The 141,184-nt window shown below is 40.6% G+C and overlaps 5 protein-coding genes across 10 annotated transcripts in view; 2 read left to right on the top strand and 3 right to left on the bottom strand.

Annotated features, from left to right (window-relative positions):
• The window catches only part of gabbr2 (gamma-aminobutyric acid (GABA) B receptor, 2), a 166,655-nt gene extending 161,074 nt beyond the window's left edge, over positions 1-5,581 (top strand). Inside the window, 1 exon segment of the mRNA XM_079655037.1 lies at positions 2,045-5,581. Within this exon segment, the coding sequence (XP_079511163.1) occupies positions 2,045-2,106 (62 nt within the window). The 3' untranslated portion in view covers positions 2,107-5,581.
• A 13,970-nt stretch (positions 5,582-19,551) lies between these two features.
• Positions 19,552-47,240, bottom strand: elp2 (elongator acetyltransferase complex subunit 2). Its single transcript, XM_079654210.1, has 22 exons — positions 47,081-47,240; positions 46,859-46,937; positions 46,158-46,228; positions 45,939-46,083; positions 43,850-43,927; positions 43,315-43,379; positions 43,128-43,194; positions 40,670-40,816; positions 40,330-40,428; positions 38,999-39,099; positions 31,758-31,889; positions 31,217-31,366; positions 29,023-29,214; positions 28,616-28,685; positions 28,344-28,436; positions 26,330-26,387; positions 25,283-25,355; positions 24,502-24,694; positions 21,550-21,671; positions 21,077-21,219; positions 20,743-20,856; positions 19,552-20,154 (listed from the first exon to the last, which is right to left on the bottom strand). Exons 1-22 carry the CDS (start codon positions 47,210-47,212, stop codon positions 19,959-19,961), a joined length of 2,520 nt encoding a protein of 839 aa, XP_079510336.1. The 5' UTR covers positions 47,213-47,240; the 3' UTR covers positions 19,552-19,958.
• Positions 47,241-53,637: 6,397 nt separating this feature from the next.
• On the top strand, positions 53,638-100,859 carry ctnnal1 (catenin (cadherin-associated protein), alpha-like 1). 5 transcript variants are annotated; one of them, XM_079656424.1, is made up of 20 exons: positions 53,638-53,989; positions 78,990-79,179; positions 83,888-84,075; positions 84,871-84,990; positions 86,357-86,446; positions 86,701-86,871; positions 88,861-89,061; positions 90,030-90,116; positions 90,381-90,539; positions 91,348-91,440; positions 92,723-92,758; positions 92,873-93,014; positions 93,867-93,901; positions 93,991-94,041; positions 94,373-94,527; positions 94,850-94,898; positions 95,441-95,497; positions 96,999-97,118; positions 97,844-97,927; positions 98,614-100,859. In XM_079656424.1, the coding sequence occupies exons 1-20, from the start codon at positions 53,894-53,896 to the stop codon at positions 98,782-98,784; spliced, it is 2,295 nt and encodes a 764-aa protein (XP_079512550.1). In that variant the 5' UTR covers positions 53,638-53,893; the 3' UTR covers positions 98,785-100,859. The 5 variants fall into 5 exon arrangements, with proteins under 5 accessions (XP_079512550.1, XP_079512548.1, XP_079512552.1 ...); XM_079656422.1 differs by having other exon boundaries at positions 92,873-93,023; XM_079656426.1 differs by lacking the exon at positions 92,723-92,758 and having other exon boundaries at positions 92,873-93,023.
• On the bottom strand, positions 100,846-109,895 carry abitram (actin binding transcription modulator). Its single transcript, XM_079656428.1, has 6 exons — positions 109,670-109,895; positions 109,482-109,533; positions 101,929-102,058; positions 101,728-101,804; positions 101,577-101,646; positions 100,846-101,326 (listed from the first exon to the last, which is right to left on the bottom strand). The coding sequence occupies exons 1-6, from the start codon at positions 109,749-109,751 to the stop codon at positions 101,189-101,191; spliced, it is 549 nt and encodes a 182-aa protein (XP_079512554.1). The 5' UTR covers positions 109,752-109,895; the 3' UTR covers positions 100,846-101,188.
• Positions 109,896-117,946: 8,051 nt separating this feature from the next.
• Positions 117,947-122,592, bottom strand: sla1a (Src like adaptor 1a). 2 transcript variants are annotated; one of them, XM_079656122.1, is made up of 8 exons: positions 122,435-122,592; positions 121,895-121,966; positions 121,237-121,336; positions 120,961-121,047; positions 120,547-120,650; positions 119,623-119,754; positions 119,110-119,239; positions 117,947-118,541 (listed from the first exon to the last, which is right to left on the bottom strand). In XM_079656122.1, exons 2-8 carry the CDS (start codon positions 121,956-121,958, stop codon positions 118,343-118,345), a joined length of 816 nt encoding a protein of 271 aa, XP_079512248.1. In that variant the 5' UTR covers positions 121,959-121,966; positions 122,435-122,592; the 3' UTR covers positions 117,947-118,342. The 2 variants fall into 2 exon arrangements, with proteins under 2 accessions (XP_079512248.1, XP_079512249.1); XM_079656123.1 differs by lacking the exon at positions 122,435-122,592 and having other exon boundaries at positions 121,895-122,189.
• Between the last annotated feature and the right edge of the window lie 18,592 nt (positions 122,593-141,184).

The following is a 141,184-nucleotide window of genomic DNA, read 5'->3' as shown; positions in this document are numbered from 1 at the left end:
TGAGAAAAAAGGTATGATGAGAGTAAATGTAGAGGAATAACAAAAGTCAAGCACCAGGTGCACCATGTTCAATGTGTTGTCTGTGCCCTATATGATACATCCATAAATACAAATAAATCCTTTATGAGCAAGGAGAATTGGTTTTCCCTCCCAAATAGGACAGGTCAGAATAAGTGAATAGGCCTGAGGACAATTCATATATATTTATAATTAAGCAATGTTTTCTTGGTCTCTGGAATTAACCCCCCCCTCTCTTAACTTTTTACATAACTGGCATTTGGTTATGTAATTTCCTTGCAAACGGCTGGCAGTGGTGCTAGCTCTGGCGAGGCAGGGTGTGAAGAGTCACAGCAGGCGGATGCATGAAATGTTCTTTTTGTCAGATGATCCCAGAAGCTGAGAGGCACGGTGGATTAAGGGTTTAGTGAAGAGAAGCGAAGAAAGGAATGAGGGCGCTAAAGAACACAGAAAAAAACAATTAGAAGAAATCCTGAGGGTTGGTGTAAACTTCTTCACCTGACTGTTGTGATCCACCTTCATCATGTCAGTGTTTCATCTCTGTAGCTGCATGTTTCTACATTAGTACTCCATTTAAACATGTTGGTAAAAACAGCCAATCATTGTCCATTGAGCCTTTTTCCAGGACTCTGCAATAGTTATAATATACTGTGTAAATATGCAGTACAGTATTGTGCTTAGAATTAATGAGCAGGGGGCGTATTGGCGCTGAGTATACTTTATAGGTAAGGGATGGTATTGGAATTTAAAGTTAATAATATGTTAAATGTAAATCCAACCCTGAATCCCACATCTTTGCAGAGCTTTTATACAAAACATGTTCAATGCCCTTACTGGAACTTTAGTGCCCATTATGTACAGTAAGTGGGGGGGGGAGTAAGGATGTGCTAGTCAGGATGGTTTACACCAGAATTAATGTTGTCAATTATTGGCAAACGGGCTAGTAAATGTATAATCTTCAAAGTCAACGTTGATCAAAACATTTGAAAATATGGATTAAAAGGAAAAAAACACAAAGAAATGTAATAAAAATACACGTGAACTACCGCAAAATTAATTAAAGGACACCTATCATGCTATATTTAAATGATATGTTGTAGGGCCATACCTATATAAGGTATATTTATACGTTTCTGTTTTCAAAATACCAAACAGATCCTGCATTTTAGCCATGCCTCATTTCATCGCTCTATATGCTCTTTCCAGCGCTGTTTTTGCAGAGGGCTGATTCTGTGAGCTGCAGCTGACCACGCCCCCCTGCAGGAGAGGGGAGCGTGCTCTGATCAAGTCAGAAGAGGGGGAGAAAAATAGATCTCCGTGTTTTATTATATTATTATATAGAGTCGTTATTCATTTGTTTTAAAGCTCAATAAATAACAAAGAAAACCTTTGACCGGCACTTTTCTAATTTTGTCCGGAAGATTTAAACTTTAACGGACATCTTGACGGAGAGGTGGGTGTTTGTCATCTGCTGGTGGACTAACCGGAGAGAATTACAGTGCTTGCCTCGACGGGGAGGGATTGCATTGAATTACAGCAGCGGGAGCAAACGCTTGCCTCGGGGAGGGAGCCACAGCGGAGAATAAACAGAAGGGCAACCATGGCAACCATGCGCGGGAAGTCTTCTTCGCTGCTTTTATGGTAGACTACAGCGCCACTTACAGGCCTGGCATATGTACTACAGCTTCTCCAGCGCTTTCGAGCGGCAATGGCCGGCCGTGGCCCAACCTTACATTCCCCTGATAGGTGGAGAGTTGGCCAATAGCCGTAGCGCCACCGTCCTGACGTCAGGACAGTGTTCAAATCTGGATCAGTTTTTATCAGATCTGTTGCAGCCCTTTTTTTAGAGATTTGGGTATGGAGGAAAATAGAGAGGGTTGTGTTTTCTGACACTTGGTGAGATCCCTGGAACACCGGGGACACATATTCATGTATACAAGACGTACAAAAGTGCATGATAGGTCACCTTTAAGTTAATGTACTTTATCACTCTCTATCTCTTACATTGTATCTTCTTTCTTTCCAGCATACAGCGCCGCCTCTCCTTGCAGCTTCCCATCCTGCACCACGCCTACCTGCCCTCCATAGGAGGGGTGGACGCCAGCTGCACCAGCCCCAACGGCAGCCCTGGTTCCAGCCCACGGCACAGACACATGCCCCCCTCTTACCGGGTGATGGTCTCTGGCCTGTGAGCTTCCTTCACCCCCCCACCTGGCTCTTTGCAGAGGAGACATATATGGTTCTTTTTTTCTACAACAAATAGACTGATATCATCAGCGTTCGTGCGTATTTTGTCTCGCAACAAGGAGGACAGGGGGAGAAGAGAGGAAGGTGGGGCCGAGTTTCACTCTTCATACTTCTCTTCACCCCCGCCTCTCTTGAGAACTGGAACCCTCTGTCAGGAAGGGGTGGGAGGAGACAGAGTGGGCACTGGATGACACTAACAAACTCCCATGATTCACAGCAATGTCCCCCTTGTTCATCTGCTCCCCTTGCCCAGGCATATTCACATATGCACAGTCAAACAAACACAAACATATATACATATGCACAAACACACTGACCCCCGATCAGAGCAGCGTGGACTCCCTGACCTGTGTGTAGCCTTATCTGCTTCAGAGGGGACCGACTGTTTCTGCTCCTTATCTGTTGTTCGTATGACTCGTCATGTAACTGGATTATTTCACCGCTTCAGTGACTATATACCGGTGAGAAGACGTGGAATTTACAAAAACCCAACAAAGGAAAATCATCCAATTTACTCCCTGATCCCTTCCCGTTCTTGTGGAGACATGTAAATACTATAATTTCTGACTTTGATGTACTGTAAGCTTTGTATATGCTGTGAATGGACAATTAAAAGGGGTTCTATGTGTAGACGTTGTGAGAGAGGCAGGCAATCATGACAAGGCAACCTACAAAGAAATAGGCTTATGAAAGAGATCTGAATCGGTTTGTGTTACTGTTTATAGATTAGCTTATGGGCAGCAAAGTAAGATACATCTAAGCTTGTGAGTCACTGAACAGGAAGAGGCACCAGAGGCCTGTTGCTCTAACACATGGCTCTTTTTTCCCACTTTGCTAAATTTTCACCACTGGTTCCATCAGAGATTTCACATCAAACTTTGCATAGACCTTGCATATTTTAAAATATGCTTAATATGTCCTCGGAAAGCATGTTATACAGAATATTGATGCTTTGCCTTTTAACAGGTCTCCCAGGCTGCATATGATAGAAAATAGAGCTATGAGGCACCGCAAAAGTGTTCCACAGTTATTATTTATGTGTGTTATATGCCAAGAAATGCACACATTCAGATGAACACTTAAGAGAGCACCTTATTCACTCCGCTGCTTTTCAGACTGGCCTGGTCATACTGACCCCCACAGAGGGGTCTCTACAGACTGTTGGGACGTCCCTCTGATCGGGCCCTCACAGCTAACCAGCACAGACACGGGGGACGGGGCCACGACAAGGAAATACCACTGAAGAAGTGATGCTGGAAAGGATGTAGGTCTACCAGTTCCACAACAAGTTTGGATGAAATGGCTGACCTGAATTTCCACGAGCGGTAGTGAAGACGATGAACGCCCCAAGTCGGTGAAGACACCACTGCTGGTCACAGTGAAAGAGCATAAAGCACAGACACAGGGCTTTCTGTCGTATTGAGTGTCAAGAAAAATCACTTCACACTTAGCAACAGTGAACATACCTCAGTTGCTATGGAGATGTTATTCAGTGCCGTTGAACTGGGCCCAAAAAGGCTGCACTGAGCAAAACAGTCGTCGACACGGTGTCGTCTTTTTTTCTTTTTTGTAAAACTCTCCTCATGCAGGAGAAAAGCAAACAGAGCCTCCGGACAAAAAATAAAAAAGGACTTCCTATAGAGTGTGAGAAGGTGTGTTCTTAGCATATGTTTCACCATTGGTGTCTTGGTTTTTAGTTTTTAAGGCGTTTGTTGAACGCTGTGCCTGTTGTCTTATATTGTAGCCTGCAGGACCCACAGTACATTAACAGGGGGAGACCCAGAGAACTACAACACACATCTGTAAACTGAACAGCGTGTCATAGGTCTATTTAAATTAAATGCCTCAATGCATGGGACAGAGTGGGAGGACTTGGCCAAACTCCACTTCTGCGAGTCGATGTCTGATCAGAAACACTGTCTTCAGCTGTAAGGCCGGATACAGAGTCGGAGTGAAGCTAGCAGACGTCCACCTGCTGTCGGACATATCAGGGTGACTTCCCCTCAGAGCTCCTCCCCTTCCAGCCCCTGCTGAGCACAGGAGCAGGGAAACCCCGAGCACAGACCTCCCAGGAGTCACGGCTTCTCCCGCACCTTTGCCAACAGAGAATCACGAGTCACTTGAGAAGCGAGTGCGAGACATTGTCAGAGGGTTGGATCTTCCTACGGGAGAAGAAAACCCAACTGCACATTTTATATATTACATTATATGTGATTGTGTACAATTTGCTGATACCCCGATGATGGTGTCCATGTATGGAATATTTGGTATTTGGCTTTCTCAAGACGGCATGAAATGAAATGTATAATTCACAGAGGTAACTCTGTTTTTTGAAAACTGTCGTGACAAATCCACTCTGTCGTTTCATCCTCTCACCTACGATTTGGATTTTTAAGTTAACCTGTTGATCAGCTCACACGTGTCAATGCCAAGATTCTCAGTGGACAAACTCGACATCATCATATCGACTATGCTACTGGTTTAGCAGTTATTCACTGAGGGCAATAAAGTGAAAGTAGTAGCAAACGATCAATCCTAATAACCCACTCCTGGCATTTACCAAAATTACAAAATGACGTTTTTTTAGTCCATCTAAAATGCCAAATGCAGATCATCAGGTATTGTTCTGTTTTCTGTTATATGTGCCCTGGTTTTTTTGCTTCTTCTTTTATTAAGATTCATTTCCAACTTTTTTTCAACATTGATGAAAAATCGTTCAAATGCAATCGTGGTAGGTCAAGGGCTCATCATTTCCTGTAATGAATCATGACGATGGTTTGTATTTGCTACAGGTCTTTTTACCTTTTCAGTTTTCAGAACCAAGTGACATATATACGTATTTAATTATATCTTTGTATGTGTCATCATCAGGGTTTCTGGAGAACACGAAACATACATGTCCAAAAATATAACAATATGACGTATATATTTAGTGGAAAAACACACAGGTCCATACTGTTACTGTTTTGTCAGTTTGATATGTGGTATCACATGGAGTTCAGTTCAGATAAAAAGTTTAAAACAGAAAAACAAAAACCTACGTTAAATGCAAGAGGGGCAATAATTGTTTTCTTATTACAGAAAGAATAGAGAACTATATATATGTATATGTGAAAAGATATTTACGTACATTCTCATTTTTACATAGGAAATATTTCACGAATACGCCACAAGGATACTTGGAAGTTGTTTTTTTAATTTACAGTATCTGTAACTATGTTATGTACAGATGAGGTATAGATATGAAAAAGTTGTATAAAATAAGTATCACACTTGGAACACCTGAACATTTTTTTTTTTTGGAGCCATTAGTTGTTGGGGGCGGGAGGGGGGGGGGTTTGAATAACATTCTTCTTTTATTGTCTGAATGTTATGGACAGCCTTTACTTTTCACATCATCGTTAAATAAAGTGAGACTGAAAATAATTGTTGGTGTTTTTAGAATCATTACTGCGCTTCTCCAAAGTATATTTGCATTTATATTGTTGATTTAACGGCTATTAGCAAACTAGTCCACAATCTTTAGGGTTCCTAAAGGTCAAATCTTTCGTTGAAGTTTATCATGTTTTTGCTGACTGCTGAAATACTTTTTTTGTTTTTTACTTTAAGCACATCTTTTAGCTTAAAGGTCACCCTTTAACAGTGGCGGGCCGTGCATTTCACACCTAGGCCTTCAGTGATGTCCTACACAGTCCTACCTGAATTATTCCACCTCTTAATACCATCATTATGACGCCATGGCTCTAGAAACTATACATTTAGACAGAAACGCAGTATAACCGGGCGTTGCATCACCTTAACATAGTCAAGTACAACAGAGTTATATTAATATTTCCGAAGCATTTATAATCAATATATCCGCATTTACAATTAAGAGTGTTAAACTACCAGCTTTAAGATCGCTTGGATACGGTCAAAACTTAAAAATAAAAGGGGCTTTTAAGGCATTAGTCTACAAAGTTTTATTAAGTCCACCAAACCAAGTTTGTTCACTAAACAGCGCATTGTCGCACCCAAAGCAGTTTCATTTAAGAAACGTGACGATAAAGACACAAACTATTCACTGAAAATAAAAGAAAACAAACAAATAATTTGCATTTGTTCATGAGGATATATTTGCGACAGTGGTGAAAGTGTATTCCTAGCACTGAATGTCCACTTTGATAAAGGTTAAACCAAAACAATTCAACAAGTCTCCTTGAGTACTTTTACTGCACAGCTGAGCCAGTGCGCCACACACATCTCTATATCTCTTGCAGAAGCATCAAACATTTATTTTTTATATATTTGTCATTTTAATTACATATATATTAATTCGTTAATATTGATTTAATATTAACGACATAAAATGACAAAAATATATATTAAAATAAAATAAAAAATAAAATGCTTTGTACTCACCAAAACAACTGATTATTTGAATACAAAATCCATCCTCCTTTCTTTCCTCAAGAAGACTTCAATGACTCTGTTGTACAGTTTATCTGTGCGTTTCAGTTCCACCAATAAGTCATTTTCTATAGACATGAAGGCTAATGATGAAAGCCTAGTCTGTCCAGTAGAATTTCTGGCATAAGTTTTAATTCGCTTTAAGGCCGAGAATGACCGCTCGACAGAAGCAGTGGACACAGGGATAGTCACTGCCACACATGCCAATGTGTAAAGCTGCCCCATGCTCTCACTCAGATTTTTCTGCTTAAGGAAATCAAGGAGATCAATGGGACTTTTCCCTTCAAAATCAGTCATGGCATACATTACAGTCAGTTCTGTTTTTAGCCGGGACAGATCGAACAGTGTTCCGTGACTCTGTGTTAATTTGGCTAAGGCTGTATGCGGGAATTTTTTCCGGTAGGTCTGAAAGTGCTGGGGGTCCAGGAGGGAGAGAAACATTAATTTTTCGTGGTCTTGAAACCTACTCCGTATCTGGCAAAGAATGTTGTCCAGAATATTGCTGTGGAGTTGTTGGTAGTATGCGCGAAGGTCTCCTTGTGCTGTACGTGGGCCTCTGCGTGCGCTCGGACCACTTGAGATGCGCGCTGTGTCCTCGTAGATCTGACGAAACTGGCACCTCTCTCGCTCAATTGTGTCACAAAACTCGTTCACCCTTGTCAGACAGAATTGTACATCCAATGTTTGTTTCTGTAGTATTCCAAAGAGCACATCTGAATGCTTAAAAGTCCCATTGAATGTTTCAAGCAAAAAACAAAACTCAAAATCATCCAGACGTGCATTAAATCCATCAGCGCTAAGCATAGTATCCCCATCATACTCCTCATGATGTTCCAGTATGTGGTCAAACACCTCCTTTAGGGAAACTCTCTTCTCAAAGACTGCATTGACCAATCTCGATGTATATTGCCACCGCGTTGGTGCAACATTAGGAAGACGACGCTTGCAAATGTCATCCAGCAGTTGCGTGCGCTTAGGGGATCTGGAGAAAAATGCTGCAAGGCCATTGAGGCTGGCAAAAAAGACCTTGCATTCTTTAAGCTTTGAGGCCCCTTGAGTCAGTACTAAATTTAGTCGATGTGCATAGCAGTGAATGAATAAGGCCATAGGTGCCCTCTCCTTAACTTTAGCCTGCACCCCGTTTAGTCCAGATGCCATGACCGCTGCGCCATCATAACACTGTGCCACAACTTTATCCAGACTACATTCATATTCCTCCATGAAATGGAAAATAAGAGCGGCAATGTCATCAGCTCGCTTGCCGCTTGTAACATCTTCAAATCTGACAAACCGCTCCTTGACACCTGTGTCCGTCACATAACGCAGGACAAGTGCCAGTTGTGCTACATTACCCACGTCTGTCGTTTCGTCCACCATAACAGCGACAAAGGGTGCTTTTTTAATCTCCATTTTGATCTCTTCTCCCATCACTTCAGCAATAGCATAAATCAGGTCGTTTTGTATTTTGCCTGACGTCCCAGTAAACACTTTGTTTGTGGACAGGTGGTAATGCAATCTGTGTTGTTCTCAGCAAGCAAAGAAAGAAGCTCCACGTAGTTTCCTCTGTTTCTGGACTCGGCGCTTTCATCGTGTCCCCTAAATGAAAGTTCCTGTTTACCCAAAAACAGGACACAATCAATCAGTCTTTTCAATATTTCCCTATTTTTGTTCACCCTTTCGTTGTGGAGCTCCGTTTCCCGGCGCACTTGTTCGTTGAGCTGTAGATCCACTCGGGTGTCCCCAAAGGTTTTCAAAAGCACCATTGCTTGTAAGTGCCCAGCCGTGCTTTGGTGTCTCGTTGCTGCCTTGGTTAGACAACTCAAGTTTGCAAATCCAGTGTGGCTCCAAACACCAAATCGATCAGTTGCAAATAGCAGGCATTCCCAGCAGTACAATTTGCAGTGCCTCTCGGAGGCTGGGAGCCAGGGGTACCGCTCGTAGTTAGTGATTTGAAAGTGGCGGACAAACCCTTTCCCCCGCTGTGATAGGCTCGCTAGCGTCGGGGTTGGCCGTTCTCTTCTCACGATGTCTAGCTTTTCTTGAAAAGTTCGTCTTGAAAATGGCGTTGTAATTATATCTGCGACCAAATCGATCTCTTCTCCTCCTTCAGCCATTGTGGGTTGAAAAAAAACAGCTTGTAGAAATCTACACAAATTAGCTCGTTCAAATTCAAGTTCAGTTTGCTAGCTCTACATAGCTCTGCCTCTCAATAGTGCGTATCCAATCAAAAGACGTGCACGTGCTAACGTCATCGTACGCCTGCTAGCTGGCCCGTTGTCGCCAACTCAAAATCTGATTGGTTAACGCCACAGTTTTGTTTCCGTTCACTTTAATCTACAGGCGCCCGCACTGTTGATTCTGAAGGCCTAAGGGCAGATTTCTTGGACCCTGGCAACACATTATGGCTGAAATATGATTGGATAAAAGCTCTAACATAAAGGCCAACCCTCCAAATCTCGTTCTGAGGCTGGAAGCAGCGCAACCAAGAGGAAAGCTATGAAATGAAGAGAATAGACTACAGGGAATAATTTAATACATATTTGTGGAAAAAATATATCAAAATTTAATTTATATTCTGATGATGTTTAGGCCAGCAGAGAAGGCCTTGCTGGCCCTGACGGCCCACCACTGCCCTTTAAACCCTTCCACAACCCTAACCTGGCGCACCGTGCGAACCCAGCCTTAAAGGAACAAAGATCTAACGTTACAAAATGTGCCTCTTCCACTGAGTTCAATGTGTGTCAGGTGAGATGAAACATGTTTTGCCATTAATTAATAAAAGCTCAAATTAAAATGCTACGCTTAGCACTCATCCCATTTCCATATCATCTGAATGTTTTCATTTTAACAGACACATTTCATGCACGACGGTAAAATGTATGAAGTGCGAATGGATATTTGTAAAATGTGTAACAAAGATAATCACTTTTGCTATGACTAATTAGCTGAGCAATAGTTGTTTTACCTGTCCACCAAATATAAAGCCGCCTCTATGTGAATGTTAATGTCTTACAGTTTGAATTTCCCTAGATTGCCTTTAATTTTTTTATTAAATATGAAATCTTGGCCATTTAAACAGTCTTGTACCAGTCGGAAAAGTGTTACAAAATGGATATCAGCCATCATTAATTTGGGGATTTTCCTCTGGAGATGCTTCAAAATGTCTGTTCTGATGAGTACAACCACTGACTGACAGCAAAATAACCAAATGAATTAGAATTTGTGTTCATGTAAATCTCCCTGCTATGTATACAGTGTGGGAAGACACAGCAATAATTACTTTAATGTGTAGTGAGGCTTGCCAGGGACTTGAGGTAAGACCTAACCCTAAAAAGCAAGACAGAGCTTTTTTTAGACATTAGAAATACGCAACCGTCAAGTCAAAAATCTTGTTGATCCCACCCTCTAAAGAAGGAGAACAAAAAATGGAGGCATGGGCACCCTTGCGATTCCCTAGCCAGTCAACATTGAGGATGTTAATTGGCACGCCAACACGAACACAGCAGGCTCACACTGCCCTCACACACTGCAAAGGAAAAATACATTTGCAATGAAAAGCCTTGCAAGTGGAGGTCGATAAATAATTTAAAAGTAAGGAGGAACTCAGTGGCAAACAGGATGGAGGCGGGAGTGTGTGAGAGGGTTACTGAAAGTGTCACTGTGTGTTTGCATCCAGCGTTCGGGTGTCATTCATATCTGGTGTGAGTGTTGTCAGAGCTTTTCTTCATCCTCACTCTCAAATATTTAGCATGTGGATGCTAGACGTGGTTGCAAACCCAGTTCCTCTTGGAGATGCAGAAGAGCAGCTGGCTGACGTATTCCTCCACTGTGAGTAACATACACTGAAATATACTGAGTGTTGTCCCGCAGAAGGGCTTTCTTACAAATCAAATAGCTAAAGTAGTAGTATTGAGATTTTAAGGGGTGTCCATTATCATCTGGCCGGGGACAACAGCTGGAAATGAGCAATGTTGGCTAAAGCTGCCCAATTTACAGTTGATCAGTACTGTCCACGACACTATAAACAAATAAACTAAACTAAAACAGAAGCTGTACACCTGAGGCCTGTACTACGAATCCAGTTCAACATACCCTGGATATGTTTGAGTTACCCGGCTTACCTAATCCAAAACAAACGCACTCTCGCTAAACGGTCCTACGACGCTGGTAATCAACTCGGTAACTCAAGCCTGGTGTGACCTATAGAGTGGTGAAGTCCCTCCCCTTCCGGTGGACCTCCATGGGACTTTATTTCGAAAAAATGATGTATTGAAGTCAATGGACAGAGAAAGATTATCTTTCAATCCCGTTTGAATTGTGCCACAGATTACACATATGATGTTTGTCAATTTAAAAGATAATTTTGCAAGTCAAAAAAAAAATTGGTGAAACGCTCAATGAACTACATCTCTGGTCTCACAGAACAACACACGTCACCAAGATGGCCGTCACTATTATCTTGTCAACAAAACGATTGACTACCCTCACTATCACCACAATGAAACACGTCCAGAAGAATGTCATGAAAAGCTGCCTGCCTGCCTTCCTTTGATTCTCTCTGAACTGCCTGATCTTTTTAATGTTTAATGTCAACCATTTGTGCAGATAGCATGAAGTAGAAAAGATCGGCGATCGCCGATGTTAGCGTTAGCATTTCTCCCCCGGGCTTAAATTGCGTATTATAAAATGATCACACCGGGGACAGTACTCTTCAAAGGGTTCACGAAATATGACTACTACTCTTACTGTCTAACATTTTTGGGTTACTTAATGTTACTTCATATTAAGGCTAATAAAAATGACAAGGCCGTAATGCTAACTAACGTGCTAGCTACTAGCTAGGTAGCTAACTTGATCCAGCCACTCCTGGTCCTTTCATCAGACGGGAAGCGAAAGAACGAGCAAGACCCATTGCTGACGGGGCAGTGATATGATAAACCTGTTAATGTGCGCATTCAAACACTTTTTCTTTTACCAGCTCTATTCACCTTGCAGGTGTAGCTATGTGGCTTTTATCCTGGATAAAGTATTTAAGTCATGGATGTTTAAAGCTTAACTTCATATTTGACTAATACTGCGCTGTCAGTACGCTTCTCCATGTTTGTGATTGGTCGAATGCTCCAGATACCACCCCTTTTATGTGTACGCGCACCTAACTAGATAGGACATGGCTGTCTTGAGCAAACAAGTTGATAGCCAGTGTTGTAGGACAGTTTAGCGAGAGTGGCTTTGTTTTGGATTAAGTCAACCGGATAACTCAAAACATATCCAGGATAGATTGAACTAGATTCGTAGTATACCCCCCTGGTTAGCCGTTCAGCATAAGTTACCATGGAGATCTAGCCCGGTTAGAAGAGAACCAGCGTCGTAGGACCGGAAACCCAGAGTTTTCCCTGAAGTTAGCTCGCTAAGCGAAAATCCGGCTTCGTAGTACAGGCCTCTGGCAGAGGCATTTTTCCCCAATCAGGATCCTGAAACTGTTAAAACATTTCAAGAAAGTCTCCTTTTTTAAATATAAAGCATGAGTAAATGATTCACTGATTATTCATTTTGTTTGAAATATGACTTACCAATGTTTTTTTAGAAGCTAGTCTTTTGGTTTTCCGCCTCCGCCATAACACAATGATGATGAATGGTATTCTGTTAGGGGTGCACACAGCTTCTTCAAAATTCTCATAAAATATTCAGCAGCAACTTGTGTTTCAAGATGTGTGTTTCAACCCAGAGAGCTCCCAATAAACAAATTGAATATGAAATATATTCTACTGATGAGAAAGTCTGTAAGGAATCGTTTGGTTTTGCTGTTCGTTTTTTACAGAAATTACCGATTTTTTTATTAGTGTAGCAGAACTTTGTTTGTCCACAACTTTAAAATGCCAGGTAAAAAAAAATTATATTACAATAAATATATTCGGGAATCTCAAACTAGACACAAAAAGGAATATTATCTGCATGGATAGATACCATTTCATACAACCCATCATTTGGGAAAGATGAGTCTTTAAAGCTATAACATATATACCAATATGGGTACCACTTTTCAATAAGACTACCCTTATAAAGGGTTCATAAAGGGTTTATAATTAGGTTATGAAATAGGTTATAAACACTTTATTAATCATTAAGAACCATTTATAAACCAGTTCTAACATAGTACATACATACATCAACCCAGGCTCACTATTTGGCAAGAGGACTAAGCCTTAGCCTTATATTGGCTACCTAGAAAGAATCAACTCTGTGAACAACAGATACCAAGGATGCTGGCTGATGAAGAATATGAGGTAAGCTATGGTAGCCAATATAAGGCTTAGCAGTACAGCTAAATGTGGGCTCACTATTTGGCAAGCAACCGGTTACAGTTGCCCTGATTATCTCATGTCTTATAATAATAATAATAATAATAATAAATGGAATTTATAAAGCGCCTTTCACAGGACCCAAGGTCGTTGTACATGGTGGACAGACAAAACAAGACAGACAATGAGAATCATTGTGTTCACAACTTAATTAATTAATTAATTACAAACTATTCGTAAACCCTTTATAAGGGTAGTCTTATTGTAAAGTGGTACCCAAATATTTATCTGTAAATTGACAATGGGACGATTTGAAAGGGTTGCTCTGTATGACCTTGCAGGACGACTGATGACCTTGTGATGGCTGTAATGTTGTTCATACGTCTCAGTGGGGAATCAAGTGAACTGAAGCTCCAGTAAATCCAGTATTCCTCTCCTGCTGCCTTCTGATTCAGAGATAGTCACAGATCTTGCCGAGCTTCTTCAGCGGAGAAAAATGTATGTGTGTGTGTGTGTGTGTGTGTGTGTGTGTGTGTGTGTGTGTGTGTGTGTGTGTGTGTGTGTGTGTGTGTGTGTGTGTGTGTGTGTGTGTGTGTGCGTGTGCGTGTGTGTGTGTGCGTGTGCGTGTGCGCGTGTGCGTAAATGCTGCATGACCTTCTCTCGTGTCTCGGCGGGATCATACTGTTCAAATGGAGGCGGGTTGATTAAATTGACCTGAGTGTCGGTGGAAGGGAAGCGTTTCCTCCTTCACATGGAACGGCTCCATTGGAGAAATGAAGGCTCGATCTGAGACATCAACGACAAATACACAAAACAGAGATAATCCAGTTTATCCAACTCGTGCCCACGTGCACATAGCTGGCTGCATTGAGGAGAAAAAAAACACAGGTAATTTCATATGAGTGTCTATGATTGTTTTAGGCCACAGTTACTTTTTTTATGATAGTGTAAGATAACAACAACTATTTAAGGTCTCTGATTCAGCCAAATGTGCACACACAATTGTCCTCTTAAGTAGTATCAACAAAAAATGTCTTGCATTGACATATTTGGTCCTGACTGAGATTTCTCCACAATATAACCTGGTTATGTTTTGGTTAGAAATATGATAGATATTCACTGCAGACTTCTTACTCGGGTTCAGAGGAGAGATATCTCAATTCAAAGCCCTCGCTCTTAACCACAGGGTTTCACTCATGGAAACATTACTACTGTATACCTGTTTGCTTGTCCAGTGTAGTAATACGACACAACATTGATTTGGAATCATTGGGTAACATGACATGATAGTTATTGAAAAGAAATGACACTTTTCATTGCTGAATTTGCACAAGAGGATATATATATAAAATACAAAAATAATCCAATAAAAGAGGTGTGTCCTATTTTCCTGTGGATTTATATTATTTCCTCTCTTGCTTTGGAGTCATTAGGTCATTTGAAGAAGCTATAGCCCGACAATCAACTACAAAGATGTGTATTTATTTTGTCCAGGTTAGGAAAAACATCTGGTACATCCTTTTAATCGATAGAATCAAAGTAAAATAGCCATGCCTTGCTCTCCCAGTGTTGGGATACAATGCTGCATTGATTTGGAATCTTTAAGTCACATGAGGAAAAAGTGTAAGAATATCAGCCATAAATACTTTTGATAATACTCATTTTAAACACAATTCCAGCCTGAAAAGCTAACTGTAAAATAACACAATAAATCCTACCATAGAAACCCTGTGGTAGGAGGGTAGGTGGTACTACACTGCAGAAAGAAGCATCGAGGCAGAAAAATACAAACACCCACTCACACTGACGGATGACTCATTCACAAATTACAGTAAGGCAATCTTTGCATACACACTTTACACACTTCCTAACAGCACAATAACAAAGCCACTGGTGAAAACAGATTTCTGACAATGGTGAAGAATGCTGGAAAAAAGGAGCTGTCAATTTCCATTCAAATCTGTATATTTGCCAAAAGAAACCAAGGAATAATGATATTCTTATCTCTAGTATTCCCTCGTTTAAATCCCTTTTAAAGCGGTTTGAGATACCAGTAACCTTTGTCGGTGTTGTATCACCTGTGCCACTGGTCACCATTTCGCCCATTAATCTGCAGCATTGAGGATTTCCAGACGTGGCGTCTAATCCCTCCTCAGTACCACATTATGGCAATCTAACCTCATCAAAATGAGTGGTCAAGGGCACATTGGAGGGGACATGTGAGATAGCAGCATATGCTTTATGTATTAGTATGCTAGTCAGGGCAAACAGCCGATAGACTCCTCACAAAAACGTGTGGATAAAAATCTCCAGCAAGATGATCATTGATGTTTAAATTGAAACATCGCTGATAATGTTTCAATAATTACATTATGTTATGATGTGGAAAATCCTTTGACATATTGCCGCATTGTCCCAAAACCTAATTTCACCGTTTGAAAAACAGCCGTTTCCTGTTGGAGCGTGCGGCGCAGGTTGACTGATGCCTCCGTACATACCAGGATACTTGATTAGAGGCAGATTTATGGCCAGTAGTAACAATCTCCTGCAGGTACATTTATGGCCGACATAATGACGGCACACTCAGCTGAGCCCACAGTAAATCCAGGACATGGTCTTCCTCTGTCCTTGAGAATTCTGCTCTCTCCAAAAGCAGGTGTACCCTAATATGTTTAAAGTTGCAGTGTTCAATAACTGGGCCTGATGGATCCTTACTGTAATGTTTAAAGTCCTTCCTGTACAGGAGAATACCCTGCTATGGACTTTCAAATGAATGTAGTTTTCGAGAAGACACACGAGGATTACAGGATAAAATTAATCAGTATTTTCTTTTATCATCTTCTCCCCCATATGATTTACTGGATAATTTCCAGCCTGTCCTCCTACAAAAAAGGACCATATAGGCTGATTGTTCATGACCTTATTATGACCCAGAGAAACAAATAGTTTTTTCGGAGTTAAGACACTACAGTTTCCGAAGACACTATACTACCCAGAATCCCCAGTTGTCTTTTGGGACTACAACATCCGCCTCGCTTTACAAACCCCGTTATTAGTCATCTAGCCCTGTGATTGGATGTTGGAGTAGCAGTGCGACAAAGTTAGGCTGAGCGTCACAGCTCTATGAAATGGAATGGAACCACGGCAGACTTTCCAGGGTCAGGTCAAGCAAGTCAAGTCAAGTCATACGAAATTCTGATGAATAAGCCCAGTTTCCGCATTTCCACATCAGTTAAAAAACAGTGGTTATGAAAATGGATTCAACCCACACTATGATCTTCATTACATACACAGTTAATCATTTGAAATCTAATTTAGACCGATGACAATCATATTAGATTAATATTAACCCTAGAACTGCAGACAATATAGCTAGGACTCAATCAAAAAGTCTGTTCAAAAAGGCAGAATTCCAGGTAAGAAAATCATATATGGCATTTGCCATTAAATATTTAATTTACATCTCTGTTAACACTAGAACCACCAACAGCGTCAGCACCTACATAGATATTTTCAAATCATTTAATTTGTTCCTCTTCATAATTTCCTTATAAACTAAGTAGGACGATTTAAAACTCAATTAATTGGGTTCATTTAGAAATTGCTTCAGTTTATCATCATAACAGATCAAAAAGTTCAGATTCATTTTACATTAAATCAAGGAATCATGCACTTCTACAAACAAAAACAACATAATTAAAACATTTAAACAAACTACTAAAAGTAGATGAACTACATTATTCAAAAGTTTAGAGTAACTTCTGATAATAACACAGGGGAAATAAACGAGGCATCTATTTTCCTCTCTGTCTCTCCCTCCCTCTCCTGACAGCCCGTCAGTATCAGGGTACAAATGAATCTCTTGGCGGTTCTAGTGTTAATTTACCGTTTTGTCTTCTCTTTGCAATGCTTAATCGATTTGAAACCAAGTCTAACGTAGCTTAAACTTAACGTTAACTTTCGAGCTAACACAACACATACACGTACCTTTCTTTGTGTGCTTTTTGTAGTGACGAATGAAGTTGGATGTTGTGGTGATCGTGTCACTGATCTTTATGCTGCAGACCCTGCATACCGCTGTTCTCTTCTTATTACCGTCATCGACAAAATAATCCTTGAATCCAAACTTCACTATTTTTGGAGTAAAGCTAGCCGCTCCCATGTTAACTGAGGCCGTTTCTCAATCGCGAGGATGCTTGCTTGGTAGCACATGTTCTTCCGAGTCACTGGGTGTTTCTCAATCACGAGGATGCTGGCTTGGTAGTCGCGTACTTCCAAGTCACTTCCCTCAGAAACGAAGCAAGTATACTTCCAAGCCACGGCTTCGGAAAACGAAGAAGAATGGAACAGGCTAACAAGTGTGCCACTCTCTCTAACGGTTTCAACATAAACTGTACCGAAAATAAATACCTCACGATGTCTATCTAATTATGAACTTGCTTTACTTTCACGGAACACATTTTTGGTGATAACAAACAAATGTAACAAAGTAACATATTTACCAACACATGTTCTACGCCATTACATACTTACATTTAAATATGTGCTGCGTCGGTTCAGCAATTCTCCGCAAGGGTTTTTTAAATTGGTCCTTTCGCAAAGCATTGTGGGGATTTTAATGACGCGAAGTCTACCAATGTGCAGCCTCGAAATTTCCCCCAAACCAAGGACGCGGCCTCGGTGGAATTCCAAGTATGCTGGAGATTGGAACAGTCCTTCGGCGGCACTCGATGACGTAGCATCCTTGAAATATTTGCTTGGAAGCCAGAATCCTCGAGATTGAGAAACGCAAGTTTGCGCGCATGGCACTATAATCACGTTTTTCGAACGGGTTTAAAAACCAGTGGTGTAGTTAAAAAAAAACATAATAATATCAAACATAATATGACTAATAACTTTATTGTGAAATTAAAACAGGACAGTAAAGGAAAATACAGTTTCAGTCTCTCGATTTGAAGCGTATGCATTGTACCATGAACCTGTATCTGTAACAGTCAACTGCATGAGGAGTTGGAAATGTAGTAAATAATATCTTTAAAAACTACAAAAAAATCCCTTTCTATCAGCTGTGCACCGTTATGGTGTAAATATAGCCTATCAAATGGATCAAATATAAAAGTCAGCCGAGTTAGTGTTGATACTGCAAAGAGACGTATTGTGTGAAAAGAAATGGAAGATGTTGTTTAATGGCCAATATATTTATGATCCACGTCACGTATTCAGTTTTGGCGGCATTTCTTACAGTTTGTCAAAAGATCTTCTGATCAGGGCTCTATAAATATATATTTACGGCAGATATGTAATATTTAATGCAGCGAACCGTGTGTTACAATGCCGTTATATGATGACTTCCAAAGAGAAAAGCAAGAACACTCGGAATAAAGTCTTATTTTATTTAAAAAAAATGTTTTTCCGATTTCATATCATATAAACACCATATCCCGAAATGCATTGTGGCTAAAACAATCGATGTTTTAGCCTATAAAAACCTCTGAAAAAAGAAAGGTGTCGCTCAGAATCAAAAGAGGAAAACCTATGGGAAAAACACAAAAGCATTGTGCACAATTTAAACCAATAAATGTAAAGGATAAACTGATGTTTTTTAGTTGATGAGTACTGCAGATATTACTGTTAAATCATTTGATCATTGGTTTTATTATGAAAACGTCGAGACCGGAAATACTGTTTTCAACCCGTAACTTTACATGGAGGCTGCCGCATACCTCAAATCATCTTCGTAATATCTATCAAACTATAGATCCTACATATCGACTGGACGAGGATTCTAAAAGTACAATATACACTTCTCGCTAGAAATCTAATCAAAAAGCGTTTTAATGGCCAAACTATCCTACAATTTAGAATTTTACAGAGAGGGTTATTTGTGAATAAACGACCATCCGTAACGTTTGCATTCAACAGGAGCACTAGAGGGCGAAAACTAAAACGTAATTATAGGACGTATTAAGCACTTGAACAAATGACATATTTGGTCGTAATAAGGGCCTGAACAATTGGCCCATTTGGTCGTATGAGATGGAGGACTTCTTGATAATTTCACCTGGTTGAACTTGTCGAAACCAGACTTATGCAACTGGGAATTATTGTTTCCCTTTTGTTAATGAAAATGACTGATTCTTACTCATTTCCAGGCATTATGGAAGCAATTTCTGTAGATTTTAAGATGAGTAATTCATCACCCCAAGTGTTTTTAGCTTCAATTTGTATAATTGCAAATTGATTTGAGAAGTATGCGCTGCATTATGTCATAACAACTTGCTAGGAAAAAAAAATGTTAAAATTAATGCAGACTTGAAGTTAGCTTTAACACTTATTTCCCCCAAGTCAGCAGAGTGTTTTTCATACAGAAATAAAAGGAGACCCCTGCAGCCAATATCAAAAAATGAAATACAGCTACGTCTATGATGTCCAAATATATTACCTGTAATTACAAGTCTTTAGTACTTGTGCTAAACCATGTAAAAACACAGGTACCATTGCAACCATTGTAGCTTCATTCAGAGACCCAAGACAAATCTTAGAAATAAAAAACATTTAATTAATTTGTCATGAAACCAAATCATAGTACACCTTTGTGATTTGTAACTGAAAAGAGTCCCTGTATAATGTTAGCTTGAATAAATATGTGATCTGGGTGGAGATCCAGCAGCGTGGTCCTCTCTGAATCTGAAAGAGTATGAAGTGAAAGACCACCTGGGGTCATGGTGTTTTTGCCGTCTTGCTTCCACCCATCAGATCTGCTCAGCTGTGTGCAGACAGACTGGTGGGGGGGCGGGGGGGGTTGGTTGGTCCTGCGACTGACCCATGACTTAACTGGCTGTCACAGAGAGTGAGAGGCTTGCCAGCAAGCAGCTGTGGCCTGTGGCCCTCGGTCCAAGTATCTGTCTGCATGTGAGGGACATAATAGTGTCACTGTTGGTGGTGCTAAAGAGCCCGTTTGTTGATGTTGAAGATCTTGACAGAGTGGTCGGCGCTGGCGCTGGCAAGCTGGACCCAGGAGCTCTCCTCCTCCTCTTCTTCCCTCTCTCCCTCACTCGCTCCGTCCTCCTCGTTCTCTCGCCCTGCTTGCCCGGCCCGGGGCCTCCAGCGGAGCCTCTTCACCGTCAGCGCATGGCTTTGTCTGGGAAAGTTTGTGAAATGAAGGAAAAACAGGAAAAGATCCAGACAAATACTACTACTAATACTACCTGCTGTACTTTAGTATAGCACCATTTCCAATGTCTCCGAAACAATTCCAAGATATGTAACACAATGTGAGCAACAAAAATTGGGTATAGAGCAGCCTTCTGATACTTAAAAACAACCAAAATACCTCTTTAATTTGCTTCCTGAGCGGTACAGATGATGACTCACTCTCACATGTTGGACACACAGAAATACACACGACCACCTGTCGATGCCTCACCCCCTAACTGCTGCCCAGCTCAAAGGAACGCAGCCAATTACATTTAGCATCGTGCTGCATTTTTTCTCCATAATACACTCAGCCATCAAACTGAAGCCACAGTTTTGTTACCGACACATTGTCATTTACATCTGCTGCCCATGACCATTGAAGGCCTTTCAAAGTTTCAACTTCAGAGGCAATGTGTGTGTGTGTGTGTGTGTGTGTGTGTGTGTGTGTGTGTGTGTGTGTGTGTGTGTGTGTGTGTGTGTGTGTGTGTGTGTGTGTGTGTGTGTGTGTGTGTGTGTGTGTGTGTGAGGATACGAGATGTCTGTTCCTCCACAGTGTTTCCAGTCGTTTCCTCCAGCAGACCCCAGGTCAGGGCTCCACCTGTACAGCAAGATCCTGCCGCTCTCCAGCCCCACAGCAAGCAGGAAGCTGAGGAAGAAACCAAAACACACAAAGTCAGCTTTATAAATTTAACAAATTATAACAATCACTTCAAAATTGTTGTTATTCCTTTTTTCAGAGGTTCAGCCAAACGTTTTACAAATGTTCTAAGGTGCTATGAAACAGACAACAATACAATTACAAGTTTGCCATATTAAAAAGATAAAGAAATATAATTGTTGTGTGTGTCGTGTATGTGTGTGTGTACCTGTTATCAGAGCAGAGTGTGGGGCAGAAAGCCACAGCAGTAGCAGAATCTCCCACATCCAAGATGGAGGAACAGGGTTTGATCTCAGGAGACAGAGGAGGGTCTCCAGAGTCCTCTGACCCGCACGGCCCCCACACTATCACCTGGACACACACACACACACACACACACACACACACACACACACACACACACACACACACACACACACACACACACACACACACACACACACACACACACACACACACACACACACACACACACACACACACACACACACACACACACACACACACACACACACACACACACACACACACACACACACACACACACACACACACACACACACACACACACACAAATCTTTTATGAGCATTTAAAATGTAATAGTTGCTCTATACAAAAAATGCAATCATTGCATCACCACTTCAATGTGCCGCCATATCATCATAAAAGCAAAGCCTGACCTTCTTGTCCCGACTGGATGTCACAAAGTATTTGCTGTCTGGGCTCCAGTCACATGACCAGATGATGCGGCTGTGTACGGCTGTGTCTTTCTCTGTGTGTGCATGTAGTGAGAACCGGGGCTCTGCATGGAAACAAACACAAACCAGTACAGGGATTAGAGAAAGAAGGAAGTCACAAAAAGCTTGAATCAGCCCCAACACAGCAGAGCTTTAATCACGCTTCTCCGACTCTTCCTCTTGATGACAGATGAGCGGGCAGTAAAAAGGTTGTGTCGTGATCATTGTAGCATGACATCAGCATGTCTGATCCCTACCAACTGTTGTGTAGCAACAAAGGCTCTCCCTGGCGACAAATAAACAACCAAATAAGACAGGGAACCTCGTTGCAGCCCTCCATTTCACTCACTTTTGGTTTACGACCTGCTGCTGTTTATTTCCCCGGCCTAAGTCATTTCAGACCCCAGATTAGTTTTCCCCAGGGAGCTTGTTTGTATGCTGGTGGCAGCCGCCTGTCTGCTTGTCTGCAGCAGTGCTCTCTCTCCACTCGCTCTCATACACACACACACACCGAGCCGCAAAACCACAGGGTCCCCACAAAGTCAGAGTTAACCACCGTGTCGTGTCTCTGTGCTCACAACACTCTCTGCAAAACGCTCCGTTTGTAGGTGTGGTGTTTGGGACACACAGGTGTTACAGCTCCTCTCATTATCACTCTCATCTGAGGACCGGGGGGGGGGGGGGGGGGGGGGGGTTGATGGGCTGTTCAGTGCGCAGAGATGAAGACCAGCGACCGACAAGGTAGGAGTAACAACAATACAAATATATCCCAGAAGATTAGAGAGCAGCACATTAAAAAGGAGACATATTCGATACAATGCGTCACAAAAAAAAAGGAGAGGGAGGAGAGGAAGGTAGCGGGGTCTACATAATTTAGACGTCTGGGTGTGTGACCCCCGAGGAAGAGGAAGGGACGTGGTCAGATGAAAAGAAGAGACACAGAAGAGGTGAGAATGGAGGCAGGCGGTTTGTTTGATCAGCTCTGACTTCATTTAACCTTCCCTGGTCTGGACTGTGAGCCTGTGGGTGACAATCATCTTGAGTGATTCAGCAGCCAACCCGAACAGACGTGCCCCCCCCCCCCCCTCCCTGTCTAACAAACAGCCTCCCTGCCTCTGAGCGGACCCCTGTAGAGGCAGACGGAGTTCAGGGCTGCCTCTCCTCTGCCTGCCTGCCCCCGTTAGGACCCTCCTGCCAAAAGAGCTGTGAGACGGTTAGCAGGGAGGTAATCCTCGGGGCTTAAATGTCCTGTTCTGCTCACCTTGGAAGCAGGATCGGGTTATCTGTCGGAGTCGAGGCGCAGAGATTCTCTCACATAAACAAACTCTCCAGGAACACGCTCTTGTTTACAACACTGGCCCTGCAGGAGGTGAACTGAACGTGGGGACGAACAGATCCCATTCTTTCTTCAGCGACTCAGGACATCAGAAGAACAAATCAGTGTTTGGGAGGTTTTTAACCGTAATCAGAACAGACAAAGAAACCGTGTCTTATTGATCAAACTGGACCTAATTGATCAAATCTCTAAGAATGACATTTAAGTGCTCGAATAAGAGAACTCCTACTTCGAGCAAAGTGTAAGAGTAACATTTAATTGTTGTTTTCAAGTGATCAAATGATTAAAGAAATGCAAGCTGAAAAAAAAGGGTTCTTTCATTTGTGACATTTCTAATAAACATCCAACTATAAAATATCCTAAGAATATTATACCATATTAGAAAATGTCCGAAACTGAAACAAAAAGAGAACCGAACTTTAGCAGATAAAACATTCTCAGGCTGGGAGAGTAGGTAGATCAAAGAAATCTGATTATAAAAGACATTTCATACATCATTTACATTGCGTGAAGTGAGTATGAGGTTGTTGTTGGTTCCAACATACAAAATGAGAAGAAGGTCCTTTTAAAAGTAAGAATCAAATACAAAGGGTAGGCTATAATAAAAGAGGTCTAGCTCCACAGTAGTATTTAAAGATTGGCTCTAGATCTATTTGTCTCTCTCATTGGTTTAATTTAATTGCTCAGTCCATGTGGACACTGACAGCAGTGACCTTCCAGAAACAGATCTGTACCGCTAGCCATTAATGTCACCACAACTGAGTTAAGTCTGAAAAAAGTCAAAGGTCAAGCAAACGGACAAAAAAAGTGACAACCTTTCAAAATGAGGCTACAGAAAACAAGCCACTACACCACCACTGTGATTGTATTTCTTCAAAAATACAGGTTGCTTAGATCTAGAAATGTATTCACAGCATCGACAGTGACTTTCTTCTTCTTGCTCCGACATGATAGGTTTGCAAACACAGATTTGATGAGCTCCTGCAAATGAGCTTTCTGTGGAGCCCTCTAGCAATGATGAGGTCCAAAAAGTTTACAGGAAGGCATCTGTTGTATTCTGTGTAGTTAGCGTCGCACATTACAAATATCTCTGCACATACTATCCAAGTATAACGTGCAATAAAGAGTTTACTGTAAGCGTGTCATGAAGGGAAGTTGCTGATGTTTTGGTTAATTTACATAAATATGAAGAGAAAATGTGTTTTTAATTATTAATCTTCCTTTTTTTGGACCGGTTTCAGTCAGCGCATCACTGGTTTGGCTCTTCTCAGGATTAATTAGGGGAGTCCTTCTAATCAGGCCAGCTTGATGTAGAATTTGGAACAAATCTGCTCAGTGGGTTTACCTTATTTTAATTAATTTGTTTTAGGCGTGCTGGTGTTGTTTGCCATTCAAGCTCCAATATTGTCTCTTTGTTTTGAGATTCACTCAAACACATTTTTAATTAAGCGAAATGTATTGGCCATGCTGAAATGCTACCTCATGCTTAGCTGCACTGCAACATAACAACCCCTCATGATAGATCCTCTTATTGTCCACAACTCCTTCCTGTTTCTCACCTGGACTCTCAGCTGTGGGCGGGTTCTGTCTCCATAAAGACCAGGTGCGATCACGGGAAACAGCCAATAGGAGTTGAGCATCCGGGGAGAAGGCCATCTGGGTGACGGTGAGGGTGTGGCAGGGCAGCGTCTGCAGCTGGCGCCATGTCGCCGTGCTCCACAGCAGAACGCCCGCATGCTCCGCTTTGGACGCCTGGAGAGAGGATTTAGATCATAAAAAACGCATTACTTTTAAAAAGCAGCTTGACTTTTGTTCGTTTTTGACTTTATCCTATCTTCTCTGTCTTTCTTCTTGCTTTTGACTTCCTCCTTTAAACAACTTCTATTTAAAAAAAATGTACAAAATGAGCTTGCATGCCTGTTGGGAAATAAACAAGGTGTAGGAGGTGGGTTGAGGAATGGAGGATTGCCACAGCAAGGAATATAAAGGAAATGTAATTCAGAGGTGGGAAAGGAATAAAGCAAAGAGGTGAAAAGGAAAGCGAGAAGGACAGATGGAAAGAGGAGGAATGCAGGAGGAGAAAGTGGATAACAGAGGAAGAAAGAGAGATATTGAATGCCACAAAAAAACATATCTGTGATGGCTAAATAGCTCTGTGTTTGTCTGCTTCAAGGTCAGGACATGTTGGTACCATCAATACCTGACTGAGAGCGGCCTAACCCCGCTCAGTGGTAGTGTGGATATGAGCATGCAGAGTCAATATGTCATGATGCCCCTCCTCTTTGATCTAAGGCCTGTTACTGAGTACGTGCTCTCTGGCCTCGCCTCGATCACACTGACCTTGCATGCAGATGCCACCAGCGCTCTGCTGCTGTCTGAGGCCAGGCAGAACATCTCAAATCCGTGGCCGTATCTGGAGGACAATCATAGAGACATTAATCACCAACAGGATGCAGGATAACAGCCGTTCTAAATATGTGAAGGACAGATGGGATGTGAAAGACAGGCGAATGAAGGGAGGACGAAAACAACAAAGACAGCGCAGCGAGTGTGACAGCAAATTAAGTTTCCTGTTATTCCAAAGCGTCACCCCGACAAGCGTCTAGGTTTGAGCCATCGCCGCTCGCTGACAGGTAAATAAGCAGACAGAGTGTGAAATTAAAACACTGATCTGCAATGACTGGTCCCTTCCTGCTGACAGAGATGAACAACGATGAAGCTGCGGGTAATCACCGGCAGCATCATTACTTTTAGCTTGCCGACTATCACCTGCTTGTTTCCAAATGTCAACAAAGGGAAATCACAGCCTGGAAGTTCCTCCCCATCTACGGAGCGTTGCAGCAATTTAGCCCCAACGCTGAGTGTATTATTTATGCCACAAAAATAATTCAGCCCCTTACTCATTTGAATGTTTCTATTAGGCACTAAATGATTCAGGGGGCTGAAGCCAAATGGAGGTAAAAGAAAAAGGCACAATGCCCACACCTCGAATAAACCCCCGCGCCATATGTTATGTTTAAAGCGAATTGACAGGGAAATAGATTTAGCCTCGGCCACAAATGGAGGCAATATATTCAGCCTAGAGAAGAGGCTCATGGGATGGCAGGAAGCTGGATTCTGATTGGCTGATACAAGGAAGGAGAGAACCAGGGCTTTGTGAACTCCATCATTTTCAGTGAGAATAAACCCTTTGGGCAAAACTAGATAAACACAATTTCATCTGGAAATTCTGCTTCATTAAGAGTGATATAAAAAACACCATGTTTTCTAGAAAAGGGAAGTATATATAAAGTAAATCTGTAGTCGAGGTTGTTTTACGTCTCAGGATATTGTTTGTTCCAGCAGGTTACCAAGCTGCTGCTAGCAGAGAGACATGTGGATACTCACAGTTTCTGGACCTCAGGCCACAGTGTGTTCTGGAGAAGATGATCCTCGGGTGGGGGCTCTATACACACACACACACACACACACACACACACACACACACACACACACACACACACACACACACACACACACACACACACACACACACACACACACACACACACACACACACACACACACACACACACACACACACACACACACACACACACACACACACACACACACACACACACACACACACACACACACACACACACACACACACACACACACACACTTAACTCAACTCCAAACCCTTACATAACTATCATTTGGCAGGCCCTGAAAACTGTGCCTTTTTAAAATTCAAATACAAGCAGTTTCCAATTTATAAAATGAGGATTACACCAAAGTAGCTATTATAATTTCCCTTTTCTAAATCCCTGTTCTATTAACCAAAAGTGCGACAGATAGGATCCTGAATGTGTGTATGTGACAGGCTTACAAATCAAAGAAGAAGAAAAAAGAGAAGACAAACGAGACAGAGTGAACTAAAGACTATGGAGCACCTAGAACACGATTAATAGCATGAAGACAATGTTCCCTCACATTTATACACAGACTCTTTTAGCGTTTAGCTAGCATGAAATCTTCAGCCCTGCGACGCCTTTTGCCAAAAAAGATTTAGAAACAGCAGCAGCTTTATCGGAGATCTTAACGGCTGTTGGCTTTGAGGTGGACCAAATCTAGCCGGTGCCAATCCTCTCTGCACACGTCTCTGTGCTGCATATAACCGAGAGCTACACTCGTTGTGTTTTTCTTGTTGGTCATCGCCTTCCCAAATTGCCTAATTATTAATCTGTCTCCTTGCCTGCGGAAGCCAATCAAACGAGGGGAAATGCATTGTTAACAACAGCCTCCGCACTTGGTTGCTCCCTTCATAGCCCGGGGTCATCGATACTTAAACTTTGCAATCACATAAGCCTGCTTTCTAATTAGCATTGCAGATTATGAGTGGCTTCAATCATACTGATGACAGCACTTGACACCCTCTAGCCCAGGGGTTTTAAAGCACTACGTTTTCTGTATTTGACAATCCATTTCCCATCTGCTACTTACATCCACTAGTTTATCCATCTTGCATTTGTTTCTTGTACTCTCCTTCCTCCATGTACCTCTGTGTCCTTGATACATATGAATTCAATGTTCTTCCCGTTCAAAATGATCTTATTTTAGGAGAAAATGGAGTTTCAAGCATCAGTTTGCGCGTACAACTTTAAAGCAGATGTGTGTCTCTGAAGTTGGCGTAAAGAAGTGGATACCTTTGCCGAATGATTTAAAGGGCTGTAAGAACATTTTAATGTTTAAGAAAATGTATAAGGAAAGCGTTATTAGACAGTATGAAGGTGACTTTTGATTGTGTTCTGGTTTTATGTTTCAGTATTTGTAAGCAACTGTGACTGAAAAAACATTGCTTTTATTTGACTTTTTTATGGTTCTTTGATTTTTTTTGACATTTTTTTTTAAGAAGGGGCAGTTTAAATAAGAAGTGTACATGTTTTGTTAAGTGTACATGTTCTGTTTTAAAATAACTGCCATGTGTTGAATAAACAAATAAATTACGTTTCATTTTAGGTTTTTTTTATATTCTTTTTTTTACTTCTACTCACGCTTACGGACACCTGCTGTAATACCATCGGCCTCCAGCAGACCTCAGGCATTGTGGGAGTATAGCATGGCGAGAGCCCCAATGACTAACTGTCCGTCTGGCCGCTCATAATTGTCTCTTATAAGAACATCTAGCGACAGGCTGGCTGGAAATCTTGTATTGTGAGCTGATTGAGGCTGCTGAGCGGAGAGCGATGCAGAATATGAATCAGGCTATCGGACTGTGGAGGAGACAGGGATGCATTTCGCCTCGAAAACTATTAATCAAGGATGTTTAAATTAAATGAGGGTTTGCTGCGAAATCTCAGAAATGACCTTGCTATGCTGGAAAAACACTTGTTTGAGAGTGTTGTTTTTGCAGTACCTGTCATGATGAGCGGGTTGAAGTAAGACTCAGACTGGTATTGATCAGATACACTGTTGAACTCCCCTTCGTTGCTTTTGTGGGCAAGGTCACCTGTAGAACAATATGACACATCTGTAAATAAGTTGTAACATTTATATATTACACTACATCATATGAGCTAAAAAAAAATACAAACAACATTTGATTGAAATAAGACCCAGAACTACCGTTTGGAGCTCAGATACAACTTTAGGATACAAAAAAAGGGGCAAAAGTAAGCAAGTTCTTACCCTGAAATACGGCCTTGTTGGACAGACCCAAGGCAGGTGTGCTGGCTCCTTCTGGAAGGTTGGCAGCGTCCTGACAAGATGAATGAACGGACAGAGAGACAAGCACATCAATAACCATGTAGGGGTGGGAGATCCACTCAGCACATTTTACAGTTGTTAATCAAATCAAATCAGGTTTTATTTATAAAGCACATTTTAAAACGATTTTTGGTCGAGACCAAAGTGCTGTACATGCAAATAATAAATAACACATTACTACATTCGCAAAGAACAGAAGACAATAAATAATCAAAGTGAAAAGAGAGAGAACTGATCTTTGGAGAGAGGGCAAACACAGTTCTTGACTATTTCTACGCGAGTGAAGATAACTTGAATATATAATGATGGTAATTTCATTCAACACTCACACTAGATGTCAACAGCTTCTCTTTTGACGTCCCAGAGATGTTAGCAAAGTTTTCCACAAAGTTTCGAGGTGCTTGAAACACTCGCAGGACCTTCTCATCGGCTCCCGACACAAACTGAAACCTTCCCACCATGGCCAGACACTGCATGTCGTATCCATGGATCTGCGGCCGGGAGATTTCATGCCATGTTGCCTGCAGGGTGAATAAGGCATGAGAATATATAGGAAAGTATAACAAATCTGGACACGGGGATCGCAACACGCTGCATGGGGTTGTGCCAGCATTTCATTTTATGCCTGATGTTGTGGAAACAGGATTTCTGGGCCCTAAATCCAGGCGTTTGCAACCAAGTTAAAAATGGAATTGATTATCCAGTAACAGTTCAAATGAAAACAATTATTTTCAGCTTATGTTGCAAACTAAACGCAATAGAGAGGATTTCCTAAACTGGATTCTTCCATAATGTAATAAAGATTGGAAACACCGTCATGTTTCTACATTTCATCTGGATACATTTAAGGGGAATTAAGAAGTGGGCGGATTCTGAGGAACTATTCATGCGATCAATCAATCCCCATGTCTAAAGCCTTGATTCCTTTTTTTTTAAATAAATCACTTCCAAGCTACTCGTATTATTAAGTCATAACCTACCAAAATTCAATCAGGGATAGGAGCCTAAACATATTTTAGCAAACTTCAGCAAGTAGAAAACATATTAGCATTAACATTAACCTTTCTGTTGGTCGCTTGTTAGCAGACCCTTCACACGATGGCAGAGCGAACAGGTACAGGCAGGGGACATGGGTTACTATTTAAAAAAATTGTAAATGTATTTAGGAACCTATCCATGTGATTTTAAGTGGGGGTGGACCTCAAATCCTCTAGGGGGGTCCGGGGGCATGCTCCCCCGTTAAGATTTGTTTTTAAAATTTTGAGAGCATTTTGAGGGGGAAATAAAGAGACTAGATCTATGGGAACACCTATATGAAACAGAACTGTATACATTTCAATAATCATAAAATCATGGCCATAACCAATAACATACCATATCAATATGAAACACTGAAACTTGTTTATTTATTTGTTTTTGGTTCATTTATAGTTGTGAGTGTGTCTGGGCTCCTGAACCAGCCTCTCCTGTCTCTCTCCTCTCCCCCTGCTCCTCTTTGAGGCAGCAGCAAAGACTAGTTTTAGCTCTCAACAAGTTTTAAAAGTGTATCTTACCTTTTTTCACCTAGTTAACTTTTTATTTATTTATGCATATTTTACTAATCACTACCCTCTCAAATGGAAATATGTGTTTACATAAATCAAAGGGCTTTGATTTATGATCTGTATGACAGTGGCCATGTCGGCAGGCCACATCATGTAGACAGCCAGTCACCCTGTGTGAGGCAGGCCACTTAACAGCTCAGGCCATCGGGAAACCCCCCGGTCCTCCCGATGGGCAGTCCGGGACTGGGTACAGGAGGCGTAGAGCGAGGGATCATTGTCCACAAGTTAATCAATCGCAGATGAAAAAAAAAAATTATTAAAAAATATATATATATACCTGGGCGACCGTTAATATACCTGGGCGGCCCGCCCAAGTATAGTCTATGTGTGGGAAACCCTGAGAGCAGCATACTAAGTAACTATTGCTCACAGAAGAGAGGAAAAAATAGAGAGGCCTGAATCCTTAGGTGGACATGTTGAGGCCAGGTGTGTGAAACCTGTCTTTATATCGTCTCATGGTGAATACAGAAATGTGGAATGGCTGTTCGTCAGAACTACAACTTCATTTTATAAAGAGGAAAATCACCAGTAGCAGTGTTTACTCCAATTGTTTTAATGTTTATTTTTTTTTATGAAAATGAACTGTGATGCGTGCGTTAGATTAACAATCCTTATAACCTTATAACACCTTATAAGGTGAAGTATAAAATAGTATTCATCCTGTGAGATTGAGCTGGGCTGTTTATACCAGAGTGAGACTCTCTTTAATATCTTTAGGTGCATTAGGACTGTGGGTAATGTTGCATCACGACACAGGACTGCCTTATGGTCCTTTTAGATGTATTTGCATCAATGTGATAAAATATTAGTACACTTACCATCTGGTTATTTAACTCAAAATCCTAATGTTGCGCTAAAACATTTAAAAATACTGTTTAATTCAGCTCTGTCTCTTTTTTCATTTACAGCATATGTGTACCTGTTTATCATCTTGTTTCCTCCATGGGGTGAAGAGTCTGGTGGTCTGGTCCGAGCCCACGCTGAGGATGAACTCCCCCTCAGGGTCCCAGCTCAGGTCCTGGACCGCATTAAAGTGGCCCGATATCACAACCCCAGGCCTCCATTGTCCCTGTCAGACAGCATTGCATTGGTCAGTTAACACATTCCAAATTATTTCTTTTGTCAATTTCCTTTAACATACGCATCATTTCCATCATTAGAATGACACTACGGGAGAGAGGGTGATAATAATGAATGTGTTTCTGACTGAAAAGACAATCTCTATTTGAAACTTTATTAACACCTTCAGGTATGTGCTGAACTTTAAACTGACATTTTGATCGGGCGTAATTGAAATGCAGTTATCTCTGAACCTTATGTTGTGAATATAAGGTCTCAGTGAAGCAATGCTCTAACAATGAATATTATATCAAACACATTATAATAACAAGGATAGTCTCAAATAACAGAAATACTGGCGTTATACATTTGAAAGGTTAAGAAGAGTAAAAGAGACATACCTCTTGATCTTGGTCTTTGCACCAGAGATGTAGCGCTCCATGAAAAGCATGAGCAGCGATCATGGAGCCATCTGGACTCATCTGGCAGCCGTAGAAACCCAGAGTGTTGCCACCAACCTCCCCAACACGCACCTGGTGTGAAAGAAACACATGGTGTAGGGATGATCATTACAGACCAGAGATTCAACTCGGATGTCTTTTTAGAAACACGTGTATGTGACATCAGGTGGGGGAGAAACATTTGCCTTCTGGTTCGGGTCACTGACTCGCCACAGATAAAGATAAAAGACATTGAGGTGCATGAACTGCCACATACGGAGAAAAAGCTGCGGAAATAATCAGGCTATTTCGGACATTTTTCTCCTTTCATCCTATATGAGATTCAGACACAGTATATAGCGTAGTTGTTCTGTCAAACACCTGGGTTTTGTGTAAATATAAAGGTTTAGATGTATAGAAAATAAGAGGAGTGAGGGGAAAGAGTCTCCCTACAAGACATATGAACTAGCAGCTCCCACAATGGAAGAAGAAGACTGAAATTAAGCTGACAAGTCAAATGACGCATAATGGGACTGATTAGAGCTCAATAAACTGTGTTGCTTTTTCTTAGAAAATACATTAGTCTAATACAGAATGAAAGCAATTTCAGAGCAGCATATCACACTGAACAAATAATGATGAAATATGGCGACGCCTGAAGGATTTACATAAATTGGATTTGGGCGAGAGCTTGTGACCCCTGCGTCACGCTCGTAGGACAGATCACACAGACAGTGAAGGGTCCGCGGACACGGAGCACCCCATGGGCTGAGCTGCCACTGAAAAACAATCCATATTACAAACTCATAATCACTGCCTCCGAAAGATGCTAGACATAATAATCACTTCTAAAGGATTCTGACCGACTGTCTAGACTCAGTTCTGTAATGAATCTTTGTGGATTCAAATCATTAGCTGGGGCATGAAGCGCGTTTTGGTTTAAGTGCAGTTAGCAATTACACTGACAAAAAGAAAAAGCACTTTTTAAAAAACGGTGGAGGTCACTGTAACTCACTTTAAGTTCCTTAAAAGTGTGTTTTTCCAAAACAGGGCGCAAAAAGGAAAAGAACAAAAAGGCATTACACTGAAGAGGCACTTACAACTAGAAATGAAAAACATTGAGCCATAATGCCAAAATAAAAAGCTTCAAATGAGTTCTACAAATAAAAAAAGGTAATTTTATTCTGTATAAACTCAAGCTTTCATTCACATGTATTTCTTTACTGAACAGAAATCACATACTGAAATGAGGAAAGCAATATTAATACCTCATCGCGTTGCTTGCTTAACCCGCACGATTCAATGCAGGATTATGGCACTATACAAAAATAACTTGAAACAATGTGGAAATGAATCCACAGTCATTCTTGTATAGGCAACGGAGAGATGTTCTAACCATTAGCCGTCAATATTTTCAACTGCAAGTGGCTTGTGTGGGACGAAATGAGCTTCATCCCTGAAAGATAAAAGGACACGAGAGGAAGTCTAGACGTGTGCATTGTACGCTGAGACATTTATGTTCACATAACTTTATTCCTGTCTAGTTGCTATCGTGAGTTTATTCTATCACCCTTAACCAGTCGAAGAAAAACGATGTTCCCAAGGACTTTAAGAGAATTCTATTGACCTGGCCAACTTCTCACGGAGGAATTCAAACAATTAAAAGCTTTATCGGGCCCTGAGGCCTTGGAGGTAAACGGGGCCCAGAGGGGAGATCTATCCAAATCGATAGCAGCAGAAACAACCCCAGAGAGCGCTCCACTGCTCCCTCAGCACCACTGGAGTCTGTATCCAGATACGGTTACATTATATCTTCTCCATCTTTAATTAGCTTGTGCCTTAAATGATATGGACATTGGCTGTGAGGACATTTGAGAAGTGCTAAATTCACACTTGAATGATTCAAATCTGTACAGCTTAGCGTGTTATCTTTGCAGCCGTCATCGCAGGAGCAACCCACGAGAACACATGTGCATCAATGACATGTTAAACAAACAGGATGGATGATACACACACAAACATATCTTGGCTATGTCTACTGTATGTGGCAGCAAAGTGGAGTCCTCCATCATCCGGCCTTCTTAGGGAGCTTGCATTGGTCATCAATGACCTTCAAAATAACGCTTGTCTGCAGGCTCAAACACAGCGGAACTAATGGCAGCGATAAAGACACGCCTTCACATTGAATGGCATGATCCTGCAGCCTTTCAGAGAGAGAAGCAGGCAGGTAGAAACATAGACGGTGAGATTGAGAGAGAACGAGATGCAACATTAAGCAGATTGATTTTAAAATTCTGCACACAAGAGTCTGCCGTTAAATCATTCAAAAACTCACAGAGGCAAAAAGCCGTCATCTGTCTTGTTTACGACAGGGGGAACAATATGGATGCACTATGTGTCTTATCGCTGGCCAGCGGAGGTATGGGGGAGGAAAAGAACAAGGACAGACAAAGAAGGCAAGGCGTATATTATATTTGAAGGAGAGAAACAGGGAGATGGCTGCAGAATGAACTTAACTGGGAAAATCCGTACAGACAGGTTTTCAAACTTGACACTGAGAGGTATTCTCCTTCACTTAAATGTCTCCTGATGAGATGTAGAACATAATTAAAGACAGCAAATAAGAATTAAATTAAACTGTTTATATCAGATTATCCTCACATTTGAATGCAGGAAGCATCAAATGTCTTGTGTTTGGCTCGATATACATCTTACTATAGCCTGGTTCCAGACCACTAGAGCAGCCTTTCCCAAACTCAGGGTCGCGACCGGACCCGTTTTGATTGGGTCGCCAGTTAAATGCATTGCTACACACACACAGCGTCAGAGCTGATGGCTGCGTTGCAAATACAATTTTTTTTATAATTTTTGTATTTTATTTTTTATTTTGAAAATGAAATTATGCAATATAGCATTGTATATTGAATGATTTAATTTTCTAAATACAAATAAACTAAAAATAAAAGATTGTATTTGTATCAGCTCTGACGCGTCCCCCGCGAAAGGTTTCGCGCTGTCTGTTTATTGTCTGTTGATTAATCCCGATCGTACATGATGGCAGAAAGACGATACAAAGAGGAGTTTTTAAACGTTGGCTTCACAAAAGCTGTTAGAAATGGAGAGGAAGGGCCTCAGTGTGTTTTATGTGGAGAGGTGCTCAGTAACGAAAGCTTGAAAATGAATAAATTAGACCGGCATCTCCAAACAAAACATCCTCTGCATCGGGACAAATCGAAGGATTTTTTCATCTGCAAAGAGTCTTTCAAGAAGCAGTGTTTTGACGGCGGAAAAGTAAGTCACTCATTTTAATCATTTGTTTTGTGTTTTTGTGAGTTTGTCAGGATCTGTTGTGAAATTGTTTCGTTAATGCAAAGTTGGATGAAATGCAGACTGAGCCCCGGAGCGGACCGCCAGCTGCGCGCTCTCGCGTGTCCTCTACTCGCTCCCGCGAGTCCACTACATTCTGCAGCGGCACAGAGCGGTGTTTCAACTTTTACTAGCCTGAAATGTTTTTAAAACGGCCGGGAGAAAAACAGAGAAACAATAACCACAGGAAGATTAGAGGAAAAGTGACAGGCAGTATGAGAAGGAAAGCGAGAGAAAGTATCAGCCGCATGGACGTGACTGCTGCAGTGTGATGCACATAGGAATACATATGGGGGTTATTCCCTATCTTTATTCAAGAGCGTGGTCTTTAAATTTGAGAACATACTTTATTGATTTCACGTTCAGAATATGTATTTCTTTCCCTCAAACCCTGTCCTCACACTCAAATAGTGCCTGCTTGCGCTTAGATTTGCTCTGCTTCTGCTCAAACTGTAGGCTTGCACTCAGATATATTTCTGCTTACAGGTTTCCTGTGATCCAGCTTAAAACCTTCTCCTTGCACTCAGGCTGTTTCTGTGCGCTCGTGAAATGTCTGCTCTCAGATTTCTTCTGTGCGCGCTTGGATCTTTTGTGCAACAACCCTGTCAAAATCCCTCTGTGGGGATTCCCCACAGTATTGAGTATGTAGTCGCTTTGGATAAAAGCTTCTAACAAGTAACATGTAATGTAATGTGCTATAAATGCGGTTGCCAGGTCCACATTGGGTATATAGCGTACGCCGGCTGGTATTAAAAATCACCCAATAACCCAGCATTGTTAATGATAATATCTTCTCTGTTATTTTCAGGCATTCAAAGGGAACAGAGGGGCACTGAGGGCATCCTATCAAGTCAGCCTCCACAACAACAAAAAAAGTTAATCAGTTGCCGAGTGTTGGAGTTTCTTTGTCTCTCAGAGTGTTTTAAAACAAGTCTGTTCATTTAAAAGTGTTTAAAAAATGTGTGTACATAGTTTTTGATCTAGTGACAAACTTAATGTTGCACTTCTGATAATTTAAATTTGGTTTCACCTGTGATGTACTGTATACACTTGACTGCACTTCAGTTAGTATTTTGTCCCTTTCCGTTTACAACATGTTTGTTCTTTGTTCATTTAAAATAGTTTAAAATGGTGTGTACATAGTTTTTGAGCTAGCGACAAACTTAATATTGCACTTTTGATAATTGTATAATTGAAATTTGATTTATACTGTATATACTTGACTGCACGTCCCATGTTTCGTCTTTCTGCTTTGATCCTTATTTTTTCTGGGCAAGCTCAAAGGGAAGGTTGTTATGGTGAGAAACCTAATTGCTGCGATGCACTTTTATAATTAAGTAAATATTTTAATTTACATTTTAAATTCATGGTGTGTTGCATTCTTTGTTTATAACTGTAGATATTATGGAAAATCATGATATTTTTTGAGCTTGGGTCCCTTAGGACCACAACATTTCTGTTTTGGGTCTCATGCTGAAAAAGTTTGGGAACCCCTGCACGAGAGTGATGTCCACTTCTCTAATTGTTTTCAGCAATTACTGAATGTAACAGTGTCTACAACACTAATGAGAGCCGTCAGAATGAACTAAATCATTACTGGCTGCTAAAGTAAAAACAATGCTCTAAAAGACGGATGTGCAGTCAAGTTATAATTCTCTGTGTTTTTGACTATGTAAGTATTTCATTCATAGTTAAAGTCCATCAATAACAGAAGGTTGGATGGATTTTCTTTCCTCTATTTTAGCGAAACATTAAATCTATCCTATATCTAATTTTCTAAGGGTTACCATCAAAAAGCAACCCTCTTGAAATCTTTGCTGACCTCATGGTGTAGATGCTCTCCTGGAGCAAGTGATTTCCTTGTTGGGTGTGGTTACAGATCCAACAAAGCAAACTTCTGACCACACCAACTTCCCAATGGGTTTTGGTCAGAAGTTTGCTTTATTGAGCGATTAATTGGAACTGTACAACACACACACACACACACACACACACACACACACACACACACACACACACACACACACACACACACACACACACACACACACACACACACACACACACACACACACACACACACACACACACACACACACACACACACACACACACACACACACACACACACACACACACACAACACACACACACACACACACACACACACACACACGTCCCTGCAGGCCCTGTAGCGGCCCGCTGCGGTCAGTCTGAGATGTTAATTACCAGTGTGTCTCGTTAGTGAGATGTGCTTTACGCAGTGGTGGGCCCCGGCCACCCCACTGCTATCCCTGCTCTCCATTAAATCTCACCAATTACTCTAATCAGTGTGAGGAAGTGGGGTACTACTTTGTTTAAAAAAAAACGGCTAATTAGGACACACATGGCCGGTCAGTAGCACTGTGGAATCTGCTATGCCAATAACGTTGACGTCCCGTACAAAAGCCTTTGTGAGGCCTTTTCAAGCTTCAGAGGTCAGGCTTTGCAAGCAGGCAACCTGATTGTTCAAGTAAGAAAAAAAATCAGGTGTGAGGAACAGAAAAAGAGGAGCACTGTCACTTTCAACAAAAAGGTTATTTCAGGTAGGGGTTACTTTATTTTTTCTTGGCTTAAAGAAGAAAGGCCTGAGCAGTGGATGGAGATTGGGCACAGCAGACATGATTTCAAATTCCCACTGCTGGTTTCCATTCCACTGACCACCTTTGTCTAGATATACTAAGAAGAAGACTGAGAGGACTATGAGACACTGGCTTCAGGCTCTAATCATCGTCCCTTTGTTGAGAGGAGAATCAAGACCTTTCTGGTTGCTTTTTTCTTTGGTCTTTGTTATTCGTCACTATGGATGCAAATGATGAGATCAAAGGCACCAAAATGTAACAGATCGAGTGTGGAAAATCACTTTAGAGTGTGATCACACACAAGGTGCCTGCCATAGTGAAGTGAGCCAATTTCAGTGCAATGGGAAGGATGTATGTATTTCATTTGGAGCCTGTGTGCACAATGAGATACATTCTGCATGCGTGAAAATATGTGACAATTTTGCAAGCCGGTTCATGTTTCTGCCTCTCTGACAGGTATGTTCAAAGGTATTCTAGGTAATCCTGACTCACCTGAGAACTTGTCGTAGTCAAAAAAAACAAACCACTGTGGGACAGATGGGAAAAAAGGTTTTTCTTCACCATCCACACTTGTGTTAAATTTAGCCACATTCCGGCACAACAGCAGCTGTGTGCAGCTCAGAGAGACGAGGTGGAGGGGAGCGAGAGGAAGGCAGGAGAGGGAGAGAATGTGAGAGAGGGAGACGAGACAGGAGGAGAGAAGGGAAGGCAAGGGGTGGAAAAAAAAAAAGAAGTGAAATGAGTGACGTTGGAATGGGGAGTCAACGTTAAAAACAGATCATGGGGTGAAAAATAATATGGAAAAAGGGGTTGCACGCAGGGGCTATGGTGTGTCTTCCATTGGACACATGTTGGGGAATGGGCCGTAAAAGAGGGGTCCGTGTGAGTGAGTGATGGAGGGGAAGATGAGGGAGGACAACCTGGGCTTGTCTAAACTCACAGTGGTGCGTCAGGCTCAACGCTTCTTCATCACTGTCTATCACTTCTATTCCTGACACCTCAATGCCAGGGAGAGTGGAGACCGACGCAGGGGCCCTGACAGCAGGAGAGAGATACTGCAGGGGGCTCAAACGCTTGGATCATGTCAAGAGCTGCTGAAAGGAAAACTAGCAGGAAAGGGATTGGTGTGTAGGTCTGTGTGCAAACCATGTGTTCCCTGCAGAGAGTGATTGATAGCATGTATGTGTGTGTGAAGGCGCTCAAGACAACACTCACCTGCTCCACCCAGACTCCAGACCCCTCCTCAGGGGCCCAGATGATCATGGTTTTGTCCATGGAGGCAGAGAGCAGACTGAGAGGCTGTTGCAGCTCTCCACTGCAGGGGAGACAAATAGACACTTATAGGAGCAGCTTGCAGTTAATGATGGTCTCCAGACAACAGTCAATTATTAGGCTAGTGGTGTAGGAGCCAATGAACGCACCTGGTATAAAAGGCAGTAAACAATGTTTGTGGATTGGGATTCAGCCGGAAGGCCAAACAGATTTGAGCACACACCCCTGAGCACACACACACGCTGAGGTAAAGTATGGCTGCCTATTGTGGTGTCAATTTTGTATGGTGATGGACAACACTACGAGAAAAACAATGGACTCTGTGTTGAACTGCAAACTTTGTACCAGACATTTATTGACCTGACAAGTAAAGTGTGTGTCAATTTTGTAAAGAAAGCGGATCTTCAGTGGCTTAAAGCGTCGGCTTAGCCTCTTTGAGTGGCTTTTGATATTCTCTGACATATTTTTAAGGTTGTACAGAAATCCTCATCATGGTTTGTGTCTCTATATGTATAAAGTCGGTAGCATGTTAAGGATGTCTGCCTGCTCTGATGCAACAAATCAAGTGCTTCCTAACAGGTCAAAATGTACCATTCAAAAGCAAAGTTGCTTCTGTTTACTGGTATTCCAAACACATTGGGGGCTGCATGCAAGAGATGAATTTTATGTAGAGATCAATTTGTATAAGGATGCATGGTATCATATTTTAACAATTATAATCTATGCTTAATGATGATAGCATTTTATTTTTTAAGATGGAAAACAAATGTAATGTCAATAATAGGCAAATTATTGCGACTGGATATGCCCTCATAATTAAGTCATTTCCCTTACTTGCGTATCTGGGATGTATACAGAAGCTGTCTGAAGTGATCTTATGTAATAAGCTTTTAAGCAAGCAGAGTTTAAAGAGAATATTTAGCACATCCATTAGGCTTTTCCCTTGAGAGCTAATTAAGCAAACACCTTTTTTGTCTTTTTTTCTTTGAAATTGTCACCGTCTTGTGCTGCTTGTTGTAAACAACAGCAGTGCAGGACAGAGGGAGAGAAACAACATCTCCCCGTGTAGCACGCAAGAAAATCCATTTACTTTCACAGGCTGGTGAAACCAAATAAGTGAGTGAAATGTTTAGAGGTAAGTACCATATGGCCAACTCTGAGACTTTGATTTAATTTGACACAAACACCAAGAGATTTCTGCAGGAACCTACTGCTAATTATCTGAAACTTCGTAAGTATTGACTGATCCCTTCCCTGGTTGTTCATCAAGGTACCTTTGTAGACAGGAGGCTGCCAGTGGACTCCATAGACCCAGTTCTCATGTCCAGCCAGGACTGTCTCAAGAGTCACAGCAAACACCGAGGAAGACACATCTGGAGCGGGAACAGAGGACAGATCATGGTATTGGTTTTAAACAATGAACAGGAGAGAAGCTTTTTTGTGGCCAACTACATAAAACATTCCATGAAATATAAAATAAGTAATTGTTACACACAAACTTGTTATTTATGGAAGTCGGTAACCACCGTGTGCAATTATATCATCAACAAATGAGCCTACTCATTTGGTTAATTAGCTCCATTTTTATAAATCAAGCCTGTGTGGCCCGCTCACCTTTCTCCCTCACTTCAAAAACGTCCTCTTTCATTTTGATGATGGTGTGATCGTCCTCTGTGTGGGCGTCTGTCCCAGACTTGGCACACAGCCTCCACACTCTGATGAGGCAGTCCTGGGAACAGCTGGCTAATAGCAGCTCTCCACCTGAACGAGACAAAGAGAGAACATGAAAACCTTGTTCCACTGAAAGACATTTTCTATCAGCTCTTAAAATACCCTTCCCTATAGCACTGAATGTATCCTGATGCCTTTGAAATACTTAAACCCCTGTGTTTTATCAAGTATTCATCTTTAAAAATGGTTTATATATAGGACAAAATGACAAAGAGTATTAAGTAGGAAGAATATACTACAGGATTAAGAAAATAAATAAAGAGATGTCAAAGAAAAACATTAGTCTTATTTCAATATCACTTTAATTTGTTCCACTTATTTGGTGCTAAAAAACGAAGTGTTTCAAGGGATAATAACTCCTGTGAGTGTGTGTGGTGAGAAAGATTTTTTTTGATTTTTTTTTTATAAAATGATAAATAATGAAGTGATGTTGCAACATTTAGAACTGAGCCTAACTACCAACTTTCCTGACTCTGGCTCCAACTTTAGTTTTACGGTCTGTAGTGAGCATTAAAGCCTGACCTAGCACATCGATAGAGGCTCCTGTTGTCTTCAATTGTTTTTTAGATCTGTTATCGAGGCATTTTAGAAGAACGCTGCTGACAGTGACATGGCCAGCGTGACAGCAGGAGTACCAGACAAATATAAACAGACAGCTGGTAAACAAAGCACAAGCCACTATCTCTGAGTGCTCCCGTCTGTCACATTATGCGCTTCAGGTTTAGTCCAATGGCCACTGGCCCAGTTCTGCCTCCGCCAAGATAAACAGACATATTATAAATTCCTCCGTTGCCACCACCTAATGCCTTCTAAATTTCTAAATGCTGGGAGAGCTAGGAGTAAGGCCATAGTTGTTTGTCGATCACTTAGTAATGATATTGATGATACATTTTGGTACTGGGCTGAAATTCTGCCAAAACAGACTGCATTAGTCATTTTCTCCAGCCTGTCTGAGTAGTTTTTTATACTTTTGACCATATAAAAAGGACCCATTGCCAACAAATCGAGTTGAAACTTTCACTTAAACTTTAGAGTTTTTCTTTTTTCATTCGATTTTCAAAAAAACTTTATCCGCGCCATGATAAAGCTCCCAACTGTAGCCTTTTGAAGAAGCAATGCAACATTTTCACCCCACCCTAAATTACAACAAATAGCCTCAAATGTTGTAAAATTAGATTGAAACCATGTGTAGCCGTATGTGTGTCAGTGTGAGATTAGATGCTTGATTGAGCATCATAATCAAAATTAGTAACACAGTACTGTTGCCAGGCGCGTTGAAGGCGGCAACATGATTAGGGCTGCAACTAACAAATATTTTCATCTTTAATAAACTGTGTAGCAAAAGTAAAACATTACTAAATACAATAAAGCTGCTTTTATACCAGAGCCTATTTTATTCTAGTACTCAGATTGATGGAAAGAGAATTGTGATTTAGAAAGAATGGATAAAGATAGAAACAGAAAAACAAGAAATAGCACCATGCTCTGAATGCCAGTGTTTAACAGCTATGGTAAACTGCACCACTACTGCTGCAATGTGCCATCTGCCAAGCCCTTCAAAAACAGAATGATTTATGTAACTACTATCACAGTGGAGAGCGAGTTTTGTCATTCCTATGGGGATATTTCATATCAACAAACTTCTCTCTGTCTCTTTGCCCGCTCGCAGCTTGGCAGCGTGGAGTGGGTCACAGACTGTGAGTGGGAAGGAGACACTGGTGGAGAGGCCTGGTTAAGGAGATGGAATAGCTTTTACACAGTCAGAACAGAGCCGTAATGAAGAGCCCTTGAAGAGGGTTACAGAATTAGCAGCGCTTGGATTGGATCCATGCATTGCATTGTGCTACCACAATACTGTGAATAGCAAACTAGTTGGTGATGCGGGCCTAAAAAAAAGTTTAAAGGCTGTGTCTAGTTTTTCTAAATGCTCCATTAAGCCAAAGAGGATATATGTGTCTAGTTGTTTTTCTTAAAGAAGGTCGAAATGCACTTGTCTGTCTTTCTCTTGAAATTAGTGGAAGGCTCTTACTGGAAAGCTCCTCCCACCTTTCAGCTTTTAACCAATCATGTGTTATCTCACTCTTCTAAAAGGCCAGTTTTATTCCTTTGCAAGCTTGCTTAAGATAAATCAAATATTATAGAGACCCGTGAGCACAAGCTTTTAAGAAAATGTGATTTGGCTCTAAGAGAATTTAAACAATATGAATATTTTCTGTTCTGAATTTATTTTAAACCAGACTTTCTGGTTAACAGAAAGGTTTTCAAATCACAGACACTTGCCTACAGTACATATTGTATGTTTATCTGACTTTAAATTGAGTCAGAAGTATGTGGCGCTCACCTAGAGATGCCCAGGTCACTCCACGAACCCAGTCTTCGTGTCCTTGCAGAGACATGGATTTCTGGAGCTGTTGTAGGGCAATTCAAAAAGGTCAAATGTTGCTCACATACTCAAGTAATTACAAATAAACATGTCAGGGAAAAAATAAATGCAATGTCGCTTAAACAGAGTATCTGTCTGAGCTCACCTCTCCATTAGACACCACATACAGATCCACCTGGGAGTTATCACCCCCACAGGCCAGTATGGGAACTGTAAAAAAAAAAAAGAAAGGCAGGTTTCACACAGTCAAGTTACACACACACACACACACACACACACACACACACACACACACACACACACACACACACACACACACACACACACACACACACACACACACACACACACACACACACACACACACACACACACACACACACACACACACACACACACACACACACACACACACACACACACACACACACACACACACACAGTAAGAGAAGGGGGAAGCACAACCTCTAACAGATGTAAAACACGTGAAACAGAAAGGCAGAATAATATGAGACACTTCAAACACAGGCAGAATTTAGAAAATGACATTTGGTTACAGGCGCTAAAGCAGTAGTGCAAATTAAGATGGATGGCATGAGAGGAAAAATGTCTGTGTAAGTGTGTGTGTGTGTTTGAAGCAAAACAGAAAGGATGTCTATGCAGGAACAGCTTAGGCTTACCTCTGCTGCCTGGCAACAGTGCCAGAGAGACATCCATCATAAAACTGTTGCCGAACGATAAGGTGTGGAGGCACTCAGCTGAGGAACATACAAGCACATGAATTAAACTTTGTGATGCCCTCCGAGTAAAACTGCTACGCAATTAAGAGAAGGGTTCTTATACATCACGTTCAAGGACTTTCCAGGCCAAATTCCCTCACATTCAAGGACACAAAACAAGTTGATCACTGTTTAAACCCTGATCGTTTTTATAACTACAACAGGCTTTAGAGAAGCTATTAAATTCTACTTCAATTACTCATGCACCTTTTTGTCGCACTTTCTAAAGAAAAAACAGCATAACATAGCCTTTTCACAGAAATTATTTTACAGATATTTATATAAATAAGTCCGGATATATTTTAGAACTATATGGCAATTCTTTGCTATATTGCATGTGGAAATTCTCCTTTCACGGTTTCTGGAATGTTTAAAAGAAGCATGTTTTTCTGCCTATCCTAATCTGTAGAGGCCGAGGGTCTTTCAAGCTGTCACAATCCAACTTAACATGGACCGTCTTTTCCTCTGGGAATACACCCCAAGGTTACGCCTGGTTTGCATAAACACACGCTTAATGTGCATGACTGTCAAGCAGCATCAGTGTTCATCCGCACTGGCGGGGGGGGGACAGAAACTTTTATAAAGAGAAGCTGTAATGGTTGACAGCTTAGAAAAAAGGGAGATATGGAGGACAGCTGGGAATACCACTAATAATTCGTGTGAGAACATATTACAATAATACAATGGTTGGACTCAGTCAACTTACATTTTTACGGAAATAAACAAATTGGAATGAGAGATTTAATATCTGTCCAAAGGCAATTTCTTTCACTGACATTTGTTTCAGCTGTTTTGACCTTATCTATGTGAATGCATGTCAAATATAAACAAAGTGTCATTGATTTGATGCACACTAAACAATTCTGCAGCCCTGCAGAGAAGAGGCCAGCTATCATGTTGTTTGATTAACTTAAATGTATTGGATTTTCCATTCTGTTTGTCAACGGAGGATGTTTGTTTGCTAAAGTCGTTTTGATTTTGTCTTGTGTTTAACTGTTTTTGTTCTGTGTCTTTTAACTGTACTGATCAGGAGTAGCGCTCCTAATTTAATTGTAGTCCTCCCAATGACAATAAATATTCCTATTATTTTACAGTTGACATTGCTTTATATTGAAAAGGGTCACAAAATTATGAAAAGGGTCACAAAATGATGAAAAGGACCCAAATTAAAGTGGACCTATTATCCTATATTGGAAAAATATATTGTAGGGCCATACCTATACAAAACATGTCTGTGAAGTTTTTTGCTTAAAATACCAAACAGTTCACCCATAGTAGCCATGCCTCATACTGCTCAAACCCCTGTTTTGAAGCCCTGTTAGAGAAACGCGGATTTTGGCTTGAAAAAAAAAAAAATAACGAGGAGGCAGAGCTAATGCCTGATCAGAATTCTAAGATAAAGTTAAATTCTGCTGTGATAAAACGCCATCCTGTTCTAAACCACATCAAAGATTATTTCTGAAACAGTATGGAGCTCAAATGCTTTTTCTCTTGCAGGTTTATCACAAGGTGAGTTCTTTTTTTTATTTCCTGCTTTTTAAAAACACATGCGCTTTACAGTACGGGTTAACTCTGAGTGTTAGCGAGGCTTGCTAATGTAAACAAAGACGAGATTACGCCCAAAACACGTCAGGCATTGTTTCTGATAGCAATTTTCTGTGGGTACACTGCCGATTTGACGTCAGATCGGCAGCAAATCTGTATCCGCTCGTTGTACACCCGTTTTTAAAAGATTTGGGAACAGAGGAAAAGAGAGAGGATTTTATTATCTGACGCTGCGTGAGTTCCCCGACGCACCGGGGACACATATTTATATATAAAAGACATCACAAAGTGCATTTTGCATGATAGGTCCCCTTTAAGTATTAATACTACTTTAAAACACTATTCTTCCGAACAATTTCCAACCTTATTATGGTAAGTGTTGTACCACGACATCTCCACAGGCTGAAACCAAAAAGTTGTAGCCAGATTATTTTGTGTTTCTTACCTTCTTTGGCTCCATCACAGAGCCACAGTCTGACAGTGGAGTCGGATGCTGAGGAGGCCACCAGGATCTTTGAATCCTCCAGATAGATGGCGTCCACAGCACACACTGCACCCGTGTGGCCCTTACACTCCACAGACTGGATGAACTGGAGACAACAGAGCACATATTAGAAGATAAAAAAAGAAGGAAAAACAATGTCTGATGAAACAGATGGTTTACCTTCCCATTTTGAACCTCCCAGACAATGAGCCGATTATCTGAGCCTCCAGAGACAAGATGACTCTCTGGAGCTGTCCAAATGATAAAAACACAGCATATTAAAGATACATTATATTTGTAAAAGTGCCTTTTGTGCACCTTCGGACTGGGACAGTTTTTCAATGTTATGTGCTATGCCACTTAGTTACAATTAAGGTAAATCATAAATAATCTTATTTTGACAAAATGTTCCACTATGAAAGATTATGTTTTACATTTAAATAAGAAACAGGGCCGTTTTAAAGTTAATTATATACACTGAGGAGTTCCATCTTTTCATATTCATAAAAAAAACCTTGTATTAAGGTGTACTACGACATGTATTATCTGTAATATCATTAAGTTGATTTGATTAACTATTTGTTAAATACATTATATTTAGAAAATAAATAATGTTCTACCTCTAACATATTCCCATGTTCCTTGTTTTCTGTTCCTGTCCTGTATTAGGTGTATTTTGCAGGGACATTTTTATGAGCTATAACAGGCTGCATTTGTTTCAGAACAAATTGTGGGTATCGACATAATTTAGAACAAAATGTATACTTTAGGGCTCATAAGTGACAGGCCGTCAAATTAGCTTTTTAAAAGAAAAACTGTTATAAAGAGCTAAAGACAAAACCAGATCCTGTCAGGTCCATCAGTGACAGCAGGACACTCACCACAGTCCTCTCTGTGAATCCACTGCACTGTGTTCACTCTCCCTGTGTGTCCATTCAGCACAGCCACCACTCTTCTCTCCTACAGTAACAAAACAAATCGTTTATTTATTAAGGCAACAAAAAACACTTTTATTTACAACAACAGGATGCTCGGTTATCTTTAGCAGTGTCCACTAACATCCACAGCTAACATGACAGAAGAAATTAGACGGATTGTACTACCTGTGGGTCGTAGAGAGCTACCGAGGTACATGTCCCAAAAGCAATAGTCCCTCCACGACCCCAAGAAACAACATTTGGAGTCCTGTTTGCACAACAAGCTATGTGGCATGTTTCAATTACGGGCGCCGCCATCTTGAAAGTGTAGTTGTGGTGTCGCTGAAAATGTTGTTGTAGCTAAACTACACGTGCAAAAAAAAGGTTCCACATCTAAAGAACTTTATTTTGACAGCAATGTTGTATAGGGTTTTAAAGTAGCTTCGACACATACCAAATTGAGGCATTTATTTCATTATTTCTAATACACTATATAAACACGTTTTTACATTCTGTCGATAAACAATCATGATTTTCATGACAGTGTTTTAACATGAGTGCATTGTTGAGGAATGTCCACTAGATGGTGTACGTCAATAATACAATCCAGAGAGGCTTGTGCTAATATATAATATAACTAACCACATATAAACCAAATGGCTGACGACATTTCTTTAAAAAATAAAAATAAAATTCAATTAAAAAAGCCATACTTACATAATTACTCAAGTACGTGCTTTACTATTTTGAGGAACTTGTACTTTACTTCAGTATTTTAATGTTTTGATTCTTGTACTTTTACTGCACGACAATTCAGATGCTTTAATAGTGTACTTTTACTCCACTACATTTATTATATACCTTTAGTTACTTACATTTGGAATAATGATATTAAGTATAAACAACAAATAAAAAAGGGACTGGTAGGCTACTTTTACTTTCACTTAAGTACAAGATCTGAGTACTTCTCCCACTACTGTCTTTTCCCTGTCCCCATACCCAATGCTTAAAAATGTAAGTCAGATAAATCTGAATACATTTTTATCATTATTATTATTATTATTATTATTGAAATTTGGCTTATACATTTACCAAGATTGTGCATTCACATGAGGTACTTAGTTTTTATGATGGACTGAAGCTTTCAACATATTTAGTGAATGGTGATCCAAGGTGGCTGATGACTTTTTAACCTATTTTTTTTTATTTCTCCATCAACAATCAAGGTGCCACACTCCACACACACTGCTGTGTCAGACTGTGTTATCCCCTTGCTAAGTGGTGACTGAGGGTGACTGGTCTCAGCTGAGCTAGCTGCCAGCCATGCTTGTTAAAAACAGCCCTCGGCCTTATGGATTTCAAAGGTTGAGGCGACAGTTCTGTCACAAGGAGTTGCTAGACACCCACTTGATAAGATCAGGGAGAACCGGATGGCATCTGTGAACCCTTGAGAAGATACGATATATGACAATGCAGCACCGAAAACCGGGGAGCCATATATTTTGTAGAAGTGAGAACGTCTGGGTCTTTTTTTGCTTGCCTCTGGCTGTGCTGACTTGTGGTATGTTTGTGACAATGACAAAACAGACGCACTGTCACCAATACTTGGGGAGAAAATAGATTGTGTTCGTCTTGCTATTGTTGTCCCTCCTCACTCAGTCTGAGGGAGACAGGATTTAGACAGACTTGGCAGGGTGAGACGACCTGACTGTGGAGGATACCCGTGCAGGAGTGGCACATAGAGATGTAGCCAAACAGCTGCGTCTCTGAAAAAACATCTCTATTTTCTTTGTACTGCGCATAAATCATCCTCTCGCTGGTGAAATCTGTGTACCTGTTTACACAATGCCGGATTAGTTTGAGCAAATGTAATATGTAGTTTCAGGAGAGAGGAGGTTTATTTCTGAGGGATCCTGTCCTATTTTCCAATCCCATTTTTCCAAAATAGGATAATAAACCTTTATGTGAGATTTTTTTCAACATGTCTTTGCACCAGGTTGCATGTGAACTGTTTCTCTAAGCCAGTAGTGATGGGGTCATCCAGGGAGAGCGCTTTGATTTGGCCCGTGGACACACTCTAAATAGGAGGACAAACATAAACACAACACTATGTCGTGCATAAAAGAGGACCTCTGTCTAATTGCTATACGCATCAAGAATGTAAGAAATCAGTGAATGAATAGTTTACTCTAACGTAAATATGTTATTCATTTCATTGAGCCATATGTTGCCTGAGGAGCTCTGAAGCCGAGAGCTATAAACGAGGGAATAACTATAATGAACATACTTAAGGTGTTGAATGATGTTAGAGAGACCCTCCATTTAATTTAATACTAACATTTTCTTGGGGATTTTAAAGTGTTTTTCTCATTTTAAGCCAATTCTTTCGACATGAAACAAAGGCATGTTAAAACTATAGTTAAGGCTAAACAGTGCATGTAATGACTGTAATTATACTTTTTCTCTTTTCACATCTTAAGTAACAACAACAGTATTTTGCAACTCGTTATACCTTCTCTTTTTATTCTCTTCCTCTTAGCCTTTAGTAAAGGGTGTACAAAAATAGATTTATTTTTTGATGAATGCTTGTTATTGCATGCAAGAATGACGAATAGTAAATAATGTAATGACAAAAAATAAAATAGGACAAAAACATTTTTGGGATTAATTTCCTTGCGCACATTTCATGATTATTTTTTGTTACGTCTGAGCGATTTATACCCTTGATGTTTATTCAAATCATATTTAAATCTACTCTTAAGTAATTGCTTTTTTTTAATAATGATATCTGTAAATAAAACTCCTTGTGGAATTTATCCTCAGATTTAGAAAAGCAAACATCAAATCTCATCCTTGGAAAACAAACATTCTCAGGTTTCTCATTTTCATATTATTCAGTCTGTTTTCTCCAGCATGATGAAAACACACCAGATTTGACTTTATAGATTATATACATGTTGGTAATATCCTGGATTCATTTCTCTTGTGTGCAAGAGCAACAAATACAGCTCATGCATAATGTTTCCATTTATGTATTACATGCCTACCTTACTGTGTGTTTTCACATTTTGTTATTTCAAATTGCAGAGAGCCTCTCTGACAAATGAGGAAAACAAAAAAGTGTTGGATGGAAACTGAATGATAATGACGAGTAAACAACAGTAAAGTAGGCTCAGAAAAAAAGCCAAGATTACTGGGATGGTTGTCTGCTATGGCACTTTGCTGCTGCCTTGTTTGTTTACATGCACTTCAATTAGCCTTGCCCCTGGGGATGCCATTTGGCGGACTGACAGATGCCTTCATCCATATTAACACTGTTGCTTTGGTGATTTTTAAAACATATTAAAACGTCAGATTTGTATTCAGTTTCGAACACTGTGCTGCTTATTATTTGCAGTAGAACACTGTTATTGAATTTCTTCCCGACACTTGTAAGGCAGACAGGATTAAACTCATCTAACATTTATAACACCCAAAGCTTCAACTGTACAACTATTCAGGGTCAGTTAATAAAAATAATGTACGACAAACTCAATATTTAACCAGGGGCATCTCACCTCAGTTTGACCTCCTCTCTCTCACAGGGCCTCACAGGGTCAAAGTATCTTTGTAAGTTGGTGAGTTCAGCAGCGGGTCTCTGAAGCTACTCCAGCCTGAAGCGCAAGTATTCTTAGTGATATTTCTAACGGGCAGGCGCAGGGTTCCCTGAAGGCTTACGCTAATGTGTAAATTGTGGTGTGAAATCTAGACACATAACATGGATTGTTACACTACCAAACACAAAATCTAATGTGTATCCTTATGTGAAGAGGGCCATGATCCAACACTGTAAATATACTGAGATAGACCTTTTTTAAATACAAGGGGAAAATCCTTGAACATTTCACCGCAATCCTCCCTTTGAATCCAACATTTCAATCTACTTATCCAAGAGGGAATATGACTGAATGCACTCATTTTACATCTCGCAGTGTGCAAAATCTCTATCTTGTGTGGCTCAGCAGTGAGGTTGGAGAAGTCAGCACTTCTAAAGCACGAGAGAGGGAGAGAGAGAGACAGTAGCAGCTGTTGGTAACACAGTCAAATTACGCTTAAGCATCTTTTACTTAATGAGTAATACCCTTGGACTGTGCAAAGTATTCACAAAAGGCCCATTTCTGTTTATTTGGGTTTCCAGGCAAATTGACCAAACGCAATGTGCCTAAAAGAGATTAGACACAGAGAAGCAAATTTTGAATATTCCAACACAAATGAGATACTGTTGTGAAAAACAAGCCAGTTTCACATTGAGAGTATGACACTGACAAACTCAGTGAGAATATGCACACTATTGTGTTTGTATGAGCTTGTGGAATGGAAGCATTTGTCTAGGTAACACATTTCCACTTACATAGTAGAGGATAAATCATATTTCTTATCTTTTCTTCCCTCTTGAACAGATCTGCTACGACTAAAATAATTTAAACCAGCAAAAGTTGAAACAGCACAATGCATGAAGCCCAAGGGGAGCTTGTTATCATCGTATCACTTCGAAGAGAGCCTCACAGCAGATTAACAAAAAACATACAGATATGATCTAGTCAGTAGTAGAGCCATTCATCAAAGCAGAATATAGCCCTGTCCGCTCGTAGCAGCCAAACTGCTTGCATGCCTTCATAATGGAGCAATGTGTGTGCGTGTGTCTGTGTATGTGTGTGTGTGGGGAGTGAAACCTATGTAAACAGGGAGGGTTAAACTAAAGCATAGTTCTGGGGTTTTAAATAAATACTGGCTTGGGCTGAGGGTGGCAGACAGTCTTAACACACACACACACACACACACACACACACACACACACACACACACACACACACACACACACACACACACACACACACACACACACACACACACACACACACACACACACACACACACACACACACACTCACACTTACACCCATAGCTATTGTCTCTTCTGCTGACACAGAGTGCGAGCCAGCCACTATAGTTGATGATAAAGCAGACAGCAAAGCCCTCACTAACGGTGCCACAGTGCTATCTGCTCTCTCAGTCATCTGGTGTGTTTGTATTATGAAGTGTTATTCACCACTTGTCATCCAGTGGCTCCACTTGTAAAGTTAGAAATAGCCACTGGAGCCACTTGAGGATACAAAGAATTTGGCAATAGTTTGGTCTCAGATCCAGGCTGCAATAAAGTAGGCCTATTTTGAGTCCTATTATGGATACCATTCACTGCCTCACAAAATAAGAAGAGGAAGGATGTGTTAACCAGGCTCAAAACATTTCTTCTCATTATTGAGAAGTTTTACAGAACTTCTAATGCAGACCATTTACACACATTGGTGATAGTTAACTGGTTTAGCAGTACTTATTAACTTCATATGAGCATGCAACGCTAGATCATCTCATCCCACAAAATGATTCCACCCAAATAACATCCATAGAAGTCATCGTAACCTCCAATCAGTCAGTTTTCAAAATTAAATTTCATCCTGTTTCTTTCTCAGGCTCAAGTATTCTTCAGCTACAATTAACATGTTTGCCTTTACCATGCATCAACAGACTCACAGTTCTTCAGTATTGCTGATGTTTTTGTTTGTGTCCCTTTTGGTACTCTGCTATTTTGAGATCCACATTGTGAAAGTAGTCTGGGGAAATTCTGAGAGATGTGGAGGTGGGGAGGTGTTGACGGTTGGTAATGGGTAAATGAGGAGATAGGGATTTATATCCTTCTGCTGAAATACAATATGAAAAAGTAATGAAATTTGTAACAAAAAATGCACATCTATTTCCATCAATCCACAACTCAGAGTCTCTAATTGAAATGCTGGGTTTTATTGATGGGTTCACTCTAAGCTTCTGTAAACAGATTTTCTGCACTTGTCATTTATTCAAAAATATGTCTGCAGAGGATAAAGCTCTTCAGAGCAGGAAAACATCCAGCCAGATCTGTGTGTTCCAAGTTGTTTAAGATATCAAAACATCAACAACCCTTTTATATTATTGATGTTTGTTTGCGATTTTGCAGAACTGATCCAAAACCAGAACCATATGAAATCCTAAACAAAACTCTTTGGAAGCACTTTACTTATTAAACCTTAAGGGTCCCCTTCTTACGTTTCGACCCTGCTAGTTAGATCATGAGATTGAATGCGCAAATGCGCATAATGAAGTTGGTAACTTTTAAAGATTGGCACTGCATTCCAGTCAGTGCAGTTGTCCCAAGTGGCTCAGTGCAGCCCAAATTTGATTGGCATATCTGGTGTGCATTTGGAGAGGATGATAAGGGATTCTCAGACTCCAGGGGATAATGTGGGATTCTTTGTCTCAGGGATCAAACCAAAGCTGCGCTGCGAGGAAAGTATCACTCATCATCTCTCTCTGGCCCTGCAGCAATTTGCATTACTGATTGATGCATTTTTAAACCAAAAAGTGCAAAATAACAATAATAAAAGAGGTTACAGATTATGTTTACATCAACAGTACTTGTATCAACATAGGTCTGATTTGATGACATTGCTATGCATTACACAACTCATATAGTGAAGAAACAGACATATCAAAATTAAAGCAATCATAACGATTATAATAAGCAAAATGGTAAACTGAACTTTGGGAAGCCTTGAGCTGCACATGAGCCAGCATGAGCACCCGAAAGTCTGTGTGCGTGTGTGTGTGCGCGTGTGTGTGCGCACTGTGGTGTGTGTGCGCGCTGTGGTGTGTGTGCGGTTGCCCACAGTGCTGTGCTGCAGTCCGCTCCCTGCCGGTGTTCAGTTAACTACATGGACATTAGCGGCGCAGCGACACAACCACCGAGCCAGAGTGGATTAAACAGCGTGTGTGCGGAGAGTCACTCGGTAAACGACTGTGTAACCAATTCAGACATCTTGTACTGCCATAGCAAGTCCGTTGCACCGGTTTACATCTGCGAAACAGCCAGGGAAAGGCTCTTGGTAAACTCAGTAGTGCCGTGCATTGTGTGGCAGCTCGGCGGGAATGGCTTCATCTCCGTGCGGCAACACTAACTTTGATTCCGGGCTGGAAATCAAAACTCGCTCGGTGGAGCAGACGCTTATCCCTTTAGTATCGCAGGTGAGTGCCATATTAACCCAAAACAACAAGTTATAATTTTATTTCTGAGTACTTTAAAAACGCTTTCACAACACCAGCCGTCTGCGCACACATGAGGCTAACTTTGACTCTGTGTTTACCTGTTTGTGTTCGCATGTTTACCTCTCGTGATGTGTTCAAAGACTGTCCCATGTGTGGTTTGGTTTACGATTCTTTGTACTACTGTCACTGCTGTTATCAGTAATGGGGATGTATTACAGCTTACTGCTACTGCTAAATCGACTTATTACAAGTCGCACGCTGCAAAGTGCCTATAACTGTAAACTTTTAACATGAAAGACAGCCACTGTGATCAAAGTAGACTAAAGACTGGTTTTGTTGTTTATAGCAGAATCTATAACATTACACTGACACTGTATGGGGAATGGGGAAGTAAAAATGGGAGCAATTAAACCAATGATCAACCATCCAAAAACAAAATTAAACCACTGTGATGTTAATCCCTATTTTGCTAGACTCATAATAAAAAATAATTAAAGGGCATAAAAGTTTCCCAATAAGTTGTGTGCTGCCCTTTGCCAGTCCTGAACTGCTGTCTGACTCCCACTTCTCTAATTAGGCCACTTTGAGGCACGTGTTTTGTTTTTCAATAAACAGAAGCAGAAGAAAGACCCACTTAGCCACTGCACTCTTTCAGGAACTCTTATCCTGCACACTTGAAACAGTCCATAGCTTTAAAGCATAGAGTTTAGGTCAATGAGTTAATTAATCATTTTATTGTTTAGTGCAACAAAGTAGGGGGAGAACTCCTAGGCCTGATTTGTTAATCAGTGATTTAATTTGAGGCTGTTTAATTTCCATTTCGATGTATTTGGCAAAGCCTCTGCTTTTAACATAAACATGGCATGTTGTTTCCTTGGAGGTGGGCTGCATCCCCTTGAATAAGCAGTAACCACCAGTCTTATAAATGCTAATTTCCCCTTGTTTCGAAGAAGGCTAAATAGTGAGAGACCTGTAATTGTACTGGTGTTTCCACGGAGAGACAGTGGAAGAGAGCAGAGCCTCACGGGGGAGTCTGAACAATACGGTGATGGAAGGTCTCTGACACTGTCCCTCCCTCTGTGAACGCTGAAAGCCTGCATCCTCTCTCATGGCACTAAAGGACAAAAGGTCATCCTGTACTGAATGGATATGGGTTAGTTATCAGAACATAAGATAGGAAATGTGCTTCTGTGCAGCATTAAGTACACCGAAAATAACATTTAATTTGCGTATACATTCTGAGAAATCAAGGGTAAATTCACCAATTACTGTAAGAATATTTACAGTAAGCATTCCTGCAATATTGTGCAAAAGCATCCAATAGATCTGCTGCCCTCTGGGTTACTTAAAGATATTTATGCTGCAGTAAACGCATGGTGCACTCCTTCTGATAAGGACTGGCCGAGCTCCACCGTAGTATAGAAGACTTTTCTGAATACTTTAACAGCATTCAGTGTAGTGAGCCTCAAGGACAATCTTTTTCTAACTTCTTTTTTTCTCAATGTGAGGCATGTCCCCATAGCAACAGAGCTCTGCAATGCTGAAAGAAACAACATTTCCAAGGGGCTGTTATCTCCGTAATGTTTCTTTGTTGTGGCTGTGATGTCATCTGGAGGACGGTCACTCAGTCGGAGCTGACCGGTACATTAGTCTCACCTGCTGGGAGTGCTTTTCATGCAGTGTGGTCATTGCACTCAAATCACTCGCACATTTACTGCAAATATGCACAAGGCTGTAAAATCGATTAGAAAAACCATGTGGAAAATATAAATATATGCAGATATTCAAATTGTTTACTAGATATAATTGGTAGTGATCCGTAATAAAAATAAGTGCCTTGTATGATTGTTGGGTTAATGTCCGAAAGTAAGCGTTGTATCCTACTGTTTAATAGGATATAGAAAATGAAGGCATCTTAAGCCAGATCAATCCTTTGCTTTTATGTGCACATCATGTATTTGACAAAATAAATCTGTCTAACTTGTGTTTATTAGAAAGGCTGGCATTGAATTCAGCAGTGTTGTGAGAAAGATAAGTCATTTAAGGAGTTAATGTGACTTGAGTATTGCTTTACACTGGCTATAATTGAATCATTATAGCCAGTGTAAACACACTAAATGTGCAGGCTGTTTTGTTCGGCTTTTACTTTGATGAAGCTCATGTGTGAGTGTGTGTTTTTGTGTGTGTATGCAAGCTTATCTGCTGTAGGGGTCATTAGATAACTACCAAGGAGGAAATGAAAAAGCTATGTCAGTGAGCAAAGCTGGTGTGTGATAAGGTATCATGTACAATATCCTCTTTTTTAATTTCTCTTCTCCTCTCCCTTCTCCTCTCTTCTCTCTTTCTGTCCTCTCCTTCTGTCCTCTCCTTCTGTCCCCTCCTCATGACGTTGGTATCCTCAGGCCTCTGTTATCAGCTTCACTCCCACCAGGGCGTAATTATAGTCCTGGGAGTCCCCCGGCCTTGCACCATATTCAAACACGCTCGCAGACACACAAACATTCTGTCCCGCTCACCTCTTCTCTTGTCATGCTTGTATGTTCACCTATTTACTTCTGGGTGTATGCATTCATCTTTTTGACAGTTGGCCTGAATGTCAAGCACATTTCTTATGTCAAAAGAATTGGCTTGAAAATTTTAAAGCCTCAATTAAAATCAAGCTCCATTAAATGCGTTGCCCCGGGAATTCTTTTCGGAAAAAGTCCAAGTTCAGGCTGTTAGTTAATCAAAGAGACGTCTTCATTTGAAGGGCAAAGCACCTTTGTGGCCGCTTCGGGCACCTATATAGAAGCGGTATGAATAAATGTGTAACGTGTTTGACACACAGATACAAACTACACATCCTTGAACAGGTCATGGCACAGACAGACAGGCATGCTATTTTGTGAAAAACATGCAGACGTCCCGTCGCGGTCGTTTGTGGACATGGGTGCAGTTGGTTTTGCACATTTATTATTACAGAACCACTGATCCAAATAACTTCTTATTTCTTTTAATATCAAACTCATTTTACCATCTACTTCACACTTTTCAAAACAGAAGGGGGTTCTCGTTGATTTGACTGAAATACTCTTCTCAGCTATGAATTCAACAATGCACTTTTTTTGCAACTTTCTCCTACGCCATCTCTATTGACTTGCATCATAAGGGTCATGGTAATTAATTTCTCTTGTGGTGGTTAAAAAATCTAATGTGCATCACGCAGAGAGAAGAGAAACTAAGTGAATATGTCTGCTGTTGTTTATGCATCCTAACCTGTGATGTACTCTGAAGTCAGCTGGAAGGCAATAAGCGAAAATCTGGCTGCCTTTTTAATCAATCAATCAATCAATGTTTATTTATATAGCTTTTCCCTGAGATGTGATTCCTGTTTTGATGTGGTGATTAGTGGAATAACAGTTCTGTTCCTGGGGTTTTATAATTGAGGTTTGTTCCTAGTAAAAACACACCAGCCCTGTCTGCGGGCATGGTGGTCCTCAGGCTGACGAGGTGTAAGGGTGTTGTTTTGAGTTAAAGATGTGTGGGAATGAATAAGGCCTATGTAATATCTGAGACTTTGATCAGGCTGGTGAGCATTAAACACTTGTGACACACTAGCCTTGTGATGCAAAGCTATGCCAGCTCTGTAATGTTTTTGCAGAGCTAAGCCAGGAGTTTCTTAAAAGATTTTCAACTATAATTGGGCCTGGAAAATCCGTTTTCTGTCCAAGATTGTTAGCGTCAACCTTTTGTATAATGCTTGCAGGGGTTCTGTGGTGTTTGAATTGTTGCTGTCTAATGTGTTAAAAGCACGTAGGGTACAAAAAGCTTTGCCATGTTTAATCTGCTCACAAACTGGATTGAAATGGCATATTTATTACCCAAACAAAGCTCAGTGGAAAGTTTGAGGATGTGATTTGCTAAGAGGATTAGCATTTTGCAATATAAATTCTGCATTAAACACAACGCTGGCTGTCAAAAAGCTTTGCATAAACTCACTACACAGAGCTCTGTAAAAATGACCATCAATCAAATGTCCATCCCGTCTTTCTGGTATTATTGGAAATGCAGTTGTATTGAGGCACTAGGCACTATTTCCCTCTTAATGTTCCCGGTCCTGTGGACGGGTGACATGACAAACATCCGTTTCGAAAAGTTGTTTTTTATATCCGGACAGAGAGGCATTACTGTTGCCACAAGCCCTAACAGATCTGCTTCCTCCAGCCGTATGATGATAATGAAGACAAATGGGTCCCTGGCATGAAGGTGAAACCACATGAGACTTACAGTGCGCCAAAAGCATGCATGCGTGTGCATACACATTCACAGACCAACATATTCCAGCCTCATGGGAAGTGTGTGTGTTTGTGTTTGGTAGGGTGGGGGATTCCTGTGTGGTTTGTGTGTCTTTGTATCTGCATACTTTGGTTTGTGTGATTGTTTGCTCATGGACGACAGAAACAAAAATGAATGTGTGGTGCCGGTGTTTGAGGTTTTCATGTGTGAAACCATTGCTTTCTTTGTGTGCTGTGTTTTGCCACCATGACTTGTCACCTTCAACCCTTTGAGGCCTCAACCAAAACAACAATGTGTCCAATGATTACAAATGTTCAACCCAGGTCATGCTGTCACAACGGGGCCACCATTTTTCATGTTTTGCAACTCTCAGTGAAACATTTTAAAGAATGGCAAAAAATATACATTCACAATAACCCATTTGCCTCTGCAGGACTCATCTTTTTTTAGCGTGTTATTATTTGTTTTTCTCCTTGGATTCATCACCAAATACACTTTATAAATCACAGTGAGCCTGACATAATGGATGTCTAAATGAGGATGAGGCAAGTTCTTTCTCTGTGGTACGTAGTATACAAAGGCAGTCAACAACCCCGTGTCATCATCAAGTTGAAATGAGATGTAATTTACTCAACTCTTTCTTTTCTAGTTAAGTGCCTGCATTAGTCAGACAACTTTGTCAGTTTTGAGAATTTAAATTCCTTCTTATGACTAAACTCATTCACCTAACCCTACCACACACACACACACACACACACACACACACACACACACACACACACACACACACACACACACACACACACACACACACACACACACACACACACACACACACACACACACACACACACACACACACACACACACACGTAAGCTGTTTGCACATGACCAGTCTTTCTCCCTTGTCCTCCCCCTTTTGCTCTTCCCACTATCAGGGGAGTCATTACAGATTGCTGTTCTCTTTAAGTGGCGATAAAAGGGTCTGTCTCACTTGTCGATCTGTTGACCTCGCCCTGGCTAATATACTTCCACATGAGATTGTTGTGCGTGTGGGTGCGCACTCTTGTGTGTGTGAGTAATTGTACGTGTGCGCCCGAAACCTCCAAATAACCCAGCCTGAAGGGATCGCTCACCTAGAGAGAACATCAGAGTTAATTTAATGGTGAAAAAAGCTATCTCACCCTCTGCCATTTAAGTTATCTGAAGGCGGTGGCTAATAGCGATACCGCTTTTAATTGTCTCAATGAAAGCTTCTGCCTCGGAACAAGAAGTATTGCTAAAGCTGAGAGGTTGATAAAGTATTGATTAGACATCCTTCCCATTATCAGAGAGCTTAAAAGGGGCACAGTGTGCTCACATAGCTCAAAGTCTTGTGTTTCGTGTCAATTGAAAATGAGAGCAATTTCAGGGACCTGCTCTCTAAAAAAAATAAAAAAGGTCCTCTGGTGGTTATATCCCTCTTTGTGTTTATTGGCAATTAAATAGTCATCTGATAGTAATTGCTTATAATAAAAAAATAAAAAACAGGATAAATCTCTTGGTTTGTAATTCTGTGATAGCTATAGATTGTATTTTATTCGTCTAACTTTTCTGTCTTAAGCTTGTTCAGCCTCTATGTACTCATATCAAGGTTTCTCAAAGGATATTAGAGGCCTTCTAGTCTAGTATGAAGTGGCTGTTTGGCCCATTACCAGCCCGTATTTCCAGTGTCTTATAGTTTATGATGATGAGGTTGTGATGAGACGGCTCATTTTGAAGCGTTAGCAGACAGGAAGGGATCTCTATCAGTGGGAATGTAGTGCCTAATGTAGCATGGTGTTTTTGTGTTGTCCAGCTTTTATCTGGCAGCACCCTGTAGATTGAAACAGATGCATAAACACAAGCCCAGAAACTCAGATCAGGACATAATTATTGACATAAATTACTCTGTTGTTGCACAGAGCCCATCTGTGAACGTCAGGGAAACAGCACAACAGTTTCACTTCCAGTCTGCCTGTAGCAGTACATAGGTAATAACAATCATAAAGTATGTACCTGACACGATAAGAGAGCAAAATACAGTTTGCTCTGAAGTCAATGACTATTATTATTTAAATTGGCTTCTTGCTCACGGAACTAAAAGCAGGTACCTAGATGTAAAGATGGACAGAAATAAAATGTGTTACTGGACAGAGTAGACCGATGAGTGTGAAAGGAAAGCCCTCTTACTGTGATCTTGTTGGCATGTACACTTCCACTTGTCTTGTCATGTTTTGCCAGAGATACCACACAACGTATCTATATTGTCTGCTGCCTGGACAACCACAGGTAAACAGATCAGTATTTGGCAGGCCACTGTTTGTGTTGCATTGCTTTTTTCTTGGCGGTTTCTTGGCTCAGTGGAGAGATAATTCCGGTCTAGAGCACATGACATTGTCTTGATTCATGCTGTGGGGTCTGGGCCTTGCTGGGAGAAGCTCTGCAAATCCCGGAGAAAGCAGGAAACCTTGCCAGTAGTAGGGTTGAACAAAAGATTGATAAAATACTTTACACCTTGTCTTCACTGAAAATAACACACTTCTCTCGTTGCCCGGTTTTTCTACAAGTACTTAACTGTTGACCCCACAAACAAAGACGAATAAACACATATTGATACTGCGACATGACAAAGTTAATCTGAATCTATTTTGTATAACTGGTCTCTGTCTTACTTTGATTTGGGTGATTTAGCTACAACTAGAGCCCTTTTTTGCCTATATTTGGTAACATTTTGAAAATGTGGCACCAACAAAAGTATGAAGAATAAGCTATGAGCTGTCATGTTTGCAAAGTAATCCATGGATGTTTAAACAACTAACCTCTTTTTGTTCTGGAGTGTTTTTTAAAGGATTTATTTAAAGCAGATTATGGACTTTAAATCATGATGAATGTCACAGATAATACAAATCCTCAGAATCACTAAGTCAGGCTAAATCCCAAATATACGGGTATTATGAGTTATGACTCATTGTTGATTGAAATCGGGGCAATTGGACTTCTAGGGTTTGGTATTATTAAGTACCTTGTTTCACTTTCTCCTCCCAATGTTCCCTGTTTGCGCTCCCTGAGGAGAAGTGCCTCACAGAAAACCTCTGCACTATGCAACAGCTTTCAAACTCTTATGTATTTATTTTAAGGTCATCCAAAAGAGAAATCTCTGACAAAGTTCCCAAAGCTCTCGTAGTCATAATGTTTGTTCCTCTCTCCCTCTCAGCATTGCTGACTGTATCACAGAGGGATCCTTCAGTCTGGCTTGTATGTGTTAATTGCTTTATTCTAGCGTCTTTGAACTTCTCCCCTCTCGATAATTAGTTATTATAAGGAGATGAGGTTTGACATGACAGAACAAAGGGAGTGTGAAGGACAAGGAGAACGCAGAATACAAAACGTTTTTTAGAATTCAGATTAGAAAAGTATTTAAAGTTTGCTATGTTACTGCAACCTTATTATTGTTACTACTCTATATTCCGGTCAATGTGAGAATGTATTTTTTGAATACTTCTTTATCACAAATGTATATCAATGTTGTTTGATAATCTGTAGTGTAAACTGCAGAGTAAAACTTTGAGTAGTCATACTGATCACACACGTTTATGATGGGACTCGTGGGTGTTGTGTGAGGAAGTATCAGTATGTAAGATGCTATAGCACCTTGTTGGTATGCCTTTCGCCCTTCCTCTGTGGCTCTGCCCAATTTCCTGATTATGTTTTCTTGTCACACTTTACTCTCTTGCATTCTGTCTTCAGCCTTGTGCTTCGTTTCTCCCCATTTCTCTCTAAGCCCAAATTTTCTCCCGTTTAATCTCAGTCTCTCGAGAGACCACTGTCCCGGTATCACCTCATTAATTATGCAGCCTACGGAAAGTGTGCAAGTCTTACACAGAGCTGAAAAGTTCATCCTCACTGTTTCTCTCAGGATCTCTTACTGATTTTTCTGTGCTGTAAACTGAGTCATAATCCTCAGCACTGCACCTATTCTGAGGAACAGCAGTGAGAACAGCCTGTGACTAGCACAGCTACATTCTGCTGTCCCTTTCTTTGACAGAGAATTCCTGGGAGTGAACAAGCTGATGGTATTCTTATCATCTATTGTCTGACCGACACATATCTTCAGGGGAAATGTTTTTGGAAGCCAATGCAGTGTTGCAAACACAATTGTAAGTCGATATGATCTAAAATGTTATGAAAAGACCAGGAATAGGACAATAACCTTTAATACCCACAAGATTACACAGTGTTGGTAAGCTGTTTCCGAACAAACAGGTTTTGTTCTAAAAGACTTTGCAGGATGTAGCTGGATTAAAGTAGCTAGATTTTCTCAGGACATTTTAAAGTAGTCTATTCAAATGGCAGCTTCAGTTGAGGTATTAACAGACCAGTAACAAGAAAGAACAGACGCAGCTTTGTGACTCCTCTTTAGATTGTCTCATTATGTAAACCAGTACCAAGGTCACTCAAATTGGACCAAAAAAGTATATCCATATCAACAATTTAGCCTTATCTATTTGTCCCAGACTAACTACCATCACTAAAATTGGACACTCAACTTGTCATTGTTTCTGGGTGATTGGACATAGAGGTAGCCCAGAATGTGTGACACACACACACACACACACACATACACACACACACACACACACACACACACACACACACACACACACACACACACACACACACACACACACACACACACACACACACACACACACACACACACACACACACACACACACACACACACACACACACACACACACACAGCTCCAACCCCTATACATAAGTAAAAGTCTCTCACCTTCTATAAATAATGTTCCGGTTGTTCTGGACCTTCAATGTTATTTGAAGGGCCTAACTTTTTTTAGCGTTGGATATATAACAACCTGTGTTTATATCTGAGACTTGATGATTTGGAATTATATAAATAAGTATATCGGGTGCCACTTAATTTCCGTGTTTAGATTAGATCAATGTTTCTGTATGAAAAGGCGACTGGAACTGGTGCAGGTAAATGGTTATTTTAGTTTTAAGTACGGTAGATCTTGAAGTGAAGTTCAAATACTTGTAGACATAGGAGTGTGTCATTAAGTGAAAGCATAATGCCTAAGCCCCCCATGAGTATGTGTGAGAGAGTTGGTGTGTCACAACACAGGCCATTATGCAGTCTCAAGTCAGGGGGGCTGCATTCCTTCACAGGGATCAGATTTCGAGTTCCTACAATGTATAATAGATGCTGTCTGAAACTGTGTCTGTGTTGTTTATAGTAGCATCACATCTAGGGTCAAAGGTCATAGTCTCAAAGTGTGAGAGGATACAGGCTGGTATGCATGAGTTAATGCCTTTCCCCCCCAAGGGCTTGAACTTGGCCTTGCTTCATTCGCTCACCCCTTCCATCAATGAATCATCCTGCTCAGCCATTATCCCTCTGCTGTGAGGGTTTTTGATGTTTGGTTTGACACACCTCATCAATTTATTAATGCAGTCATTCACATTTTAAAGTCCCTCTCTTCTGAGATGTCAAAGCTTCAAGACCACATTATTAGAAATATCTTTTTTTTTATCCTTCTGGATGAGGATCAGTCTCGCTCTGGGGGAAAGTTTGCAGTCGTGTTGACTTTCTTCCACACCTGACATCTTATCTTCCCATCTCCCTCCTTTCATCTGTGAAGAATTTTTGAGAGGCTCAAAAACTGGCGGGGAAAAACATCCTGGAGGTAGGTTGTGAGAATTATTTAAGCGCTTTCATCAGACACTTTTTATTGGATTTGTGGCCCATTTTTCATTGTCACTTTGATTTTTCATTCAAGAAAAACAAACCGTATTATATAAAATTCAAGCCAGTGCCTTTGTGTCGGGTGTATTTGGTCAGTCAGCCACTGCAGTCGTTCTTGTTTTCTAAACTACAGAGCATGCCATCGCTGTGGTAGGCTGTCGCAGACCCTGGTTAAGCCACTTTCACACACCGTTCAGCGCACACTATTATTTGTCCATTACTTGTAATTACCCATCATGATGACTGATGGAATGTTTTCGAGGCTGAGTTGGCAAGCAGTTGGGATTATCCTGTTGAGGACTTTATATAATTACCCAGTCATTAAACACGGCTCAGTGTGAAGACAACCTCGGGGGGGGGGGGGCCCACCACTAGCCAATGGCCACGCTCTTGTGTTCACACCTCCAAGCTAGGGAACCATGCTGTTGTCTTCCATGTTCGACCAAGAAGGCAACACTTGTTGTTTGAGCAATGGCTGCTGCATCGTTTATTTTTTGGAGTGTTCTACTCGATGATGATGATGATGATGATGATGATGATGATGATGATGATGATGATGAGGATGATGAGGATGGTGAGAGTATGCAGCCTCTAATTGTCATGATTGGGATCTTTTAGATTTTAAGTGCTTTCATATCACAATTCAACAGCACACAGAAATCATGTAGGGGGTTAATCAACATTTTGAGTCAGATGGCAAACACAAAGTAGGAACAGTGCTCTAGGCTACTTTTTGGCAGGGTCCAGAGGTTTTCAAAGAAAAATATTGGTTACAGCCTCTTTCCCCCGGTTTCTTTCGTCTCAAGGTGCGTCAAAACACTGAGACTGATCTTAATTCATCAACTTGTAGGATATCTTGCGATCAGGTTTAGCTTTTCATTAATGACCCATTTTGGTTTGTTTATACACAACAACAAGATGCCATTTCTGCAAACGAAACCTCCCCCTGAAGTCTTTTAGTTTGTTTTCTTTGCCTCCTCTCTTCCTGGAGTGTAACAACTTGCCTAATACAATTATATGAATATTCTATTACAGAGCTGCAAGTCTTAATTCCATTAGTGAAACTAAATGTGAATTGATGTCCAGGCAAAGCTTTCTTTATGACTACTTGGATGTTATGAAACTTTTCCCTGAATGTTGCCAGCAGCCAAATGGAGAGATTGAAGACCTCGCATATGGATGTAATATTTGATATCTCTGTGTTTTCCCCTAAATATGATGTTTCCTGGCCAAATTAAACTGCCATGTTCCTGTAAAAAATGTATCCAAAGCAGAATTATGAAGGAGAATGAAATAACCTTGTCATCTATGGAACAAAGGGTCCAGTGTAGCCTGGAGAAAATTGTAATTGCATACGGTGTACATTTCCAAATGGGAGGCATCTCATCGGCATTGCTCCTCTGCCCGAGCCAGAGATGTCTTTGATATTGCGTTCATGATGTTTTGCAAAAACCTGCTTAGATCAAAGATGTCAGTGCCGTCAAGCTCAGTATGATAGATCCACGTAAAAACCGTAAGATCCAAGGGAAAATGAAATGTGTTGTGTTGTCAGAGTCTTGAGTTGTTTCTGTCAGCTTTAGGTTTGTTGCAGCCTGACTTGACTTGTTTCGTCCTATCTTCCTCCCTTTTTTGTTGTTGAGGTATTTTACATCCTTTTGAAATCAAGGAGATGCATGTTTTGATTTTTCACTGCCTTTGAAATATTTGTTACACTCTTAAAGTGAGATGTTGCATTTAGCTGCAGGCAGATGCCTTTGACAAGTAAACCCCCCCCCCCACACACACACACTCTGTTTTGTGCTTTTTGCTCAAAACAAGTGTAGAAAATATCAATTTCAACTCCAAACTCTTAGATTTTATTTTTGGTAGAATGAGAGCTACAATGAGAGAATGACAGAGTATATTATACAACATGAACTAAATCAACAAATGGACCAATCCACGGAGCACCTCACACACCAGGATCCCTTGGCCAACTAACAGGGAGTCCCCATTGACTTGCATAGAGCTCCTGGTAATAGACGAGTTGGGATCGCGGAGAAATGCTCTCCGCAGACCCGTTCTCACAGCGCTATAAACCTTTTTCTTACTCAATATCAAGCCACACTTATTGTTTTTACTTCGGCTGTGAGTGTTTGTGTGTGCTCAGGATGAGTTTCGCTGTGTTTCGCTGTATCGCCGACTCGGAAACCTGTCCGCTCCTCGCAGCAGCGGCAAGCAGCGGCAAGCAGCAGCGAGCCTCGCAACGTCCCGACCAATCAGAGCACAGTGGGCTCACAGGGAGGGGGGGGGGGGGGGGCAGGAGCTCCAATAAGCCGTTTAGGACAGAGAGTGAATACCTGGTGAATACACATACTTTACAGAGATGCTGTATGAGAAACCAATGTGATTTTGGAAAATTGCACAATTTAAATCTATTCTAGTTAGTAGACCTCAACAATGGAAATATGATCAGTAGAAATGGCCATGACATGGGACCTTTAAATATACTTTGTTCCAGAGAATAAAATAAAATGATGGATTATTTTGCTTGTTTAATCCATAAAAACATTTTCAATCACTGCGTCTAGCCAAGAAATGTACATCATAACCCCATGTAAAACCTTATGTATTGAGTCTGGATAAACCAATGAGATTAAATGTGTTAATAAGTGAGATTTAGAACAAGTGCTGGTATGTGAATTAAGTTAGATTAGGACGGAGCCAGGCCAGCTGTTTAGTCCTATTTACAGTCTTTATGTCCACCTGCTGCTGGCTTTATTAATATTTATCGGACGGTGCAATAATAGGAAAATCAATCTCCATTAAAACCAAAGTTCATAAAGTGTATTTCCCCAAATGTATAACAGTAGCTCGTTAATGGTAACAGATGCATTCTTTTATTTTAATAGACAGGTCATTTGACTGGCATTGCTATATGTGCACATCAGTCTGAGGCTTTATAAAATGCAGCTTGTCATCCGTGCTCATGAAAAACCTCTTGGTGCACTGTTTAATTCAATATTGTTATTACATTAGTTGTAATCTGATTTTCTAGTTTACTATTCTCCCACGAGCATCTGTAAAAGGGTTTTTAAAGAGAAACAAGGTCGATGAACCACAACAGTAGTTTGTGTCATGGTTTGGTGCTCTGCAAACAGAGGAGATCGATTCCCTCTGCTCCCCTTTCCTGTCTTAGTTAACCTTGGATCGTGGTTAACAGAGCAAAAATTAATCCGCAGCCATGTTGTGTTTGTCTACCCCCCAGCAAGGATCATGGACTCAGAGGTCACACTGTGTAATCTCGTCTGTCTGAAGTGTCACTCGAATAAAAGAGAGCAATTTCTTTAAAAAGTTTTTGGATACAGTAGAGTGAGTCGGTAAAGACTTATTTTGCTTTGTTTCCACTGTAGCTCCTTCCTTCTGTTTTTCTTCGTCCTAGCTGTCCACCCTCTTCCCTTATTTACTGTCTGCCCTCTGCCATTCTCTATCTATCCCTCCATCACAGCTGTCCATCTGTTTTTCTCCCAGGTTTATCATTCTCTCTTATCAGCTGCTGCTGGTTTCTCCAGACTTCCTGCACCTCATATCAGCCTGACTGATTACACTGTAGCAATGCTCTGCTTTCAAAAGAGATTACGTGTTACTGTCATGGCACAACAAACCAGGTCAGCAGGGTATCATTATACATCTTTTACTTCAATTAGTTATACATCCGCTCAAACATAAAGTATGGCTTTATGCACGTGGGAACCAAGCATTTGAATAAACGTGTATTATGGGAACGACTGTTTTAATAAAGACTGATTTCATTTTGTTTGTCAAAGATTGTCGCACGGTGACAACAACTAGCTCAGGTCAGAGTGACTCTCCGCTCTACACCCTCAGTGGGCCCACTTAAGACTTGATAGATTTCCCATTATTTTTAGACAGCCATGATGGAGTACCAGGTAGCACACACACAGCCTGTTCTGCTTTCCTCTTAGATTTTACTTCCCGAGCGGAAACACTATCCCTCTATGTGCCATCCGCTGCCAAGCCCTGCAGAAGAATACTTCTCTTCATGTGAAACAATCACAAATATGTAGTCTGATGGGCCATGTTTCCATTCCTCTATTTGGAAATCTGTCTCTGAGAGGTTTCAGAGAGGCTAAGAACACTTGAACCGTGACAGAGCACCGAGGATCGATGCCAAGTTGTAATACCAGGCAATAAGTGGGATTATATTTGTCGTTTATTTGACAGAGAATGTTCCCTGGGAAAATATGAGCTTAGTTCATTGCCTTTGTCTGCTGTGTGCCAACCTGACAATCGATGTTGCTTTTGTCTTGGCTTCTTTGCAAACACCTTCACAGACCAAGCAAGTTGACTGTCTGATTGTTGTAATATAGAGGCAACTGCCCCTTCACTTTAACCGTGGTTGCAGAAGTTAAGTAACACAACCAACATTCAACTTTTTCTTACATTTTATGATTTATATTCCCTTCAAAGTAATCTCCCTTTGTCATTGGTTTGAAGGCCGATCCAAAAAAGAGATTTAAAAGCAAGTGTACTTTGTCAGCATTAGACATATCTTTGATTGATATGCTCATTGGGAAATTGGTTTAAGTGATTCATTCAGTAAAAAAAATTCTGCATTTTCATTATATTCCAAGGCCTAATGGTGAGTCAGCTAATCTGACAGGGCTTGAATTCCTTGCATAAAAAAAAAAAAATGATGATGCACACTGCAGCAGCACTTGCTGTTGTGTCGTGGTGCGACAAAAGCTGAGGGGGAAAAAGTATAGTGTTTGACACGTTGCCGCGCTATGAGTCATACGAGGAGCCTGGAGCAAACATTTCAGTTGACTACTCGGGGTTAGATGTCAGCTCAGCTTTAATGGGAAAGTCACGGTCACCTGCAGAGATTTAGCGGAAAAGGAAACAGAGATGACAGTTTAGTTAGCAAATCATGTTATGCCTTTGACCATGAAAATAGAAAAGCAGCTCAAGCCTCAGTTTTTTCTAGAACAGTGAGTAGTAATAATATGAAGAGCTGTGTTCAGTATTTAGTAGAAATGTCCTGCGTTAATATTTTAGCCGTTGAAAACCGCCCAAATATTGAAAGCTGGAATCGAAAGCATTGCTAGATTCTCCATCAATCTTTTTTTATTCATCCTTGAATTTGATATGTTCTTTTTACCACTGCTAATTTTAGACTGATTTTATATTTAACCAAGCTTGAGTTCCCTTGTTGTTGCTTAGGTTACATGAACAGTTCAACATTTTTCCTATTTACTTTCTTGTCAAGAGTTGTTGAATGAGAGGATTGATACTGATATCATGTGTGTTCATGTGTAAATATTAATGTTAACCAAGCATACAGCATGCTTATATTCCCCCTGACTAAGGTACTCTTGTTCGAGTACTGTATTGACACAAGTATTACAAATGTTAGCCAGCTCTAGTCGTGACTGCCAAAAAAAAGAAATAATATTTAACATGCAGCAGTCAGTGAGTTTCCTCAGTAAAGTAAATGGTTGTGGCACAGAGGAGTTACCATATGAACAGCTCGGTGCATGTAGGTCTCAGATCCCAGGTGATCCACCGCCTCGGGCTGCTCTGTATCTGAAGCTGACCCTCACATTATCCCCAGGTACACCGGAGAAGGGCCAGGTGAACATTGAGGCAGCCAGAGGGAGTTTGACCCACGTTGTTTTTCAGGGCACATCTCTCCTCTCCTTGCTTGACCCGTCCCTGACTTTCTCTTTGTCTGGCTCCGACGCTCTCTCCCTCCCTCCCACTTACTATCCTGAGAATTACGTGTGCAAGAAGGAATGAAAAGAGGTATTGTGCTCTGCTGAATGCAAGCTGTGTGTGTGTGTGTGTGTGTGTGTGTGTGTGTGTGTGTGTGTGTGTGTGTGTGTGTGTGTGTGTGTGTGTGTGTGTGTGTGTGTGTGTGTGTGTGTGTGTGTGTGTGTGTGTGTGTGTGTGTGTGTGTGTGTGTGTGTGTGTGTGTGTGTGTGTGTGTGTGTGTGTGTGTGTGTGTGTGTGTGTGTGTGTGTGTGTGTGTGTGTCATTGGCTGTCTCTACTCCAGAGCTATGCTATTAAACTATGCAGGCATCATGAGCCTTGGCATACCTCAGTGGTCAGAGGACCAAGGTACCTGTTTTAGCAAGTGTCACATGTACCATCTTTCCATCTGTGTAACCTCACATGCAACACTCAAATAGCTTGCTTAGTTAAGATCAGTGGTATCACTTTCTGCTAAAAACTTGTTTTCATTATAATATTTCAACACACAACACAACAATTTAATGTATGTTTACACTACTTGCAATGTACAGTCAGGTCTCTTTAGTCAGGTCTCTTTAAATATGAATAACATGCACTAGCAATGTCTGAAATATGCCTGTAATCCAAAAAAACACCTCAAATAAATAAAAGTAAGCAAGCATCAAATGCCCGGACAGATTATTAATCATGTGTCATTTACATATTATTTTATCAGGTAAATTCTGAGAGAATAAAAAGTTCAAATGTGCTATTTTATGTTGATTTTGAATATATCCGTTGTGTTCAGTTCTTGAATAAAAGGCCTCACAAGTGCATCCATAACAGACCCACTATGTGTCATTCAGACTCACTACAGTCATGATACTCTAATGTTGGTCATTCACCCTCTTGAGTAGTCGGTTTACACACAATGGGATACAGCTAGTTGTTATTAATCTGTGATAACCTTTTTGCTGATGTTTGCTGTGGATTCAATCTGCCTGTCCACATATTCAAATGTCAGCTCTGATTGCTGAGCCAAAGTTTGAAGGCCAGTCAGTGCCTGTCTCTCATACAACTCCAATGGGCCACAGTCTGAAAAACAAACAATCGCATTGAACTCGTTTTTGGTCACTGTCCTTCAGACCTTTTTTTCTCTATCTGCTAACCTCAGTACACCCCCACTTCTCTGTGTCTACCTCCATTAGTGTCCGTCTGCTTGTCTGTCTCGTTGGCTGCGTGTCATGCTCGAGTGGGCGGAGGTTCATGTCACATGCTCACCGGCTGATTACTGACCTTTGTCACATGTCCCCCGCTTTCCTCCCCACCATGTTTACCTAGCCAATCCACTTCCTAGACTTTGGTCAAACAAAGTGAAAACTAGCTTAACCCATTCCATGATTACCAGCTGTGAAAAACGTACAACATTAATACATGACAATGAAAATAAAACTTAACCAAAAACTTGTACTGCTCATTAGGACGAGTTCCTAATATTGAAAATGACCCGAGGCATAAAGAAAACAAGTCTTGACTATCGAGCAAAATTCCTCCAATAGCATTTGTAAATGTGAATAATTCATTGCCATGGGCAGAAATGCAATATCATAACCCATTATATCCATATAATTGTACTGTTGAATGTGTTATTAAAGCAGTACTAGTTTTTCAGAAACAAGCTATAAACACAACTGCAACATATTCTCCTTTTTAAATGAATAGATCTTCAACTTGATTATCCGATTTACACGGTGCAACATTTGTCATTTTTCTGTCAGCAAGTAGTGATATACAACTAATGATGTGAGAATTATGGCGAGAAAGAGAAATCTGAAAATGACATATCCGTGTTTCTCATGCAACTGCGATTTAAAAACTCAATAATAACCTAATGAAAGTCTTACAGTGTCGCAAATAAATAAGCACAAAGACATGCTTGTCCTTTGGGGATTTAATACACAGGAATGATAATCTGTTTGTTGGTTATACGACATGGCTGTCAGCTTGCCCCTCTGTTGGCCTCTGCGGTTTTCCCACATCCATCACCCCCCGATGTGCCCCCCCCCCTCTCTCTTTGGCAATCAGCTGGTATTATCCCCGTCATCTTGCTGTTGTATAGGCATGCAGCAATTAGTCTATCTTTTCTTTGAAATGATCTGTCTTGCAAGCTAAACCCATCTGTGTTCAATTATCCTAAACGGCTGCAGCTACTACTGCCAAATCACTGCACTCTCCATAGTTATCTCTATAACTAGTACTTCAGCTAGATGTGTGTTTATGCAGGGTGAAAAGGTAGATGATGAAAGCAGGTTTCACTAATTGGATGCAGCCTCATAATGTCAGGCCACTATCACTGGTTTAGGGAGCCATAAAAGAGGCCCCAATTTAGACTTATCTTTCTTATGTATAGGCAGAAAAGAAATACAGATGCCTGGGGTTCTTTAACCTCTTTTACACCAGAATAATTGAGTTTCTGCTTGTTTCCGTTATTCCTCCCAAGTGCAGACGTGATTTTGGCATGATATCAACGCCTATAGGTTCTTAGAATCTGTACAAAGATTGAACTTCTACTTAAACCAGCCACTTAAACAGACTTATGGTGTGTGTGGTAGTACCCATTGAAAAATAGCCCCTCATATAAAATCATATTCCTAAAATTGCATGACCTGTCAGGACTACATATGGATGAGGTTCAGCTCAGCTTCTAGGCTTGATTCATTTGCTGCTTTCTGGTTTGTAATTTATCAACCTACTCCAAAAAAAGTTGCGTTTTGCTCCCAGTAGCTCTGTAACTCTAACCAGTGTCCGTGGGGAGCTGAAAGCATACAAAAGTGCAGCTTACAATTGCCAGATGAGGGCATGACGCATCGTTGCAGAATATGGGTGTACTTTGGCTAGCCTGGTAAGTTGCACTAATGTTTTTCTTCTGTAATGACCAACTGCTTCCAGAAAACTTGGCATACTAGTTTGGAGCAATTTGTCAAATGATTGTGCATTGTGTGCTTGAAATTAGGACTATAGAAATGTACTTGTTTCATTGGGGGATGAAAGGGCATATGTTTTCTGATTAATCAGATGTTGCAGTGTAAGAATTGGACGGTGCAGCAGCTCTACTATTTCTGCTGTTCTTTGCACATGATTTCACAGTATACCCCAAATGATGCAGCTTAAAAAAAATCAAGAGCTGTTACTGCACCGTATCACACTGCACTCTACTGCAGCGGCCATGCTCTAGAGACAGACTTGACTCCTTTACAGTACTGCGCACAGAAAACTTCTAGAGGAGAGATAAATGTGTTGATAGAAGAAAGGGAATTCAAAAAGATTGAAGAAAAGTGTCGGATATAGTGAGGATGGAAAAAGTCATAATAAAGTGTGATGCCTATGTCCTACTCTTTATTCCCTTGCTCCCTCTCCTTATATATCTATATGCACTCTCCTCCTAGCTCTCTTGTCTCTCCTTTCTTCTCCCTGTATCGCTTCTCCAGTCTGGCTGTGGACCAGCGTTGAACTCCCGTCTGCTCACGCTCACAGCCAATTTGGAAGGAATTTGCTAACCCATTAAAGTGCATGTTCAGTACAACTTTCATCCTTTTTCTCTTATGTTTTTTCATTCTCTTGGCGGCCCCCTTTGAAAACACAGCCACGTCTCCGCTTGCCCAGAAAAAGCCTGGCTTTTTTAAATGCTGATACTGTGAAAGACAAAAAGTTTGGAAACCTCCAGGCGTTATCAACATGGAAAAGACAAAAGCCTGTCCTTGTCCTTTTTAGGTACAGCTCTCCCTGCGACAATGATCCCTTTGTGCTGTAATGTGCTGAAATGAGACCTGGAAGTATTCTTTTTCCTGTTTACTTTAACAAAGTGTTCATATGCCGTAGACTTTGTGTAATTGGACCGAAAATCTGAAGTGTACGGAAATAGAAAGCTTCCAAAGTTAGCACAAATGGAGAAATTAAGTTTCACATAAACAAGGACAAACTCACTTAACTAAAATGTCAGAACGCAAACATGACCGAAACCTCCATCTTTGTTTCCTCCTTGTCTCCTTCTCTTCACACAAGCTACTGTCCAATTACTTCCTGTCTATACACATAACAAGTATGCAGCGCTACTACGGCAGTAAAGTAACTTGTATCCACAGCCCACACCCACACAGCTTCACTAAACAAAATAAAAAATAACTGTGCTGTCACTACGGATGGATAACGTTCCTTCTTTGATCCACACCCCCACATGTGGAAATCCTATTGAGTTGTCCTGCTAATGGCTGAATGTGATGTGAGTTTCTTTGCTAGGATTTGCTTAACTTTTCATTTCATCTTTTTGATCTGGATTCAAATGTAAGTTTGAGTTAGCTACTCTTGTCAACAGGCCAAGTACATTTAGCTTAAAGGAATCAGATATACTATTCAAACGAATAAGCATGCCAATATAACACTTGCCAGGAAAGCAGCTATTGTGATCAATGGCTACAATGAGTGTTCAATAAAACCCTCGTCAGGCCTCCAGCTTGTTCACACTCACTTTTATCTTGCTGCCTTTGTTTGTGAGAGATTTGTTGCTGTTTTTGAATGCCAAAAATGTCGCACATTTGCCTCGGGGAGAGAGGCTTTCAATTTGTCTTTCATAAGCACTGCCATTTATACTATTGCATTATCCAAGAATCACAACGATAAAAAGCCATGCAGGCCGAGTGAAGGAATGACTCGGATAACAGCAAACTTTCTCCCAGCTTGACCATTCAATGGAGCTCATTCAGTCGCCATGGGAGGCAGCCACAAATGTTTCCAGCTTTTGTTACCCTCTGATTTATAGTCGCTCACTGTGGCCTTGAAGTGTCGGTCTAGATTTCCCGCTAACCAAATGTTTAGGCTCTGTTGGTGTATTGTGTTACTCAGAGTAAGCTGTTGATTTTGTTTTTATTGGCCTTGTAATTGTCCTCCTAATTACGGTAACAAAGAGGTGAAAGGTGGACGGTTGGGAATTGACTGAATGTGTACCAGGGGAGAAATAAGGGGTTGGTCAGGATTTGAATTTGCCCACCACATTTATTACTTTAAAAAGTAGAAAATAAAAATGTTTTACACCGGGGACATAACCAGTTATCCCTCTCAATAAACAAACCTGACGGAGGTCTGACTTTGCATCTGAAGCAACAGTTCTGTTTATGTGCCACATATTTCAAATCCTGCAAATCCTCAGTGGAGTTGTGGAGGCTTTGGGCCGGATGCTGCCTGGTTGGTAAAGCTCATTGGCATTCAAACACTGCTGGAGTGCAGCAGAGCACAGCAGCATGGTGCAGTGAGGGTGTGTGTGAAACAGAGAGATGAAGAATGAATGGAGAGGAGAGGTTTTTAATTGATGGGCTGCAGTGAAATATACAGTAAACTTCCAGCATTTGCTTTAATGATTCAACAGGTGTCTATAAGGGGTGAAGCTGTTATCAACCAATGCAAGTCTAGAGTATCAAAATATCAACTAAAGTTGCTGAAAGTTGAAATGTAATGTCTGGCCCTCTGTAGTCTTGGTTACTATGATATCCAACGGTTTCACTTGATACCCAGCAGTAATAACCTGTTTTTTAACTTGAAATGCAATCTTCTTTTTTAGGGTTCTCTAACAAATGTAGAATGAGTGTTCTCTTTTCTCTGTCTGTGGAAAATGACACAAGTTCCTCTGATACACAGTCACACACACACACACACACACACACACACACACACACACACACACGCACACGCACACGCACACGCACACGCACACGCACACGCACACACACACACAATGGCCTCTGCTGCTATGGCACTGTATCAATATTATGTTCTCCCACCCTGCTCTGTTCCTGTTTGCACAGCCCAGAAAAAGTACCCACCTAGTACATGGAGGAAATTCAAAGTGGTCGTTACTCTCCGCTCTCTCTCCCTGCCTATCTTTTTAACTCACTGACTTTTTCTCTCTGTTTGTGTTTTCACAGACACGATGCGTTAAACTTGTATAACTTACTTCACCCCCAGTTCATCTGCTGCCTGTAGAAGAAGCGCAGGAAGATCTGTAATCAGGTTTTCTTTTGATGCCTCCCCTCTGCTCTCTCTCTCTCTCTCTCTCTCTCTGAGCCTCAGGTGCTGCTGTTTGTTTACCTTCACACATGCACAGGCTTAAGTTCCTCCCTCATGCTTTCCCTGTCCTTTAACACTGGTTACTGGATCAGTGCCAGCCTCAGTGTTCATGAGTGTCACCATTTGCTTGTACAAGTCATCTGGGAAAACAACCATGCCCTTCTCTGCATCCAGACACAGAGTCTTCAAGAATAGACAGATCCTTGAACCATTTCTACGTCAAAGAAATGTCTCTTGTATAACATAAATGCCACATGACGTTCTATGACAGTCTGTTTATGACATAGCTCTGAATCATGTGGCACTGGGCCCTTATTTTAGACTGCGTCAATCCAGCCAGTGTCCTGCTCTGTTTGGGGGACTGTGGGCTCACGATGATAAAGTGGAGAGTGACGGGCCAAATGAGCTGCTTTATGATCCTGTTCAGGGTCGGGATCTTTGTTGGATTTTTTAAATTTGGTACAGCAGTTAAAAGTACAAGACATACCTCTGGAAAAAGCAGTTTTACTTTCTCTATCATCTACAGTTTTTCTTCCAACATTTGGTGACAGAGATGGTTCTAAAAAGGGGCAGTTATAGAAGAGAAAGAATAGTGGAAGAACGAGGGAGCATCAGCTTCATTTGGTGTACTCAATTTTCTTTTTAATCACTTTTTCATTGTGTCGTTTTTCATCATTTTTAAATCACAAGTCGATCAAAATAAACACAATTATTGTTCACATCCTTCAAGCCAAAATGAAACGCATTCGAGGGCTAAGATTCTCAAATATAACAAGTCTATGCTTTTGTTGGTCTTCTCTCACTGTTATCTGTTATCGGATGTTTATTGAGCTAACAATCAATCGATTGAAAATAATAATGAAGAAATTGAGAAAATAATTACAAAAAGCCTCTTTTGGTTGTTGCATGTATTGTTGGGCTGACTGTGGTGTGTGTGTGTGTGTGTGTGTGTGTGTGTGTGTGTGTGTGTGTGTGTGTGTGTGTGTGTGTGTGTGTGTGTGTGTGTGTGTGTGTGTGTGTGTGTGTGTGTGTGTGTGTGTGTGTGTGTGTGTGTGTGTATGTGTGTGTGTGTGTGTGTGTGTGTGTGTGTGTGTGTGGGTGGGCTGCACGATATATCGTGTTGTGACGATAATCGCTATATGCGCATGCGCAATACATCACAATCTTCATTTTCTATTTTAGGGCTTGCGATATGAAGTAGGCAAATTAACTCAAACACGTCATGTTACAATTCTTTTGCTGCTTGCTACAAAAGGAAAACTTGCGCGGCTCTCATGTCAGGGGTATTGAGTGAGTAACATGCAGGCTCTGCATGCACAGCAAACCACCAATCACAATCAAATCCCCAAAACAAACGGACCCGGTGATTAAAGGTAAAAACACTGAATGAAGTAGTTTCATGTGTTTCTCCAGGGCAGTTTGGCGCTGCTAACCGAGCTAGCTCAGCTTGTTGCCCTGATAACTTAAGATCCAGACGTCCGTCACTAAAATCCTTCATCCGGTCAAATATAGTAAAAAAAATACCAATTGTATAGCATTATTATAAGTTCAAGAAAGGATGGTTTGCGGGGAAAAAAACGGTCTTTTCTTCAATTCCTGTATGTTTTCATATCGCAATATATATCGCAGGTCGGGGGAGAAATCGCAATTTTCATTTTTTTCCAATATCGTGCAGCCCTAGTGTGTGTGTTACCTGTCACTTGCTGACCCACAAAAAAAACCTTTTCACTTTCCTCTCAGGGATATTGTGTTATACACTGTCAAACATATCTGAACACATTTCAAAGCATTTCATTCACTTCTATGGTCCTGTGTCAAGATGCGGCGTGTTGAAAGAGCCATCTGAGCGTAACAGAACCAGCACGTGTTCAAAGGCTTTTCTGCTAAAGACTCCCCACTTTGACCACCTGCAGCTGTGGACCAATTAAAATCCCAACCCAGCACTCCCTGACCCAAATGGTTTGACACACATACACACACTGACACCCACAATGATAACAGCTGGAGAGAGTGAAAGCAATCAATGAATAATTGATGATAATTGACTGTTTCCATTCATAATTCATACCCTCAATTATCACTAAGAGGCCCCACCTGAGTTTAATGTGTGTGTGTTGTTGTATTCAGTGGTGGACTATCCATTGTATGTCACAGAAGAAGTGCGCGTGTGTCCCATCTGCTGTGTTTGTTGCTTCTCATTTTGGAAATGTTATAAAATGTTGTGTAAGAAGATTTGGAGATAGGATGCGTGTGTTCTGTTGACATGCTTACCCTCAGTGTGCAACATACGGGGGGGTCTGGGGGAGCTCGACCCTCCCTGATTAACACCTGAGCCCCCCTGAAAGCCTCAACAGCAAAATGACAGGGGGGTCTCAAATTATGATATGTATTTGTCATGGTCACTAAAATGTTTTTAAGCTTACTATGTCCAGTATTCATAATTCAAAACATTTATTCACATATCTTCTATTTTGGCTGGCAAAAGCATTTCCTCACATGGAATCGAAAACGGACGGCTCTTTAACGGTCGCGTATTCATTCATTCATATGAACGTCACAATATAGAATTATTTGACGGCACCCCTGAAGACGCCAGGCGGCGCCCCGGTTGAGAAACGCTGCTACAGACTACTGATTGTCTTGGCTTGCATCCATTAAATATTGTATAGGCCTACTGCATATTGAGAAATCTTCGACCGGTATATTGCGCAATAAACGGGAGGTGGGGACCCCCCCCGATTATTGACGGGTATTTCGCACACTGCTTACCCTCCTTCTGACACGCATCGTAGGTTATCCACGTGCCGTTTCCAAAACCTTATCTCTACTTGTAGCGGTGGATGCTGGAAACTCCTCTCTCCTGATAAGCAGATGGTGTGTGATCTCCAGGCTAAACATGTTCTATTATCAAAGATAGTGTTCAGTTTTTATCGCGGCGTCCTTAAGAATGAATGATTCTACAGAGGCATTGTGCAGCCATTCAAATAATGTATTTATTTAACTTCCTCCAGGTTTTGAGGTTTGTGTCAACATTTTTCCTTTTTTCTTTCTCCACATAGATCACAACTCTGATCAACCATAAAGACAAGCCAAATAAGTCTGAGCGCACCCTAGCAGCCATACACAGGGTGGGCCAGGCAGTGAGCTTGGCTGTGGGACGTTTTGTCGCCGTTGGAGAGGCCATCGCCTCAGAGAACCAAGAGCTGAAGGATGAGATGGGGCAAGCCTGCTTCGAGGCTCGCAGGGCAGGTGGGTTTCTTTGGCTGAATCACTTTGTGTGCCTAACATTTGATTGAATCACTGCAACTCAATACATCCTCTAGTGCTCTGGTTCCCAACCTTTTTTCCCAAGAGCCCCCCCAAATGACTCCTGTTGGAAGTCGTAAATAATCTATAAAATGGAGGAGACCGATCTGATCGGAGCAACTGTGACAAATAATCCAACTGAAACCGGCATGGACAATGACTATGTTTTAAAAATGCGCTTATCCAGAAAAGCCCGGTTTGGACACTTTACGGGCAGAAGAAACATTTCTATTAAAGAAAGAATGATACATTACTTTTTATGCCTTTAATAGCCACTAACTTGAATTGTTATTCAAATTAATTAATCAATTATTTTTTATATTTTATTGTAATGTAGAGACAAGGCTTTTAGTGACAATCATTTATTGCTTTATAAAAAATAAAAAAAAAGTCTAAATATGATATTTGGCCTCAAATCATCTGAGGCCTAGCGCCCCCCAGGTTGGGAACCACTGCTCTAGTGTTTCTCTTCAGGGGTAGATAGAAACAGCACTTGTTTTGTGGTCACATCTGTGTTTTTAAACTGAAATTCTAAAGTCTTGTTCATAAACACTGTATCTTTCTGTCTCATACATTGCCATGGCTTGAGGGTGCTCAGAAATGTCCATTAAGGTTGTTCTAGCTGGTCAGCGAATAAGACTTATCGGTGTTTATTTGTTAAGATAAACTGACAGTTTCATAAAGCATCAGGCATCAGCTTGGGGCTTCAAAGTGTTATCAAATTTAAGCAGGTTTCGATTTGTCTGGACAGCGTGGCTGACAGACACTATTAAACCAGAGGACCTCCAGAGTGTTCTAAAGACATTGTTGTTATTAGGTTGGAAGTAAAGCCTGCAAAAAGGGCTTCTTCACCCAAGGGCGATGTGTAGAAAGAGGGAGCAAATGTGTCTGCACTGGCTTGAAAAAGCACTGCATAATAAGTTCTTAAAAAACACTTTTAGAAACGTTATGCGGCAGGCTGTTGGCAAGATTGAAAGTTTTAGTTTTCCCGATGTTCACTGCCTTATAGATTTCTTCAGAGTTACGTAGAGAACATTTCTCCACCTGAGGTCAGACCCCTCATTTATTTCCCAGGGTTTAAATCGGCTGTCTGGGCCTGTCTGTGTGTGGCTTATATTTCTCCCCACATCTAATTTTCCGCAGTTTCCTTCCAATTCTAAAACATGCAGGTTAGGTGATAGACTGCCAAACTATCCAGGGTGAGGTCTGCCTCTCGCCCAATGTGTGCTGTCAGACATGTCATGGATGGATATTTCGAGTGCAAAACAGTAAACAACTGAGAGAGACAAAGAGGTTCAGAGGGTTGTGGGAGGGGTGGAAACAGTGACAACCAGTGTGAAGGAACAAGAATGTGTGGATCGTTCTTGTGGGACTGTCAGCTTTTATTGAACCCGAGACAGAAGAGGTGATGGTTTTGTCAGAAATGTGTTTCTTTCAGTGTTTTTACACTTTCCTACAAGCTTTAGCTATTAACATTTAATCAAAAAAACACCCAAGGCACACGTCAACCCTGTATCTTGGTGTCTTTCTAAGTTTTCTTACACTTTCTAATTTAGATAGTTGGTATCACTTGCTTGTGAAACTTAGTTCTTATCAGGCAAAACAAGGACCTCATTTAGCCTTCTGCAGAGCACAGCGGAAACAAAATCCCACTAAGAATTTAGTCACAACATCGTGATAATAGGTTTATGTTGGGGGAACCAAATGTATAGCAGAGCATTTAATCCTCACACGGCGTTGATTTGTAAAGACGCTTAAACTCTGACAAAGAAGTGCTGGTGGGAGGGGGAGAGAAGACTGATGAGAAAATGTGCGTGTGAATGTGTGTATAGGTGAGGCCTAGTGAGCCTGTGTGTGTGTGTGCATTTGCAATTGTCTGGATTTGTGTACCCGCTGCGACTAATTTATTCTAGTTCTCACTTTCCTCTTAGGAAGGCGTTTTCACAGTTTTGCCTTGCATTCCTTACACAGTTTACTGATTAAGAAGAAAGCCAACACTTGCTGTCTCTCTGACCATTTAATATAATGATAGAGACATTTTCAGAGATTACAAATAAACACTTTTTTGAAGCTGTTAGTATCCAGGAGAGAGAAGGGCTAGTTAGTGATGGATTGACATTCTCTAATACCTAGCCGCAGGGAGAGTTTAATCAGGCAGGCTTCAGTCTTGTGCGCTATAATGAATGAAATAAAGGCAGGCTGAAAGCACTCTTTAATTAGATGCCGCCCGTCATCAGAGCAGTGAACAGATCCAATGAGGCAGGTCAGTGGAGGCAATCTGTGTTGGATCTCTGTCTCTGTCTCTTTCACTCAGTCTCTCAGTGTCATTCTCACATTCACAAACCGCTGTCTCACTTCATCTTTCTCCTCATATCATAAGATTCAACATATGACTGTAGGAAGATTCAAAATAAAACCATAGCTCATACAGTCCATCAGTATTTTTAATACTGGACTACATGTTTAGGCAATCAATTGGTAAAACATGGGAATAAGATTAGCTCTTAACACTTTTCAAACACACAAGTATTTACCTTTTTTCTAGCTTTCACTCATTAATGATGTATAAACTATACAGAAAACATTTGTGCAATACTTTGAGCTAAACTCTTTTGTTTATGTGTAGCAGAGATACTGGGTGTTTCTCAATGTTGACAAAAAGCTGCTCCGGAGCCACTATTTCAAGCATACTACGTCATCGAGTGCCGCCGAAGGACTGTTCCAATGTCCAGCATACTTGGAATTCTACCGAGCTCGGCGTACTTCGTAGCGAGAAATTTCTAAGCTGCACATGTGTAGACTCCACGGTCTTAAAATCCCCACAATGCTTTGCGCACGGACCAATTTCCCCAAATCCGTGGCGGAAAATGTAAGGCGGGGCCTCTCATATGACACTTGCTAGCCTGTTCCACTCTTCGTATTCCAAATGCCAGGAAGGATTCTTGCCTCGCTTCTGAAGCAAGTGACTCGGAAGATATGTGCTACCAAGCAAGCGTACTCGACACTGTTCACCATGTTCACCATCTTAGTTTAGCGTTGTCAGCATGCTAGTGTTGGCTAATTAGCAATAAACCCAGAGTAGGATTAGTTTTGAAAGTATTTCCAAAACCAAAACCCAACCAAACCAAAGTTCAGCTGGTTATAGCTCTAGATTAAAAGTGAATGAATCAACAAAGTAATCCTGTGGGGGCATAAAGATCTTTCTCAAGTTTTAATGCAATCAACTAACATGCGGACAGACATTGCCCTCAATTGAGAAATGCAAGATTTACTGTCTACAAGCGCTGCACCAACACATCCAGGATCAGCCTTTTCAAGTTTTCACTGATGAATAAAATCTATCATTATGTCAAACAGAAAGAAAGAGAATTCATTACACCTGAAGCATGATTTTCAATGTAGGAACAAGATGTTTTTTTACAGGGAACAGATGCTTCTAAAGAGTTACAAAGGTCTCTAGAATAATGAAAACTAAGGTACCAGCTTTCTGTTTTACATATAAGCTCATGCAAATTCATCCCCCAGTCCAAACCATTCATATTCTTGGATTTGAAGGGTAAAGTTGGCTCCATCTTCCCCCGTGCTAGTGTCATGGGGGTTGAGCATCCTTTGCCAGCCAGGCCTAGATGTTTTAACTGGTTAGCGGAACTGGCACCAAAAAAGCAGCCTGTCGGATGCAATCAGTTTGTCAGTGCTGCTTTCTTTAAAAAAACAGCCAAACCGAAAAGACTGCCAAGCTGTATGACCCGATAGAGACCTAGCTATATACCCTTCCCCCTCTTTTCTGAGAGTTTCTCTCCTCCCTCTTACCCTGAACTCTGGACATTTTCTTCTTGTCTGGAAAGTCTGATGCTCAACGTATATTTCCCATTTGCATGTTTTGTCCATGTATAAATTGTGAGGGTCTTAGTTGTGTCATGTCACACAGAAAGCATGCCATTAGTGTTCGGTTAGGCTTGCATAGCTGTCACAACATTGTGCTGAATATAGTACCATTGTGTTTCATCTTGCCTAGGACGATATGTTCTCCCTGAGGTGAAGAGTGGCAGATTGGAAGGACATCACGCTACTGTGTTGTCTGACTGAGGGCCTTTAGGAAATTATCATTTGTCCACCCATCCTTTCGTGTTCTGCCTCTTGTCAGGGTCCAGATCTCAGTGGCAGCAGGCAAAGCAAAGTCGCCTAAAGGTCTTTCTGGCTAGCCGCCACATCCTCCAGCTCCTCAGAGGGAACCTTCGGGCGCTCTCAGGCCAGATGGGAACTGTAAACCCTCCGGCGTGTTCTGAGTCACCCTCCTCAACTGGACTCTTCCTGAATCATCTGACAGACAGAAGCTCTCAGTCCAACCAAAAGTCTCATGAACTGTCAAACTCAATGTAATCAAAACAAGCACAAGCCTAAAAAACATCTTCAATGTATGTCCACTTAGGGTTACAAATATATTCGAGCTGTCATGTTTGAAGTTATGTTTGCTCCTAGTTATTTCAATGCAGAGGGGAAGCCTTATGCAGAAAAAGCGCACTAGTTACAATGCAGATATCCATTGAATCGATTGTTGCATCCCCATACTGAAATACAATATATCAACCCGGCCAGTATATCAGTCTATCTCTGTTGCTGAACCAAACACTTCCCTTCTCTCCTCATTTAGGTGATGCCATAGCCCAGCTGACAGACGCGGGATCGCCCTTGCCATCCCAGTCAGAAGGATGTGGCACAGTGTTCAATGAGAGGACCGGGATGGTGAAGGCTGCACGCTTACTCCTTTCTTCAGTCACTAAAGTCCTGGTCCTGGCTGACCGCATCGTCATCAAACAGATAATCACATCACGCAACAAGGTGAGACATGCAAACTACCCCCTTAAAATGATACAGATAAGCTCTATTGCTTAGTCTCTTGCACACATACACACAAAAAGGTTAGCCATGCCTAAATAAAACACTCAGGCAGTTACGCAAATACCATCCTGGATCCTTTTATTTCCTAATAGATAAGCACTGGCTCTCTTACTCTGGAGGTAATTGGAGGGAACAGCACATTTAGTGATCACATAAAAACGCAGAGCAAGAGACTTTCTCCCTCCATCGTACCTGGCTATGGTCTTATCCAGACAGTGTGATACGGATGTAGCTGTAGACTGAGCCAAGAATGGAAACAGGGGGCCTTATCAGGACTGGTTAGCCTCGTTTGGACAGACAGTCGACAGCCCCCTGTCCTCCATTACCGGCAAACACAATTACATCTCTTCCTCCTCTTTGTCTGGTGGGGATAAAAGATACTGCGTTAGCGCTGCCAGCTAGCCCTCTGCAGCTAAATTAGCATCTACAAAGACTGCTATTAACTCAAATGCAGGTTTGGAACGACTTCATCAGCTGATTTATTTTGGGAGAACACTTAAATAGTCGCACAGGAGTAACCCAAATGCAATGCAAACAAATCTAAAATATTGATATATGACCGTCCAATTACTTTTACTCTTGGTTCTGTTGTGAGGAAAAGCTTCAGGGTTGTTTTTGTCCCTCCTGCTGATATCTTGCAATAACAGAAATAGGTTGTTTCAGTGTGCGAAGACTTCAAGAACACAACCATAAGGGGGCTTTCACCTTACTACTCTGATCTTCCATTCTTCTTAGGTCCTTGTTACCCTCGACCATCTGGAAAGAGTCAGCACCTTCCAGGAATTTGTACAGATTTTCAGCCAGTTTGGCAACGAGATGGTGGAGTTTGCCCACCTCACTGGAGACAGACAGAACGTGAGTAGCAAGTGAAGAAACCAACTCTTGTTGGTTTAAAGTGTCTAAATTGTCAGCACATTATAAAGTTTTATTCAATAAATGAAATGTATTTGTGGTCTTACATATGGATATAGTCTAGTTTATAAACATTGGGTGATGTGACTTTAATTCAATCAATTCCAAGTACATGATGCTCACTCATGTAGATGCACTCTACAGTGGTTTTGACTTGACTGTGAAACCTGCTGCACTTACACCATAAATGAGCAGTCAACTCAATAAATCAATCATTCGGGCATGAAATATTTGCTCTTACCACAAAATAACGAACTCACGAAGCTTCTTCTCAAAACATTTGTTCTTTCTTTGGGTATCTATTGTGTCTCAATTCATAAAAGGGAAATGTGCAGGTCAGTTATGACTCATACTGCTCAAACACTGTTTGCATCATAATTCATTATTGATGTAAACTGACCTATGTTTTCAGAGATGCATTCTGTCTGCAAATATCAGCTTTGGGAATAGCGCATATGCAAAACAAAACTTTTGCTTAAAAATGTGAGGAAAACAGGCCAACTAAGGGTTTTTATCTTTGTTCTGTCAAAGACTGCTAATCCTTCTTTGATGCATACATTGAGCCTCTGCAGCTAAAGCGCTTTGCCTGCAGAAGCTGATGTAAAATGCACCGTCTGCGATATCTAGACAGGGAGAGGATCGACCATCCGCCTTTTTGAATTTGTTCACAGCACGTGTTTTGAAACACACATCATGTCCCTCCCCAACGCAACACAGCTAATGCTCCCTTTACTCATTTGCCACCTGGTTTTCTTTGTCATTTTTTCTCATATTCACTCCCACTCATGCACTTTAATACATGCACAAGCACACAGCCCTTTAGAAAATCCACCATCTTCGTCTATTGAAGCCAGACGAGCACAGAGGCAAAAATAATGACAGATAATCACATCATCTTTGCAATCTATGGCATAGTAATGGGAGAGGAGTTGATTCAGCTGCCTTTTCCAAATCCCCAAATACCTAATTCGAGCTGTCTATTTCTGATTGGGATACATGGAGGGGGGTGCTGCAGGTCACACACACATCTTCTTTCATATTCTGGAAGCGTCTCTTTTTATTAGAAGGTAATTAACTTGGGAAGCTTCATCTGTGTGTAAGGTTGGAGAGGAATATATGTCACATGTGTGTGTCCCTTTATACCAGCATGAAAGAGATGTGTCACATGCTTTGATGCTTCATGTCCATCGGACACCCAGAGAGGTCTTAGAAGTTGCAGCTAAAGGAAAAGCCACCCATTACCATCTGGTGTGTGTGTGTGTGTGTGTGTGTGTGTGTGTGTGTGTGTGTGTGTGTGTTTGTGCTGTAGGACTTAAAGGATGAGAAGAAGAAAGCTCGGATGGCGGCGGCCAGAGCAGTGCTGGAGAAATGCACCATGATGCTCCTCACAGCCTCCAAGGTAAACTCCAACACTGAACCTTTGGGCAAGGGTTATGGATTATGTCCAGTTTAAAAGATGAATGGCCTTCTCAAGTTTATTTCATTTCAATGCTTCTCAAATGCCGCGATCTATGGTAATACTCTAAGTCAAGTAATCATTCAAAATACAACGAGAGTGAATAATGGTGGTTGTAAGGCATGAAAACGGTAGGAGTTCAAAAGAGGAAGAGAGGGACCAAACTTTTGATATTTCACATCGAATTCCTTTCCAAGACTTGCCTGAGGCACCCAGATTGCGAGTCGGCGCGAATCAACAAGGACGCCGTGTTCCAGAGGATGCGCTGTGCCCTGGAGCAAGTCATCGAGATAGTCACAGAGGCTCGGAGCTACGGGGAGAACAAGATCCTCCCTGCCAGTATCTACAACGGCATCAAGGACTTCAAGGTAGGATGAGGAACTGGATTCAGTATTAGGGGTATTTGTGAAGTTCAGAAATGATTCTCTTGTGGCTTAATGCTACTGGAGCGTCCGAGGTGTTAGGGCTTGTGGAGCGTCACAAACACCGTCTCCCATTTATTACTTTCAATTCTCTCTCACAACAACTTCAGAACAGCCTGCGCATGCTCAAACACATGAACTCTCACCCCAATGCTCACACTACGTTCTGTTTAAAAATCAGTATCAAGAACGGCAGAGACCTATTCAATTCATATCAATAATAAGAAATACCATGGTCTTAAAGAAGTATACTATAGTGGCTCTGTGAGAGGGTTGGTGTGTGGTTGCATCATTACCATGCTAGCATCACCGTGTTGCAACAGCTTCAAATGTAACTCAGAGAATCAATATGTAGCACCAGACGTACCTATTTTGTCATTTAGTAATAGGGTTTGTGAATCACCAAAAACCAACATCACTATGACTAATGTTCTCCCTCCCCCCTGTGCAGTGGCAAATGAAAGAAAAACAACAACAAAAAAAACGTTTTGCCAGTGAGATGAAAGTAGAAGAAATTATGTTAATGAAAGGGCGCAGAGATGCATACTGCTTGTAATAAATGGCTTCGTAGCTCTTAATGGCAGAGTTGAACTAAAAGCTTATGTAAACCTGTCTTCTGAGGACATAAGCAGAGACAGATAGCTCTTTAAAAGACACTTCTTTGTTGAAAAGATAAGGATGAAACAGAAAAAAATGCATTAGCTCTCATCTTTGTGTACTTGAGATTCTGCTTGCAGAATTTATTAGGCACTTTTGATGGCCCAAGGTGCCTTTTAGACTCAACACTCATCCCACAATCCTTGTTATTTAATGACAAGGTCAAGTGCAAAACTGGTGATGAGGTAATATATTCGTTTTTTCTCTTGAGGTCATTGTTTAGTAAAACTAACTACATTAATCTTTCAAATAATCCTTAAAATGCTCCATCGAGTCCTCACTAACACTAAGAAAGTGGATCGCATCACTCCAGTTCTGAAGTCTTTACACTGGCTTCCTGTGTGTCAAATAATTTATTTCAAAATACTGCTGCTGGTTTATAAAGCATTGAATGGTCTAGTGCCAAAATACATTTTCTGTTCTCCTGCTAAATTATGAACTGTCAGGTATTCAGGGACTGGTCTACTTTCTGAGTCAGAACTAAAACTGGAGAAGCATCTTTCAGTTATTATGCTCCAAATATCTGGAACAAACTCCCAGAAACCTGCAGGTCTGCTGCAACTCTTAATACTTTTAAATCCAGGCTGAAGACTTTTCTTTTTGCCGCTGATTTTAATTGAACTATTCGGTACCACTTTACAATAAGACTACCCTTATAAAGGGTTTACTAATAGTTTGTAATTCATTTATTAATCAGGTTGTGAACACTTTATAAATCATTAATAAGCTTTTATAAGACATGAGATAAACAGGGTGACTGTGACCGGTTGCTTGCCAAATAGTGAGCCCACATTTATCTGTACTGCTAAGTCTTATATTAGCTACCTAGCTTACTTCGTCTTCTTCATCAGCCAGCATCCTTGGTATCTGTTGTTCACTGAGTTGATTCTCGCTAAGTAGCCAATATAAGGCTTAGTCATCTTGCCAAATAGTGAGCCTTTGTTGATGTATGGAAACTATGTTAGAACTGGTTTATAAATGGTTCTTAATGATTAATAAAGTGTTTACAACCTAATTTATAACCTAATTATTAACCCCTTTATGAATCCTTTATAAGGGTAGTCTTATTGTAAAGTGGTACCAACTATTCATATCTTACGCTGCACTGGAACTTTTATTCATGTCTTTTTTTGTAATGTTTATTTTATTATCTTTGGTTTTTAATGAGTGTTTTTAAATGCCATTTTGAACACTTTGAATTGCCTTGTGTTGAAAGGTACTATGAATAAACGTGCCTTCTTCAACTCACATCCCTAATTCCCATCTCTCCTCCTGCAGTCCAACGTGGAGTGCCTGCGTGAGAACCTGTACACCCTGTCCCCTCAGAGCATGGGCGGCCAGCTGGAGGCGCTGGTGGAGCGAACCGAGGACTTCACTGACTCGGCCTACACCAGCCACGAGCAGCGGCAGGCCATCCTGGGTCTGTGCCAGCTGGCCCGGCAGGACACTCAGCAGCTGGTGCACGCCTGGGTGGAGGCGGTACGTTGGCCCGAGCAGACACGCTGGCAGAGAGACACATACACCTACAGGATTATTCATAAAAACATATGCTACCATATGGAGAAAAATAATAAGTACCTCATCTGTAGGACACTTGTAAAAGAAGTATGATAATAAGATGCAATATAGAGTTATCCAAGCAAAGAAGAAGAGATGTTAAATGGATTATTGTTGTCAACAATTGCTGGCAGGAATGATGGGGAGTTGGTGATAAACTAAAAGGAAATATTTAATCTCTTGTGTGTGTCTTGTAGGCACATGTCAATGTCTGTTTAACACACACAGCATGATACACTGACCCAGACTTCTTCCCCAGCTAACCCAGTTATTCTTTTTGCCTACTCATTCATACATCCCTCGTGGAACAGAGCACATTAACCCAACTGAATAACGTTTTTATGAAGGCTCACTCAGCCGAGGGAGAAACATCACGTAGTGTTTCTATATCTTGCTGCCATTCAGCACAGTCTCCTTGTCCTTGAAGAGCATGAAACACTATGCCGCAGTTTCTCATTGTCAACATTGTTGACTGCTGCCACATAATTGTACAGTTGTGCCTCATCTAGCCTGTGCAATTAAAAGTTACCATCCACTAAATATTTTGAAATTGCACACACATCCGAATGTGTACGGTAAAATGTGTGGCCTAGATGCTTGTGGAAAGTTTAGTAAAATTATAGTTTTTATTCCCATTGGAGCTATGGGTCTAAAATGGTTGTAAATTTTTAATTGATATAGTTACTTGTTTCATTACACAAACCTACATGTTGAAATGTCTGGCTCTCTTTTGCATATTCAGAACAAAATCAATAAATATAAATTCCAAACCACTCTTTTTCTATTCCCACACTCTTCCAGTTAATAATGTAGATGTGTGTGTGGGACTGTAAACCATATTGGGTCTCATGTTTTATTTCCCTCCTCCTCTCCTTGTCTCTCCGGAGCAGCAGTCTGTCCATGCCAAAGAAGCCACAGAGGGCATGGAGGTGGCCATCCTGAAGACATGTCAGAGCCTCAATGACCTCAGACGTGAGGTGAGCTTTCCTCTGTCTCCTGTAGAGTGAGACACAGACATGACATTTTTCTCACTAGAAGTTATGCTCTTCAGCTTCCCTCAAGTCTCTCTATCAACTCGTGTCATTGTGTCACCTTTGCTTCTCTTCTTTTAACTCTGCTTTCTCAAAATCCACTCTAATTTATGTCTCTTACTCAACTTTCTTTCTGCTGGGTTTTTTCCAGCCTCCATTACCCCCCATTGTTTTTATGATTCTTATTCTGATCTCTCATTCCTCCTCCAGCTCCATAAGGTGGCTGTCTGTCGTACCACTGACTTGCTTAAAGTTCACGGGGAACATTTGCCTCTGCGGGCTCTCAAAGCAGCAGGAGCCGAGGGAAACCTGGAGGCAGTGGCCGAGTATTCCCGAACCCTCACCGAGCAGAAGGAGCAGCTGGTGGAGGTACGTAGGCCAGAGGAAAGGAATCAGGGAGGTCGGGAGAAGTTTCACAGTAGGGCTTAGTTGAGGTGTTGAAATTGGAAAAAGAGAAAGAACAGTGAAGTTTATATTTGACTTATTTAATAAGTGTATCTTCGTAGGTATGTCTTTAGAGAAAGCTAGTTCTCCATGAGTTGCAAAGTTGCTACACACACAGTTTGAAATGAATGACATCTTAAACTACACTTCTAATCCTCAACTGAATGAAAGTCAACATGAGGCTTTGTTGTGCAAACACTGAACAGGAAAATACCTTGCAGGCTTTGCCATGTCTTTGTCGGTGGCCCTGACAAACTGAATGCACTGTATAGTTTGAAAAGGGACATTGTGTAATGTGAACATTTGAAATAACATTTCTTTTTAGATTATTTTAGAAGATTAGTTTCCGGAAAAAGGGTTTTTCTTCAGTCTGAAACTTAACAATGCAGACTAAAGATTCACTCACTGTTGTTGCACTGAAAGGAAAGCTAAACCACCATTAAAGTGTGGCTTTCTTTTATGCTTCTTCAAATCATATATATTGAAGGTTTTTTTTGTGTAGATGACTTCAATCCACCTACATTTATGACGATGCAGTGGTTAGGTCACTGTATACAGCTTAATATATATAATTCACCCACTTAGGTGGGATCACCCATGTTTGTGTTTTGCCAGTAAGCATTTAGATTTGTTGCAAGGTAGAATATACAGCAAATTTAAACATTTATAAGTGTCTTCAAACCTCAGAAGCACTTTTGGTCACAAATTGGTCCCTCTGTGTCTCTTACTTCAGACATGTCGGCTGCTGTGCCATGTGTCGGGGACAGAGCCCCTGGAGATCACCTGTATACACGCTGAGGAGACCTTCCATGTCATTGGCCCACAGGTAACATAACCTCTATGGATTTAGTTTTTGTATGTGTGTGAATTTGACCCCAAATATCTGTGTAAAACACCACGCCTTAGTTAGTTTGAAATCGACCCTATTATACAGGTCAACCTTAATTTAACCTAACCCATATCATTCAACACTTTAATTGCATATCAATCAAAACAAACCGGTTACACAGGGGTCTGGGAATAAAATCACACCTGAGCAATATCCTACTTACACATAGGGGAGAGAGAATAGACAAATGATCTCCCGTCTCCTCCACCTGAGAACAAGCTGTCCTCCTCGTCCGCTAAATCCAATTATGTTTGCTCTTGGAAACCATCCCTGCCAGTAATTATCCAGCAATGTAGAATGTTCTCGTCCTGCGGTGCGAATGTCAGGCCCCCTGTGACCCTGCAGCGATGGCTCCACTCCTAAGTTCAAAGGTCAACCAATCAATAACGCTGCAGTGTGAGGCGGCGACGATGATACGTCTCTGCCTGCCCAGAGTAATGGAGGGGTGGCCCAGAGGGTAATTGGCTATTAAATACTACACTGTGTGTGTGTACATGCAAGTGTGCACAGTAGCTGTAGTTTTAAACCAGACTTGTTTGCTGATATAATAGTGTTTCATGTGTTTTTAAATCATGACGCAAGCTGGAGTTCAGAAAAGCATATAATGCGTCATGCAATAAAGATAGCATCTAACTTTTTTAGTGAACATCTGATTGAATTGTGTGTTATAAATCTGTATGATGAGTTACTATGGTTATTTATGTATTTTTAGTCTGGCTTATTTCACTGATATTATTTTTGGCATCAGAGGTTACTCTTTATTATATTGACAGCAATATGTATGAAGTACTAATATTATTGGTATATGTACAGTATTTAAGTTGCTTCTTCTGGGTAAGGTTATTTCCTACCTGCCCATGTTTTGGGGGGGCAGTTTCTAGTATTACAGTATTCAATGTAATGGGTGTAGCAGTAGAACGAAGGCTCTGATGTGAAGCCAGAGAGAGTGAAGATGGTGGTTTAATCTATCATCCATTATTCCGGTCTTAATGAACGAGGATTCGAAGAGAAGTGTAGCCAACTTATAGAGAGAAGTTTGAGAATGCAACCCATCAAGAAAACAAACTGACAAAGCTTTTAAAATTGGTAAAACATTAATATTAGACATATTGATGGCTTGCCTTAGTTGTGGTCTAGTGTTAGTTCCTCAGTAAGTTTGAAAGGGATTGCTTCCAACCTTGTGTTCAACCTCAGAGCAACCCTTTGATTCCCTTTTTAGATAAATCAACGGCTGATTAAGTCGAAAATCACCACAGTGAGTTTCCTTGTTCTAGATTCTCTGTCTCTTACTGTGCCTGCATATTTTACGCTGCCATACAAATCAACTTTTAAAATGTTCTCATGTTTCGTTCTTCCCGCTCCCTCTCAGATCATCTCTGCAGCCCAGACGCTGGCCCTCCACCCGTCCAGTAAGATCGCTAAGGAGAACCTGGAGGTGTTCTGCGAGGCGTGGGAGTCTCAGCTCTGTGACATGGCCCTGCTGCTGAGAGAGATCAACGACGTCTTTGAAGGCAGGCGAGGTGCGCTTTTTATTAATGTGTGCGTTCAGGAGGGTCAGCATATACATAAGACTTAGAGTCTTTCAGGAAGACTGAAAAGGGGAAGGCCAAATGTGCTGTCAATGGCATTTTAGCCTGAAAGAAAGAAAGTCTCAGAGAAAAGCCTGGGTGAATAATTTTGCACACGCAGAATTTGAACATTTAAATAGCGAGTTAAAGCAGCAAGCAGCACATGCGAGCACATATCTTATAAAAATGTACCATCATTGACTGTGTGAATAACTTTGTGAAACGCCATTAAACACCCATGCATTCGTTCTTCTTCTGATCTCCCTCTCTCCATTCAATATGTATAGTCACCCAAAGTGTTCAAATCATGAATGGCCTCTCAGATGTTATCCTCACTGACACCTGTGTGTTTATTTGCATTTGTGTGTTCGTATCAACCTTGATACGAACACACTGTAAGCCTGAGCAATCTCAAAGACAGGGGAAAGATGTTTTTGGCATATTTCCAAGACCTGGCTGCCCTCAAGAATTTGACTTTCACATAAAACGCAGGAAACTTTTGGAAGTGCAGCTCAGCAGGTTGAAAGGATCACGTCCGTCAGACATTTATAGTCCTGTGAAAGTGTTGTATTGACAGTAGAGAGATTGGGTTTTATTGCTCTCTCAAACTTCCCCCTGAACATCCGTTTATCGTCCTTGTAGTAGGTTCAAATGAGCCATGCTGCTCTTTTTTTGTGATGAAAGATAAAGATGTGTCAAGGATGGATAGTGTTAAAAGCAAACAAGTTGCAGTATTACAATTTCAAAGAGAAATAACATGTGATTATTTTTGCTTTATGTTTCTTTTTTTTACAGAAAAAAGATCTTATTTGTCACTTCCCAGAGCCGGGGTGAGTTTCTCACACAGCCATCCTCATGAATATTCCAATCATCCAATGGTTAGTAATCCTCTGATTAATGCCACTCTCTTTTCACACAGAAACACACAGCTAACTTGAAGACTGCCAAGGCTGTCAAGTTGGATGCAGAGGTAGCATACATAATACACTCCTCTGGGTTTCAGGACAATACATCATGACACTTCCTGTTTCCTGTTCTGACAGCAGTATATTCATCTCCAGGAAACGTTGTGTCACTCGCTTGAGAAATTGATGGTGTTCTAATGCTAATAGGCTGCGATTTTGCTGGGTTGGCAGTTTCTCACATGCTGTACCACCCCAGGAAGTGGGATTATGCTGATTATAGAACTTATTATGCTGTTAACAAATGAAAATAACCCTGTTTTACCAAAACAAATGTATGACAAGGACATACATCATATTTCAGACTTTCCTATATTGAATTATTCGGTGTGCTTTCAGGAGCAGAGCAGCATGGCCAAGCTGGGTCTGGAGCTCCGTCTGCTGTCATCAGACGTGGACACGGAGGTGGAGAAGTGGGAGGAGCAGGAGCACGACATCGTCCGACAGAGCCAGAGCTTGGCTAGCATGGCCTACAACATGTACTTGTTCACCAGGTGACACATCAGCTCTACACATCACGCAGACACACACACACGTTCCTATTAAACTGTTACATACATTTCAGAGCTCAATACTGAAAAGCCTCTTAAGCATCCACATGGATCTCTGTAGAGGCTTACTGTTAATAAGAGTCCCAAGCGCTCAGCTATCGATATTTACCAGTCATAGCTAGAGGTGCTGACACAGTTGACGTGACTATGATTCATTCCCAATGGTTGCAATTCGTGATTGCTGTGGATGTATTTTGTCCACATCCATCTCTCTAATGCATTGTTCCTTTCCTCATTTTCTGTGTTTCCCATATTGATTCCTCAGAGGGGAGGGGCTGCTGAAAACAACACTGGATCTTTTTCATCAAGCTGAGGTATGTGCGTGCATATCTCTCCTTCTGTCCACCTTCTGATTTTTTTTTTCTTCCCGTTTTGTCGAAGTTGCAAATGAATGCATCTGTTGTTTTATTAAACAGAAGACATACTGTGGCTGGAAGATCGATAGATTAGTAAATGCCATTATCATTTCATTCCCTTCCCCCTTGTGTCTGATAGGGCATGACTAGTAGGACTTATCGTTATGATGGAAAGAGGGCGCTGTGTGCTCATGATAACAAACGGTGCATGGAGGATAGTATCCATTAAATTAGGATTATTGCCGATAATGTTGAGTATTTGGAGAATCAGGGCCCAAAATGTCAGCAAGATTTATTCCATCTGTGGAAAGCTAAGGAGATAAGAGAGGAAGAGGGGAAAGAGACGGGGTGATAACAACAGCAGGAAAGAGTCATAATATTTACTGTGCTTTTGTTTTGTTTTTCTATCAAGAGCTCCTTTCTGGTGGAATTTAAATTAAATAAAGTTTCACTCTGTGTACGATCTTTTGATTTTTGTGTTTTTCTGATTCCTTTTAAAGGTACTCTCAGAAGAGGGACTCCAGCTGTGCTCATCTTTCCGCACTTTTTCCACTCAGGTATATACACATCAATGCATAAATCTCTCTGTTTCTCTTGAACACACACGCACACACACACACACACACACACACACACACACACACACACACACACACACACACACACACACACACACACACACACACACACACACACACACACACACACACACACACACACACACACACACACACACACACACACACACACACACACACACACACACACACACACACACACACACACAAATTGTTTTTGCAATATAAGCCCTCTACAAAAAATCATTTCAATATGTCCTACTTAAAAGGCGGACAGTTATCTGTTGAGTACAGTTGACTATATTAAACATAATTAAATATATATTTCTGGACACCTTGTGTTCTTGCTTCTCTAATTGAATCTGACAATAGTTTCTTAATAAGAAGCTATAGAAATGGGTTTATAAACAAGTAACAGGAAAAACAACCTTTTGTATAGGGAAAACTGCATCTGTATGCAGTCACACACACACACACACACACACACACACACACACACACACACACACACACACACACACACACACACACACACACACTAGCACCTGGGCCCCCACCCCTTGCTACGCCTCTCACACACATACACACTCCTATCACCAATTCTAGCATGCCACGGTGCCAGGTCCGCCTTATAAATCACACAGCGAGAGCAGGAAATTAAGTGTGTCACACACTTTCACCGTCTCCTTTCCCTCTGAGTCGCGATCAAACAAACAAACGTCGCCTCCATGTCTTCCTTCCTCCTGCCCTCCACCAACTACTTCCCCAGGTCCTCCAAGCTTAATTAAACGCTTCTTATTGACAGCCGTTAACGACTGCCATTTGTCACTGCTGCGTTGGCGGGGTTGTATGTTTGTGCATGTTTGGAGGGGGCGAGGGTGGGGGGGTTTACTGCCACCGCCCAGGACTAATTCATAATGAGGAGGCCCAGCTCTTCAACTTGCCTCACGCTTTCTGATTAATTACATCAAACACACTGGTGCTAATGGAGTCCCTCAGTCTTGCCCTTTTGGTCTCACTTCTTTGGCGCTATGCACTGTTGTAGCACACCTGCGATGCCCTGATTGAAATGATGAGGCTATTTATGCAAATTAGCTCGAGCATTTGTACTTTTGTCAGTCCTGAGTAGTGCTACACTGAATGAAAGAGCTTATGCTTTTAGGTCGCTAGTGGCATGTAAGTGAAGTAGATTGATGGCCCCCGTGACTGAGATCAAGGGATTAACCCAGCTGGATAACAGACTAAAGCAGTAGATCATGACCTGGCTGTTGCTGATGGATTATATCAAGCTACACTAAATTAACATTTATTTCACCCTCCTTTTCTGATGCTTGGTTGAACAACAGCACTGTAAATCCAGTCCAGTAGGTCTATAAATGGCTGCACGTATTAACCCAATGTCCCTGGATAAACCATCATAAACCATCTTTGCTGTCACGAAATAAATCTCTCCCTTTTCCCCGTGTTTGTCCCGTTCCAGCTGGTTGATGAGGAAAAGTCTGTGGTGATGACAGAGATGGAGAAAGTGGTGGCTTTCTGCCAACAGCTGCAGATGGGGGGCAAGACTCCCGTACAGGGCAAGACTGCCACCTTCCAGAAGGTACTCATACTACCTTGTGTGTCTCCATCTTTTTCTTGTTTGTTTCTGTGAAAGCTTTTTTAGAAAAAAAATGAATAAATGGCTTGTTTTGCCTGTGAGTCTGTTTTGTTAAGTAGACATCAAATTAGTTACATCACACAAAGTCCAGAGCAGGCGCTATTTTTTTTACTTAAAAGGATAATTAGCTTAAAAAAGCATCAAAACTAAATCCCCAACAATAGAACGTCATCAATGAAGCACTGAGTGAGCACACAATAGGGCCTGACTAACTGCGTTACTTAATTACTGGTTACGGCTTAATATTTGAGTGATCTGCAAGTAACACCATTATCGAACACAGGGCACTGGATTAATGAGTGTCTGGGAGAAATTAATGAGCATCTTGGGCAGGGATGAGCCGCCTCAGGTCACCTTGTAATAAAGGCGAAGGGCTGAATCAAAAGGATGGGATGAAGAATAGCGTGTCCTCTGCTGATTAATGAGCATCTCTTTGATATGTATTGACTCCCATTTCTCTGTCTCTCCCTCCTGAGGTTCACTTTATCATTTGTCACTAATGAGAGAGCGCTTGTCTGTCTGTCTGTCTGTCTGTCTGAGAGCACTGATCAGAAAAGTAGTCATATGTGTGGTTGATAGGCTGCTGTGTGTACGCTCTTGTGCATTTGTTTTCAATGCATGTCCATTCTAGTTCTTTATATTTTAATATTTTCTTTTTTTGACAATAGGTGGACTCATCCATTCAGGCAACCAGAGGTATCTTGACCGTGGTGCTTTATCTCCTCCCGTTCTGCAACAAGCTCAACAAAAAGGTGATTAAACAGGACTCCGTAACTGAATAACTGGCACTTGGAGTGTTTTGGAAAGTTAGATTAAAAGCTGCTTAATGAGAAAGAAAGAGATTGAAGATATTTATGAAGCCAAAAATATGATTACACTTTTTTGGCCACTTAGGGGCAGAGGAAACAAACTGTGAACATAACATGGACATATAATGAATCATTAGTTGCTTGAACGTTTATAAAAACTGCATTGAGAGCCGTAAACAACCATTTGCTAAGTAAAGAAAAAGTTGAGTAATGTCCTCCTAAAAAGAGATTAAAGTCATACTCCCTCTGTGTTGTAATCCAAGCCTCTCTGTGCTTTGTTTACAAAGCCAGCCTCACATTAGAAGATTGGAGCTTATATCAGACCCCCGGCTCACCCTCAAGATAGCAATGTTAGCTTCGTCTGCAATTTTTTCATTGTTAGCGCTGTGAGTAATGATGGCACCGTTAGCCGCCAGCTCAGCCATCGCCATGTTGAGAGATGTGTGGAGGCAATAAAGATTACCCTTAAGAAGATTTAGTTTAATAGCTCAAAGTGTCTGCTTACATTTTTTGCACTTGTCGAAAAACAGCATAAAATCAGATGATGAAAATATAAGGTTCAAACTTTTAAAAGATTGCAAGTTCCTACGTTTTCTTTAATATTTCCTCTCGATGTTGTCTGTTTGCAGTACAAGTCAGAGAGGAGTAGCCTGGGTTCCCCGCAGGACTGGAGAGAGAGGCAGGATGCATCCACACCTGTCAAAGAGGAGGGGGCTCTCCACATCAAGAACAGCAATGGCTTTGGTGTCAAATGTTTGGAGCAGCACATTGCCGGTTTAAACATCCTGGAGAGCAAATAATCCTTTGTTCACTATCCTCCATTGGAGCAGCACATAGCGAACATCACCTTTCTGGAGAACAGGTGATCCAGAAAATTACTTCACTCCCCTCATCTTCATGCACCCCTAAAGAGTGGGTTAAAGCAGCGTGTGAAGATGGTAGCCTCGGCTTAGGAGCTTGCATTTGCGGTCTGGATGATGAAGTGGAAGGCAGATTCAAGCTCAATGTGCCCAGGGGCTGTTTTAACCAGAAGATCAGTTCCACAAGATGGAGACAATCAGCTATCACTTTTGCAGCGAGCCTCCTTCGAGAGAGAATTCTGACACAACCTGATTTTTGAGTCACTTTTATCACTTCTCTGAACATTGAGGTGATAAACTGATCAAAAATCTGAAAAAGAGCTCCTCTTAATGCTCGGCTCAGCCATACATCTGTCTTCACTATGTGCCTCTGTGTAACAGGCCTATTTGCTTAGTGGTGTACTGTAAACGTGTTGCACATGTTAGCCAAATTGAGGGTAAAAAAACAAAAAAGTGACCAGCTTAAAACCCACCGTGCATGACGCCATCGCCACCAAACCCTTGTGTTTGAGTCTCTTATGGTCTACGTGTTAAAGCTTTTTAATGTTAACACTTGTGTAGTATGAAACAGTGATACATTTTGTCTTTGCACACTGGCATTCTAGTCATCTCACTTGGATTAATGCGTATTTTGAAGTCAACCACACCGTATGATTAAAGGTTTATTTCCATACAGTTTGCCATGGAATGTTAACTAGATCAGTCTTTAATGCCAAATATGAGTGTCCTCATAAAGACGCTGTGACCTACAGCTTACTACTAGTGTGAAATATAAAGCTCTTACACCTCAGTGTTCATCACTGGAGAACTATTTGATTTGGTCCTGGCTTCTCCCAATCAGATGAAGATAAAGTTCATCACTAAGATGGTTTGGGGATGTCAGGATCTTACACACTGTCCTTTTATGAAATCCTATCATTAGTATAGTCAGACATTGTTTTTCTCACTAAAGATTGTTTTTCTCAAATGGAGCCTTTAAGGCCCAATCCCAAACCGCCCCCTACACACTACCCCTCCGTTTGCGTGTTTGCGCGGAGGGTCTGCCATATTAAGTGCTGTTCCAAACCAACGAGTGTGGAGTGGGCTATCAAGCCCTCAAACAGCGAGTCAGCAGCGGTGCTGACTTGAGACCGGTCTCTACCTGACCGGTCTCCACGCTGTGTGTGTCCGTCAGGAAACACGTTGTTAACAAGTAGTTCCAGCAAACATCCACATATAAACTGCGATGTAAAAAATCTCATATGTTTTTAACTTAGGATCATACAGTGTTTAGTCTAGAAAAAGGTAAGTGTGTGCATTGTATTATAAAGTTGTGTATATTTACAGACTGTTGGAAAAACTAAGAAGCTTATAAACATCAGGTTTAAAACTAAAAGAGCTTTACAAAAAAGTAACACAATGAAATTTGTTTGGAGTTTTATTTGAGTTATTAATTTAAAAATGTTGTCAAAGAGATGCTGATTTGAAACCGTTGTTACATACAGTTACGGCATTTCCTGTTTCTGCCGGAGAGAGGGGAGTTTGTCCCAAAGCTTGCTGCTGTATTTATACCCTTAACCCTTAATTGAGGGAACTTCATTCAGCTGCGAGTGTGGCTACAGACGGAGTTCACTCCGTCACGGAGGGGTAGGGTGATTTGGGATTGGGCCGAAGTGTACTTGTTATGAAGACTATCATTGTGAAGCTGCCTGGTTGGCCAATATGTATTAAATGGTAAATGGTATGTATAATATGGTACATGAAGCATAGATATATATGTATATACACAGTATGTATCCTAAGTTAATGACTTTGGTACTAGGTGATGGTATGATAATGACAGAGATGAATAACATACTTAAATACATATTTAGAGATGCTTTGTACGGTGTGAGAGCAGCTAAGGATGCTGGGTATTGTAGTACAGCTACAGATGTGAAGAAATCAGATCTAGTTTTGGACCATCTATTCTTTTGACAATTGAAAGGTTAATAAAAGTGACACATACAAAAATAAACAATATTTTTCTTAAATCACTGCTGTGTTTGTTTAATGACATTCTAGAAAAAATAATTCAACTCAAGTATATATGTTTCTGGTATTATACAAACAGAATTCAAGTACTTTGTCATGCTTTCCTCTTATCTTTTCAAACTTGAAAAAAACAAGTTAAACACAGTGTCTTCTGAAACCTCCTTCTAAAACATAAGAAAACAATAAGAGTAAAGAGGCACAGTGCGAAGCTTGCATTAAATGCAACATTCCTTTTGACCACATGCAAGTCTCTTTCCAGGATTCATCCTCAGTCTTTACCCAACCTGGCAGGACTGACAGAGCGGGTTTAACTTTAATAAGTAGAACTCTGTCATGATGCTTGAGATTCGGGAACAGAACGTTTGGAGACGATGCTCTCGAACTCCTCTCTGCTCAGAAGATTCTCTGTGATGGTCTTGCTCTCGTCAAACTTTGGCAAGATGACAGCGATGTATCCATCAGTGAAGGGCTGTTCACGTTGGACAGACAAAGCATTTATAAACATTTGTTTGATAAGATAAAATGAAACTTCAACGATTGTGGAAGAGGAACTATTATTTTGCAGTCATTAACACTATAGACAGAGAAAACTAAATATTCAAAATGTATTTTTTGACATTGTGTAATTCAAGAAGGCAAATACACAATTAGACTTGATGGTATCCATGGTATCCAGATATGCACATGAGATGATTTTACAGTTACAAATGTATATTTACCTTTTTCAGCAAGAGAGAGGGTGTTTTTAAAATACTCTCATTGACCTCCAGAAGGCGGCCTCGGATGCAGCTAAAAAGATGATTTGTGTGACTTATCATGAAATGCATACAAGCATGTGAAATGTATGCCTAGAAAAACAAACTATCTTACCTGTAGATTGTGTATTCAGTTTCATCTGTGCATGTTATCCTACATAAAGGTGCAAAATCAGTAACGAACTGACCCCCCTATGATGGGGAAAAAAGATTGAGAGGCATTTCAGGCCAAGCTGAATAATGTTGAGGGTAGCTACATAAGTAGAAATAAATGCACGTAAATCCAAATCATCTGTAGCAAGTATTTTGAATTTACCCGCTTGGACTTCCCAGACACTTTATTGTTCAGCCGACTGCAGCCGTCACTGATCTGGTAGTTGATGCTTTTGATTGACCGCCCATCCTGAAGGATTGGGTGAGTCTCGGCTAACGTGATAACACACAGTCTGCAGAGAAGAAACACAAGTTAACAATATTAGTGAATGTAAGTAAGTCATTTTGAATAAGTATGAGTGAATAGAGTTGAAGATAGTGTGGGACAGGATATGGTGTGAGTTTGTTGCAACAACTCATAATAGTGGATGACTAGAACTGTTAAAACCCTTATATCTTTGGAGGACTTCACTATTTGGAAACCTTTAATTTTGTTGATGTTTATTTGGTGTGCCATTAATGCATATTTACAGAAGTTTTTTCTGATGTTGAAGTCCCCCATAAAACAATATTTGACGAAAATCCTCAAATAATTGAATTCTAACACAAAAAGGCTCAAACCACATCGATACAATAAAACATAGTCTCTTCAAAAAATGAACAATGAAGTCGTGTTTTTCCAAGGATTTTAAGTGTATTATTAATACTTGTTTTGCAATTATCTGATTTCACTACACCACCCCATAAAAACACTATTCAATACATTACTTGTTAGACGCTTTTATCCAAAGCGACTTTCAGGAGCAATTTGGGGTGAAGTGTCTTGCCCAGGGACACAACGACATCCTGACACCCATTAGCGTTTCTAATATGCAAAATGCATCTGATTATTTAGTATTTTCGATCTTTCCAATACAGACGAGAGATCTCTCTCCCCCGCCTGCTATCGAGGGGGCGGGGCAGTTTACACACACGCAGCTGCTACATGCAGCAACACACACACGGCAGAGAGAACGCGCTCCAAGGTGAGGTTCAACTTTAGCCGTCTCGATGTGGACAATGCTCGTTGCCAAAAGTGCAATAAAAGTTTAGCATGTAAGGGCGGTAACACGAGCAATTTGTCTAAACATTTAGCAAAAGTGCACCACATTCAGACGGAGGAATGCACCGGGTTCGACTGTCTTTCTAGTAGCTCTGTAGCCCCGTCCACGAGTAGGTTTTCCACCTCAGGTATGTTGTGTATTCTAGCAACAACACACGGAGTTAACTCAATTATACAAACATGGGTTAATGATTAGAGGTAACTGAGTTATTTATTTTGTTAAAGTTTCAGCTATTCTGTTTACAGTTCTGTCATCAGATTATTTAATATGATTTGTTAAAAACATTGTGGTTTCTTTTGATGTGAAATATTATGTATTCAATTAAAAAAAAAAACAGTGTTAGTTTTGTTCACAATTTGTTTAGATAGTTTACCTTCTTTATTCTCTCCAAAAGAACCGATAAAAGACCAGATCGATAAGTGGTATCGATAAAAGTAGTAGTACCATTAAAACTAGGGATGCACCGAATATTCGGCCGCCGAAAATTATCGGCCGAAAATGGTTAAAAAGGCTCTTTAGGCTTTCGGCCGAAAGGGTTTTAGCACCGAAAAAATATCACCGAATGTCAGAGAACAGGGTTACGTTGGTAAGCTAACGTGTTGTTGTGATGACGTAATCAAAACGCAGCGACAAGCACGGCGCGCGACCATGCTCGCGGCTGGCTCACAGCCAACATGTCTGCCGCTTGGAGATATTTAAAAATATCAGAGAAAGAGGCGCGGATTGCGATTTGTAAAACGTGTTCAGCTGACATTTCTCGAGGGGGTGTAACTGCAAAGACTTTCACCACTTCGGGATTACTCCACCACTTGAAATCAAAACACCCAGACAAATATGCGGAGTAAGATCAAATCACAAGCAGTGACAGCGAGAGACTGTTCAGCGCTGCCTCTCATGTGCTTGATGAGAAGAGGAACAGACTTATGGCTGATAAAGCAGAGAAGCTAATGTTCATTAAAAAGAACCTCCCACTTTTCCTTAATAAGTAGACAAGGCTGGCTTATCATAAGCTTATCTAGTTCTACATGTCTACTCTATACCCACTTTCCTGAACAATTTTCATTGTGAGTTATAATTCACCATCTCAGGTTATCATTAGGGGGAAATGACAGCAGCACAGTGTTCAATATATTGTACTTTCGGTATCTAAATGATACAATGTTGTTTACATTGCTCATGAGGACAGACCACCTTATTTGCAGATTCTTGAAATTGTCATTTAATTTGTAATTGATTGTGGATTTTGTATCCAGTTTTCACTTTATGTATCTTTATACAATGTGTACTACTTTGCTTATGAGGACAGACAGCCTTATTTAGATTCTTGAAATTCAATTGTAATTTCATTTGTAAATAGTTACATTCATGTGGATTTATCCATTTTGCACATTTGTATGCATGCACTTATAGGTGCATTTGTTGTTGTGGAAGGCCTGGCTGTCACAGTCTTTACTTACACTATTTTGTTGTAGGCCTACTGGCCTAGATGTTTATGCAGTTTTAAAGCACCTTGGCTTTGTTCTGAATGCACTTTGTTGTAGTTATCCTACAGAGAAAAGAAAATGGACTTGACTTGGAATTAATGTACTGTATGCATTCAAAAGTGCTGAATAAATGTTTTATGGACCCATAATAGTGATTATTATTTAAGTTAAGTTTTGCCATAATCATGTCTTTTTCCATAATCAGGAAGCTGAACAACATTGGTAAAAAATGTATACATTATATATATATATATATATTTCTATTAATCATTTTCGGCCTTTCGGCATTCGGTTTTCGGCCAACTGTTTCCTATTTTCGGTATCGGTTTCGGCCAAGAATTTCCCATTCGGTGCACCCCTAATTAAAACCTTAACGATACCCATCCCTAGTAGCGAGTAAAACTAACACAGAAAAGACCTGTCTATGCTGCCCCAAAACGTCTCGTTGGAGGTTTTTCTTTTCCATTGTTTTCTTCCTGGGTACAGTGACATGCCCATACCCAAATTCCTCACACACACACACTCAATCTTTTCTCAGCTGCAGCTCCGCCAATTTCTCCTCCCTGAGACGGCGGGACGCGGCGAGGCTGTGAGTCGGTGTGTGAGCACACACACACACACAAACTCCCAGCCAGGCTGGAAGTGTGTGTGTGTGTTCAGGCTGGGTCTCGCAGACAGCCACTGGGCTCACAGGGAGGGGGGCAGGAGCTCCAACAAGTCATTTAGGCAGTAGGGCCTGGCTCATTTCGTGGCATCTGCAGGCAGTGGCAAGTACTTCCGGCATCTGCCACAGAGGCCGCTACTCCGTGGTATCTGTGGCAAGTATATGCCACAGATGTGGTATCTGTGGCAAGTATATGCCACAGCCACAACTTGCCGTGGCAAGTAAATGCCACAACCATGCCAGTATATGCCACAACTTATATATGCCACAACTTGCCGTGACAAGTATATGCCACAACTTGCCGTGGCAAGTAAATGCCACAAGTTAAGAGTTAAGAGAAGGTTTACGGTAGCTGCCACCCGCCTTCCGTGGCAAATGCTGATATTTAAACCCGTATTTATCGCGTAAAATGTCGCTGTTTTGACATGACTTTATCGGACTGATCTGTACACAAGACTGATGATCTGTTACTGATGGTCCGATCATATTTTTTTAAAAGATTAAACATATGTTCTATAGGTTTTACTTGGAGAACGTGGTTTGTTAAAATAAATAAACGTGCTATTTTTATGATAATACTCAAGATATATTATTAGTAAGTTGACATAAAGATCTAACATTGTTGACCAGAGGTGGGAAATAGGCTAACTTGTATACTCAAGTACTGTACTTGTGATTTAGAAATAGCCTAGTTGTACTTTAGTTGAGTATGTAAATGGTATGTTACATAGTAGGCTACTTACCCCACTACAACTCAGAGGTAAATTGTGTAATTGTAGCCTACTCCCCTACATTTATTTAATACGCTACCTTTAGTTACTTACTACAGATTCTGATTAATGATGATACATATAATCAAGTCTTAAATCAGACTTTATAGTTATTCCTGGAGTAAATTCACAAGATACCCTACTACAGTATACAAAGTCATTAAAACTAGTTGCACCTTTACCAGCTTTGAGAACACTTTCATGATCAATCATTATAATGAAAACATGTAATATGCACTTTAAGTATATTGTTATGCTAATCATTTTGCGCTTTTACTTGAGTAACATTTTAATGCATGACTTTTACTTGTAACAGAGTATTCCAACATTTAGGTTGGCTACTTCTACTTTTACTTCACACTAGAACCACAAGGGGTCGCTGTATAGCCTACCTAAAACCACCAACGTGTCAAATGAACGAATGCATTGATTTTCAAGGTACAATGTTATTTTATTTATCATACTAGAACACAATGAGTGTTGCCACTACATCGCCGTGGCATGTGCCTTGGCATTTGTGGCATCTCCCACAGAGGCCACTACTCTGTGGCATCTGTGGCAAGTATATGCCACAGCCACAACTTGCCGTGGCAAGTAGGCTATATGCCACAACTTGCCGTGGCAAGTATATGCCACAACTTGCCGTGGCAAGTAAATGCCACAGATGCCACAACTTGCCGTGGCAAGCATATGCCACATCTTGCCGTGGCAAGTATATGCCACAACTTGCCGTGGCAAGTAAATGCCACAGATGCCACAACTTGCCGTGGCAAGCATATGCCACAACTTGCCGTGGCATTTGCGCATGCTGAACGGGAGTTGCCACAAGATGCCAGAGTTAAGAGAAGTTTTACGGTAGCTGCCACTCGCCTTCCGTGGCAAATGCTGATATTTAAACTCGTATTTATCGTGTAAAATGTCGCTGTTTAGGCATGACTTTATCGGACTGATCTGTACACAGGACTGATGTGCGATCTCTATTTTTCAAAAAGATAATAAATTATCATTTATATTCAATTTTACTTGGAATAGCCTACGTGGTTTGCTAAAATAAACAAACGTGCTATATCTATGATAGGATGCTAAACATAGGCCTATATTGTAATAAAAAAAGAAATATTGGCAAGTGAGCGTTGCAACGCAAGCCCTTGGCAATTGTCGCTTCTTGAGGGGAGTTTCCACTGCTTGCTACGATAACCAGGTGTATTGTTACTAGTAAAGACAAATAATTAAAAATAAATATCTGTATTGACACAGCAACGTGTACAATGGTGTTATTAGACTTGGCTACAGACTTAGGGCAGCTGTAACTGATTGCAGTTGCCACTGCTAGTGAGATGCTAAGATTTATATTTTATAAATGAGGCAAAGGACAGTTATATTTGATTGTACACATGTATAAATGTGTTATTTTAAATCCAGGCATATGTACTTAATTTGTATTATTTTCGTTGTTAATAAACAGATTAATGTCATTGTATCTGTTTTGTTGTTTAATATTTTAATTCTGGTTGAACATTTTTATTTAAATGCTTCAGATTATTCTTATTAGATATTGATATCGGTGAATCCAAACAAACCATGTTATTCCGTTAAGACAATCATGACAGTATATTAAAAATCAAGACACAATGCATGCTTTTTTATCCATCCTTTTATTGCGTTTTGAAAGTGGTGAACAATTAACATGAAGAATGTTCTCTTAAGCATGATACTCCAAGCAATCCTCATTTAACCGTATAAAGTTGATTTAATATGTTGAGGAAAGAGGGTTACAATGTAATATAATTACACCCTTGTTAAAACTTTTTGTGTGCATCAGTAAAAAGGTTATATGTCATGCATGCAAATATCAAATCATTGTGTTGCTAATTAACATAAACAGATTTTGATATGATACGTTGTATTTAATTTATTTATCTAAAATGTTAAAATCTTTGCGTTACAGCAAATAATAATAATAAAAAGAAACAGGAAATCATTTACACATTATTAGTAGATATTTATCTACAGAGTATCTAAAGAATAAACAATATAGCCTACTGAATATGTAAGAATACACTAAAATAAACCATCTCACTAAAACCAATAGAAACATATATTTGTCTTTCTTAACCCTTTCATCCATGAATTATGAAAGCCTCACTCAGAAGTGTTTTTATTGCTCTTGGGGCATGAAAAACAAGATTTTAACTTTAGTTTATTTTTATCTATTTTTTTCAAATTTAGAACATTTAAAAATACATTTTAAAAAATAATTTTAAGGATGATGTTTTCCTTATTAATAAGTCACAAATCACAAACTCAGTAAATGAACACTGACATAACAAAAACACAGAAAATGACCACTAGTTGTCATAAAGTAAAACAGTAACAATAGGAAATTACAGTCTTTTCAAGTGAATGTATATATTTATATATAAAACAAACAATAGAAGCACACTTACTGTCAAGTAGCCTATACCAACATTAACATAAGATAATCCTTATGTGTATTATGTATGATGGAAATCCATCAAGGGTGAAAGGTTATATCATGTGCACAGCTATTGCTTATGGCAATGAAAATCGTATTGGTCCCGCCATGCGTTTTAGAAGGGGGATGATTTTAACCGTTTTTATTTCAGGGGGGATGCCATCCCCCCTCAACTCGAGTACCGACTATTATCATAAAAATAGCACGTTTATTTATTTTAACAAACCACGTTCTCCAAGTAAAATCTATAGAACATATGTTTAATCTTTTTGAAAAATATGATCGGACCATCAGTAACAGATCATCAGTCTTGTGTACAGATCAGTCCGATAAAGTCATGCTAAAACAGCGACATTTTACGCGATAAATACGGGTTTAAATATCAGCATTTGCCACGGAAGGCGAGTGGCAGCTACCGTAAACCTTCTCTTAACTCTTAACTTGTGGCATTTACTTGCCACGGCAAGTTGTGGCATATAGCCTACATGCCACGGCAAGTTGTGGCATATAGCCTACATGCCACGGCAAGTTGTGGCATATATAAGTTGTGGCATATACTTGCCACGGCAAGTTGTGGCATGGTTGTGGCATTTACTTGCCACGGCAAGTTGTGGCTGTGGCATATACTTGCCACAGATACCACATCTGTGGCATATACTTGCCACAGATACCACGGAGTAGCGGCCTCTGTGGCAGATGCCGGAAGTACTTGCCACTGCCCGCAGATGCCACGAAATGCGCTTGCTGTCTCTCCATTTAGGACAGAGAGTGAATAGATACACATACTATACAGAGATGCTATATGAGAAACCAATGAGATTTTGGAAAATTGTACAATATAAATCTATTTTAGTAGACCTCAACAATGGAATTATGATCAGTGGAAATGGCCATGACATGGGACCTTTAAGACTGTAAACCCTTTGGTGCACATTTCTGTTTCACACTACCTCTTTTTAAACCTGTACAGCTCTCCACTTTAAATTATATTTCACTTTGCTCAGTGTTTTGCATATTTATGTGTGTGTTAATTATTGACTGTATTTTAACAATGAGCAATAGTTTTTATATTAGTGCTATTTTTGTATCCTTTAAAAATAAAAAGTGTTCTTTTTGTGTTTATGTTTGTACCATTTACACCAAAGCTAATTCCTCGTGTCTTAACATAAAAGGTAATGAAACCAATTATAAGTTAGCCATGATACCCCTGTTACCTTACCTGTTTGAATGCTGTAGGATGCAATGGTCCTCACACGGGTTCCCCTTCATATCTAAATAAAACAACACATTTAACTTGTAAATATTGGTAATATAATCAAAAACATGTTTGCTCTGCCTGAGGTTTGAAGTCCAACTAACGTTAGCTCAGTTAGCCACCGCATGGCTAACTGTAACATTTATATTTACCTGCTCTGTACCAGCGTGTGTAATATCGGTCGATAACTGACGGCGCCGTCGCTTCAGTATCTTTCTGCTCCAAGCAGTCCATCAAAACGATTCACAATACAGGTATTAGTAAGAAAATAATACTTAATTTACATCAATACCTATGCTTCTCAACTACTGTGCTTGACGGACAACTAATTGTGTGACACCAAGTGATCCGTCGCAGAAGAAGTCCGAGGTTTTTCATGCGAAAAGGTTCCGGAGATATTTTTGCTTCTTTGGGAATTTGCAAAGCTAATTTGACACTTTAGAAAACTTCAATTCACAAAGCAAATTTTCATCACAGTATTTCAATCAACTCACTGTTACTTTTGAAAATGGAAGCATGGGGATACTGGTTATGTAAACAATTGAATAATTTCGTTAATCCAAACTGGACCTGAATCTCGATCTACTGTCGTCTTCACATCAGATTTTTGTGTATCTGCCAAAAGACCTGAAAGGTAGGCATGCACTTTTTTTCTAATGTTGATTTTCTTTAAAACTTATAAAAACTTCTGCTTTAATAAACAGTTGTGAAATGTTTTTCTGATTGACATTGTCACTTGAATCAGGTTGGTATAAAGGTGTGTGATTTGTTATTGTTTTTCCCAGTCCTTTACATGACTCTGGAGATTTAACCCATTTATTGTGGATCCCTTGAGTTGTGGTCTTTGGATGAAGTCTCATTTTTCAACATTACACAACATTGTGACCTCAAATTATAACGACCTTAGGGTTGATCTTGCATTATTACGTGTTACATACTGTGTTAAAATCTTGCTTAAACAAATATGTGTTAACAAATTAGAACTAAAGGGGTCAATATGCCCAAAGCATATGTGTTGCACTTTGTTTGGCAGGGTCATACCACCCTGGACATATAATGAAAGCAGTTTTTAACATCGACCACTAGATGTCAGACAACTGCTAGCAACTGCATTCAAATCTACACATTCAAACTCAGAGGACACCAACGTTTATTTAAAAGAAAATCCTCTGCAAGATGCTGGCACATATATGTAAAATAAGTCATTCCTCCAGTTTAAAATATTCATATTTGATTAATATGCATGTTTTAAATGTGTATACCATTTATGCCATCTCACAGTGTCTGTGATCCACTGCAACATTACCATACTCTGATACGTGTCATTTGTTCCCCTCTTGGCTATTATTTCTCACAGGTAGTGCATAGACATTTTAAGTATCTGTATCTGAGTGGTTTGTGTAATGAAGAGGGTCTGAATGGATGCAGGAATGAGGGACTGTTACCCTCCCTGGATTTTTGAAATAGCCCCTCTCTGACCCAGTCCAGACCGATCACATACCAAACATATCTGGCTGCATGCGTACAATGTGGAGGGGACTGGCATTGGCACGAGGATGATTATGTAATGATGACTTCATCTTGGTTAAATAGTTTTAGAGGAGAGCATAGGAGTGAGAGATTCAGCTGATATTTGGGGGCACGATGAGTTTTCCATTCATCTACTCCCCACTACCGAGACTTGGAAAGTTTTTCTGTGAAGACTCATCATAATGAGTTTTTCCATTACTCCTCTCTCTGTGGTAGGTCATGGTCTGCAATTAATTCAAAGATGAAACGCAAAACCATTATGGAAAGAGAGGACATGAAGGGAATGTCTCAGATATCCAATCTTGCTTTAGGCTTTTCCTATACACAAGAACTTTCTTGATATGCAGCTTAATCTGTGACCCTTTTCCAAAGAAAATCCCACTTTAGGTTATACAGTAGTCGCTGCAAGTAGAGCAAGAGGTATGCTGGATACCTAAAGTTAAGATGTCTCTGTAAATATCCTGTCCAATAGATTCTGTTTGGGTTCATGATGCTGTTGTCAATTTGTCATTTTGAAATATGTGAGTGAAGAGTGTCTTGTATGTCCTGGTGAACTCCATGGATCTTGATTTTTGCGAGAGTGTGTGTGCATCTGTGTTTATCACATGTATATGTCAGTTTGTGTACATTCCCAAGCCTTTACTACATATTGTTGAAAAGAAACATTGCTCCGTCTCCCGGTCTTCAGCACTGGACCTCAAGGTTCACTGGCTGGCTGTCAAACAGTCAGCTCGAGTTACTCCAGCTGCACATGCTTCTGTGTGTGTGTGTGTGTTTGTGTGTGTATGTGTGGGTGTGTGTGTGTGTGTGTGTGTGTGTGTGTGTGTGTGTGTGTGTGTGTGTGTGTGTGTGTGTGTGTGTGTGTGTGTGTGTGTGTGTGTGTGTGTGTGTGTGTGTGAGTGAGTGTGCGTGTGTGTGTGTTTGAGTGCGTGCGTGCGTGCGTGTGTGTGTTTGTGTGTGGGTGTTGGATTCACGAGTAACTCCACGTCAGCTACTGCTACAGCGAGCAGACCTTCCTCTCTGGCCTGCTGTTTGTGATAGTACGGCTCCAGCAGTCTCTCTCTGCAATGGAAGTTGTCCAACGTTGTTTCATAGCTGGTCCTCAGTGCCAGGAGAGCCTGATAAGGGAAGAGAAAACAAAGGGGGGTGCCTGCGTGGCTTTTAGAAAACCAGTTGTTTCGCTTCATTAGAACTGTACTCATACAAGGCCAGAAGAGTAAGGATTTCCTGCTTCGTGGCACACAGTTAGCGCTGTTTAACGCCAGAGAGACAAATGAGAGGTTTCTGTATTGTAATGCAGATGGAGAGAATTATTGTGAGGAAGGGGATTTATTTTCCATAAGTGGTTCATGCAGACAAGCTATCAGTAACACTTTCAGCACTTCATCGTTTGTGAGCAGTGTTGCATGAAATCCAGGCTCGCGTTCAGTATCTCTTCTTTTCATAAATGTCTGAAATAATAGAGTTATGTTACATTTAGAAACGCTGCCAGTCTGTTTCCTGGAAAGCAACGAGGCACGCACACCTGCATTTGCCATTCAACAGATTGAGTTATTCGCTGCCGAAAGCACATTTAAGCCCTTTTTTTATTCACTGGTATGTACAGTGGGTTTCAAATGAGGAACTTACATTTCAGAGTAGTGCTTTTTAAAGGGCTGTTAAATGTGTTCCTGTGTCACAGCAACAAATTAAGTAAGAGTGTGGTCAATGCCCTGGTTGACTGAATCACAAGTACAGTCTCACAGTGATCTCTTCCTCTAAAAAGCTTCAATGTGGAATCATAAAGTCTCTACTCTGCTGTCAGCAAATGTACTAACGGGCATCAGCACCAAAACATATCCCTGACCATTGCTCTGAATCTGGTGCTTGGAGATGCTGTTTTTCAAATGTCACGGTATCACTCTGACAAGCTGGTCCCATGTCAAGTTATTATTGGCTTTCTCTGTGGCAATCTGCGGCCAAAGGTGCAATCAATCATGTCAGAGCTTCTCTGTTATTTCTGGCCTCTCTCCAAATGCAGTGAGGCCCCAGAGGCTCTGACAATAGCCCATATGTGTGTTTGTAAGTCAAATTCAGGACTCTTTTAGTTCAAACATATTTTATCACGTTTACATGACACGTTGCAGCTTCCCTACACAGTGGTGACATTATATTGAAAGCAATCCAAATGCATTACAACTGAAAAGATCAGATTGGATGTTCAGCAAGTGATCACAACTTTTAACAACCTTTATGTACACTGGATTTTTGATTACCATGGAACAAGAAGCGTTGTTATTCTTCCTTGAACTTGCTGGTCCGTATTTCTGCTGATAGGTTTGAGTTTATAAAACATTAACTGTATGAATAATTTAAGGAGACAGTAGCTTGCATGAGTGACATATTGACAGAGAGCATGACCAGAGCCGGTAACATAGACATCTGTTTCTGATAAAGGAAATATAGCTATCATGATTTAAATTATGAGTGTCTGTGTGCATACCGTTTGTGTGTGAGAGAAAGGGATAATGTGTCCCTGGCAGCAGAAAAGGACTCTCCTCTTAAATCCAAAATGCTCATGACAAAAACACATGGTGGCAAAACAAGTCCCTGTTGGTTCCTTTTATTTTTATCATTTGAAAGACGCAAGGTTTTTATCTGACACTTACGTCATTCAACATTGACATTAAGACCAGAGGAAGTGGTCTGTACTTGTTTGTTTTAATGCCTGCCGGTCAATTTAGGACACTGTACTGTTATCTCATGTTCCCCCTTTTTTAAATATATAACTTTAATGTCAGTTGAAAAATTAATGTTCCAATAATTGAGAGTCACTAGTCTAGCAGATCTGGTTACATCAATCACATATTAGTTTCTGTCTTCTCTGACTTGTTGCCCATCAATCTTTATTTCCCTCTTTCATGTTCCCTGGCTTCAAGGGGCTTCAGACTTATTCCTGACACTCATTTGTCCACAGCTGTCATCCTGCTTGTCCTCCTCCAGAGATGAATGGGGTTCAACAGGAGCTGAAGGCCATGGAAAGAACATGCACACTGCACAGGTAAGACGCCAAATCCACATGCGCACACGTGGAATAATTTACAGGTATTAAGAGGTTTCAGCCTTGGATTCTTACCACATGCTTTCTCTTTCCAGTAAACATTTAACAAGACTCTTTTATGAGACGCTGAAAAGGATATATGCATTAAGTCACCAAGTGGGCTTATTTAGGTATACCAACCATTTCTAATTAGAAAGCGCCTGCACAGGGCTTGCGGTGATTATTTGTCTGAAGCCACGTGGCAAACATCTTGAAAATCTCCTCATGGAAAGGGAATTTTTCTCCTAGACGAATTCTCCACCTCTTTTGTTTGTTTGAATCGTAGCAGCAGATTGTTTCTTTGATCCAAATATCCACCCTTCAACTTCAACAGTACACGATTAATCATGTCCGACAAATAAAACAGCGGTCACCAGAAACGTTTGCTCATGCAGAAATCACAAAGATATTTGCACAAACATGTAACATGTCAATGAAAGCACACAAAGTACATTGCATACTTGTTTTGTAGCGATTGTCACTATGTTTCCTCTAAAGCCCTTTTATGAGCATGAACACCACCGACTCATTTTGCAGAATCATGTACCAGAAATGGTAAAGGAATGAGAGTAGGGAGATTCCTCGGGTCACATAAGAACACTCCATTCCGCGGCAAATATGTGGACATTTGGGGCTTTTTTTCCTTTGTAGAGTTTGGGTTTTGTTTGTTTTCCTCCAGCTCTCTGGACAGCCTTGGAAATGGTTGTGTGTGTTGGCTGAAGCCCTTGTTTCTTCATTAAAGGAGGTGTTCTCATGGGCTGTAACTGAAGTGAACACTCAGTGTTGACAGTGCTCGGAAGGAGAGGTTATTTCACAACTTTGGTGAAAATTGTCAAACGCCGTCTAGAGTTAATGTTCTGAGGGTAGTTTAACCATCAGTGTGAAACTGTTTTGCACTAGAGGACTGTTTATTTGTTTCTCAGTCAAACTTCGTGTTCATCTCTTTGTCCATTTATGGGCTATAGAGTGAGATAGTTCATGACAAGACTTCAACTTATTTCTATTTCCTGAAGGAAGTGGTCAGATTTTAAATTAGAGTGAAATGTCAAGTTCTCACACCAAATGAACCTTATAGCTCATTTGGTGAGGTTTTCTGACAGGAAACGCTCAAACTAAATATACCATTCCTGAAAATCGAGTTCAAGAGAATAACTAGTGAAAACTAACGTTGATAATAGTCACCCTGAAAACCCTAGAGGATCTTCCCGTACAAAATAAGACTGTTTCATGTGTTGAAAGCAACCGCATGGAGAATGAAAACAGCAGTTTTAATTAACAAGAGGGCCAAGGACAGAATGTGTTTGTGATGGAACAAAGCAAACATTTATCTGGATATTTTGAAGCGTGCATCGAGTGCAGAAGTGATGAAGTCAGAGGTTTGGACAGCTGGGCCTCGGGGTGGAAGGGAGGACGGAGTGAGATTATAAGAGCATAATTAACAGAAAACAGACTCGAGGAAGAGGAATCTCCCTCCATCTCTTAATTTCCTTTACTTATCCCACTCCTTTCTCCTGAGACTAAGAGATGAACAGCCCTCCACTCTCCTTCCTCCTCTTGTTTTTGTTCATGGAAAAAAACCTAAAACTTTATTGTTTGAGTGCTTTCTTTGGTACTTATATCCACTGTAACATCAAACATTGAGAACAAGGGACTCAACGTTGGAATTCCTTTTGTCTCACCATGAAGACCTCTCAGGGTTTTTTCTTCGTAAAACAACATGCGTTCTGTCTGGTTCTGTTAAATTTGAGCTGTAGTTCTTCCGCTCTTCATCCCATCGAGAGCCTTTTTTTCCCCCCCAACATGTAAACCCACAGATATGTGGTGATTGGCGGGGTGACGGAGTATTGTCTTTCTTATCTGCATGGGTATTTACATTAAATGCTCACGTGATTTCAAGGAAGAGTTGTTGTTTTTTGTTGAACGTTCAGGGATGTGAATATGGATGACTAGATCAGTCAAAGGGAGTTTATTTTGAATGTATAAGCAGCCTTTGATGAAAACATTTTTCCCACACGTTTGCCTTCATTCTGATTCAGAAATGAACTCTCAAACTTTGCTTCACCCCAGATCGGTTGCACTTTCTGACTAGAACTGTCAATGAATAGACATTGAACAACAGGAAAATCACCCAGAGCAGTTACAGAGTCCTAGTTACACGTCACCTGGAGGACTGAGTAATGCTGACTGGACAGAAGTCTCTGTATGGTGCAGCAGTAGGCTACCAGATGTGTGTGTGTCTGCATCACTGATTGTTCCACTAAACACACACACACACACACAGACACAGAATCCCAATATGTTACTTGCAGGTATTTTACGAGACCTTAAACCGGGAAACAAGTATTTGATCCTGCTTTTTAACTGAGATGAAAGTGCTCAGCGCGTCTTAACTAGTCACACTCAGTTTACTTTGATTGGCAGAGTTGCCAACTTTCAGGATGTATAAGGAGGATGAGGATATGTCTTAGACAGCATAGGTTTTTTATAAATCTTTGAAATTACACAGCAGCCAAAAACGTTTTAACGGACTAATGTCACACGCTGTTCAAACCAGTTTAAAGCCCTCCATACTGTGTGAATGTATTTGAGTTACTAGATGGTTTGATTTAACAAACGTGTGTGATTAGTGTGGATCCTGACCCCCATGTTGCTTTCTGGACATTTCTTCACTGACTAACCAGATCCGCTCTGCTTCTGCTGACGTTCTCAGACGCATTTATCATTCTCTTCTGACTCAGAGGCACCAGCAAGAAGCAGAGAGCTAAACATAACAACACATGCAAGACCCACAAATCTTTTTTCACATATCTCACAGGTTGCTGTTTTGGGTTAGTGGTTAAAAATGTTCAGGTCAAACTCTTCAAAACATAAGAGGAAGTTGCTAAAGCACGAATACGAAAGGGGGTGAGTGCAGCTTGGTAAAACGTTTTTCTGGCACAAATAAGTCTGTTCAATGTTTGTATTCCTTTATTAAAGATACACTTTTATTTATCATTTAATTAAATAATTAATAGCCTATCATATGTTGACCATGTGCAAATATGGAGACTATCTTACTGTGAAGAAAAGACACAGCTGGACAGAGGAAGTTGAACAAATATGTTGGCAGTCTAGGTAGGGACATTTCAAAAAGCGACTGTCTGAGCTTATTGTTATGTTCATCACTGGATCAAATTTAAATGACTAATGAGTTCCAAATGCATCCCAAGATAATTAGTGACACATGGACAGAATAAAAAAATAGTGACCATCGAATTAGATTCATAGATCTTGCAGCACCACATCCGCCCAAGTACCTGAATCGAATTGAAATGTAATTTATGCAGTAACCTTTACCAATGTGCTTTTGTTTGTTCTTCTTGTGAATCATTTGAGAACCAATCAGGGAAGTTTTATCATTTTCTAAATGGTTATTTCTTCTACTTCCTCCACACAGAATATGTTAGACTTAAGGTTCTATCTTAATCCTTCTACAGTATATTTAGGATGGATCAAATGACTTTGTTTAATGTGAAAGTGTATGCTTGTAGTGACAAACTCAGCAGTTCCCAAGCTTTGATAAACCAATTTAGCGACTAGCTGGTGAGCAGAGTGGAGCATTTAGCAACCAAAGGGCCACAGACCAAAACCGAGATAAAAGGAGAATTAACATCAGACTTATCAAGGGGGACATAAACATAACTCCAAATGATTGTGAATGTTGCTCCATGTCTGCTTGATTAGCAAAAAAGCAACTATTTGCTAGGCCATTTTTAAAATCAACATAATAAGATGAAAATATGTGGTGGCAACAAAAAGAGATATCTATGGGTCCAAAAGATTGCTTTTTAACCATATCACATTTATTAAGAACACTTGGAATAGTTTGAAAGCCACAAATACTCATATACACACACAAATAGGAATAATATAATTCCCAAACAATACCCATAACATTGTTCTTCGCTCTCCTAATGCCGGCTGTTTGTGATCATGACTCGTCCATAATACACAACGCAGTTCAATTGCACCATCGTCCAGTTCAACTCCATAAAGTTCCATCTTATTAGTTGAGTCAAAGTGTAAGCGCTCATGCAATTTGCGTTATTGTTAAAGTACTTCAAGTGCTCACATTAGAAGCTATAGCACACTTCAAGGTTTAGGATGCTGCTGAGAAGGATGCCCTCTACTGCCTTCAACCTGAAGGTATTTCATTCTTTGAACCCCGCTGCTGTCTCTAGAAGTCCTCATAGTCAATGGTTCCGTGGCCGTTCTCAGGGAGAGCATACATGGATTTACTCTTTTTCCTCCTGCTGGCGGCTCTCATCTGTGCAGGGTTTTGATTCCCAGAAAAGGACAGGTAGGCAGCGATGCTGTTCCTGACTCCATAGCTCACCATGTTGTCGCTGCAGCTCTCTGTGCTCACCAGCTGCTTGCTGTAGAGAGGAAATTACAGAAATAATAATGAAAACTAAGAATCTTAATGCTTTTATTTTCTCTTTCAGTGATGTTTATCCACATCTTGATTTCAAGTCATTACTTTATTTGAATCGATCAACCACAGATTTGCTTGAATCTAAATTCAATAACAAGAAGTTGAATAAATAATTTGTCAATTTAAAGACATTTATTTAATTTATTTGAATTGTTTCAGACATTTGTCATGAGAAATGGCTGTAGTTCGAAGATAGTACATTCAATATTTTCAGACAGTGGGTCAGATAAAACAAGCTATTTCATTATTAGCCATTTTGGGACTGATTTTCACAGTTTTCCAACATTTCATTGGTGAAACCATTAATTGGTTATTTGAAAAAGTAATGTGCAGATTATTCAGTCTTACATTTGACCATTGCTATTTAGAAATGCAGTAAAAAACTGTTTTATACTGCATTTACAGTGTCACCTTATAAAAACAGTTATATGGTGACACAAAATAAGCCACCATTGGACAAAGCATCTGCCCGATTAAAGCTGGTAAATATCACCAAGCCTCAGTTGTACCTGTCTATTTTCTTCCAGTCAAAGTTGCGTCTCATCACTACAGGTGGAGCTCCAGGGGCTGCGTCAGGCGGGGGGGTCGTGCTCGACTGACAGGGGGAGGTTAAAGCACAGCAGAGGCCATCTGAAGCGTCTGAAAAGGCATCAATAGGGGAAGTTAAATCTTTCTCACAGGATAACAAACAAACAGAATAAATGATTTGCATTTACTGCTTTCACGCTCAGGCAAACATTCAAACCAAACTCAACAGTCGTCCTTATCTAGCATGCATATTGTATCTCATTTCCTGTTTTGTTACAAAGATATTCTGTAAAAGCAGGATATATATACTGAAAGTCGACCACTGACGAGCAACAGTTTTATATTAAGAACATGTACTATTTTCAGTGCTTAATCGCATTTGATGATGTTTATGTGCGTGTGTTCTTATCATGATGCTTATTTCCTTTTTGTTTGATTTTAGACATACTTGTCTGCGCATAGTTACGTATCTCAGTGTGTGTGCATACACTCACCACAGTAGTGGTTGATCATATCTTCTAGGCACTGGAAAGTGAGGCGAGGGGAGATGTAGTACCAGCTGTTGTCCAGTCTTAAGATACGATAGTGCTTTACACTCCTGTGCTTCACTGAGAGCGAGTACAGACCTGAGGATGTAGAAACACACATTTCAACAAGAAACCAAAAACATCAACAACAATTGATCCACTCTTAATCGATACTAAAAAAGGTTGGGACAATGTAAAAGGAGAAGTGAATGTCAATCCTGTTCCGTAGTACATTTCCTCTCGAAATAGGTATTTTTGTATCATTGGTAAAGAAAAGTTTCAGATACTGTGCCCGCACAGAATTTTTTGGGGAGATTTTGTTTCCTTAAACAAATATCTGTTAGCAAAAAAAAAATAAAACTGCTTATCGCCACAAGTTTAAGTATGATAACCATGATAATAACGCAATATTTTTTTAATCAGTAAGAAAAAAAAAGTGAAAAAGTATCTATTTCTTTGTCTTCGTTAGGTGCCAAATTATTTATTGGCTGTTTTGACTGCGTTTTTTTGGCATTATCTATCTAATGCTCGGCAAGAAAGTGAATAAGTGTATTTCATAAAATGTATTTTCCTTCAGCTTCTTTTTAGAAATGTGCCTCTACATACAGAAAACATTTAGTTGAAGCAAATGGCCGTATACCATCTTGATGCCCCAAACGGATTTTCTGTAAATTCTAACATACATTTTATTAATTTTTTTAATTAAGTCAAAAGTTAACTTTCAATAGCTCCATCCCTAATCCTCAGTTCCTTTTATTTAAAGTCATCAGGTGAAACTTTACTAAAAACCCTTTCACTTCTCCTAACATCTGAAAGAGTACTTGCTTACTTGTAAACAGTCTTAATATTTCCGATGCAGAAACTCTTAAACATTGTACAGAAAGCACTCACCTCTCTCCCTGGCGCTCTCCCTCACCAGGAAGGAGCCCACTCTGTTCCCGGGTAAACTGAGCAGCTCTTCGGCCTTCTGCCTCTCCACCCCCTCAAACAGCCAACTGACCGGACAAAAAAAAGTCATGTGTTAGCGATCACATTAAATACTCATTGCATTTTAGACTTTTATGCTTTTAAACTGAATCAATCCCTTCATTGTATTATATATTAACATTATCATACACAACACAAAAAAACATCAAATCTACACGTACAACACTAATGTGATGAATATTTTGTGTTAATAACATCTCCCACAACTTCCTTCAGATTGTTGTAGTGGAAAAAGATGCATTTGATATTCTTGATGTTATGTTGAAACAGATCAGTGATGCCGATATTGGTGGATGGTTTCAATATGGTTTTACTTACCTATGGTACACTTTTGCGACATGGCTGTTGGGTATGTAGTTCTCCTTTTGTGTTTGGATCGAGCGTACTCTCCACCAGTAAGCCTCCCTGACCATGAAGAAGCAAAGAGGAATCAAACATTGACCTTTAGTGTGAACACTTCTCTATCCTGCATCAAGTAAACAATTCCACCGTATTTCCTCATTTTGATTTGAGATCTTCCGTCTACCAAGTTAACGCCTGGGACAGAAGACACTGAAATGGTTTTAAGTGAAGAAAGCTAATGCATGAACGTACTGGGCTATGAGTCTGAGCTTCTCCCCCATCCTGTAGATCGGCTCGCTGATGTCCGACGACGGGTAGTCCTGAAGCACCACCACCATGTCCTCCTCCGGACCTGCCGAGAACAATAGTTACAGCTTTTTCTACAAACAGAGTACAGCTGACATTTACTAATGGAAATACAAAGACATCATGATTTAGAAAAGTCCAGAGATGTGTGGGACTACACCTTGGAAATTCCTCTTGTTTAAGTCATTGAGTTTAGCTTAAGATCATGACATCTCCGATACAATCAGGTTGTCCATTCGAAGAAAGTGGATAACTCATGTAGCGGCAACTATTTTAAGAATTGTTATATATATTTTTTTAAAGTATATTTTTGTTGAATTAATCAAAAAAGTAGATGTTCTGCTTTTTTCTGTTTGATATCAATTTAAACTGAATTTCTTGGAGGTTTAAATGTTCAAAACGAACATTAAAAAAACTTGTAATTTATGACATTTTTATAGGCCAAAACATGTATTGATTAAACAAAAGAAATGATAGGCAGATTAATTTAAAATGCCCTTAATTGCTACCCTAAACTGGAGTAGGCACAGCGAAAAACGTTTCCACAACAGTTTCTAATACAAATCAAATTATGTTATTTAAAATCATTTTTAAGCGTTCTTACCTTTTAAAGAGCTGTCTGTGTTGATCGTCTCCTTGGCACTCTCACCTCGCATTATATTCCCCATCCTCCAGCCTGGAGTCAAGGCACAAGGACAGAACGACTGTGAACCTACAAACTAATTTTCCACTCATGTGTCTGTATTTCTGTTATTAAACTAAACCTCTCTCTACTGCTGCCACTCCACACAGCTTTTACTTCCTACAAGCTGACCATTGACCTATCTCAAACAACATGCTCAGAATAGGGAAGCTGGGGCTAGATGCTATCAGTCAGAATTTTCCATTGGTAAACCCAGCCCTGTGTACACCAATGAATAGTGATATTGAATTCACATATTGCAAAATCATGTCCGCTTGTTTTAAAATGCAATCCATATTTCATCAATTACACCATGAGGCATTTCAACAGATCCGGCCTGTGACCATACCCTTAGGTTGCATCACAGTCTTGGCCAGTATGGAGAAATAATTTGAAATGTCAACAACCTGCCGAGATGGAAAGCTTTGAACGCGGCTGGCGGTATAAATTGTAGACACCTACCTGTGGGAGTTGTAGCTGGCCTGCTGTGATGGCATCAAGTGTGTTTAAAGAGATAATGACCCATGGTGGCAGCAGCCGAGACCGCTACTAAAGAAGTATCATGTTCACAACAGCTTAAAGCAATGACCTGTCACAGAGTGTGGCGACAGCATCTGACTGCAAACTCACTTCCTGTAATGAAATGAGGAAGAACGCCCGCACAAGTGTTTTCGACACACTCACTCCTGAAAGTGAGGGTGCACATAACACCCATTTATATGTAGTTATTTATGGCAACCGAACGCTTTAATGTATGCTGAACGTGTTAACATATGTACAAACGCTGGTAATGTTACTGATGTTCCAGAAGAGATCAAGCTTATTTTATGAATGCTTTAATACAGTCCAATGAGCTATTAGTGTTTACTGACTAATTATGTTTTTATGTGTAGCATAGAAATATTTTAATATACATTAAAGCTGAAATGATTAATCAAACTAGTAGAGGGGCCGAAAATGTATCAATGTTTGATTCATTTGAGTTTTTTTATCAAGCATTACCTTGTTCCAGCTTCTCCATTTGCAAATAAGGCTCTTCTTTGTTTGATGTTGGTTTCGATTGAGTATCTTTAGTTTTGGACAGTCAGTCACCTTTGGCTTGGCATAAATACTCTCTTTGGGGGGCTTTGTCCAACAGAAATGAGATTCATCTTGTAGCAAAATGTGTTAATTATAACACATTATATCTCGTTAATTAAATCCTTACAAAAAAGTGTAAAATATTATTTTAATTGTATTTAAGATGTTCTATGCACTTTCTTGTCTGGCTCAAGGCAGACAATGTTTACTGGGCGATAAAGACTTCCTACTGGGACCTACCACCTACTGTTTTCCCTTGTCTCCAGGCTTTGTGCTAAGCTAACTGTTTTCTATCTGTAGTTTTGCATTCATGGTACAACGTGAGAGCATTATTCCTATCTAACTCTCTCAACAAATGCAATCAATAAATAAATAAAAAAAGAAATGTCGGATTAATCCGAAATGAAAATAGTCTATTGTTACTGCAGTACATTAGTTTAGTTAGTAATTCAGAGACCTCTCCGCCCTTAACTCCTGTATTTAGTGGCTGTGCTTAAGCATTCAAAAGTGCATTCCTCTTTCTTAATAGCCCCCAGAAACAAATACAAGATCAAATATAAAACTATTTATTTTGAGTCTTATGACAGACATATGTTTTGCACATACTGGAAATGTATATTTAGTCTTTGGCCCAGAGGAAGTCAGCATTTGCCAGTTTTCATGCTTGGTAGAGCAGCCTGAGATTTTATGTGACATCGTGCATGTAGTTATCTGAATAGAAATGCCATTATATTTATTATAAAGCAGAGAATAAGTAAATGTACTAGTATGCAATAAATGGGCTAATGTGTCTTCATACATATAAACTTAAAAATTATGTTTGAAACAAAAATAGAAGAACATATGCCAACTCTCATGAACCCATCTCGATAGAGGAAACTACAAATGTCTTATCTTTAGCTGTGGTGTTTATCTGAGGTCTGAAAGTATCCCAGAATGCCGCTGGAGAAGCTTCAAATTAGGGAACCCAAAACGATCAGTTTCACATCTTCTGAGACAGTTGTTCACAATTTTATGAAAAATGTTTGTCTGTAAATGTTCATGTTCTGAGTGTCAGGGAATTTATGGTATGCAGATGGTGTTTCATGGCAGGACATTGATCTGACAAACCGCGTCTGACTTCAGAAATGTTCAGGGGTAATTATCTTTGTGGCTATACATGATAAAAAACTGTCTGAAGTTTCATCCAGACTTTTTAACTCCCTGTCTCACTCTACGTTGTTTCATCATAACTCATTCATACCTATTAAGATGTTCATCCTGACACCAAACATTCCCATTGAGTTCTCATCTCAGATCCACAAATATGTTTTATATCATAGTTACCCTTTCGGCTGAAGGCAATAAGCGTTTTAATGTAACACTTATATAAGGATTTATTGAGTATATCTTAAGCCTCAAATTCCTGGCTACATAAGAATATTCCTCTTTCATGCCATACTACTCTCAAGACATTAGCTCATGTGTTTTCCATATTAAAATCTGGATTGGTCACCTTCAAACGATTAGGCCTCTTTCTCCTGCCACCTTTCCTTTCAGAAGGCAGGACAGTAATGCAATAAAAGGGAAAAAAGAGGCAGAGCATGAGATCAGCCTCATTGTTAAAGGATACTTATCTTTGTTAAACGGAGTTAAAAGGGGGTATCGTGTAAACCTATTTCATATGGCCGTCATTCTGGCATTTTGTTGAGTTCTTCCTGCTGTGTGCGTGTGAAGTGTGTGGGTGTGTGGGTGTGGGTGTATTAGGAAGAATAAAGTCAGTTCTAAGAGACAGATAGTGTATTCTATAGAGAAAGTACACAGGATTTGGAAGTTTCTTTTTTCAAGGCTGTACCAAAAAGTCTGAAAGAAAGAAAGAAAGAAAAGAGAGCTGCTGCTGCTGTCGCTTGGTGGGTGGTGTCAGATGCCAGATCTGTTGTGGCTGCATAAGAGGAAGGAAGTCTTCATCGGCTTTAGATGAAAATAAACACATAGTCAACGTGTAGCTTGTGTGGTGACGTTGTAAAAAGCTCAGTGAATAGAGCAACACTTCCTGTGGCCAGTTCATATTCATTTTTAGAAAGCTCAAAAGTAGATTGTATTTACGGTAATTAGGCTTGTTGGTGGAAATGTTACCGGCAGATGTTTCCATCTACTTTGCATTTTTTTTACAATTTTGTGTTACAAGCTTAGACAAGCTTTTTCTGATCTGTTTGGAAATGTTTACTAAAGGGTTTGGTTCAGCCGCATTTCGAAACAATAAAACAAATGACAAGCAAACTGTCCCACTCACCTCCATGGTATGTAGTTGTTTCTTCAAGAAGACACAAAGTGATGTCAACAGCTCATATTCTTATATATGTGTATATATCTATTTTCTAATTTGGTGAATCACTGATATGCGTTTCATTTTTGGACTTTATTTATTAAGGTACGTTTCACAATTGCATGATAAAACATTACGTATTCAGCATATTGGCAAAAGATATAAAAATAAAAGTAAATAGGGTTTCTAACTATTTGAGATAAAATACAAAGCATACCAGGCTTTTACCACACTCTTCACATTTTCCTCCTTGACTACAAGTTTTTATTTTCTGTTTTGCTCTTGAGGTCCTGGCTTGTGTCACGGACAGTGCCAGGGCCATGTGTCTCTGAATGAGTCACCAGCCGACAGAACGCAGGTGAAACCCAACCAGTTCAATGGACTCTTTGTTGCATCAGGATGGAAAACGTATTTCTTAAGGTAACTGATTGAGACTTATTCATCTTAGTTGCCTCAATTGAAAACGTTTGTCTAAAATTGGATTAGGCAGGTGTTTATTTGGCAAATTACATGAATGACATCGTATAGCCCACTGCAAGTTCAAGTAAAGAGAAGAAATGAAAGGAAATGTATCTGCCATACATCATAATTATTACAGGTCTTGCACTAATGTACATTCTCAAAGATATTGAAGTGACTGTTATTTTGTATTGATTGTTGTGCTTTTATGTAGGTATTAATGTGTGCATATGTATAACATGTCTTTGATTGTGTATTTATAGGTGTATACATATTTTCATACATATTTTTATACATGTTTGTTTTTGTATATATTGTGGGAATCTGTATTTCGATCTCTGTCTGTACACACATAGAAAGATTGACAATAAAGTTGACTTTAAATATCAATGAAAACATTATCTTTTTTCTAAATCCATATCCTCTCGTTAAAAACCAAAATAAACTCGGAACAAATGTGTTTATTCATAAAATGCTCATAAAAGCAGTGCAGCAGGTGTTTCCAGATGTCACGCTGGCAGTAAAGCTGATACTTGGCTGTCAGACACTCTCCTTGTATGGATGATTGTGAGAGAGACATGCATGATTGATGTCTCACTGCCCGTTTATAACACGTGTTGTGGGAAGTCAAAGCCATAACTTTGAAGACGGTCGATGATTTGTAAGCGCTTCTTTAGGGCAACAATCTCGTAAAGACAGATGCTCTCTGCCTGTGTTTGGCGTTGGCCACAGTGGCTGCTGTATAGCAGACTGGATGTGTTTGAACATTTCAAGGAGAAGTGACTTCCACGCCCTCTGTCTAAAATTACTAAATTGCTAACTGTGAGGAATTCCCCCTCATCATATTTTTTTTTCTAGAAGTCCAAATCAAGATGTGTTCACATGCCTTTAAGGGTCTTTGGCAGGGAGTGGAAGGAAAGCAGGGGAGGTGAGTGTTTCTATAATCAATCCTTCCACAGTTCCTCTTTCCCTAAAAACAATACACATTCCACATGCTCGGACACCGGCAGTTAGTCTTTATGCGGTTGCTGTGTTCACTCACTTTAATGAGCAGTATCTAAATTCAGAAGCAAGGCTGACCCAACTGAACTCAAAACCTCAGGATTGACAGACTCAGGGGGGGGTGCGTTGCTATATGTGCATGTGTGTGTATCTGCAGATTTTCTAGCCACAAACTTAGAGCCACAATTACATACACATAGAGTCCAAAATCATCCCCCAGTTAGTCTGTAATCATTAATGTGATGTGGTCACTGCATGTGGGTCATTCAGGCATCTGGAGCATCTTATCCTCATAACCATCTGTGCACGAAATCAGCCCTCCCTGCTTATCATTTCCATTAATACATTCCTTTCAACGTTCACAACATTTCCTCAGAAATAATCCTTAAATGATTTTCAACAGCTCTGCTTTTTGCTGATTTTGTGATTTAAACTAACCATAATAACATAGCATTTATCCTAGAGTGCAGTTACGCAGGGCTTTTTGGACGCTAACGTAATTGGATGAGATTGCATTAAGAAATTTGATCCTAAACTTGCAAACAACTGCATCATTATAGCAGAGTTTGTGAGGGAGAGAGAGCACAGAGCAGCAACGTTGTCCTTGGTGCTTAGCCTCATGAAGCAAAAGTTCCTCAGTGAATCAACAACAACAACTTTTAAACCTGAAAACCCAGACGTGAAACATTCATTCCAGACTGCTGCCATAATGAGACCTGACTTAATGGCTTTTTTCCCAGCTGTGTAGAGGAAAATATGACATCATTGACATTACTGTGAACCGCGACCACCATTAAAGGAATCCAGTTCTGTGATGGCTCTTATTGAGTGGTGGTACTTGAAAAGAACTGCGGGTGAACCATCTTGGCATAGAAACTGAAAATGTGATGCCACTTTTCTTTCTCATGTATATGCTGGTCTGACAGACAATCAAACCTATTTGTGTTGCTATTATGGTCCTCCTTTTTGCAGCCATGGCCATTTAATGTATTTTGGTCTGTAATTAACTCAGTATATAGCAGTTTTATTGTTTGTGGCGGAGTCCGCCATTCCTACACTGGATTTAAATTGCCTTTAAACGCATAAGGGTTGTACAGGAAGCAATGCATTCTGTAATCCAGTGTTACAGGGACGTGAGATTAACTTGTCTTTTTAAAAGAGACAAGACCGATACAGTAGAGGCTGAGATATCATGATATCATAAAGTATAAATACGCAGCGGGTAGGGCTACTCAATTAATCATATTTTAATCGCAATTACGATTATGGCTTGCAAAGATTACGAAAACAACGTAATCGAAATAAAACGATTATCTTTTTATTATTATTATTACTTTTTTTTTTTTTTTTTTCAAATACATTTTTATTTAATTGGTTTTTCAGTTGAATTATACTTAAAGTTCAGGCTAATCAACTGTTAAAAACATACCGTTCACATTTTTTTCTCCAATAAATGGATGTTTTCAAAGTAAATGGATAATTGTTTTTAATAATCGTGATATCAATTGTTGACCAAAATAATCGAGATTATGATTTTTGCCATAATCGAGCAGCCCTAACAGCGGGTCCTTCATTTCACATAATGCCAATCATTTTCATATTTGTGTAAGACCCTCGCTCCCTGGGTTATTTTCTCATAAGAGAGCTCCCTTCAGTTATTCAGGAGACATTTTACAAGGGTTTTCCCTTGCATATTTGTACTCCACATGACGAGCAAACTGACTTTGGTTGTGTGAAATCTGTGGAAAGCCCCTTAAATTCTCAAAGTCAGTAAGGTTTCCTGAGGTTATTCCAGGTTGGATTTGGCCTCATGCAGACATTAGTGAAGGAGGTGCAGCTCTTCACTAATTGTGTCATTAAACTAACAAGTGCAAATCCCCAAAGGTGTGCTCTGCAAAGAGAGAAAGTGTTCCTAATGTCAGGGCATCCTTCAGGCTCTGTTATCAGTGACTTCATGCAGGCCACCTGTGTATTGTGGCAGCCCCGCCCTCCACCTCCACCTCTGCATGCACGCTCACACGCACACATCCAGGATAATGCCAGCCTTCACATCCAGGGCAGGGTAACTATCGGTTACTGTGCCAGCCAGCCCTGCCGAGCCCATAATGAGCGTCTGCACCAGCGAACGCACTCGTTCACTGCAGCGATCCAGATGGGAGTTTGGCGTGTATTGCTGCGTCATCTTCTATTACCCAGTCATTATACACCAGCAAGCTATTTTCATGATGCTTGTTTTCACTGTGCACCTGTGAAAGTACATCCACCCCCACCCCGTTCAAACATACAGGCACACCGCTGTTTTTAAGACATTTAAATCCCTAAAAAAGCCCCAGAGTCAAATCTAATAAAGACCTTTGGTTTTTGGTGTAAGCATGTGTATGCTCACTGGAAACATGCAGTGTGTTACACCTTACAATGTAATAATAGCTGATTTCACTGACAGTTGGTTATATTTTCAGTTAATTAACTTCAGTTAAAATGATTTTTTTATTAAAGGAAATGCAATAAATGTAAAAATGGGACAAAAGCACACTGAACAATTTCACTAGCTGGGCCCCCACCAGCTTTGTAAGTACCTTTTCAGTAAAAGTAAATCCAAGCAACTGTTACATAACAAAGAAAACTCTCTTAACGTATTTTCCACTGGCTGGTGTTTGAAATCTTTCAGCTCTTGCTATCCCTCCAGGCAGATCATTTGTTTTATTACTTTCCGGAAAATCAATCCACAATGGAACCATGGGAATATATTTCCAAAATGCACTAAATCCACTGTTCATTAGGTGTTAAAGCATGGTTGTCAAGGCTTGCTAAATGGGTATAATATACATATATTTTCATGGATGCTGATCTGTGCAGGAAAGCCCAATGTCTCCCAATTGTGTGTTTGATTTGTGGCAGAACATATTTACATGCTGACTCTGATCCCGAGCAGCTGACTGTAAGGCCCATTTCTGCGTGAAATAAATGTACCTTTTTTAGTTTGTACTTACAGTTTAACATCCAAAAGCATATTTAATTGTTGTCTTTTCTTGCCTATGTAACTTTAGAAATAATTAACAAGACAATCCTCCTCTTACAAATTAAATGTTGAATGAATAAGCAACAAAAGCCAAGCCGGTTTAATTCAACAGTTCAGAGGGTTGCAACCTTAGTCTTGTATGAGCTGTAATAGCTAATGGTTTCAAATGTCAGCTAATGTTTAGCCCTTTCTGTTATCTTTAATTGTCTCTTGTGGCCACAGTGGCCTCTATTTACCGATAGCTATAGGATTGCTTTTAGTATCAGTCTTTAAGTTGACCTCAAAAAACATTGCAGTTGTCCCTCTCTTTCTTAATGTAAGGGTAATAACAAAATCTAAGCGGTCATTCTCTGTTTTATAAAATAATTAGATGACAAAAAACTGGATTGATAAATTCCATCTAATCGCTTAAACACTGAAGCTCTATTGGTTTTACACATTTAATTCAACAAATTATAATAAATATATTTAATTTCTGTATGTGAGAGAGAATATGGTTGTCGTATTCATTCCACCAATAGAAGCACAGCTGAATATGTGTAACGTGATTCCTGTCATTTCCCTCGTTCCTGACTTTCCTGCCTGATGTTTTTAACTTTGGAATTCACCTTGTCATCTACGTTCAAGGCATCAAGCCAGAACTGGCCACAGTCCATTATATGGTGATTACATAGCCATTTCTGCTGTCAGCAAGCGGTTTTATTTTATTTGCTGTGATGTCCCTCAGCTTTAACCTCATCAAGCTTTAACCTCATCATTATCACTGAGTATTATATTATTATTATTATTTGGATTTTTTAACTTTTATAATGTGGAACCAATGAATTGTGACATGTTTTCAGCAGCACCGACTGAGTCCATGACTGGAACAATCTGTACTGATAAAACAGGAAACACTTGAGGCCATATTTCACTTGTCAGCAGCCGCATGCCTTGAAAAGAATCTGACCCCGGGTCAGAACAATATACTGACTTAGTGTCTGGCTTTTGCATATTTCATGGTCGAGTGCAGACGCTACCGGGAAGACTTTCTCTGTGTGCAGGTTATTTTTCATCCCAGTGTGTAATTGGCCCTCGTTCACTCCCGTTACCAACTTCACAAAGCAGGAAAGGTCAAAGGAAAAATACTGAAGCTATCTGGAATGATGCTGGGAGCTCTGCAGCCTTCTTATATAAGTCTTTAGAGATTTACCAAGGCACAAAAGGATATCTTGTCATACTATCTCACTTTCAACTGGTCCCTGCAGGTTTGAGCAGAGTTGTGATGGCATAAAACAGACAGACGTTTAAAATGTGGTTTTGCTGCAGCGGATTCTCTAGGGATGTGCTTCTCTCTAAATCTTGTTTACGGCTTTACTTGACTTTGAGAAATTGTGTTTAGCTCAGATGGCTCACAGATTCCCCTTACCCTTTCAAATATATCAACAGAAGTTGCAGAAAATGCAGCCAGGACTTTCAAACTGATCAAAATATGTTTTTCCTATTTTCCGTGTGCATGTTATTCTTACAGCGTTTCAAAATGTGTCACTTTCAACCAACAAATGGGTCGTATCAGCATGAGGGTAAATACCTGCAAATCTGCCAAGGGCTGATTCCACGAATGTTGAGTGAAGGGATTAGTTACCGATGTAAAAGATCTGGCATTAAAGCCTGAAAATGCCTCAAAGTCATTTAGCCCTGTCAGTGATTTGGATATGCATAGATACCAGAGGGGTTGTGATAAACAGCTGCTAACAAAGCCTCAAAGGAGACGACCTCTTTGCAGTGTACCCGTCTGCACGTCAAATGGCAAGCTTTAGGAAATCACACAACCTAAGGCTAGGTCTTTAGACAGAGCAGATTATCCAGGGTAAACAATCTAAGAAAAGGTCTCGGTTCATGCAATCAAGAAATGCTTAAACAAATCAGCCATTTACAAAGAAGACATATTCTAAAAGAGTCAAATGTTTGTGTTTTTTTAAAGTAATCTACACAAAGTTAAAAAAAAACTTTAGGCAGTGTTTGGTTTGAATTGCAGCCAAAGCCATATTGAGCTGAAATGTATATGTGTCACTATGCCGCATATTGTTGACCCACTCACAGATGCTCCAAGACAGCTTTTGTTTAAAGTTGTGATGTTGACAGCAGTTGGGATCTCACATCATCGTAAGTCCTTGCTTTGTCTACATGTCACCTTTCCCCTGCCAAAAGCTAAACAAGTAAAGGAAGCAGCACACATGCTCAAAGCAGGCAGAGTGCAAGGGGCCCCGTTACAGCTGGCCCTTCATTCGTGAGATATGAACCACAGCTTTTGTAGAAGTTCAGAAGGCATATGTGGTCTTTAGACACACAGGTGATGTCCCACACACACACACACACACAAACACACACACACACACACACACACACACACACACACACACACACACACACACACACACACACACACACACACACACACACACACACACACACACACACACACACACACACACACACACACACACACGTTTGTAGAGGCTGGTACCAAGACATTCACATGAGGCATGTCTGTTCCTGGGCTTAAATATCAGAACAAGGCTGACATGAGGTGAGGAATTTCATTTAAACTAACGTGGCACCAAAGTTATATTCACTCCGATGTTACATTTATGGTAAAATAACACTGACATTTTCTTTTGAACACCATCATGTTGGCAAATAATACATCTAGCTTTTCGCAGAGTCCCCGGGTATAATCTAGAAAAGACATTCACAATTTCAATTAATTTCATATAAAGGTTTGAAAATGTTTGACTTACCTCTATACTGTGGTTATAATGTCTGTACAATTGTGATTTGTAATGATATACGGGGGGGGGTTTCAAACACAGAGCTGACACAAACTAGTTTTAAATAAATAAGTTTAACATCGTTGGACGAAAGCTTGCATTCTTTAATATTCCGATTTCCATTTGGTCAGTACAATCCTGATTGATCTGTTGTTGTCTAGATGTGTAGCTGCAGACGTCTAAAGAGGAGACAAACAGGCAGTTGTTTGAAAGGAAAAGGAAATGTCAGACTGACATTTTTCACTAGAGTTATCTTGCCAGTGGGTCAGCCAGTGGAAAATCAGCTGCTCAGATAGCAAAATTAAAGACATTAAAGCCTTTGGTATAAATCATTTTAATCATAAGCAAATCATTTTTCAGCTTTAAAGCCCTGCTGTGACCCTGTGTGTGGAAATGTCTGCACACATTTGCATAACAAACATGTGAATGTTTTTCATTGACAGCCTTTGATACAGGGCCGACAGCATTGGACCAAAAACAAAAAGTTGTTTTTAGAAGTTTCATGACTTGTTGTTTGCAGAACATTTAACAACGAACACTGGCTTGAATGGAAACTTGAGTTTTATATAAGCATTTCTTCCTAAGAACTGTTACTAAGGTGGAGAATCATTTATGAAGTTGTGCAATCTGTCAAAGGAATAATACATACATTCTTAATATATTTATTTACCCAACCTTACACATATAAAACATGCTACGATCATTTCATGTAGGCTGATGTTTAGTGAGTGACTGATTCGCTTTTTTTTTGTTAAGCCTTGTTTGAACTGTACATGTGTGCTGTTGGCTTTACAAGGCCTTGATTGACGTAGAGACATCTATTAAGAATCATACATATAACCAAAATAAATACCTACAGCAATAGTGAGCAATAGCGGGCTATTAAACTGCTTCGAGTTCATGCAGGACTTTCATATCTGTGGAGCTCAGCAGATGTTTTCTTCAGTCCTCAGCCAGGCCACAGCTATATAAAGACGGTATAATTACCGGACTGGTCTGAACCTAGCCTGCCATGCCCTTTCTCTGTCACACATACACACACAAAAACAAGACACTCCTATAGTTTAAGCATAAAGGCCTACATGGCTCACCAAGTTCTATTAAGTCTAAGGTTAAAAAGATGATCATATTTACCAAATGGCAATTTCTTTAAACCGTCTACATCGCAGTTATTGGATATTTGACTATTGTTCTTGTTTTAATCAATTACTATTCATGCTAAGGTTTTGAGATATTATAATTACTTTAGTGCATTGCACTTAAATGAACTTTTAAAAATGGTCTTTGCATTTATAAACAGTCAGAAAGATTTTCTTGCAAGATTGATTGTTCTGATGTTGAGCTTTTTCTCCACAGAAAACACACTGCTGTTTTTAAGAGGTTTACCAACTATTATGAGGCCACTACTGCATAGAAAAAGGAAAGTCCGATTTTCCCACACTACTGGTGTGTTGTGAACTTTTTGTACGTGTCACCCCAGCAGTTTTTGGTCGCCTCAAGGTGTTGTAAATTCAGTCTCCCATTCTAGGGCGGATTACCAACTCCACTTGACTTTGAAGCTGAAAGATTTCCAAAACACAGTTTCACTTCAAGGCTTCTCTGTGAGTTGAGGGGATTTTAATGAGGGGACCGGAGTCATAGATGGTTGGCTCCCGTAATCAAGCCATCCATCACACTTTCATACCTGCAGTGCTTTACTCGCTCCTTTACTTCCATACTGCACAGTGCTCAGGGGGTTCTGCAGTGATTAGAGCTGTTGACCTCAGGTTCAATGCCGTTTGTGTATGAAGACACGCCTCTACAGTGTTGCCAGCTCTCCCCATAATGCATTCTGGGATATCCTCCAGCCCAGAGGAAGGTGGAAAAAACTAAGCCCAACATTTTGGACTATAGGTTTGTTTGATTTCTTGCTAAATAGTTGAATGAAAGGTCAATAAGAGTACAATAAGACTGTATGCAATATGAAGTTACAACCACCAGTTGGCTTGAATACTTGGCATAAAGACTGTAAACAAACAAACAATTTAATCTTGGATTAAACACCAAGAAATACAGAGTTAATTTGTTAGTTTAAGAGGTGCCAGAAGGTAGATCTTGTTTGGCCACAGCCAGGTTAGTTGTTTCCTTCTGTTTCCAGTCGTTGTGCTAGGCTAAACTAAGCTAAGCTAATTGCCAGCTAGCTTTAGCTTAATTATTACAGTAAATTTCAATATATTTTAGATTACTTCAATGGTTTTTTCTCTCTCTCCTCCCTATTAAGCCTTTCCCTTAAACAACCTTTCTCTTTAACCTTCCACTGAATCATTAAACACTATGAATTCAAGGCAGCTGACAAACTGAGCTCTATATCCACCTCATGTGAGAAGCACTTGTCACCTCAGACCTGGCTTTCATTAAAAGAATATTTTTGCCAAAAGTACCACAACTGAGACATGAATATCACAGAAGAGTTTGCATGCAACAGCGCTTTGATCGACGTCTGCTAATGGTGCATAATGCAGGTCCATGTGAAGCAGTTAACACTAATTACCGCTATCGGTTCAGAAAATGGAGGACAGATGCTCACATGAGCGTGAATGATGCCACATGGGGGCTGAAACTTTTCTTTCCTGTCTCTATTGTTTCAGTGAAGAATGGAAATGTTGAATAAAGGTTTATTTAATTAAATTGAATAAATAGGGTTTATAAAGTTGTCACAGCACAGAATATTATAAAATGTGAATCTGAACTGATGCCGTCTTTACACTAATCCATGAGTTTTTATGAAATATATTTTTAGTCTTGGGATGGTGCTAGTTTGCAGACTTGTAAAATCATGGCTATAAAAACTATCACTTCAGGATGTCAAGTAACATAATATCAACATCTTGAAACAACCATATCATGAAAAAAAACCAAAATAATTAAATACATTTACATGGGATCAAATTGACAAACATACCATTGAACTGAACACTGAGGTGAATGGAAATGGATCGAAGTTGGGGAAAGAAAGAGATCAATAAAAAGGGATAGAGATTGAAAATTAAAAATGTATAGAAATGAGCGTGAGAGAGAGAAAGAGAGCACCAAAGACGGAGAGAGAGGGTACATCGTGCTGTGGAGTGCGTTCGGATCGTCCCACTCAGAGAGAGAGAGAGAGAGAGAGCTGCTCAGATCAGCTCAGAGGCTGACAGCTCTCTGACAGGGATTAGAGGACTGCCTGTAAATAATAGGGGTTCAGACCTGGGGCACCTCACTCATTTCTCACTCTTTCCATCTCTTTTTGCTCCTGGGTTAAGATCTTTTCAAGTGATACTTTCAACATAAAACTAGTGTCATTCAAGGTCCAGGATAACTAAGTGGAAAACTGTTTTTTTTCCAAAATTCCATTTTACAATTTCCAGGAAAAAGAAAAAGGAAAGGAAAGTACTAGATAGTTGACGTCATTGACTCACACTGAACATCTGTGTGGCAGACACAGCACCCAGCCTTGAAGTGGGTACTGTAGGTAGGAGGTAGGCAACCAGGGTTTATTTATTTGCTTTGTCACAACAATTTGTGTGCAGATCATTCTTGGATTGGCCACACCTGAGTCATTTTAGAGTGCTTACAGATGAGCTTCAATCAGATGAGACTGTAAAACGAAATGCCAGTGAAACTTTGAGGCTTGTTTGAGAGTAACAGTTCTAAGGCAACAATATGTAGATTGCAATTCACAATACAGCAGAGAGTTGTATTTCAGATTGGTTCATACAAAGTGGTTCTTGTTTTGTTTTTTTAATTGACTTCCAGGTAAGGAATGGAGTTAAAGGTAATCTTTGTGTTATGGGACGGTATCAAATAATTAAAAAGGCTCAAGTACAATTAGGTCACGACGAGTCATAGCTAAAGTCCAGGTCCAGTTGCACGCCTTTTTAAATGTTCTCAAGTAGAGTCAAGTAATTCAATGTGACTGTAGTCTTACTTGAGCCCAATTCATGTGACTCGAGTCCAAATTAATTTAAAGAAGTGGCATCTTTAGCTTCCGAGACCTGGCTGTGTGGATCGATTCCTGACTTGGCACTTCAGCTGGCAGGCCTCCAGCTGTTCAGAGCGGATCGTGACACGGAGCTCTCTGGCAAATCAAAAGGTGGAGGAATATGTTTTTATACAAACATTGGCTGGTGCAACGATGTGACAGTGATTCTGCAGCACTGTTCTCCCACTCTGGAAACTCTTATCATCAACTGCAAACCCTTTTATTCACTCCGAGAGTTCTCCTCATTCATACTGGTCGTTGTATGTGCAGGAGGCACAGCGCACACTCGCCGACCAGATACTGTGTGTGGAAAGGACTTATCCGGACTGCTTAGTTATTGTTCTTGGTGACTTTAACAAAGGCAACCTCAGCCACGAACTCCCAAAAATATTAACAGTTTATTAAATGCCCCACCAGAGAGGGTAATATTTTGGATCACTGCTACACAACCATCAAGGGAGCCTATCAAGCCGTCCCCCGCGCTGCATTGGGCCACTCTGACCACACCATGGTTCACCTGATTCCTGCATACAGGCAAAAACTCAAGCTGTGTAAACCTGTAGTGAAGACATTCAGGCAGTCGAGCAGTAAAGCTAAGGAGGAACTTCAGGCGTGTTTGGACTGTAGTGACTGGGACATGTTTAGGACTGCAACGCAAAGTCTGGATGAATATGCAGAGGCTGTGACGTCATACATCAGCTTCTGCGAGGACAGCTGTCTACCAACACGCACCAGGGTGAGTTTCAATAGCAACAAGCCCTGGTTCACACCAAAACTGAAACAGCTAAAATTGCAAAAGGAGGAGGCGTTTAGGGGTGGCGATAAGGCACGTTTTAGACTGTCGAAGTACGTATTTGGCAAGGCGGTGAGAGATGCTAAACGACAATACTCTGAGAAACTTCAACATCAGCTCTCAGCAAACGACTCTGCTTCTGTTCGGCGTGGTCTAAGACAGATCACAAACTACAAGCCAAAATCCTCCCTCTCCATGAACGGCCGACGCCTTGCAAACTATCTGAATCAGTTCTACTGCAGATTTGAAGACAAAGGGTTCCGTCCTTGCACCATCCCCCATAACACCTCGCAACAGCTTCAGTCTCACACCTCCACATCCCTCTCCCCATCAGTATCTCACTCCCCCACACCGCTGACCTCCCCCGACACATCAGACTCTCTCTCAATCGGTGAAAGGGATGTAAACAGGCTATTCAGAAAACTCAATACCAGAAAAGCCGCTGGCCCTTACAATGTCTCCCCCTCCACCATGAAGCTCGATGCTGATCAGCTGTCTCCTGTGTTTACTGACATATTTAACACCTCCCTGGAGACATGCCACGTCCTAGCATGCTTCAAAACCTCCCCCATCATCCCGGTTCCCAAGAAAACAAGGATCACAGGACTAAATGACTACAGACCCGTCGACCTGACCTCTGTGGTTAGGAAGTCCTTTGAGCGCCTTGTCCTGAAATCCATCACAGACCCACTCCTGGACCCCCTGCAGCTCGCCTACAGAGCCAACAGGTCTGTGGACGACGCTGTCAACATGGCCCTTCACTTCCTCCTCCAGCACCTGGACACAGCAGGAACATACGACAGGATCCTGTTTGTGGACTTCAGCTCCGCCTTCAACACCATCACTCCCGGCTCTGCTGCAGGACAAGCTCTCCCAGCTGCACATGCCCGACTCCACCTGCGGCTGGGTCACAGACTTCCTGTCTGACAGGAAGCAGCACGTGAGGCTGGGGAAACACGTCTCTGACCCCCGGACCATCAGCACCGGTTCCCCTCGAGGCTGCGTTCTTAACCCCTCTGCTCTTCTCCCTGTACACCAACAGCTGCACCTCCAGTCACCAGTCTGTCAAGCTCCTGAAGTTCAGACAACACCACCCTCATCGGACTCATCTCTGGTGGGGACGAGTCTGCCTACAGGTGGGAGATGGACCATCTGGTGACCTGGTGTGGGGAAAACCACCTGGAGCTCAACGCTCTAAAAACAGTGGAGATGGTCGTGGACTTCAGGAAGAACGCAGCCCCACCCACCCCCATCACTCTGTGTGACTCCCCAGTAACTGCTGTGAAGTCTTTCCGCTTCCTGGGCAGCATCATCGCCCAGGACCTCAAATGGGAGCAGAACATCAGCTCCCTCATCAAAAAAGCACAGCAGAGGATGCTCTTCCTGAGGCAGCTGAAGAAATTCAACCTGCCAAAGACGATGATGGTGAACTTCTACACCTCCATCATGGAGTCCATCCTCACCTCCTCCATCACCATCTGGTACGCCGCAGCCACAGCCAAGGATAAGGGCAGGCTGCAGCGTGTCATCCGCTCTGCAGAGAAGGTGATCGGCTGCAATCTGCCATCCCTCCATGACCTGCATGCCACCAGGACCCTGAGGTGGGCAGGGAAGATAGTGGCCGACCCCTCCCACCCTGGACACAAACTGTTCACCCCCATCCCCTGGGCTCCATCATGACCAATACCTCTCGCCACCTGAACAGTTTCTTCCCCTCCGCTACCGGCCCGGCCCTCCCACTGACACTTTACCTCTGCCACATCATAGACTATATGCATTACATTAATGCACACAATGCTCATACTCCTTTCTGCACATATTCTTATTTCACATTTCATAGTTTATATTCTAAAATGCATTCATAGCATTCTATTCCCATGTAAATTACTGCTTTATTTAATTTGTATAGCTATTTAACTGTATTTTATTACGGTGTAAAATACTTTTTGTTTTATATTAGATTTCTTGTTTTTTATATTTTATGTATGCGCCATGACATCAAGTCAAATTCCTAGTATGTGCGAACCTACCTGGCAATAAACCTGTTTCTGATTCTGATTTCTGATTTCTAGGTTATATCATGGCGGCCTCTAAATAAAATGTAAAACATGTGCAAACCATCAATCCACAATAAAGCCAAATGTGGGCTTAATGATGTGTTGAATTTATTCTGGTCCCTCTTAAAGCAACACTCACTTACCGGGTACCACACATTTAGAAATATTATTGTGGAGCGAAGGGAGAATTAAGCACTACTCTGAAAAGTAATGCTTTTTGAATGTTTGTACAGAATAAGTAAGTGGATTATCTTTGGAAAAATTAATGAAATGCTTTTATTTTATACTGCGTTTTTTGGTATATCCAGATTTCATGTAAATCCTTTTCTACATCTAAACGTATAGTTTTGATTATTTTATTTTATTTTGTGGTTATTTTTTCTTACTTATTTTCTTCTTTAACTATGTATGCACCATGTACACCAAGACAAATTCCTCGTATGTGTTAACCTTTTTGGCAATAAACCTGCTGATTCTGATTCTTCTTCTGTCCCCTAAAATCATGTCTTGAAAAGATCTCTCATGGTCAGCATGGGATGAGAAACTATTAAAGCAACCAAAACTGTTTTCATGTGTATTGGCAAATGTAAGATAGATTCAAATAAATCTTGGCCTATCATTTAATTTGAAATGAAGCAGCAGTAACACATGTGTCAAAGGGACCTCAGCTTAGCCCTGAGTGTCTTTGGGTTTCAAGACACGCCCTGTAAACACCGGGGCTGGAGGAGGAGGAGGAGGAGGAGGAGGAGGAGGAGGAAGAGGAGGATCGGGTGAAAGTGGAGCGGAGGGAAAGAGGAGAACCCGTCCCCTGGATGTCTGAAGTATGCGGGGCTCGTCCTCTCAGACCTTACGTCAGCCGGGACTCTTAACGCAGACTGCGGTGCACGGAGATGTCGGCGATGGGACGAGGATGCAGCACACCTGCGGCCGGCGGCGCGTGGAGGCTTTAAAACAGGACTAATTCTGGATTCAATGCATTTGCTGATCCTCACCAGTGATGAGTTGGCTCCTGTTGTGGATTCTCACTGCAGCCGGGATTCAACAGGTGGGATGGAGGACTGATTTGTTATTAAGTATTCCCAAAAATATTGAAAACATGAAATCAAACTGCACATTTAGCGCACTTTCAGTATGCAGATCAGCAGTGTGGTTAATGATATTCTGGAACTGTGCATGTGTTGCCCAGGAAGTTGTGTCAGTGTTACTGGAAAAAACACAAGCTGCTGCAGTGTGTTAATACTTCGCAGTAAGTTTTAGTGACTTTTAAAATATGATTATTCCCTAAAGTATTTGTATAGCTTGTACCGCTGAATTGGCCGGTTTTTGTAACCACGTTGTTATTCAAGGCAACATCAGTTCAGGGAATGACATCAAAAATAAGTTGGCTGTAGCTGTAGATGTGAACCCAAAACAGAAGTTAGTGCAGCCTGTGGAAAGTGTTCTTGTCTTGTGACTAGATGGGATGGACTGACTAACCTGGACTCCATTCTCTGCAAATGTTTCCCTAGAGATGGTTTTGTCATCAATCATCCCTGAGGTTAAACTTGCAGTGTGAGGTGCTGGCAGTTTCCATTCAGCAGATTCACGTCTCATCGTTTGTTATATTTTACTGCCCCCTCGTGGTTATATAGGAAACAGCTTTTTTTGTAATGCCTTCAATAACGTTTTCCTGTTTCAACTTTTGAAA

This window comes from Notothenia rossii (assembly GCF_949606895.1).
Source record: "Notothenia rossii genome assembly, chromosome: 10".
Lineage (NCBI taxonomy): Eukaryota > Metazoa > Chordata > Actinopteri > Perciformes > Nototheniidae > Notothenia > Notothenia rossii.
This window is presented reverse-complemented; position numbering and strand designations above follow the sequence as displayed.

Excerpts from the sequence above, each read along its gene's own strand:
- elp2 (XM_079654210.1), bottom strand. The coding sequence starts at position 47,212 with ATGGCGGCGCCCGTAATTGAAACATGCCACATAGCTTGTTGTGCAAAC. Across the intron at positions 24,695-25,282 it reads TGGTGGCATCTGCATGCAAG|GCGTCCAAAGCGGAGCATGC; the intron begins GTCAGTGTGATC and ends TCCTCTCTCCAG. Across the intron at positions 21,220-21,549 it reads CATCCAGTCGGGACAAGAAG|GTGATAGTGTGGGGGCCGTG; the intron begins GTCAGGCTTTGC and ends GTGTGTGTCCAG.
- ctnnal1 (XM_079656422.1), top strand. The coding sequence starts at position 53,894 with ATGGCTTCATCTCCGTGCGGCAACACTAACTTTGATTCCGGGCTGGAA. Across the intron at positions 84,076-84,870 it reads TAATCACATCACGCAACAAG|GTCCTTGTTACCCTCGACCA; the intron begins GTGAGACATGCA and ends CATTCTTCTTAG. Across the intron at positions 93,902-93,990 it reads TGTCACTTCCCAGAGCCGGG|AAACACACAGCTAACTTGAA; the intron begins GTGAGTTTCTCA and ends CTTTTCACACAG.
- abitram (XM_079656428.1), bottom strand. The coding sequence starts at position 109,751 with ATGGACTGCTTGGAGCAGAAAGATACTGAAGCGACGGCGCCGTCAGTT. Across the intron at positions 101,647-101,727 it reads ACTGAATACACAATCTACAG|CTGCATCCGAGGCCGCCTTC; the intron begins GTAAGATAGTTT and ends TCATCTTTTTAG. Across the intron at positions 101,327-101,576 it reads CCTCTCTCTTGCTGAAAAAG|CCCTTCACTGATGGATACAT; the intron begins GTAAATATACAT and ends CAACGTGAACAG.
- sla1a (XM_079656122.1), bottom strand. The coding sequence starts at position 121,958 with ATGGGGAATATAATGCGAGGTGAGAGTGCCAAGGAGACGATCAACACA. Across the intron at positions 121,337-121,894 it reads CACAGACAGCTCTTTAAAAG|GTCCGGAGGAGGACATGGTG; the intron begins GTAAGAACGCTT and ends TGTTCTCGGCAG. Across the intron at positions 120,651-120,960 it reads GTCGCAAAAGTGTACCATAG|TTGGCTGTTTGAGGGGGTGG; the intron begins GTAAGTAAAACC and ends TTGTCCGGTCAG.